At 41.3% G+C, this 144,179-nt stretch overlaps 3 protein-coding genes across 3 annotated transcripts; all 3 read right to left on the minus strand.

Moving 5' to 3' along the window:
* Positions 1-26,803: 26,803 nt before the first annotated feature.
* LOC147610960 (uncharacterized) lies at positions 26,804-75,242 on the minus strand. Its single transcript, XM_086785619.1, has 4 exons — positions 74,881-75,242; positions 74,583-74,791; positions 28,322-28,429; positions 26,804-28,065 (listed from the first exon to the last, which is right to left on the minus strand). The coding sequence occupies exons 1-4, from the start codon at positions 75,155-75,157 to the stop codon at positions 27,193-27,195; spliced, it is 1,467 nt and encodes a 488-aa protein (XP_086641745.1). The 5' UTR covers positions 75,158-75,242; the 3' UTR covers positions 26,804-27,192.
* A 50,635-nt stretch (positions 75,243-125,877) lies between these two features.
* Positions 125,878-126,804, minus strand: LOC147610961 (uncharacterized). The gene is made up of 2 exons (XM_086785315.1): positions 126,732-126,804; positions 125,878-126,428 (listed from the first exon to the last, which is right to left on the minus strand). Exons 1-2 carry the CDS (start codon positions 126,802-126,804, stop codon positions 125,878-125,880), a joined length of 624 nt encoding a protein of 207 aa, XP_086641441.1.
* A 12,639-nt stretch (positions 126,805-139,443) lies between these two features.
* LOC147610962 (polyphenol oxidase, chloroplastic-like) lies at positions 139,444-140,346 on the minus strand. Its single transcript, XM_086785221.1, has one exon. It carries the CDS (start codon positions 140,243-140,245, stop codon positions 139,517-139,519), a length of 729 nt encoding a protein of 242 aa, XP_086641347.1. The 5' UTR covers positions 140,246-140,346; the 3' UTR covers positions 139,444-139,516.
* Positions 140,347-144,179: the final 3,833 nt, after the last annotated feature.

Here is a 144,179-nt window from a genome sequence, read left to right on the forward strand (position 1 = left end):
AGGTCAATAAGTATCACTAGCTCTAGGTCAATGAGCATCACTAGAGCTGAATGAGCATCACTTAAGGGGGAAACGTTGAAGGTGTCCTCATACTCAGAGCTACTTATAATGGACATTTAGGATGACATTAGGTAGGTTTATGAGCATCATCACTATGTTTATGAAGAAAATTAAATGCCTTATATTATGTATAGATTTTATATGTACCCCTCAGGAACAAAAAATAATCAGATTACCCTTTCTTCCAAGGTTAATAATCTCTAGCATTAGCATGCGTATTTGTTAAAGTCCCCCAACTAGACCTCCTTGTGATTAATTATTAGCCCATTGCTATTGTTAAGACCTTTTTACTCAAAAAAGCCTTATTGTTAGAGATGGAGAACATGAGTAGTGAAGATGTCCTTGGCATTTAATGTGCATGTGAGAGTGCATGCATTGGTAGGACGAGTCGAATCACATGCATGCAAGTGGTGAGAGGATGGTGGGCGAATGGGACCAGTTGGATGAAGCAGGAGACATAGGATGGGGTGACTAGGAATCTGAAGAAGAGATGACGAGGCTAAGGAAGGAACAAGAAGATGATGGTGTCCCCAAGAGGCAACAACAAGACTATGTGAGGGTTGAAGGTGTGATATTATCTTCACAGTTACAAGCTCAACAATGCCAAGAACCTGCACTTTGCAAAGTATGTGTTAATAGCCCACTTGAGCTGGTCAAAAGATAGGTTGATCTCTTTTACATATGTAGTGCTATCATGTTTTGTCCCCGAGAAGCTACCTAATGAGATAGAGATGGGGAAATGGCTTCAAGATGAGGTTTTCCATGAGAAATCAGTCTCTCAAATCTCATATCTTGGAAAAATATTCTTCAATGTTCTCTTTGTCAAAGTCCAGATGGTCATTGGCTTGTTTGTGAGGGCTCCATTGTTCATGGGAAAAAAGCTCTTGCATGCAGCGATACCTTTTGACCCCTCATTTGACATTAATAGAAGCCTCAAGGAAGCTTGTGGTATGGGTTGATATAGTAGGTATGCCTCTTTGGCCAAGGCCTACAATGAAAGATTCGGCGAGTGCTTTAGGACCAATATTATTTCTGCTAAGGGATGATGATAATAGTCAGTACCCCCCAAGGAGTGGAGTGGGCATGTGGGACAAAGCCTTCACCTTTCCCCCCAAAGGCACCCTTGGACTTTCAAATTTAGGCCTCACAGCTAGACACAAATAGAGTGTTCTGAGGACCACAGGAGCTCCGGATAGGCGAACACTGTGTTGTAAAGCACGCTAGGACCCCTTGAATGATACGCTCGTCTCTTGAGCTATCACACACCTTAGTCCAGTTTCGACCATAAGTAAGGGGGTAAAATTAGATTGAAAACACAACAAAAACAAGTAAAAACGAGGTGCGAAACACCTGAGAAACCACTTGTGTGGGCTTCAAGGGTAGTTACCAACGCCCGTAGGATACCCACATCACATGCATCTACGCTCTGGTCAGGTGCTAGAGTCTGAGCAACTAGAAAGCATTTCAGTTTACGCAGGCTCACACCATCCCTCCACGTTATCATCTTGGCCTTCAGTTGGAACCCAAGGAAGTGCAACACCCAAGATCCACGAATAGCGGCTAGTCACTCGTCCTCTAACTCTGAAGTCATGGAAGGGCACCCTACCAAGAACTCTGAGGAAGCAAGCCAAAACATGCCAGTTTGGGCCCACAACCCGGATCTAGCATGTTTAGTCATCTAATAGAGACTTTTAGTAGAGCTACGCGCTCTGAACCTACGACAAGTGAAGTAAATGAAGGAGGAGGGGAAGTAGATTCGCCATTCACATCTCATGTAGACCCTGCCCTACCAAAGAGTGTCCATGTGGATATTCTATCCACTTCATTTAATGAAGGCCCTACTGAGCTACCACCTTCTGACGCTCTTCCCAAAGTAGAGGTCCCTAGAAGTCAATCCATAAGAAGTGACATTGCATCCACTTCAAGAGAACCTTTTGGCACGCCAAGTTTAGATGTGATATTTCTCAATGAAAATTGGGAATATGACCTACACACGGAGACTCTGACTGACCTATACACGGGTTACACATACCATGTAGGTTGGTTAGAAGTCGTACGATCTACATCTAGTGCCACCAATCTAGATGAACAACAACAAATGATATGTGAAGTTATCCATAGAATTATCCAATTCGAGAGGCAGAATAGGGGAGTGAACCTAGTTTCCACTGGCCCTATGAGATTTTTGGATACGGGCAAGGCTAAACAACTAACCCTGTCACAATTGGAGACTCCCTCGGTGAGTCTCGTAGATCCTTCGTATGTTGTTTCGCTGGAGTCTCAATGCAGGTTGAGTCCACGAGCAGTAACTTTAGCTTTCCAGCTTTGGCTCAACTTTCCATTAGGGAATCCACAATGCCTACTCCGATGATGAGCATGACGAAAAGTGCACCTCTTACCACTGTAGTTAGTACAACACCGCTACCTAGTGGTACAGTACCTACAACAATGCGTACCAGCACATATCGGCCATATGTACCTATCGCTACTCATGCTCATGTAGCTCCTACGCCTCCTGTTATGCCAATGGCGTATGCTCCACGAATGCCTTATCAGAACCCTTATCCAAGAGGAGCTATGCCTAGTCACATATCATATCCTACGTCAGCTGCATACATATCAAGACCAATGCCAACTCCTATCAACCAGGCCATCCCAGAAGTGCCTCCACCAGCTATGTCTGCTCACCTAGGTGATCTAGCAGTGTTCTCTCAAACGATCAAATGATCTATTATGCGTGGCATGCCTGAGAGAGAGCTAGAAGCAAGGCGGTACAAGCTGCCAAGCTCACTCAGAACTTCAGTGGGGTAACGAAGATGTTACGAAGCACATTGAAGTTTTTGAACACGTGTGTGATTCCTTGGAAGAGCATAATGAGCTACATAAATGTAAAGCCTTAGGCTTAACCTTGAGTGGAAAAGTCGAAGATTGGTATCGAACTTTAAGGGTTGAAGAGCGTACTCACTATCCCACTCTCAAGAGATTGTTCTTGAAAGAATACATATGTGAGGGTGTGCTTCGGGGAGTAGCATCTCAACTCCAAAAAGCTGAACGCGAGAAAGGAGAGTCAGTGTGAGAGACTTTATTAGTCGACTAAAGCATCTAAATTCTCACTGTACTCCCGATGAGCGCTTCAATAACAACCAACTTCTTGATATATTCATCCAAAAAGCTGAACGCGAGAAAGGAGAGTCAGTGTGAGAGACTTTATTAGTCGACTAAAGCATCTAAATTCTCACTATACTCCCGATGAGCGCTTCAATAACAACCAACTTCTTGATAGATTCATCCAAGGATTGCGCCACGAGGACATATACAATGGCCTAGTCATTAGAGGTCTTACGACGTGGGAAGCAGTCACTGCCAATGCAATCCAATTAGAAGACAACTTGATGATTGCAGGTAAAAAGGTGTTTTCGGAGACAAAGTCTATTAGTTCGCGAGTATCTGGGCACGAGCCAATGACTGTAAAACCTATTGCCAAGGAGCCCAAGATATCCAAAATGTCTATAGCTGACCTTACTAAGGCTCTCTGGACAAGAATACTTTAGGGGTAATCGAGCTCCTCAAAATAGCCATATGTACCCAAGAAGAGAGCAAGGTTTGCTTAGGACCACATAGCACGAGTGAATGTCCCACATTCACAGTTAAATTTAATGGGACTTGCAATACATGTGGTAAGTATGGCCATCAATCTAAGGATTGTCTAGTACTTAAGCATATGTTAGCAAATCAGGCACCACTAGCCTGGTCAAACACACCTCAAGTACCCGCACTGATGCCTACACCACCTGTCGAGCAACCATCACAACACATAGTTCCAAGGAACCCAAATCTAGTCCAACAGCCTATGCCATTACCACGGCCAGTGCTAGGACCACAACCTCCACATCCAAGGATTACCCCTATAAACCAAATGGGTTGTGAGTCACATAGTGCGTGTGGGGATTATGAAGAGGATATAGACCCCACTGTTCCATATGGGAATGATATGTTTGAAATGACTCCCCAGTACTACATGGAGGATTATTTCTGGCAAGTCAAGCATGTATATCAAGCGACTGCTCTCGCCACAAGAGGGAAAAACCTTAATACCTTGGTGAGGAGACCACCACTTCAATGCTACGATTGTGGTGGACCGCATCGTGTAGCGGAGTGCCCTAATAGGCTACAGAAGATCGCTACTCAAATGCAACCAAATCAAGGGAGCACGTCGGGATTGCCAGTACTTACATGTAGTTATTGTGGCATAGATCATTTGATTGCTCAATGTCCACATAATCCGAGTGCACCCAAGATTATGCCATTGAATTTGGTTGAGGTCACCAATGAGGCACTAGGAAGAACCACACCTATTGTACCCGCGAATGTAGTCACACGGTCAATGCTTCAAAATCAAAACTACATTCTTGAAGAGAGGGATACTACATCAATTGCTCGAGCAAAGAAAAAGAAAACGTAACAAAAGAGATCATGCCACAAGCTCCAAACCTAGTTCAAAGACTAATATAGGAGCAGGAGACGACCTCGTGTATATGAATGATCATGAAGATGATTTTGATTCAATAGAAACCATGGGGACCAAAGCCACTACTTTAAGGAAGGAACCCACTCGGGAGCTGAACGAAGGAGAATCAAGAGAATACATAAATTAGGGGAAACAAAAGGAAACTCCTCCGGCCCCACAACCAAGTCAGCTAATGCCCTCTTGGCTACCCAGACGGACTGAGACTCCCAAAGACAAGTCACGTGGGCCAAAAACCCTCAAGAAAAAGATTGGAGCCTACCCAAACCCAGTAGAGGAAATTGAACGAGTGCAACACTTAAGGGGTTTGGTGGAAGAAACACAAAGAGAACTAGAGCCAGACCCTAGAAAAATCAAGATTCCAGACACAGTGTTTCCCACACAAGTTCAACCTCACAGGAGCCATAAACCATTAGCTATACCTAGTATCATTCGAGAAGAAAGTGAGGATAGGACATCAGGAAGTGGGCAGACACCCTTCTTGCTTGAAAGAATGTTTAGTGAGGGAATGCCTAACCCCATCGAAGAGGAAGCGATTCCATCTTCACCAGTCCCTAGTCAGGGGCCGATATCTCGAAAAGTACCGTTGAATGTGTCCAAACTAATGGATTTCATGTCCTCTGAAATCAAAACCACGATCATATCCAAGTTATATGGAGATGCTGAGCTATTCTTAGCTCTTCAGGAATTTCTCAATGGAGAACTGAAGGTGGGGTTACCACAATTTGTGAATATGGATAGACCCGACATGCTTCAAGATGAGGAGGAACATTTGGATCCACAGCCCAACCTAGATGGGGACTCGGTCGTTGAAAATTGAAATACCTGTTAACAAGTTTGGATAGTACTTTGAAGGTGACGAATCTAATGCAACCCTCCCCACCATTACTACCAAGGGATTAACTCTAAAGGGAATCCTTGATGGTTGTGACCAGGGATTTCACTGATGTAAATGACAACATGTGAACATGTTAATAACATATGTTAATAACATAAAAAATCTTATGATCACATGTTATATTCACAAAGCTTTCACAAGGGCCTAAAAAAATTATCTTTTTCGGGCATAAAAAATCTTCTTAGGTGGCCACTGACCTGCTATTATGTGAAGATGGTAACATGAGAACATGTGAATAGCTTATTCCCATGTGTAGCCAAGCATTTAAGGGGTTCCCAAATGGCAAGTGACCTATTATTTTGTGAACGGTAACATGAGAACATGTGAATAACTTGTTCACATGTGTTATTATCACAAAAACTCTTGTGATCATGTGAATATTAAATCCCTGGTTGTGACTAAAAACTATTGGGAATCTATGGGAAGACCTCACCTAGAAGTCACAAACATAGTGGTTAAGATGGCAAATGGAACTATCACTAAACCTATTGGAATGCTAAGGGACCTTAAGATCAAGGTTCTGGGATACAAGGTAAGACATACCTTCATTGTAATGGATTTCTCTAAGCATCCTATGTCATATCAAATGATCTTAGGACGTCCCTTCATGAGGGAAGCACAAATGGTGCATGACTGGTCGAAAAACCATGTCTACCTAAAATTCTAAGACTCTGTCATTCGAGTTGATCTTGAGAATGGTCGCGCGCATCCTTTAGGAAGCAAGGTTATCATCAATAATCGATCAGATACCACTATTCCGACTCAATCCCATTAAAGTATTGCTATACATGCAAAAAAGAGACTGATGATGGGAAAGATTCTCCTTATATGGATGTCCTATCAGGCATGACTGAGTCGAATAACGTGGATTGGGTACACCTAGCGGCAACCATAAACACATGGGAAAATAGAGGCACAAGTTGGGTAACGCCTGAGGGGCAAGATATGCCACCATTAGTGCCAGTAAACATGATAGGTGTTATGCACTTGACTCCTCCTGATGGCAAGAAAGTGGCAAACTCCCTTGACACTAAAAGAAGCGAAGACTCTGACCAATGCGACTCTGAGTCTGAATCTCAAGAAGAAACTGACTCTGAGCCTGATAGGGGGTATGAATCAAATATTCACCCAAGTGTGGAAGCCATGTGCTCAAGGCCTAGGACAGTAACCTCTTACAGTAACCTCTTGCAGTTCATCCGAGAGTGAGGGGGACACAAGTGAAGATCGATCAAGTGAGTCTGAATCTGATATAAACAAAAATCAAAAACTAGGTAAAAAGAAGACGAGACATAAGCGACAATGCTATCGAGCTAATGTACGAACTACAATAAACAAAGAGAGATCCACTGCAGAATGGCTTAGTTATGTAGGAGCATATGACGCTCATTGGAAGTTAGCGGATAATTGGGGACAATACCTCCAAAGTGTCATGTGGTGTATTCCGCAACCTCATGACATCGCCCAATTAGGAATCGAAGAGAAGCCGAAACTAAGTCGTACTATGAGAAGTCGTTGGTGGGAGTCCAACACTTTATGGGCCATGTTGGTTATTATTAAAGGTTTATTTTATTCTTCGCTGAGATAGCTCGACCATTGTACAAGCTTCTCATCGAGTTCATTTGGACCGAAGATTGTGACAGTGTATATGAGCTATTAAAGAAGGCCTTGGCAAGTACTCCAATCTTGCGAATGCCTAACTGGGATTTAATCTTCCATGTGCATATTGATGCATCAAACTTTGCTATTGGGTGTGTACTAACTCAACCTGGAGAACATAAACTAGACTACCCCATTAGCTTTGCCAGTCCGCCAGTTGAACGATGCTGAAATGAACTACACCACTACGGAGCGAGAAGGGTTGGCAATGATATATGCAATAAAGAAATTTTGTTATTAACTTCTTGCCACCAAGTTTGTTTTCTATGTGGATCATCAAGCATTGTTGTATCTGGTGAATAAACCATGCTCCACAGGAAGAATCACACGATGGTTATTGACTCTTCTTGAGTTTGATTTCACTGTTGTTGTGAAACCTGGCAAAAAACATGTCATGGTGGCTAATCATTAGTCTCGCATACCTAATGGTGAAGCTCCTACGGGAGTTGAGGATGACTTACCTGACACTTCCTTGTTCATGGTGGAGACAATGCCTGAATGGAGTGAGAAGATTCTTAACTTTTTGGTTAATGGCTTTCCACCCAAAAAGCTTCGTAAAGATCTAGCTCAAAAGCTGATCAAGGAATGCGAACCCTATTGCTTGATGGCTGGGACTCTATATAAAAGAGGAAAGGATGACGTTCTTAGGCATTGTGCCCGAGAGGATGAGTATCTATACATTTTGCAAGAGGCACATATGGGCGTAGCCGGTGGTCACTTCTCAGGAGACGTAACTGCGCAAAAGATCTTACAATCATGGTATTGGTGGCCCACTATGTTCCAAGATGCATCACTTTTGTGAAGGGTTGCGATGAATGCCAATGCTACAAGAAACCCCAACGAAAAGATCAGATGCCCCTACATCCAATTAAATTAAACCAACCATTTGAAAAGTGGGGTTTAGACTTTGTAGGTCCAATTAGCCCAGCGGCCTGCAACACACAATCTCACTATATTATTGTGGCACTACTGACTAAGTGACCAAATGGGCTGAAGCTAGAGCAACACGTAAGGCAGATGCAAGGACAACAGGCAAGTTTCTCTTTGAAAATATAATCACATGCTTCGGTTGTCCTTTTGAACTTGTGAGCGACAATGGTACGCATTTTATAAATGAAGTGATTAAGGAGCTCACAACAAATTTCATGATATCCCATTATAAATCTACCCCTTATTATCCGCAAGCGAATGGCCAAGCCGAGAGTACCAACAAGACCTTAATCTCTATTCTGACAAAGACTATTGAGGCTCATCGCACGGATTGGGATCTAAAGCTTACGTCAGCTTTATGGGCCTATCGTACTACATACAAAGTGGCTATTAATTGCACACCATTCAAGATGGTATATGGCCAAGAAGTAGTCATGCCATGGGAATTTTTCATTCCTAGTCTTCGTGTTTCTACTCAAGAGGGTTGGGATGGTAATCCCTTAGTAGAGCGTTTGTATATCCTTGAGCGACTGAACGAAGAAAGACAATTGACGGTGTACAATGCCCTTGTGGAGAAGGATAGAAGGAAGAAATGGTTTGATCGCCACCTGAAAGACAAGGATATCAAAGTTGGGGATAAAGTCCTGATGATGTATGGAGTGCGTAACCAAAAGAAGAAGCTCAAATATGCTGGTGAGGGACCGTATAGAGTATGTGAAATTACCCCGCAAGGTACCATCCGAGTGGAGACTCTCAACGGAGTTGAAACCATTGGATTCCTCAATGGGAGTAAATTCAAAAGATACTATGACCTCCTAAGCCAAGAGAAGTTACATGCAATCCATCAGAAGAAGGCAGCTAAAGAACAAGCTGAGCTTAAGAAGATACAAGGGAGAGTTGAAGCCAAAGAACATCAACAACGTGTTAAGTAGGCGCCAACGAGAAGCCAACTTGGGGATTACGCAAGCATTTTTCGAGGAGGAAGAGGAGGATTCACTGGAATCTGACCCGCCTCTAAGATACCCAATTGAGCTACAGAGAGTCCTTGTGGGGAGGTGCTGTATAATTCATTATTGGATACGGGAGCTCAACACAATTTGCTATCATATGGAGTGTGGTGTCAACTTGGAAAACCACCTTTATCCAAGAGTGCTATTCAAGTTAAGGGCATCAATAAGAAGAAAACCGCTGTCTCAGGAATTTTGCACACTCCTATTGCCTATGACAAGGGGACTGTAATTCAAAGCTTTTTGGTTATGCCTGCTGGTACCATGGAGGCCAGTTATAAGAAGAAAACCCCTATCTCAGGAATTCTACACACTCCTGTTGCCTATGACAAGGGGACTGTAAACTTAGGGTGCAAATGGATGTTAGCCACAAGTGCAATATTGATTGGGCAACCAGGCGAGTTATAATGCAAGAACCAGCTCTCAGTTTGACTGCTCAAAATCCTGCACCTAAGCCATCAACTCTGGACAAAATGCTAGAAAACGAAAAATCACAAAGTCAAGTGGCCACACCATCTTTGATTGTTTGCCACCCCTCTAACGCTTCAACACCAAGAGTGGAAACAAGCAGTGTTCTCTCCAAGGCTCCGCTTACTATACCAAAGAGTACATACAAAGAGTACATACAAATGGGTGCCAAAAGCTTTGTTAACGGCTATCTCCACTGCTCAATCTCGTTCAGACAAGAAGCCTCATAGTAGGAAAGCAGCTACCCGCCCGAGAAAAGGCAATGTAATATCACGGATTCCTAAAATATTATTAGTAGCCCAAGGGTACTACGAAGGGAATGACCAGATTTGGGTCCCTAAACATAAGCTGAATCCCTCTACATCGCCTGTAAATCCTTGTAAACCAAATATTGCCACCCCAATGACAATTCAAGACCGTGGTGGTAAAGGAAAGGTAATGGAGTGCTCCACACCACTTCTTCTAGAGCTAGTTTGGATTCCCAAACGATATCGATCGATACCACCTAGCTCAGGAAGGGGGGAGCCACATGAAACTTCTAGCTCCTCATGCCAGGCACACATTGATATAGAAGTTTCTGCACACTCTACACCTACCCTTGTCAATACCCACCAAGAAACTAATAAGTCTATGTCTCCCCTTGTAAAAGTATCATCTCGGAAGCCATTTCTTCCATTCGTTCATGGGAGCGTACACTACCATCTCTGCAATTTGATGTGGCTACAAGGGTCATAAAAAGCTATCTGCCCACATCACCACCTATAACCCACTGGACAAATTGGTTCCAAGGGGCTACAACATCTTTGCAAAAAATATGATCTACCCAAGGAAGGGGAGAGCATGTACTCACATTCGACATTCTATTGCTTCCTCCCTAACCTTCTCCCCTGACCATGTAACTCCCAAATTCGAGGGGATGTATATATATAGCTTCATACACAAAAAAGAAAAGAAAAGAAAAATAAAAAATAGTAAAAAGAGAAAGAGCACATTAAGAGGAGAAATATCCGCATACAATTAGGAACAAGATTGACCTGTCTTCTCATAAACCTACTGATGCTATATCTGTGTTTGCAGATATGGCAGATGCACGAGCATCACACACTTCATCCACTCCCACCTTTGGTGAGAGGTATCATCTGTACCTTTCTCAGATATTTCACGTGCTATCCTGTAATTAAAACCGAATTGGATCATATAGATGTACTAGCCAGAGAGGGAAATGTTAAGGAATTAGAATGGCTAATTCGCCTGTTGACCAGGACTGGCCCCTACTCCGTAGAGGACGTATCCCCGACAGCCCAAGACTTTTCTTTTCCACACAATGACTATCCTCGCATAGTTACATTCTTGATGAGTTTATGTGGATGGAAAAACGAAGAAGATATATTTGACAATGAATGGATGGATGAAACTCATGGCACTACTACCGAGGCTGATTTTATTTATTTGGATGATGATGCGGATAGAGGCTTAGCCTTAGGGCTAGAGCCAGAACTCTACAACATCCTCTTACCTCGATCCTCAGTATTAGTGTGGTGACTGGTATAGGTAGGTTAGTGTTTTCAAGTTGTTTCTAGTTTTTTGTCCTTAAATGAGTGCTTATTTTTTCCCCACTGATGTGCCTCTCGATAGTGTTTGTTAGTTAATTGTACAGGTTGAAAAGTTTGATGTGGGTTTGCTTTCAAGTCCTGAGACTGCCGCAATGTTCATACATAAATATCTACATCAAATTGCGGGCATTTCTCATCGAATCAAGGAGATCTCCAAAATACAGGTGTAATTCTTCCATGCCCACTCTCTTTAATTTTTACTGTTCAATTAATTGCATGAACTATAATGCATGACCACATGGAATTTGTCAAAGCACTACTTAGTTTTTGAAGTTGCCTAACATGTTAGTGTAAATCATTGATGAGTTTAACCTTATTTGAGAAATTCTTGGGAATGCATACGGTCTTTAGTTAACCTTGGAATATGGTTGTCTTAGGTCTAGGGTTAAAACCATCTTAATGTTTGAACAACCTAGCCGTGTGTGTGTTGACCTTTGAGACATAGCTTTTACCGCTTTGTCGAAAGGATGTAAGAACACATTATAGTTCAGGAGCGAAAATCCAAAGAAATAAATAAACTAAAAAGAAAAGCCTACAAAAAATGGCAATGTAAGTCTCTTATGTGCTTTAATGTCGGCCTATTGCCCTATTGACACTTGGTAGGCGAGGAGTATTCTACTCTCCAAACCGATGCCCTAGGTTGGTAGGGGGTAGCCTTGCCTAAGGTGAGCTAATAGATTCCTGGAGAATACCTTGTGTTAATCATGGCACCAGGATCGATGCTAGTTTTGCCTTAGGGAGGTCGCCATTGTGTGTAAAAATTATCACGTGCATAAAAGAAATAAAGGCAAAAGGCTCCTATGACTCTGATGTTTCTTGTGTCCCTAGGCTCTTGAGATTAGCTTGTTCTTAGAGTAGACACATTGTGGTCATCTGTTTATTTATTAAGCTTGGTAATTTTCTTTGACTTAGGCCAGTTATAGACCTTGATTAACCTTCGACACCTTGCTGACTCTTGAATTACTTTCAATAATTTTAAACTCCTGTTAATTTGCTACGCTAGCTCATTCATGTGACCCCTTAAACTAAGTTCTCATGGCAAACTTCCATTGTGGTGTAACATGCTTGATTTTATTACACTCTATATCTTTTGAATTCCAGCATACTTTCACTCTACTTCCTTGTTTTGCAGATACACTCTACCACAACAAACCCTATCGAGCTTACCATACCATAGCTTCCGAGGACGGAATCTACATCAGGAAAGGGGGCATGTTAACCTATGGCGGACATTGAGACGTATTACTTTTTACGTCATATAATTAATTTAAGTATTCTGAGTCATGGGCCAGGCTTGTCGGCACCACATGTAAAGGATAAAGGGATTGGGTGATCATCGTTGATCAGAGGCGTACCTTGAATGTCATCAGGATAAGGGTTAGGATCGGCTGGCCATGTGTGGACACCCATGTGTGAACAGCTAGGTCACATATAAGAGTCAAATGTAACCCTAAAACCTCTCATTCTCAATGTGTTGAATACAAGGAGTGCTCTTGCTTTATCTTGTAAAGGATAAAGGGATTGGGTGATCGTCGCTCGCTGATGAGAGGCGTACCTTGAATGTCATCAGGATAAGGGTTAGGATCGGCTGGCCATGTATGGACACCCATGTGTGAACAGCTAGGTCACATATAAGAGTCAAATGTAACCCTAAAACCTCTCATTCTCAATGTGTTGAATACAAGGAGTGCTCTTGCTTTATCTTCTCCATCCCCTTCTCTTACGTGTGAGAGAGAGAGAGGGTAGCGATCAAGCATTGCATGGCGGCACGACGACGGCGGGGTGGTAGAGCGGTGGCGGTGGCTCCTTCTTCATCTCAGCGCGAGAATCCTTCACAACGGCGGTCTGAGCGGTGAGTGACACACCATTGCTCCTCCCTGTTTGAGCTTGCTAGTTTTTGGTTGTGTGCTTGCAGCCATTCGTGGCTCGCATACGGTGCCTAGCAAGTCCCAAGCTCCGACATGTGCGGCAAGAGCGCACACATAATGAGGTCATAGAAGAAGAGTGCCGACATGAAGAAATCATCGAATATGTGGAGCACTATTTCAAGAATGAGATGTCCTCTATGTGGCCCAAATTTTGGAGTGATACTTATAGCATTTGTTTAGTTTGAGTCTCTTAAATCGTCCCCCATATGGACCACCAATCTTTTTTTATGTCTAAAGTTTGAAGTGTGTGGGATTGAAATGACCTATCACATCAAGGATTCCCCCACCCTCCCAAAAGACCAATTTTATCAGAAGATGAACTACCTCTATTCTAAGATTGACAAAAATAGAATTGTCATAGAAGTAGAGTTCCAACAAATGAAAAAATCATCGAATATGTGGAGCACTATTTTAAGAATGAGAGATCCTCTATGTGGCCCGAATTCTAGAGTGATACTTATAGCATTTGTTTAGTTTCAGTCTCTCTTAAAACGTCCCTCATATGGACCACCAATCTTATTTTATGTCTCAAGTTTTAAGTGTGTGGCATTGAAATGACTATCACATCAAGGATGCCCCCACCCTTCCAAAAGACCAGTTTTATCAGAATATTAACTACCTCTATGCTAAGATTGACAAAAATAGAATTGAAATACCTAAAGATACTAAGCTTAGCTATGGGATTGAGTAGATCGTATGCATGGTTTCTCCCTAGGTGAATTCCTCTCCAACCTAAATTGGGTGTGTTTTTTGGTGAGCATTTTTTAACGAGTGCTTTTTGGTTTTAAGGCAATCGGTTTCTCTCTCTCTCTCTCTCTCTCTCTCTCTCTCTCTCTCTCTCTCTCTCTCTTCCTCTCTTCTCTCAATTTACTACAATTTCATAGCATGCTTTTTTGAAAAGACACCATAAAAGATGAAACTTCCATTATTTTCCAAAGAAAATTACAAGACTTTTGCATATTTTGACCACAACCTATGAGATGTTGAGCACAAGCAACAATACAAGAAAGCACTTGAGACCTTATAACACTATTGGGACTTAATTATCATCTTTCTCTCTCTCTCTCTCTCTCTCTCTCTCTCTCTCTCTCTCTCTCTCTCTCTCTCTTCTCTCAATTTATTATAATTTCAATGCTATTTGTTTACAAAAACACCATAGAAAGATGAAACTTCCATTATATTCCAAAGCAAAATTACAAGACCAACATATTATGACAAACACCTACGAGATGTTGAACACAAGTAACACGGCATGAAAGCATGTGGGACCTTATAATACTTTTAGGACTCAACTATCATCTTTGACTACTCAGACTACCCTAAATTTTCAATGAAGGTGGCAACTTCTCCTTGAAGAGGAGCCTCTTTTACCTCTTTAATGATGCCAAAGGCTCTCCACATCCCAATGGATGTTTTCGCTTTCACCTCTAGTATATTCTTGTCTGCAAGGTCTACCACCTTCTTTACTGTGAGCTTCTTGTAAAGCTCTTGTACTTCTAACGTTGTTGTCCATACCTTCAAAAGGGCATTCGATCTTGGTTCCCTTTCTTTGAGGTACATGAAAGATGCAAGAGCTTTAATTAAGATGCTTGCAAATGCCATATTATTAGAGCGATTGGTGGATGAAGCCATGAAAGTAAAGTGTATGCCCAACCTATGCTAATATGAAGAAATAAGGGATTGGTGGGGTAGGATGTATCCCTCCAATAAGAGTAGTGGTTAATGATAAACTCTATTCTATTTATAGGTTCCTCCACCCAATTAGTGGAGATGTGTCAATCAACCACTTGGCGAAAACTTTCCTTCATGGGCTCCTCTTCTTCAAAAATAATGGCACTGCTTGCAACACGATTATTATTGCGTGTTGTAGGATCAAAAGCCTCACTGGAAATTCTAATCCAAATGTATTTGTCATGTTGCTTGATGTGGCAACTTGCGACGTGCCCAAATTCTGAAGTAGTGAAATCTCGTCTGGATTTTTTGTGAAACCCTTAAATTGAAAACGAGTTTAGGAAGGCATATTGTGACTTTCTTGTTGTTCCAGAGAGGTGAGTGAAAGAGAGAGTAAACAAGAGAGATTTTGAGAGGGTGAGATGGAAGAGACAGAGAGAGAGTGGGGAGAGTATACGCTACAAAGAGTATACGCTACAAGGGGGTGAGATCGACTTGAGAAAGAGAGTGAGGAGGGTATGCACTTGATAGAAGAGGAAAGGGTTTGAGAGGGTGAGATTGCTAGAGGGGCAAGGAGAGGGTTTGAGAGGGTGAGATCAAGGTCGGAGAGAGAGAGAGAGAGAGAGAGACTAGGCGATTATGGCACTAGAGGGGGGTAGGCGATTATACTGGAGAGAGAGGGGGGGAGAGCCATTTATTAATGGACACCACCAACCATGTTGGTAGGTGTGCCATATGTATTGCCGAGTGGGGTTAGGCGATTATGGCACTAGAGGGGGGGTAGGCGATTATGCGAGAGAGAGAGAGAGAGAGAGAGAGAGAGAGAGAGAGAGAGAGGGAGGGAGGGAGAGAGAGCCGTTTAATGGATACCACCTGCCATGTTCGTAGATTCCATGTGTATTTCCCGAGCTCTTGCAATACACATGGCAGTACCACGTGTATTGCCCGAACGTAGATAATACACCTAACAATTCCATGTGTAACGTTGCAATGTGTCAATACATGTGGCCTGCCATGTGTATTACCCACACTCCGGTAATACATGTGGTAATACACGTGGTATGCCATGTGTAACGCCTGACCATTGGCATTACATGTGACACGCACATCAAGTAGTGCAGCCATGCGTAATGCTCGAGCGAGTGTCGGTATTACACATGCCATGCCACGTGTTATGCCCAAGCATGCGCATTACACATGGCAAATTCCATGTGTAATATTATAATATTTTTATTTATATTTATAAATATTAAATTATATAAATATATATATATTAATATATATACATTTATATTTAAAATAATAAATACAAATATATACATATTAATATATATACATACATAAACATTAATATGTATAGATACACATACATAAAATCTATATAATAAATATTGTATCTGTCTACTCCTCTTCCTCTACTGTCACACCAATGAGATGTTGACCACTAGACACCCTCGAGGGGCTCGCCTAAAAATATGTAGGTATAGCACGTGAGTTCAAATGAATGGGATTTTTTAATCCAAAATTTTAAGGTAAATTTACATAAATGCATTTATAGAATGGTTTTTTTAATCGATTTTGAAAGAAAACCCATAAGTCCATAAAGAAAAAGGAGTCATTTTATTGATGAAAAATTAACATGTGAGGGATTTTTTACATACCCTTTTGAATGCACGTGATACAGAGGGTTTCTTAGTAGTGCATCACCAAAGTAGACACCATGGGACACTAGAATTACACCTCATGTACAAAGACACGATATTATGATCTAAAACTTCCATTATATTCCAAAGCAAATTTACAAGACCACAGCATTACATGACAAACACTTACGAGATGTTGAACACACGCAACAATACATTAAAGCATGTGTATAAACAATGTTCTTTACTTCCATGGGCCACTATCATTGCAACTCATTTATAAAGACACCATATTATGATCTAAAACTTGTATTGTATTCCAAAGCAAATTTACAAGACCACAGCATTACATGACAAACTTTGGCTGAGATGTTGAACACATAGAACAATACATAAAAGCAAGGGTGTACACAATGTTCTTTACTTCCATGGGCCACTATCATTTGCTACTTCTTCACAACAAAGACACCATAGAGAAGCAACAATATATGAAAGCATTTTGGGCCTCAACTATCATCTTGGCCTTCTCCATCTACCCTAAAGTTGCAATGAAGGTGGAAATTTATACTCAAAGAAGAGAAGCCTCCTTTGCCTCTTCAATGATGCCAACAACTCTCCATATCCCAATGGCTATTGCTGCTTTCACCTCTACCATGTTCTTGTCTACAAGGTCTATCGCTTTCTCTATTATGAGCTTCTTGTAGAGCTCCTGCACTTCAAAAGTTGTTGTCCATGCTTCCATAAGGGCATCTGATCTAGGTTCCTTTTCTTTGAGGTGCATGAAAGATTGAAGAGCTTTACTTAAGATTCTTGCAAACGTAGTAGTATCAGAGGGATTGCTAGATGAAGCCATGATAAAAGAGTTTATGTCTAGCCTATTGCAATATGAAGATATAAGGGGAGGGTGGGGTTTGATGTGTGCCTAAAAGAAGAGTACTGGAACATGGAAATCTCTACTGTATTTATAACTTCTCAGAAATAGAAATAACTATTTTAAGCACAAAGATAACTATTTTAGACATAAAAATAATTATTTTAAGATCTCACCCAAACTCTCTTGCACTCACACTCTCTCTTTGTGTTCTTGAGATCTCTATCCATCTCTATAAATTTTAAATTTAATTACCTAAACGGTCATGGTAGAAGCTTTAAAAAATGCCATTGACACCATTTGAGTGTACAAGAGTGCATCACAATAATGTCTTAAACAATATATTTCTTTCATTACAAGAAAGTGAAATACATGAGTAATAAGGACGCCACAAGTGCAAGTGGAATAAGGAAGGTGGTATGAGGTAGGGAGCTCTACAAAATGTTGTAGGTGCAAGTGGAATAAGGAAGGTGGTATGAGGTAGGGAGCTCTACAAAATGTTGTAGGTGCAAGTGGAAATAGCCTCGGAATAGAAACCTTGCAAGTTCGAGATGATGTGGTGTCCATGATGAGGGCATTGTAAAAGAACCGACGGATATCTGTGCCATGACATGTCGATATTGGGGCTCCCTTGGAACACTAGGTGGCCATGGCCCATGACGAGGCACTTGACTGTGTTGGGCTCATGGGTACTGGCCGGGGGCTGGTGGAGGATATGGGTGAGGAACGTGTGGAGACGATGCCCCCATGTCCCTCTATTGCTCCCGTTGAGCATATTCACTAACCTCACCTTTGAAAAATTGTTGACCCAAATCATCATGAACATACATAAGTGGTTGTAGACAAGAACTAAGGCATACCTCATCGCTCTCCACGCTGATGGAATGTCGTTTGTTGTTGCGGTATCTTGCATGCTCTAGCCAAGGTCCCAGTATCGACAAAGCAATCTAGGACTGCATCCTCAATCGATGAACGTCTTGAGTAACCACCTTCCATAGTACAAGCTCACAACAATTAGCATATATAAGGGTGTATGCATGTTTGGCTGGTACTCTTTTTATGCTAAAAAGCATGTACTAAAGTATCACAAAAATAGCACATTTCAAGAGTGCCAGAATGATTGTTGGAAAATATAATATGTGGGGGGGGGAGGGGATGGAATATATGTTTATGTACAGTGAGTTATATCTTGCATGTTTGAAATGCCCACTTCATGGGACAGTTTCTAAACATCATGATGCCACCACTTTAGTTGTAACCGCTCTCTGTCATCTTGCAAACCCGCTTTCTCTCTCAATATTGAGCTCTCACTTAACCTCTCTCGTTGCTTGCGAACCTACTTTCTCTCTATTTGTGTTGCGGTCTCTGTCTTTGTAAGTGCTCTCTGTCACATGCCCGTAAAATAGCAGAAATGTCTCGCTCATTGAGTGAGCTCCCACAGACGAGGTTCTGTCAAACTGTGAAAGAGTTCCACGAGGTTTACGGGTTAAGCATGACAAGCAAGAATCCACGGAGCCTAAGTGACGAGGACCTGCCAGCCGGAACGGGAATAGCTCATTGTATTTATTACGCATTCAAGAAAGTCGAAGGATTACAGGGTGAAATGAGGAAAAATATGAGACTCGGCACTTGTAGAGGAAGCGATGGATTTTCATTATCCTGTATTACTAGGAGGCACCCCCCAACAATCAGTTTGGGGTTTTGTTTTGGCGAAGGGGTTCACGCTCAAGCATTGCTGGGCTGTGAAAAATGCCACGAACAAGGAAGCCTTCACCATAAATTGGGCAGAGTTCATAGAAAGCGTCTTGTGCAAGCTACACTGAAAGATCAAAAGATGGTCTAAAAGAAACAATATATCTACCAACCCTTCTAAAGGAACAGCACACGGTGGCGATCATATTTGACGTGTCCACAAATTCAGGCAAGGTGCAGCCAACCTGCATTCAATCTCCCATATAATCCCAAGGCTCTCGGGTCTTCATTCGTTTAGTTTTCCCATGCACATGGGTCACCATCAGTGAGCTATAGTTTGCGTCATCTAGTTAACTGTTGACATATGTTGCTGGCAGAAGCTAAGGCAAGACTGGACAGTACAAGTGCAATGGTATATAGAGCCAACAATTAAATGACAAGGCAAAGAAGGAAAAATTGTGCCAGGAAAACATGCCCATAGGGGTCAAAAATTTAAGGATAAACTTGCAACAAGCAGCGCATTTAGATTTGACAGCAGACTCAGAGCAACGGAGGAAGTTGTAGACGTACATCAGGCCACGTCCACGCTAGACATTCTTGGATTTAGTGCCAAAGCTCCAAATCTTGATGAGATGCCACCTGTGTTGGAGGTGACGGTATATATAGTTCATTCTTCCCATTTGCATTAGTGGGTGTGGAGGTCAAAAAGTGTGCGAGGCCATTTAAATAATGGGGGCAATGGTGTGATATGTGCAAGCAAAATTCAAACATGGTTATATTTTGTTATTGTGCTAGTTTGAGGGTTGGTTTTTCTAGATAAATTGATTCATCTCCACCTTGGTTACATAAGTTCCAAGGAGATACATCCATCCACTATTGATGTATGGCGATGGAGGTAGTGTGTATGATTGAGGAGAACTTTCCCACACTAGTAAACTACATCTTGTGGTACATTTGATAGAATAATTGATGTTGTGCATACTTGTTTGGATATTCTTCCTCGCATGGTTCATGAAGAACTTAAAGGATTTTTTTAGGCAAAGAGAAAGGTCGAAAGGAAGCATGGAAAGGTGGTAGTTAGTGCAAGAAGCGTGCATCCATATTTCACAGTATCTCTCAAGTCATCAGCAAAATTATGAGCTCGTTTTGGGGCCCTCTAAGGAGTTTTATGCTCTTTATCTCTCTACAAAATGGGTCCACGATGAAATTTGAGCACATCATTCCCAAATGTTTTGGAGTTTGTAGATTTAGAATGTACTTGTCAAGATCTTTCCAATGGTATATAACATGATGGTGTTTTAACATAGGATAGTGAAGATCCCCAAAAAGTGGTTTCTCAAAAGTGATGATGAGGCATGTAATGTTACATTTTGGCATCTTAAATCTTGTTTTTGGTGTATCTTGAGCATTACTACTTGAATGTTTTCAAAGATTGTATATTTGAAATCTACTCATCTCATAAGCTTCTTAATGATATGTCACATGGAGGGGTTCTAACATTAGATTGATAGGGCTCACCATGGTAGAAAGTGTACCACCTTATCATGCTTTCACCTACCACCAACCAATGAAGATGAAGGTGTCCCTATCCAAGATTAGGACGAAACAATCGAATCCAAACATATGAATGATGATGATCTAGGTGATGATAATGATGTGGAGTCTGCTAGCACTGGCATAGATCTTTTTGTCAATCTTGCAATGGGAGAAGATATGGATCTTGAGATAGACCAACTAGCATGGATGGATTCAATTGAAGAATGTTGCCAATGTCGGGCCAAGCTCACCCTAATACGTTATTTATTTTCTTAATTAGCAATGTTAATTTAATATTTGTAATTGAGTTCTTATTTCTAAATATGATCATGTAGCTCTCGATCCTCCTCAAAATTGAAGATACGTGATAAGTGGTCTCAAAAGGACACCTCTATTACATTGGGCCAACATAAACCAACACACATTTTCTCTCGAGTGTCTATGAAAATATTACTCTTGGGTATGCCTCTAGAATTTTATAATAGCACGATTATATATGCGGATGTATATGTGTATATAGCTGTGTGGTATAATGCAACACTCCTACGACATTCACTTAGTGCAACTGCCACTCTCACTATAATGCGACACTTCTACAACATTCACTTAGTGCAACTGCCACTTTTACTATATTCTCTCACTAGTGGCATACCTATATCATGCAACTATGCCCTCATCGCGTCTTGTAATAAGGCTTTAAAAATGTACTTTAAGCATTTTCTCGATGCTTGGGATCACAGAGATAACAAAATCCATGATGAAGCTTTTTGCTAAAGGATTGCATGCATATATTGGTGGCAATAAGGGGAATATGTCATGAGTATGGTTTGCATGCCAGATTTGTTGTTCAGAGTTGAGGATATTGAAATTTCTCACTTGGGGATTTCACCTAAAAGTATGTAAGTCTACTACATGTGTTCAAAAGGAGGGGTTTTTTTTACCAAGATTTTGAGAAAAATTTACAGAAATCATGGAAGATGGTGTTGCTATCATTTACATGAGTTTTTTTAATGACACTTTGGAAAAAACCCCATAAGCTTATAAAGAAAAAGGGGGTCATTTTATTGAGTCAAAACTCACATAAAAGAGTATCTTTTAATACCCTTTGAATGCACATTATAAGCAGTTCTTCTTAAGACTGCACCCACCAAAGTTTCTAACTCGCCCATGGCCTTCATCAGCCAACTATCTAGATAGCAACATCCTCCTCCACTTCCCATCTCACTACAACACATCGAGGCCATAGTAGCGTTTTCTTGCAATGCTCTAGTAATATTGAGGCAATGGGAATGTTGGGGCTTCTTTTGCTACCCAATAGTGTCCTTTTACTACCCAATGACGTTATTTCGCTACCTAGCTGCTCTGTGAAATATTGTTGCTAGAGATAGCATTTTTTTACAGTGTAGCAATGAAATTTTGTTACTGAGTAGTGACCATAGCAGTGAAATTTTGCTTCTCTGCTACACTATTTTTAAAAAAAAATTGAGAGGGGATTGATTTTAGGTCATAGATATCATATTTATACAGAAAGGAAAGATGGTTTGCAAAAAAACATTCTTCAGAAGTTCGAAAGATAAAAAGATAGCTTGAAAGAAAAATCTTCAAATGAAATAATCACATAATAATTTCGAGATCATGATAGCTTGAAAGATAAAAAGATAGCTTGAAAGAAAAATCTTCAAATGAAATAATCACATAATAATTTCGAGATCATGAATCCATCCCATCTTATAATAGATCGATTTGTGTTGCCATTAGGACCTCAATGGAAGGCTTCTTGGGCCCTTTTATTTGGCAGTTTAAGGAGTCAAACCTTTTCTCTTAAGAAGAAACGTTTTCTAATTAGAAGCTTCAAAACGGCTACTTTATTCGAATTTGAATTTTGGGAGGAAAATGGAATTTAAAATCTAGCGAACAAAACCATATCATGTAACATATCTATGGAAAGCTCTTGATGCGTAGATCACGGACCTATAATCTCCGCTCAAATCGGAGCTTGTATGTAGAAGTTATGGAGGTCCGAAAATTGTAAAATTGCCTCCCCCCCTTCTTGGGGGAAAAAGTGCACCCTTTGACCACTCTTACACCTCTCTTACAAACCCAACATTTCAGTCTACATGGCAACCCCCCATTTGGCTATTCCTTAATCACCTTGATTAGGTTTGGGCAAATTAAAGGGCCCAAGAAGACCCCATTCACTTCCTAATGTTTATTAATCTCTACATCTAAGGACAATGAAAAAAATGGGGTTTGATGTCAATAGATCACTATCATTAGTCAATAAAGCATTGTCATGATCGATAGGTGATTGATCATTATCTTCTTCAGAATGAAGTTTCTCATGCTCTTGATCGGCCTTCTCTAGATTGTTTTGTTTATTTTTATCATCATATTCTTCCAATGAGACGATTTGGGATAGTACTTGCACCTCATCTAGAGATTCTACCTCAACATCTTTATCTTGAAAGATATGTTTTGAACAAGGGTAAACTTGTATAACATACCACCACTTTGGATCAATTCGATCTATGTGAAACACAATCTAAAATCATAAAGCAAAGGGCATATTATTAATCATGCTTGCAATCTACACATTCATTATACTACATCATGATGATTGGTTTGGAGACAGTGTTGAGGTAGTACGAAAGTATCTTTTTCTCATCATTCCAAAACTTGGTGGAATCAATTTGAAAAAACCCATTTGGATGTTCCTTCACCAGTGATTAAGCACCTCTATATATCACCTTAAACCATTTGATATCAAAGATGAATAGACTGAATGCTCTAAACCCAACCTTAAGAATATCTTGAATAGTTCCATAATACTCAAGATTGTCCTCTATGATGGACATCGGTATCATGCTAGTAGTTTTTCTTACTCAAAAATTACCATGATACCATGATGTGTTTCTTTTAGAATCCACATGCTCTGTGCAAAAGTGTCTTCCCTCTAAACACATTGCATTATATAATTTGTACTAATATTAAACAAAAGCATGATCTTTAGTACAGTGCATTAAATAAGGTATATAAGAATCAAAGCATGAGAAAGAGATGAAGGATATAGTTACTTGAGAGTCACATCCTCGCATACTAATGCTCTTCTAAAATCAATGTTCATTTGTTTATATGTATGTAGCTTCAGGAAGTGGACCACTCCTCTATGCAGGATGAATATGATTTTGCACCCTACTGATATGTCTTGATAATTGTACATGTGAAGATTCAACCACCCACAATCTAGACAAGATAATTTCCTCTATCCTTTTCAGCGGTGTTAAGAGGATTAAACAATTCTGTAACTGTCTATGAAACCATCACAAGATACCAAGGGGAGGCATCCCTAGGCCCCTACAACATTTGATTATAATAGAATTTGTTTAAAAATGGCTACTAGAAGGATGAGAGTTTTAGCAAAACAACGTGATTGTTTTGCCAAAACTTGCACACTTCTGGCAATCCCTTTTTTTAATTTTGTGTTGAAAAAAATGTTGTGGAGGGCCTATGGAAGCCTCTCCTTAGTATTTTGTGATTGTTTCATGGACACTTATAGAATTTTTTAATCCTCAACACATCCTCTAACACCGATGTGAAAAGGATAGAGGAAATTATCTTATCGAGATTGTGGGTGGTTGAATCTTCATGTACAATTATCAAGGCATGATAGGGCACCTTAGCAGCTAAATAAGCTCAACCAGTTAGATTTCATGATGGTTTCATGGACATGAATTCACATTTTTAGCCTCTATAACACTAGTAAAAGGGACAAGAAACTATCTTTGTAGAGAGTTGGGAGATGAATATTTCCATAGACATTTAATATGGGCATGGTAGGGCACCTTAGCGAGGGGGGCCTATGGAAGCCTCCCTTGTGTTTTGTGATGGTTTCATGGATAGTTATAGACTTTTTTAATTCTCTATAACACCGATGAAAATAACAGAGGAAATTATCTTGTCCAGATGGTGGGGGTTTGAATCTTTAGCTTTTCTGCTATCCATACTTTTGTGCCCTTCAAGTTATTTTACCACTTTAAGATACCTTTTTCTAAGAACTTGAGTTATGCATAATAATTTCAAGGCTTCCACTATGATTCATTATTGTTACTACTAGCATATTTCCCTTAATTGTTTTCAATCACATTGTGGTTATACACTTTTGGGCTTTGTAGCATTTATCATCTTTCTACCACCTCTCAAGTAATCCTATTTGAGTGGGCACAGACTCCCTTTGTCTTCTCTATTCCTCAAACTCCACTATGCCTTAAGTCTTCATTTGCCCAACATTCTCTTGAGAAATCTTCTTTTCTTGGTGGGTCTCTCTCCAAGCTCAACTCAAACTCTGTTGTACCAAATCATGTGAAGTCATCCATTGAGTGACATGTTTTCATGTTAGAGGTGGATGACATATTGCTATAAGGATACAATCCACTCATTTTGCCGAATGTGATCTTTTAGGTAATCCCAAAGTACCCACAAACGAGAGGATGGTCTATGTATGTGAATGCATATGGCACTTCTCTAATCCATATGAACCCACTCAAAAGTCCTTAATATAAAATATGATATTTTAACCTTGGAAAGCTAGGATGTGGGCAAGTTGAGTGTCATCGGTTCATGGTGAACCCAGTGGTATGGAGGAGGTTATAGATGCACGGTGGAATATGATAAGCTGTATCAATGGCTATAAAACAAAGAATTGAAAACACACCTTTACCCAAGTATTTGTGCGTACTATTGTGGTTATTGTACTATCGATAGATTGTGAAGAGAGAGAGAGAGAGAGAGAGAGAGAGAGAGAGAGAGAGTAACTATGAAGAGTGTTGATTTATCTACCCCTTGTTAACTAAGTCGAAAGAGTGTGCATTTTATGTGGGGAGGGGGGATATGCACGTGTGTGTGTGTGTGTGTGTGTGTGTGTGAGAGAGAGAGAGAGATGGGCATGAATGTGTCCTGTACTACTCTCTCTAGGTTGGCATTTTTCAACTATGGGTAGATGAGAGGCCACATTCTTCACCATGGTTTTCTTTATTGAGGTGTTTATATGTCCTCAAGTAGATAATTGAGTTGTCTATCCCCTAGAAGGCAAGTGAATACACTATGAACTCTAGGATTAAATTTAAAAAGGTGACATCTATCTTTGCTTAAAGAAGCTATGTTGTGCCTAAAAGTTTTACACAATTGTCAACTGCAAATCCCTTGAGTTTTGATGCTCATTGATTAGACACCAAAAATTGTGTCTAGGATATGAAATTTGATATTTGCCACTACTACTTAATTGAAATGTTGACATCATGTGCATGTGCATGCATGCCTGCACGAGAGAGATAGAGAGAGAGAGACAGAGAGAGAGAGAGCGAGATTTAATCCTTGTTGTCTTGAAGATAGATTGATCACCATCAACTAGAAACTCTTCTAATTAATTCAAATTTTTAATTCTCTATTTTGAAGCAAAAATTGACCACTACCTAGTTAAAATTTTAATTTTCGTCAATTTTTTCCAAGTTACCTCTTTATTGTTATTCACATTGAAGACTCGATTACAAATAGCATGCACACCAAGTCTATCCACACCAATAAATGTAAGATTCTAAAACTCGTCCGAAAACAATCATATTCTCCCCATTTAATCAAGATGACTTCTAGGAGGTGGTTTTTCAATCTGAAACAAGTGCACGACACTGAATCTCAAGCCTCAAGATAAAGTGCCAATTCAAAGATCTTACAATTCTCAGTTCTATGATATAAATCATATAACTTTGCCCCATAATAGGTGGTAGAAATCTTGATGAGGTCTTTTTTATTGTTCTCTTGTTCCAAGGTTCACTACATATCATGTCTAAGACCTAGTCTAGGGAGATCTCAAGCCTTGTATCAAGGTACTATAAATGAAGAAGTCAGAATGATACTACATGATCCAAGTATCAATCTAATACAACTCACTTCACTATGAAAATGATACATGGCAATGCTAAGGAAAATGCTCTATTTTCCACACCCAAACTAGAGCTTTTAGCATTTCAACGCCTCCTTGCTTTAGAAAAACCACTATAACTTGTCTAGCCTTCTAACTCCGGAAATTAAAGCTCTTTTAACCTCTTCTCACTTTACACTGAAGTGCCATTTACATGTCTTGTAATGAAGCTAAGCTTATGTAGCAGCCTAGTCTACTGTTCCAATTTATGAGATGCTTTTGAGATGACCAGGCATGAAGTAAGTGCAAATTGTAACCTTTCTAGGGTCTTCAACATAGAGCATTCAACATTTGACACTAGGTTGATGGCTTGCTTGTATGGACTTACCAAAAAAAAAAAAACATAGCTTTTCTTGAATCCATGCAAGGTTTTTGTCCAACAGGTCAAATGACACGAGAGATTTACAAAGAAACTTTAAGCTTCCAGCTGAGATCACCAGTCTCTCTCTCTCTCTCTCTCCCTCTCTCTCATTATCGTCAGCAGAATCACACCATAGAAATGCTCATCACCCCTTCTCTTCCACAGTACAGCCCAAAGCCCACTGAGATGGCATACCTACTGCCTTTCTTAGATTCATAACAAGGCCCTAGGGGTTCATGTCTTGCTGCCATCACTAGTAACAACAGAGACAGACCAGTAATGCTCCACTACCAACTTTTCTCTTCCACAGTACAGCCCAAGCTAGCTGAGGCTGCATACACCTGCAGCAAAAAATGGGTTCATGTCTCAGACCATAGAAATGCTCCACCACCTCTTCTTTTCCGCAGTACAGCCCAAGCTTGCTGAGCTCGTTTACATGCAGCCTTTCTGAGTGTCTTTCTACCTTGCACTTTTCTGCAAAAATGGTGGTCTTTACCCGTGTGTAGGAGATCCTCATTCACAATGTGGTAACAGTCAAGTACACTCTTAGGCATACTCACGCCCTTATTGTGTATGCCATCCTCATTCACTATGTTGCAACGTTGCACCCTTACATCATGCTTATGCATACTCATTGTACGACTCGTCTCATCAAACCTTGGAAACTGCTTTGAGTTCTCCTCTTCGATGCAGCATGTTTGGTGCAGAGTCTGGCAAGGGTTGATATCCACATGAGAAGAACTCAGATTACCCTTCATGGAGGTAGGGTTGACAAACTCCACAAACTCTTTTAACTCGGAAAAGCAGCTATGGAGTGAGTACGACACAAAGAAGACGTCTTTTCCTATCAACGCTGGCTTCACTTGACCATTTTCACCCTCTTCCCCACAAACATTCAGCCCATTGATAGGTGTCTTTGAAGAATGCAAGAAACCATACTCCAGTCCTGCTTTGGCCTTGGCATATGTATTGCCAAAACAGCTATCATATTTACTAGTCCCAAGTGTTCCATTCAGACATGAGTTGGAAGAGTGAGCCTTAGTGGAAAGACACCATAGTCCACTAGGAAGGACTGCTATTGTTGGCTTTATTTCATTCAGCATGCGAAGTGTCTCATGCGAGATACTGTACCGTGGAACTGCACGGATTCTGGTGGCAGTTGTATCAGTTATGAAAAATTCCGAAATCCCAAGAAGTCGCATGGTTTGTAGACGCTCTGGCCAAATCCAAATCTGTCAAAAAAGAACGCTTTTAGAACTACTAGAACTAAATCCTGGAACAAACGAGTGGATGAGTTCACCATCTACAGAACTTTAGGTAGGTTATAGACAAGACAAGGATGCACCCTTTGGCATGGGCCCAACATGGCTGCCCATTCATGACGAATGAGCAATCTTGCCCATCCAACTACCCACCAGTGGGATAGATGGGGACATTTGTGTAACCAGCCTCAGGTTATGCATTTTGAGTGAAAATAAGAATATGCACCTTTGTTTTCAAAGCTTTTGCTATCGAAATCAAAAGCTCTTCCTTGCCCAGCATATCAACTCCAACGAGTACATCATAACCCTCATGGCTGGTGATTATATCAACAACCTGGAACCTTTCATTCATATCCACATTGTGAGATTATGGATATCCAAGAGGTTATCACTTGAACTATCCCAATGAAGCCTACATCCAGTGGATAATAAATCTTCAAAAAACAAAACACACATTCAAATTAATTTCATCTCCTCGGAAAATATTTCACACGTGTTCAACTGCTGGCATGGCTATTCTCATCACACAGCCACTTCCTTATTGCAAAATGGCCGAGAAACAATCACAGAAACATTCAGTATCCCAATTTTGCAATCTATGATTCACAGAACAATCTCATTTAGCAACAGTGTGTGCAATGCATACAACCTTCTCTATCAAAGCAGCCAACAATCAAGAAGAAACCCTTAAAATGATCACCAGATGATCCTTGGCATGGCATGTAACCATGCCTAGGGTTTTTGGACACAAACGCAAACATGAACTTCAAAATCTATATGGAAGCTTTTGCAATTTCTATGGTGTCCACGCGGGCGGGCGGGCGGGCGGGGGGCGTCCTAGGAACGGGTGGACGTGGACTAGGCTATGGGTGAGGGATGGGAAATTGGAGGCTGGGGAGGAGCCACAAGTGCTGCAAGTGGGTGGGCGCCCGGCCGAGGGGGGAGGGTGGGAGGGCTTTCGGCAACCTAAGGGGGAGGAGGGACCTCTTTGCCTCCTTAGGAGTGGCCTTGTATAGTCACTTATATAGTGCTTGTTGCTGCTACAAATAACAATCCACTTGGATTTATTAATATTGAACCTTAGCCACCCATCCAAGCTTGCTTTCCCTAATCCCAGGTCCTTGATCAGGAGGGCATATTCAAGGATTCTTCTTCTTTCATTGCACAGAGAGGGGGGCAGCCTAACAAAGACAAAGATGGGGCACCTCCCTCTAAGGACTCCAAGGACTCCAAGGATGCAAAGCCGAAGGGGTCTTCAGCTCCTAATTCATCCGCAACCAGAAGGTTTGTGATTACTGCTGCAAACAGGGGCACTTATGGCAACAATGCCGGAGTCGCATGTGGAACTTGGAAGGGAAGTCAAAGGACAAAGGGGCGAGCTCATCCGCCAAAGTTGTGGAGTCGTCAGCTTTCCTCACCCTAATTGATCTGGAGTCCATGTCACATGCACTCTGCACTCAGTGCATGGTGACAAGATGGCTCATCATCAGAAGTGCAACATTTGTACAGTTTTAGAACCCAGTAGGATGATATTTGTCGTACGCCGTGACCCCATTGTACATCCTCAGTCCAGGATAAGTCAGGCACGAGCTACGTAGGTCATTCCTCAGCCTTAGTGGGTCAGTCAGTCAGTCAAGTCCCTTAACCCACTTGGAGAGAATCATTCATGCATGTAGAGTCAGTAGAAGCCTTAGGGTTTGCATCAGAAAGCACTCTGCATCTTGCATAATATGCATACATATGCCTGTGCATCATTTAGAACTTCCCCAAAGCCTTAGGGAATTTACTGGGATTTATCTGGTATTTTTCCCATATTTATTAGTATTTATTTATCATTATTTGCATTATTGGGCATTTATAAATATTAATTTTATTTAATGACCAACCTCCAGTTAGTATAAATAGGCTTGCCTAGACCTCTTTTGCTCATTCAGTCTTCATTGTGCTAAGAGCTCTCCTCTCTCTTGCTTTCAGCCCAAGACTAATCCAGCCCTAGTGCCCATAAGCTTTCTTCTCCAGCCCTTGAGATCCATAGCTTCAGCCCAGCCCTAGGTGCCTGTCCTCAGCCTCTTTCAGCCCTGAATTCAGCATCAGTTCATGCCCTAGATTCAACATACTCTTCAGCTCAGTTCCACGCCTGAAAACCAGCAGTTGGCAGCCTTCATACCTGCGTTTTGGTGCAGCCGTACAGCAATTCATCTGCGTTTTGCTCCAGCCGTACAGCAGCAGACCTACAGTCCTCTGATGCTCATGCGTTTCAGTCCACAGCCCTCTCTAGACACCTGCGTTTCTGTCCACAGCAGAATCCAGCCCTGAAGCAACAGTCTACAGCAGTTTCCAGCCTTGAAACAGTTGTTTGCATCAGTGTCCAGCATTCTGTGCATCATCAACACACTCAGCAGTCATCTGGTGAAGGTAACACAGCATTCATATGTGTTTTCAGCATTCTAACAGTGTGTAGAACAGTCCACCTTCTTCTTCTTTGAGCCTCAGGTGTGCAGCCCTTCCTCATGCCCTTGGGAGGAGTGCATAGGCTCGAGATCAAGTCATCGAGGTGTTTCTACAGCAGTGTACAGATCAGCCATACTCCGATCCTCCGAGATCTTGCGTTTGGCTTATCTACAGTCCAAAGTCATTCTCTCTAAAGTAATAAAGCAAATACTATCTCGTTATCGGGATAGGGGGCCCTTCAGTGGGTAATTCGGGACCCAATCTGGTGTACAGTGTTCATATCTCTCTCTCATCTCTTTAAAGTTTGAAGTAAATGAAATGGATTGCTAAACTCACGAAACTCAGGATACAGAAGACGGTGTGAGCATATTGTGTGACAGGATCAACCAATACAAAGACTTCCGCTGCATATCACATTGGTATCAGATTCAGATAGTCCACACACACCGTATCCTAGCGTGGGGGCATCCTCGGATGGTTAGATTGCGTTCCGGCACGACCACCGACTTCAACATCATGTCTACAGGAGAGTACTCATCAGCCGGAAGACGTCTCCCCCGAAGGAGACCTTGCTCTTCCGCCTACAGCAGACACCATAGCTCTTCTAAGAGCTCAGAACCAGCTACTCATGGAGCGTCTCCAACTCTTGGAGGTAGCAACAGCACGTCCTTCTACACCTCCAGCAGCACCCGACTACATCTCCCTCTTCTTTCAGATGGAATAACAAAGGAGAGAGGACGAGGCCCGAAGGAGAAGAGAAAAAGAAGAAAGACGGGACTATGAGGAAGCCCAACGCAGGATCGACGAAGACCGGCGTCAGGCTGAACTCGCCGCTCGGGAACACCAACGTGAGCTTGATCGAGAACGTATGTTACTCGAACACCAACGGGAAAAGGAGGCCATACACTTGAGGTATCAGCAGCTCTCCTCAGTCTCCCCAGTCATAGGTGTCACCAGCCAGCATCCCGCAGCAGCAACCACCATCATTCGCAGTCAACCGAATTTCAGCAAGTATGATGGTAAGTGTGATCATTCTTCAGTTAATCAATTTGTTCATCAATTTAATGCTCATTTTCCATTAGCTAGGATCACAGACCCACAAGACAAAGTCCACTTAGCGGCTCCCCATCTCACTGGTGAGGCAGTCACTTGGTGGCAGCATTGGTCTAGTATTCATACTGACCAGGCCACAGGTGTCACAGCCTTTGACTGGGACATCTTTGTCCATGACCTGAAGACCAGATTTCTCCCGCCCCAGTACATGACCGGTCTGAAAGACGAGTTCTATGGACTCAGACAGAACGGTTCCCCAGTGCTTCAGTTTTCCGGTAAGGTTATTACTTTAGCACAGCAGTTAAGGGTTATCTGAGCAGGCCAAGATGGAGCAATTCATTCGTGGATTGGACTCCAACATTCGGTTCACAGTTCGTAACTTTGAACCAAGTACATATGACCGGGCTCTGACTCTCGCTCAGAACGAAGAAATGAAGCTCAACGGGAGCAAGCCCAAGCAGACATCTCAGTCCATTACCAAACCCCAGCAGCAGCAATCAGCTGCACAGACAGGGAAAGGTAACGCATCTTCTAAAGATGCTAAGAAGGACAGCAGTAATAGCTCCAGTTCAGGGGGTAAGAAGGATAAAGAACCTAAGAAAACCCCTGATGAAAAGGCTAAAGCAGGCATTACTGGAGGTTATCTTCCTCCAGAGGAGCAAAAGAAGTACCAGTCAGAAAATAGATGTTTTTTCTGTCATATTATAGGGCATGGTAAGAAGGATTGCCACAAATGGCAAGCGGCACAAGCTGCCAAAGCTCCTTCTGCCACAGTTGCCACAGCTTCCCCAGCTCCTCCAGCCCCGCCTACTACCTCAAATGCAGTTCAACTTTTACCTTCCATGCATCCTATACCATCCGTGGTATTTGATGCTAAGCAGGAGAGTGAGAGCGATGCTGCTCAGAAGAGCCTTATCCGAGCTTATGGCTCTGCCCAAGGCCGACAGTTTGTAGTCCTTGTCGATATGGACAGTTCTGAAGACGCCATCTCTCCCCAGTTGGCTAATAAATTGAACTGCACTTTAGTCTAATATCATCTGGATGTGGACGGGTTTACACCTGGTCTTCGCACCCACATTTCCCAGAAGGCGCAGCAGTTTGCCTTTGAAGTTCAGAAGGCCTCATTTCAACGAGATTTCATCGTCTCCCCTCTGTTAGATGACATGATCTTAGGAATTCAGTGGTTCCATCAGTATGAGCCTATTCCCGATTGGGGGCAGGACACTTTTACTATTTGTAAAGGTTTTCCTGAGCCTGTCATGATTCGTGGGGATAGAAGCATTCTTGGCATCCCATTGATTTCACATCTCCAAGCCCGATGAGCTATCCGCAAGGGAGCAGAAGGAGCACTCCTTTATGTTCATGCTCAAACAGCCCCTCCCTCATTAGTAGCATCCCTTACATCTTCAGTCCCTCAGTTAGCAGACCTCCTATCCAGACACCAGGACATTATGCTTAGGGACGATCTCCCACCCAGTCTCCCACCCTCTCGCCTTGAGGACCATCACATTGATTTGGTCCCTGGATCAGACCCTCCTAGCAGGTTTCCCTATCGTCTTTCCAAGACTTTAGAGGGCGAGTTGGAAAAGCAGTTATCTGAGCTTCTCCGAGCCGGATTCATTCGGCCTTCTTCCTCCCCATTTGCTGCACCTATCCTATTTGTCCAAAAGAAGGACAAGTCTGCATGCCTTTGTGTAGACTACAGGGCATTAAACAAACTCACTATCAAGAACAAGTTTCCTATGCCCAGGATAGAGTACATTTTGGAGCGTTTAGACGGTGCTAAGTTTTTCACTAAGATCGACCTCAAGAGTGGTTACCATCAGGTCCGCATTTTTGAAGCTGACATTCCAAAAACAGCTTTCAGGACAGAGCGTGGTCACTACGAGTTCGTAGTCATGCCTTTTGGGCTTACAAATGCACCCGCAACGTTCAATAAGATGATGTCTATGATTTTCGCAGTCCACATTGGGAAGTGTGTTTTCATATTCCTTGATGACATACTAGTCTTCTCAGCCACTGCGGAGCAGCATGAGAAAGATGTGGAGAAAGTCTTGCAACTTTTGCCAGATAATCAGCTCTACATAAACGCCAAAAAGTCTATCTTTGGTGTTAAGGAAGTTCAGTATTTGGGCTACATCATTGGTTCCGATGGGATTAGACTGGACCCCTCAAAGGTTCAAGAGATCTTAGATTGGGATATTCCTAAGACCGCCCAAGAAATCCGTTCATTCGTAGGTCTTTGTCAGGCCTATAGCACACATGTCCATCAGTTTTCCAACCTTGCAGCACCTCTGACCGACTTGCTCAAGGGGGTGAAGACTCGCAAGCAGAAAGTCTCAGTTACAGGTAAGGCACTTGAGGCATTCCGTGCACTCCAGAAAGCTGCCTCAGAAGCACCTGTATTAAAGTTAGCATCATGGGACGAACCTTTCGAGGTCATCACCGATGCCAGCAATGTAGCCATAGGTGCAGTCCTCCAGCAGGACAATAGACCCGTGGCTTATTACAGCAGAAAGTTGGATGTCGCCGAAAAGAATTATTCGGTATATGACAAAGAGCTTTTGGGTGTGATCACAGCGCTCAAACATTGGAAGCCTTTTCTTTATGGACAGGCTTTCACAGTGAAAACAGACCACCAAGCACTTAAGTGGCTTCAGACTATGCCAAGTGCCCAGTGGAGTGATTGACAGGCCAGGTGGAGTCAAATCTTCCAACAGTTTGGAGGTATGATTGAATACATCCCTGGTAAGCATAACCCAGTAGCAGATGCTCTCAGTCGAAAGTCCAGCATCCAGGCAGTCCAAGAAGCTACCATTCTCGAAATCACGGGGAAGGACTTGGATAGTATGAAAGACCAATATGTCGACTCCCCTGAGTTTGGTACTCAGTATAGTTTGGCCCTCACTTCTGAGCCTGGCCACTATTCAGTACAGAACGGTTGGTTGTTCTACAAGAACCGTCTCTGTGTTACTCGAGAAAAGCGTTCCGCTCTTCTCCACAATGCCCATGACTCCTTAGTTGGAGGACATAGGGGTATCAACAGTACCCTCGAGAAATTAGAACGGTCCTTTTATTGGCCAAAGATGAGGCGTGATGTCTATGCACATGTACAAGCCTGTAAGATTTGTCAAAAAGTCAAGGTTCCCCATACAAAGAAGGCAGGTTTACTTCAACCTTTGCCTATCCCCGACGGACCTTTCATCGACATATCTATGGACTTTGTAGGGCCTCTACCAGCATCCACTGGATCCCGTAACACTCAGTGTTTTACCATTGTGGATCGCTTCAGTAAGTTCTGCATGCTAATCCCATGCAAGCATACGGCCACAGCCGAGGACGTAGCCCGTCTGTTTCTCAAGCATTGGTATCCAATTTGTGGTTTGCCTAGCACCATAACATCAGACAGAGATTCCAAGTTTACCTCGCATTTCTGGAGGGCATTATTTGAAAACTTTGGAACTAAGTTGCAGTTGTCTAGTGCATTCCATCCCCAGACAGATGGCCAAACAGAAATTTATAATCAATTGGCCTTTGATGTCCTCAAGTCATATTGTCATGACCAGCAGTCCAAATGGGAGCACTATCTTCCGTTGGTCCAAGCTATCTTGAACGACACGCATTCATCCAGTGTCGGACGGACTCCATATGAAGCAGCCTTTGGTCGTCGTTTTTCTTCTCTTTTGACGAAAATGGTGTCTCCATCTTTAGAGGCTAATAAAACCACGGAAGCATTTTCCGAGATCATTGAGTCAGTCAAAGACCGCTTGACCAAAGCTCAGGAAGCATATAGCAGACAAGCAAATAAATCTAGACGAGATGTCCACTTCAAGGAAGGGGATTGGGTCTATTTGCGTATCATGAAGCAGAGATTGAAACAAGTGGGCAAACGTTGTCCCAAGCTTTCATTCCGTAGTTTTGGCCCTTTTCCAATAGTTAAGAAGATAAGTGATGTCTCAATGAAGTTAAAGTTGCCTGCCAATTGGACAATGCATGATGTTTTCCATGTTTCTTGGCTAAAACCATATGTTGGTCCAGAAGTGTTTGATGTTTCAGATGAACAGCAGCCAGACGTGGTAGACAAGGCAAAAGTTATTAAGCCTGAACAGATCCTTCTTCATCGATGGAAGCATGGTTCCGGTCGACGGATTCGTCAGTTCTATACGAAGTTCCGAGATCGAGGCACCCACGAAGCCGTATGGCTCGACGAGGAGTTCTTCCAGGAGTACCCCCAGTTATTGGCGGACTACTTGGAAGCCATGAACCTGCCGCCAAGCTAATCAGGAGGGAATGTCACATGCACTCTGTACTCAGTGCATGGTGACAAGATGGCTCATCATCAGAAGTGCAACATTTGTACAGTTTTAGAACCCAGTAGGATGATATTTGTCGTACGCCGTGACCCCATTGTACATCCTCAGTCCAGGATAAGTCAGGCACGAGCTACGTAGGTCATTCCTCAGCCTTAGTGGGTCAGTCAGTTAGTCAAGTCCCTTAACCCACTTGGAGAGAATCATTCATGCATGTAGAGTCAGTAGAAGCCTTAGGGTTTGCATCAGAAAGCACTCTGCATCTTGCATAATATGCATACATATGCCTGTGCATCATTTAGAACTTCCCCAAAGCCTTAGGGAATTTACTGGGATTTATCTGGTATTTTTCCCATATTTATTAGTATTTATTTATCATTATTTGCATTATTGGGCATTTATAAATATTAATTTTATTTAATGACCAACCTCCAGTTAGTATAAATAGGCTTGCCTAGAGCCTCTTTTGCTCATTCAGTCTTCATTGTGCTAAGAGCTCTCCTCTCTCTTGCTTTCAGCCCAAGACTAATCCAGCCCTAGTGCCCATAAGCTTTCTTCTCCAGCCTTGAGATCCATAGCTTCAGCCCAGCCCTAGGTGCCTGTCCTCAGCCTCTTTCAGCCCTGAATTCAGCATCAGTTCATGCCCTAGATTCAGCATACTCTTCAGCTCAGTTCCACGCCTGAAAACCAGCAGTTGGCAGCCTTCATACCTGCGTTTTGGTGCAGCCGTACAGCAGTTCATCTGCGTTTTGCTCCAGCCGTACAGCAGCAGACCTACAGTCTTCTGATGCTCATGCGTTTCAGTCCACAGCCCTCTCTAGACACCTGCGTTTCTGTCCACAGCAGAATCCAGCCCTGAAGCAACAGTCTACAGCAGTTTCCAGCCTTGAAACAGTTGTTTGCATCAGTGTCCAGCATTCTGTGCATCATCAACACATTCAGCAGTCATCTGGTGAAGGTAACACAGCATTCATATGTGTTTTCAGCATTCTAACAGTGTGTAGAACAGTCCACCTTCTTCTTCTTTGAGCCTCAGGTGTGCAGCCCTTCCTCATGCCCTTGGGAGGAGTGCATAGGCTCGAGATCAAGTCATCGAGGTGTTTCTACAGCAGTGTACAGATCAGCCATACTCCGATCCTCCGAGATCTTGCGTTTGGCTTATCTACAGTCCAAAGTCATTCTCTCTAAAGTAATAAAGCAAATACTATCTCGTTATCGGGATAGGGGGCCCTTCAGTGGGTAATTCAGGACCCAATCTGGTGTACAGTGTTCATATCTCTCTCTCATCTCTTTAAAGTTTGAAGTAAATGAAATGGATTGCTAAACTCACGAAACTCAGGATACAGAAGACGGTGTGAGCATATTGTGTGACAGGATCAACCAATACAAAGACTTCCGCTGCATATCACAGTCCAATACTCCCCATCTAGTGGTGGAGCAAGCTTTTCCTTCTTGTTCCAACTCTCATTGGGTTTTGGACAGCGGTGCCATACAGCACATGACTTATCGCAAGGATTGGCTTGATGAATTGTAGCAATGTCGCGGCAGAGTTGCCATTGGAGATAACTCTATTGGCCCCATTCTTGGCGAAGGGACAATAATGCCCCTCATTCCGGATGGTAATGGAGGAAAGTACACCTTGAGAGTACTATATGTACCAGATTTAGGATTCCATCTCCTTTCTGTATATGAGATTTGCAAATTGGACACTAAGGTGGAATTTATGGAGGACTTTGTGATCATTTGTGACCCGCTCACTAACAGGATCCTATGGCAAGGCATAGAGGACCACAACCTCTACAAACTCACAGCTCTTTACTCTCACACAAGTACCCGCACATGTGATCTTTAGCATACTCGATTTGGACATCTTCATTTGGAGGCCTACGGGACCAAAGGGTAATGCAATTGCCTTCACCTACAACAAGGGGTCCCCATCAATCTGAGCGGGCATACCACGACATCATCTCAGGAGAACCCGTGCGTCAATGATGCACTGATGTCACGCATCCAAAAGGACTCGGAACCTACTCATGTTGGGGAGGCACTCTCCAAACCGACTTGGCAGCAAGCCATGGAAGCAAATCTTGACTCTTATTGAACGGAATCAGACTTGGGAGTTGATTCTTGGGCCGGCAAAGCGGAAGGTGATTGGTGTCAAATGGGTCTATAAGATCAAGTACAAATCAAATGGAACTCTAGATAAGCACAAGGCCAAGGCCAAAAGCTACTCTTAGAGAGTTGGCATGGATTTTGAGGATACTTTTACACCGACTGCTCAAATGGCGACCATACAGACAGTTCTTGCTCTTGCTGCACACTCTCATTGGCCCATCTTTCAGATGGATGTCAGGTCGGCATTCCGGGGAGCTAAAGGAGGAAGTTTATGAGAACTAGCCCTCAGGATTTCAGATTCCTGGCTCCAAAGGTATGGTCTACTAGCTGAAAAAGGCCTTGTATGGTTTGAAACAAGCTCCCAAGGCTTGTATGAGAACATTGATGCTTTCTTTCAACAGAAGGCTTTCAACCGGTCGGCAGCTAATCCAAATCTCTACATCTTTGGATACTCTTATCATTCTCTATGTGGACCACTTGATCATCACAGGTAGCTATCAAGCACACATTGCTCAGACAAGGGCTGCCCTTAATAAGGAATTTGAGATGACAGATCTCGGGTTGCTTCACTTCTTTCTTAGATTGGACATTTTTCAGCGCTCAGATGGCATATTCATTTCTCAGCAGCGGTATGTTACAGAGCTATTAGAGGCTTTCAGGATTATAGATTGTAAGCCCATCACTTCCCCCATGAATTCCCACCATCAAACTGTCATGTACAAGACATGCACTAGATTGATCTCAAGGCTAATCCTGAGGAGAGCAACCAAACAAAAAACATATCAAAACCAGATAAGAGCAGATTTTGGAGCATGAGTTGCTAGATTTGGCAAGTGATGGACTGGTGATGGATGAGGAACTCCTGTCGACTGTAAGGACAGCAGTCGGCTGCAGCCCGACTTGGATTTGTTTGTCCAGAAGCTAGCCGACTGCTGGTCAGCCAGTTCACTAGGTCCTCCAAGGCCTATAAAAAGGCACAATTGCTCATCGTTTTCTTCATTCAGTCCTGACTTGGGGTTGAGTCATAGAACTAGGATTAGACTAGGTTTTTTTACCTTTTCAAGGAGGTAGCCTATGGCTGCAAGACAGATGTACCTTTTTGTACCATATTATATACAAAATTCTCAACTCTCTCTCTCTATCTTCTCTCTCCTCCGCTTGCGTTTTTGCATTAGCATGTTCCAAATGGTGTTTAGGGCTGAAAGAAGACTCCCAGAGCTTTCGCATGTAACATTGGTATCAAAGCATCAGGCTCAACAAGGCTAAACACTGATTCAGTCCCAAATGAAGGTGTACAAGTCCAAGGTACAGGAAAGTGCACAGGTACGAGGCCCAAGGCAACGAACACGAGACCGGGAAGAACTCTTGGGAGGTTTGTTGGTGGTGTTCCACAAAGCCCAAGGGGATGGCAGTCCTGTGAGTCGGGTGCCACTTGGGGCACCCAGGAAAGGCTTTCAGGCAACAGTTCCAAGGGAGGTTGATCTTTCAAGGGGTGGAGTGAGAGTGCCAGACTCATTTCTCAGGAAAGAAGACCAAAGACAATGTTCAGGGACAGGGCAAGAACGGAATGGGGACTGGATGGAACAGATGCATAGATCATCTTCAGAGTTAGAGTGGATTTGGAGACCGGGCTGGGTGTTCAGTGAAAAGGCTGCCAAAGTAGAAAGGATGACAGAGGGACTCCGGGAATAGAAGGGGATGATGACAATCATCCAAGAAACAGATTGGAATCCTGTCATCAAGTTTAGCAAAGGGGGATGTCATGTGCAAGACATGCACTGGACTGATCTCAAGGCTAATCCTAAGGAGAGCAACCAGACAAAAACCAGATCAAAACCAGGTAAGAGCAGATTTTGGAGCATGAGTTGCTAGATTTGGCAAGTGATGGACTGGTGATGGATGAGAAACTCCTGTCGACTGCGAGCACACCTGTCGGTAAGGACAGCAATCGACTGCAACCCGACTTGGATTTGTTTGTCCAGAAGCTGGCCGACTGCTCGACCAGTTCACTAGGTCCTCCAAGGCCTATAAAAAGGCACAATTGCTCATCGTTTTCTTCATTCAGTCCTGACTTGGGGTTGAGTCATAGAACTAGGATTAGACTAGGTTTTATACCTTTTTTCAAGGAGGCAGCCTATGGCTGCAAGACAGATGTACTTTTTTGTACCATATTATATACTGAATTCTCAGCTATCTCTCTCTTCTACTTGCGTTTTTGCATCAACATGTTCCCGATGGTGTTTAGGGCTGAAAGAAGACTCTCAGAGCTTCTGCATGTAACACAAACTCTCCTCTTCTAGATCTAATCGAGCAGTGACAGATACACTTCTGTACAAGAAATTAGTTGGTTCCTTGATTTGGTTGCTCAACACATGGCTTGATTGTACATTTGAGGTGGGAACTCTCAATGCTTTCACGCAGGCACCTTTGGATGTTCATTGGCAGGCAGCACTCTGCGTGTTGCGGTACTTGAAAGGTACCAAGGATTTTGGTATTTTCTATGGAGAGGGGACCACTTTATTGTTAGCAATCTTCTCCTGTCTGTACATTATCTCACACAGGGCCTTTGTTGTGGGTGTGCCCGCCTAGGAGCACTGCTCAGTGTTCCTCCATTTTTCCCCACTTTCCGTATTTTTTCCATGTTTTTTCATGGTCGTGGGGCTGTTATTTGCTGGCTGCCTGGAGCTGTGCTGGCCGACTTGAGCCTTGTACCTGGCCGACTGTCCCCCTGCTGGCCGACTACTTGATGCAGTCGTGAGCTTGTCCAACAGCCAGCCGGCTGCCTTTTTGCTGGCCGACTAGCATAGGGGGGTGGTATAAATACCACACCTACCCCCACTCCATTGTGTATTGGGTATTCTACCAGATCTTGTTTATAGTGCAGAGTTCGTACAACTTCACTCTCTCTCTTCTGCGTTTGCTCTTCCCCACAGAGTTCAGTGTTTTTCAGGCTGGTGGTTCTCTTGCGTTTGCTCATCTTCATGTTGGTGTTTTGCTACGTTGTGCTCTCAGCAGTTTCTCATATCCGCTGCGTATTCCAACATGGTATCAAACCCCAAGTGGCTTGAAGGTTGGAGACTTTGGAGAGCTCACGGGGCTGTTTCTTGAAGACCTTGGAGCTTGCGGGAGATTTGAAGAGCTTGCGGGACTGCTGGTTTTTTTGGTGCTGATTGTTGATCTCTTGGGCTGTTCGGGACTTGGAGATTGGGTAGAAGGCGGCCATCACCGTTGGACAGCCACCTTGCATATTAGTTGGAGCCTCTTCTTCATTTTTTTCCCCACCCACCTGTTGGGGTAAAGGCACTATGCCCACCCTTATAGTGTGTACAAGCCCATAAGTTATAGTACATAGTACACTTAGTACTTTTAATGTACTAAGTGCACTATGTGTACTAGTGCAATATACATGTGTGATAGGGGAGTCACACACTCATGCCTCATGAGTTGACTTATCCCCACAACTCTCTCTCTCTCTCTCTCCCTTGCTTCTCTGTGTATGTCTCCCACATGACCTAACCCTAATTCTCACTCCCACACAACTGGTATCAGAGCAGGTGTCCTTCGAATCTCTGACGCAGGCAGGCAGCAGCTCGACTCTCCATTAGCCTGTGTGTGAAGAGGCCAGAAGCGAACTACTAGACAGCAATCAGGTGGGCGGAAGGGTGGCGGGCAGCCACTTCTGCAGCTGAGCGTGGAGCGAAGAAGCGTTGGGTACCTGGCTGCTAAGCGTGAGCAGCTTGCATCAGGGTCACAGCAGCCAGGCAGACAAGGAGTCAGGCGCAGCTAATCAAGCGAAAGCGTTGAGCGAAAGTAGCGGAGCCACTGAAGTGAGCGTTGGCGAACAAACGCTGAGCGTAGGCGACGTAGCGCTCGACGGCGAAGGATACTAAATCAACGAAGAATCGTCGGGCTGGCGCTAGGCGAAACATAAGCGAAGGCGAGCGAAGAAGCGTCGGCTGGCTGGGCGTCAACACAACAGCTACGTGAGCGAAGGCGTAAGATACGCAGGTGAAGGCGGTGGAAGCTGGGCGATTTCAACTGTCACGTGGGATCTTCTTCGACGGCTTGGTTGGGCAGTGTCAACAACTTGAGATGCCAACTCTCCCTCAGGAGTCGTATTCACCCAGTCTAGCTTCGACGAGTTGGCGTCTGTCCCGGCTTAGTTGTGCTGTCGTGGAAGAGTTGGCGCCGTGAGGATACAGCCATCGCTATCACCAACGTCTGGTCCTTCGCCTTCCCAAACAGGGCCACATCTGTGACCAGCCCAAGCCCAACTACAAAATCAGCAACAACTTCGTACAACTGCAGCAGCAACTGCATCAGCATCAGCATCAGCATCAGCATCAGAAGCGCCCCCCTTCTCTGCATCACGATTCCTGCAACAACTGAAATTCAGCATGCAGATCAGAGAAATTCAAAAATTACGAGGTATTTGCCTTCAATTTTGAGAATTTCTTATCAATTCAACAACTGAGCAGATAAAGGTGCCCAATTGCTCAATTTTTGAGCAAAATTGGCAAAATTGGGTGACATTGGTCACAATCAGGATCAATTTGCAGGAAATTGGATGTCGAAATTTGGGGCTTTTGATATAATTGTGCAATTAAGCACTCATACATGCTGTATGATGTGAAAAATCGCACATTTGGGCAAAATTGCAGCAAATTGCAGTGCAAATCAAGGGGCTTTTGTGCCGATTTGGTTGATTTGCATGCAGACAATCGCATTTGATGCTGTGGATAATGTGTTGATGCCTTACAAGCACTCAATGTGCCTGTAAATCAAGGGGCTTTCATGTATTGGATGTATATGTGACCAGGGGGAAGCATCGTGAACACTCTGGGTGCCTTCATGTGCGTCAATGTACCATGTATGATCAAAAATTGATCTTAAATCAAGGGGCTTTTCAAGTTTGTATGCTTGTTGAGCTTGGCAAAGCAGCAGGCAAGACATTTATGCCTTGAATCCTCAAAAAAAAATCAGCTTGCAGTCAAGGGGCTTTTGCCCAATTTCTGTTCGGGACTGTTGTATGCAGTGTACGGGACTGTAAAAGTCTGATTTTCACTCATTTGGACAGCCAGGAGAGCATTTATTGCTATTGTACCTGCTGGTACAGATTTGGCACAGCTTTGTGCAAGTTTTGGCATGGCTGTACACTGTTTTGAGTGACCAAAAGGTTCAATTTCAGCTGCTGTACTTGCCGGTACAGGTTTGGTACATCATTGGTGAGCACTTGGTACTGCTGTACAGTACTTTGGAAGGGCAACAGAGCACATTTAAGGTGCTGTCCAAAATCTGCAGCAACCAGATTTTGGTGATTTCATCACATAAAGTGGGAGAAAAGTTGCATTTGTGCTTCCGCAGTGGGAGATAAAGCTTGGGAGAACAACTGTGAGCACTTTGTGTGCTTTTGGTGCAGTGTTTGCACATTTTTGCAGGGAGTCAGGCATTGACAGGTTGCATTTTGCTATGGCAACCACAGGTGAGAGCTCTTCATTGCTTCACATCAAGAAGCTTGAAGGCTCGCATAATTATGATATTTGGCAAACCCAGTGCTACAATGTGTTGCTCCAGAAAAAGCAGCACAAGCCTATCAAAGAAAGGGGTGTGATGCCCGCTTCTCTTACTGCTGAAGAGTGGGAAGATATGGATGAGCTGGCAAGATCTACTATCATGTTGTCTGTGTCAGACTCATTACTTTTCAGCATTCGTGAAGAGAAGACAGCTTGGGGAATGTGGCAGAGATTGCAGGACTTGTATGCCCAACAAAGTGCCTCAAGCAAAGTGTATTGGTTGAAGAAACTCATAGGTCTTCAGATGAAGGAAGGGGCGTCTATGACAGCCCATCTAAATGAGTTTAATGGTATTGTCAGCCAGGTCATTAATCAAAAGTTGGCAATGGACGATGAGTTCAAAGCCCCTTTTCTGTTATGCACTTTGCCAGAGAGTTGGGACACATTCAGGACAGCCACTAGCAATTCGCATGCTATGCTGTCATATGCAGATGTTGAGGGTGCTCTTCTTCAAGAAGAGATGAACATGAAAAACAACTCTGTTGGAAAGTCCAATGCAATGAATGCACGTGGGAGATCCCAACAAAGTAGAAAAAGCCAAGAACGGGGAAGGAGCAAGTCTCGCTCCAAAAAGGATTTGGAATGCCATTATTGTGGCAAGAAGGGACACATTAAAAAGCAATGCTACAAATGGAAAAATGATCAAAAGGAAAAGGGAAAAGGCAAAGACAAAGAGAAAGATGAAGCCAAAGATGTAAAGCCAAAGGGCAAAAGTGGAGTCAAGATTGAAGAAATCAATGTGTCACATGCAGGTGGCAGTGAGGATGAGGTCCTCTTTACGTCTTCACTTGATGCCCATTCACTTCTTACAGGTGGTCATGGTATGCACTCATGGATCATTGATTCAGGTGCCTCCTTTCATGTCACAGGTTGCAGAGACTTGTTTGTCAGGTATACTGCTGGCAATGAAGGAGTGGTTTATTTGGGTGATAACCATGCATGCAAGATTCTTGGCAGAGGTGATGTGAGGCTTGTGTTTTCAGATGGCTCACAGCTTATGCTCCATGATGTCAGGCATGTGCCTGAGATCAAGAAGAACCTGCTTTCTACTGGACAGCTTGATGATGCTGATTATGTTACCACATTTGGTAGTGGAAAGTGGAAAATTAGTAAGGGCTCACTGGTTGTTGCCAGAGGCTCTAAGGTGGACACTCTTTACTTTATGCATGCAGGTGTTTGTCACCATGCTAATGTAAATGCAACCGAGCTGCCGGAAATTTCTATGTGGCATAGCCGGTTGGGACACATGAGTGTCAGAGGAATGGAGCAATTGTCTCGTTTGGGTTACTTGCCTTCTCTAAAGTTTTCAAGTTTTCAGTTTTGTGAGCATTGTATATATGGTAGGCAACTACAGTGCCCCCACAAGAAAGCTCTTGGACAGAAAGATGCTCAATTAGAGCTTGTGCATACAGATGTATGTGAGATGCCTCAGCTTTCTTTGGGAGGGGCAAAACATTTTGTGTCTTTTATAGATGATGCCACACGCAAGGTGTGGGTTTATCCTCTTCGTTTGAAGAGTGATACATTCTCAGTGTTTCAGAAGTTTGTTGCTCATGTTGAGAATCAAACTGGCAAAACACTGAAGGCTTTGCGTTCCGACAATGGTGGAGAGTATATGTCCAAACAGTTTCAGGACTTTTGTGATGCTAAAGGCATCAAGAGGGAGCTCTCTACTCCTTATGATCCTCCACAAAACGGGACAGCAGAGAGGATGAACAGGACCATACAGGAGAAGGTCCGTTCTATGTTGTCACATGCTGCATTAACTCATGGTTTTGGGCTGAAGCTGTTATGACAGCCGTTCACCTTATAAACAGGTCACCTAACACGAGGCTTGGTGGGAAAGTGCCAGAAGAAGTATGGACAGGGAAGCCTCCGTCATACAAGCACTTGAGAGTGTTTGGTTGCGTTGCGTACGTGCACATACGCAGGGAAATGCGCACCAAACTTGATCCCAAGTCTCACAAATGCATATTCCTAGGATATGGTGACAGAGGTGAAATGGGGTATAGACTTTGGGATCCCATGAATAGAAAGATCATACGCAGCAATGATGTCATTTTTGATGAAACATGCATGTATAAGGAGCCTGCAAGGCAACAGGAGCCTGGCAGAGTCATCTTTGATGATGATGGACATCATGGACAACAACAAAGGGCTGTAAATCAGCCATTACAGCAGGAAAACCAGCCCTTAAATGGTGCTGAAAATGGTCCAAATGGACAGCCAGAGATGGCAGAAGATATCCCTATGGATATACCACAGTTAGAGGAGATACCGGGCATGATATTTCAGCCTTATGGCATGGAACAGGAGCCACCAATGGGTGATATGCAGGCTGGACAGCAACCTGCAAATGATGGTCATTGGGTACGGAGACCCTCCAGAGCCCCTGACAGGTTTGTTCCAGGGGTTGACTACTTGATGCTCACTGACTGTGGGGAGCCCTCATGTTATAAGGAGGCTTTACAGAGGGCAGACAAGGCTCTATGGGAGCGTGCCATGAAGTCAGAGATGGATTCTCTGCACAAAAATGGAACATGGAAATTGGTGCATTTGCCTGCAGGCAAGAAGGTTTTGCCATGCAAGTGGGTATACAGGCTCAAAGTTACACATGATGCAAAGCCAAGATACAAAGCCAGGTTAGTGGCTAAGGGCTTCAAGCAGGAATATGGTGTGGACTTTGAGGAGATCTAGGATTTGGGTGATGCAAATCACATCTTGGGTATGCGGATACTTCGGGACAGAAATCAGCATGTGTTGTATTTGTCTCAGAAGGAATACATTGGCAAAGTTTTGCAGAGGTTCAATATGGACGGGGGAAAGAAGACTAGTACTCCTTTGCCTCCATATGTGAAACTCAGTGCTATGGACAGCCCACAGTCAGATAGAGACAGGGCTGATATGGCCAAGATTCCGTATGCTTCAGCTTGTGGCAGTCTCATGTATGCCATGGTTGCTACTAGGCCGGACATTGCATTTGCAGTGGGAGTGGTTTCTAGATACATGGCCAACCCCGGCAAGAAGCATTGGGAAGCAGTGAAAGGTGTCATGAGATACCTGAAGGGCACACAAGATTTGTGCATTTGCTTTGGCAAACAAGATGCATTAGTGCATGGTTACACGGATTCGGATTATGCCGGTCATCCAGATAACCGGAAGTCTACTACCGGTTATGTGTTTACATTCACAGGAGGTGCTGTGTCATGGATATCCAGGATGCAGAAGTGCACAGCCTTATCTACTACAGAGGCCGAGTATATTGCAGCCACAGAGGCTTGCAAGGAGGCATTATGGCTATCTCGGTTAGTGGTTGATTTGGGCTATACAGGGGATATTCCATTGTTGCATTGTGACAGTCAGAGTGCCATCCAGTTGGCAAAGAACCCTGTCTTTCATGCAAAGACGAAGCATGTGGATGTGAAGTATCACTTCATCAGAGAGGTGATAGAGAACAAGCAAATTCAGCTTGTTAAGATTCATACGGATGACAACCCGGCTGATCTGTTGACAAAGAGTTTGCCTCCGGAGCGGTTTGCTCATTGCAGACACTTGATGGGCATTGGATGAGGCCAGTTTCAGCCTTGATATGGCCTTGTATATTATCATGTACATGCTGATTTTTTTTCTTTTCCTTTACTTAAGGGCACTTTGCCTTTAAGTGGGAGATTGTTGGGGTAAAGGCACTATGCCCACCCTTATAGTGTGTACAAGCCCATAAGTTATAGTACATAGTACACTTAGTACTTTTAATGTACTAAGTGCACTATGTGTACTAGTGCAATATACATGTGTGATAGGGGAGTCACACACTCATGCCTCATGAGTTGACTTATCCCCACAACTCTCTCTCTCTCTCTCTCCCTTGCTTCTCTGTGTATGTCTCCCACATGACCTAACCCTAATTCTCACTCCCACACACCACCCTCCCTTCACAAGACCAAAGTAACCCCCCCAAGATGGCAGACTTGCTTGAGATGGCTGAGAAACATGAGAAGATCCCTACTCTCCCCACGTTCCCCGTGGATGGACAGTTGGACAGGACCAACTACGGCATATGGAAGGTAATGATGGAGTCTGTATTGGAGTCTTATGACTTGGCTAATTTCATTATTGTTGGTGTTCCATGGCCGGAGTTCGAGGACAGGGAGTTGTTACCCTCTACTAGGAAAGAACGGGAGGCTCAGGTACAGTTGTGGGATCGTGTCAATGCCCATGTGCGTTCTTTCATCTTCCTTAATTGCACACCACAGGTGATTAATCATATCACACATATGATGCTGGCTAGAGGGATTTGGCGATGTGCGAGCACATCAACAAGTTGCAGGCTCTTCAACAGGAGGTTCTTCAAGCTAGGAAGGAGATATCTTCTAAGGACATGGCCATCACCTTGCTATCTCATCTGACCTCTCAGTACTCAGCTTTTCTACTCCTCTTTGATCACCAGTGTCAGGCTCAACACCATCACATGGGAAAAGCTTGTGCATATGGTCTTGGACCAGGAAGAGCGTTTTTCGAACCCTCCACAAGGCAGAGGTTCTGAGGCCTTGATTGCCCAGCGGTCGCAAGGCCGCAGTAAGGGCAAAGAGAAGTCTTCACAGGAGGTCTTCCGAGCAGGAGCCCGACGTGGATCGTGACACCTTGAAGGCAAAGAGGACCTATACTAATTGTGGCGAGAAAGGCCATTATTGGAGAAAATGTCCTAAGCGGAGCACCACGCAAGGTGCAGATTCCTCAGCAGTAACCGTGAAGACTTCGGCTTTTGTGCACTTGGAGATTATGGACACCAGCGTTTCATCTTCTTCGAGCAGGGAGGCGGTTGGACTCACCTCTAGGGACACTCCGGACTAGATTCTAGACAGTGGTGCTTCCAAGCACATGACTCCTTCCCTGGAGTTATTACAGGATCTTTGGAGGCACGCAAGTCACATCTTGATTGGTGATGAGTCCACTATCCCTATTCATAGTGAGGGCAGGTTAGAGATCATTCCCGATGGCAGAGGGGGAAAGCATTCCTCCCAAGTTCTTTTTGTCCCATCTCTTGGTTTTCATCTGTTGTCAATGCATGAGGTTTGCAAGACTGGTGTACGGGTGGAGTTTGAGGAGCATTTTGTTGCTCTCCGGAACAAAGTGACAGGGCAGGTTCTATGGAAAGGTAGAGTGGAGAATGGGATTTACAAACTCTCAACACCCTCTCTTACAGGTTCTCAATTTGGTGATGTGTGGCAGTTTTAACATGACCACTTGAATGTGGATACGCTGCAGCAAGCTTTCCGAGACCAGATGGTGGATGGCTTGCCAGCTGTTGGCAACAGTAGGCAGGAACATTCCAGTTCTTGCGTTCGTCAGTCAGAAGAGCCTTTACAGGTGAACTATGCTCTGATGTCTCATATCAATCGGGACAAAGAGCCTCTTGTAGTTGAAGAAGCTCTTTCCCAGGGGACTTGTAGGAAAGCCAAGCAAGTGGCAGATGGTGACTTGCAGGTGGAGGTGAATGTTGAGCAACCTCCAGGCTTTGAGGTTCCGTGTTCAAAGGAGGTGGTTTACAGGTTCCGGAAGGCCTTGTATGGTCTTCAGCAAGTTCCCAAGACTTGGCATACTAAAGTTACAGTTGATGATCCTGTTGGGGTAAAGGCATTATGCTCCACCCTTATAGTGTGTACAAGCCCATAAGTTATAGTACATAGTACACTTAGTACTTTTAATGTACTAAGTGCACTATGTGTACTAGTGCAATATACATGTGTGATAGGGGAGTCACACACTCAATGCTTGAGTTGACTTATTCCTACAACTCTCTCTCTCTCTCTCTCTCTTCTTCTCCCTGTGTGTTTGTCTCTCACATGAAACCCTAACCCTAATTCTTCTCCTATCAACTGGTATCAGAGCCCTGGTTTTAGGGTTTTGTTCTCAAGTGTGTAGAGCTGGAAATCAACTGGTTGTAGGCAACGTGAGCAGTGGCAAGGTGTTGGGCACTGCAAGACAGTGGAAGTCGCCTGTGTGCGTTGGTGGCCACAAGGCGTAAGGCAACGTGAGCAGTTGCAGCAAGGCATCAGACTCCTGGCCACAAGGCGTAGCCACACACACCACAGGGCAGCAGCGCTCGCAGCAGGTGAGGCGCCCAAAGCTTAAACGCCGCCAGCTGGCTGGTGATTTTCTCGAAGCGTAACGTAGGCTACTACGAGCGGCAATTCTCCGCAGCTGAGCTCGTGCGCTTGCAGCAACGCGTTGGGTGGATAAGCGCATGCAGGCAAGTGGGCGTCCATCCAACACACTTACGAGCGAGCCTCTATACTAGTGGTGGTGGTCCGCGTGAGTAGGCGAGGTAGAGAAGTGCAGTTTCTCAGCTGCTAGAGAGTCGTGCAGCAAACGGCGAACCTGGAAGAGCCATGGGCTGAGCTGGTCGCAGGCGTGTCTCTGACAGAGTCGTCTGACTCTATCTTCAGGCTCACGACCAACGTTTAACCTGCAACCTGCAAGACCTACACAGAACAGCAGCAGCATCATCACCCCCTTTCTCTGCAACAAAAAGAAAAATCAAAAATTAAGAGGTACATGCTTCAATTTTTTAAAAGAAATTTGACCTTATGCACTTGAGGTCGGGACGTCTTATAGATTCTGCCATAGGGCCTGGGGTGGTTGATATGATTTTTAAATTCTGGTTGTGAACTGATGAATTGATTTGGATTCTGATTAAAAAATGATGATTCCTGAAATTTGGTTGAAATGTAATAAGCAGGGCAAAACCACAGTGAGGATGAATGTACCTGCTGGTACAGATTTGGTACAGCTTTGTACAAGTTTTGGCATGGCTGCACATTGATTTGAGTGCTTCTTGATGTGAAGCAATGAAGAGCTCTCACCTGTGGTTGCCATAGCAATATGCAACCTGTCAATGCCTGACTCCCTGCAAGATGTGCAAACACTGCACCAAAAGCACACAAAGTGCTCACAGTTGTTCTCCCAAAGTTTATCTCCCACTGCGGAAGCACAAATGCAACTCTACTCCCACTGTATGTGCAGATTTAGGACAGCACCTTAAATGTGCTCTGTTGCCCTTCCAAAGTACTGTACAGCAGTACCAAGTGCTCACCAATGATGTACCAAATCTGTACCGGCAAGTACAGCAGCTGAAAATGAACCTTTTTCTCACTCAAATCAATGTACAGCCATGCCAAAACTTGCACAAAGTTGTACCAAATCTGTACCAACAAGTACAGTAGCAATAAATGCTCTCGTGGCTGTCCAAATGAGTGAAAATCAGACTTTTACAGTCCCGACCACTGCATACAACAGTCCCGAACAGAAATTGGGCAAAAGCCCCTTGACTGCAAGCTGATTTCTGAGGATTCTAGGCATAAAAGTCTTGCCTGCTGCTTTGCCAAGCTCAACAAGCATAAAATCTTGAAAAGCCCCTTGATTTAAGATCAATTTCTGATCATACGTGGTACATTAACGCACATGAAGGCATCCAGAGTCTTCACAGTGCTTCCCCCTGGCCACATATACATCCAGTACATAAAAGCCCCTTGATTTACAGGCACATTGAGTGCTTGACAGGCATCAACACATTGCCCAAAGCATCATACGTGGTACATTAACGCACATGAAGGCATCCAGAGTCTTCACAGTGCTTCCCCCTGGCCACATATACATCCAGTACATAAAAGCCCCTTGATTTACAGGCACATTGAGTGCTTGACAGGCATCAACACATTGCCCAAAGCATCAATTGCCAGTGCCTGCATGCAAATCAATCTAATCGGCAGAAAAGCCCTTTGATCTGCACTCCAATTTCCTGCAATTTTGGCCCGAATGTTTAATTTCTCACATCATACAGCATGTATGAATGCTTAATTGCGCAATTACATCAAAAGCCCCAAATTTTGACATCCAATTTCCTGCAAATTGATCCTGAATGTGACCAATGTCACCCAATTTTACCAATTTTGCTCAAAAATTGAGCAATTTGGACCTGTACTTGCTCAATTGATGATTGAACATGCAAAATCCCAAAAAATTGAAGCAAAATACCTCGTAATTTCTGATTGCAGGAAAAGGGGAGGCGTCGAATTTGCTCTGATGAGGTGCTGCTGTGCAGAAATCTAACTCGACTCAGGTCAGAGGCACGTGTGTGTGCCCAGCGCAACTTCTCAGCAGAAGGTAGTTGTGACCGGCTGTTTTTACGTGTTAGCCTTGGGCTGGATGCAGGCGTGGATGAAACCGCAGGCTGGCAGTGGTGCGTAGCTCTCCTCAGGCGTGCTGCATAAGGCGTGGAGACAAAATGACAGGCGATGGGCAACAAGGCGTTGAGACAAGATGACGGGCGTGGAGTTCCACGGGGACACGTAAGCTTCATACGCCTTGTGGCCAGCGCTATACGCGATGGGCTGAGCGCCACCGCAGCTTAAGCCAGAAACTCTTCGCGGCAGTACAGGCGGGCTTCTGCGCAAGGCGCAGGTGGAGGATTTCTATGTAATCTTCACAACGCGTTGGACGCGTATTTCCATGTAAAGAGCGAGGGCCTCCCTGCGCGTGCTGGTGAGGCGCCACTGCGCTTCTTCCTCGCTCGCCGGTTTCTTGATGCTTTTACGTGTCCGCTTTAGTGCACATATCCGCCCTGTGCTTTGCTCACAGCTGTACGACAGCAAGCTCTCCTACGAATTGGTTTGCCCTGTTCTGCACACAGCAGCTTCACATGTGCCTTAGCACCTACACAAGATTCTGCCCACGCAGCACACACAGGCGATACAGCTCTGATACCAGTTGAATGGGAGATTAAGAGTTAGGGTTTCATGTGGGAGACATACACACAGAGAGAAGAAGAAGGGAGAGAGAGAGAGTTGTGGGGATAAGTCAACTCATCAAGATGTGAGTGTGTGACTCCCCTATCGCACATGTATATTTGCACTAGTACACATAGTGCATTTAGTACATTAAAAGTACTAAGTGTACTATGTACTATAACTTATGGGCTTGTACACACTACAAGGGTGGGCATAATGCCTTTACCCCAACATGCTGAATTAGAGACTATGGTGGACTGAATCAAGACTGCTCTGATGCTGAAAACAGGCTGATTGGAGGCCGATAGCAGGGCGCCTAGGGCTGATCTGAAGCAAGGGTTCTCAAGGGCTGGAGAAGCAAGCTTATGAGCTCCAAGGGCTGGATTAGTCTAGGGCTGAAGGCAAGAATGCTCCTAGGGCTGAGGAGGTGAGCTCTTAGCACAATGAAGACTGAATGAGAAAATAGGCCCTATGCAAGCCTATTTATACTAACTGGAGGTTGGTCATTTAATAAAGTTTATATTTATAAATGCCCAATAATGCAAATAATGCTAAATAAATACTAATAAATATGGAAAAAATACCAGATAAATCCTAGTAAATTCCCTAAGGCTTCTGGGATGTTCTAAATGATGCACAAGCATATGAATGCATATTATGCCAGATGCAGAGTGCTTTCTGATGCAAACCCTAAGGCTTCTACTGACTCTACATGCATGAATGATTCTCTCCAAGTGGGTTAAGGGACTTGACTGACTGACTGACCCGCTAAGGATGAGGAATGACCTACGTAGCTCGTGCCTGACTTATCCTAGACTGAGGATGTACAATGGGGTCACGGCGTACGACAATTATCATCCTATTGGGTTCTAAAACTGTACAACTGCTGCACTTCTGATGATGAGCCATCTTGTCACTCTGCACTGAGTGCAGAGTGCATGTGACATTCCCTCCTGATTAGCATGGCGGCAGGTTCATGGCTTCCAAGTAGTCCGCCAATAACTGGGGGTACTCCTGGAAGAACTCCTCGTCGAGCCATACGGCTTCGTGGGTGCCTCGATCTCGAAATTTCGTATAGAACTGACGAATCCGTCGACCGGAACCATGCTTCCATCGGTGAAGAAGGATCTGCTCAGGCTCAATCACTTCTGCCTCGTCTACCACGTCTGGCTGCTGTTCATCTGAAACATCAAACACTTCTGGACCAACATATGGTTTTAGCCAAGAAACATGGAAAACATCATGCATTGTCCAACTGGCAGGCAACTTTAACTTCATTGAGACATCACTTATCTTCTTAACTATTGGAAAAGGGCCAAAACTACGGAATGAAAGCTTGGGACAACGTTTGCCCACTTGTTTCAATCTTTGCTTCATGATGCACTGAGAGACCCAATCCCCTTCCTTGAAGTGGATATCTCGTCTAAACTTACATGCCTGTCTGTGAACTGAATGATGGCCAGGCTCAAAATTGAGGTTGAAACTGGGTTGAGTACCAAACTCTGCAGAATCGACATACTGATCTTCTAAGTCTTTTCCAGAGATGTTGAGAATGGTAGACTCCTGACTGGTCGAGATACTGGTCTTTCTACTAAGAACATCTGCTACTGGGTTATGCTGACCAGGGATGTACTTAATCATTCCTCCAACTTGTTGGAAGAGCTGACCCTGTCTAGTGTGCTGAGCACTCCACTGGGCACTTGGCATCGTCGGGAGCCACTTAAGTGCTTGGTGGTCTGTGGGTGGTGACTGTGAAAATGTGTCCATAAGGAACATGTTTCAAATGTTTGAGAATTGACTGCTGTTCTAGCTTGCCCTTGAAAGTCTTGGAAAGACAAGAGGGAAACTTGCTAGGAGGTTCTGCTAATAACTGTGGAATACTGGGTAGGAGATCATCCTAAAAAATGTCTGAATGAGAAAGGAGATCTGCTAACTAAGGGACTAAAGATGATGAGACAGCGGTTATTGATGAGATAGAAGCTGTCTGAGAATTAATGCTCCTTCTGCTCCATTGCACATAGCTCGTCGGGTCTGGAGATGAGAAATCATAGGAACGCCAAGAATGCTCCTATCCCCCCGAATCATGACAAGCTCAAGAAAACCTTTAGAGATAATAAAGGTGTCCTGTCCCCAATTGGGAATAGGTTCATACTAACGAAACCACTGGATTCCTAAGATCATGTCACATCCCAAAAGAGGAGAGACAATGAAATCTCGCTCGAATGAGGCCTTTTGAAGTTGAAAAGAAAACTGTTGTGCCTTTTGAGAGATGTGGGTGCGGAGACCAGGTGTAAACCCGTCTACCTCCAAATGATAGGACACTAAGGTATAGCTCATGTTGGTAGCCAACTGGGGAGAGATGGCGTCCTCAGAACTGCCCATGTCAAAAAGAATTATGAACTGTCAGCCCTTGGCAGAGCCGTAAGCTCGGATCAGGCTTTTCTGTGTGGTTGTTGCCTCACCCTCCTGCTTAGCATCAAGTACCACGGATGGCATGGAATGCATAGAAGGTAAGATCTGAACCGCATTGGTGGTAGCAGGCAGGTCTGGAGGAGCGGGGGATACTGCGGCAACTGTGGCAGAAGGCTCTTTGGAGGCTTGCTCCGCTTGTCTTTTTGGACAATCCTTCTTACCATGCCCAATGGTATGACAGAAAAAACATCTGTTTTCTGACTGATACTGTCTTTGCTCCTCTAGAGGAAGATAGCCTCCAGTGATGCCTGCTTGAGCCTTTTCCTCAGGGGTCTTCTTAGGCTTGGATTCCTTACCCCCTAAACTAGAGCTAGGACTGTTGTATGTCTTAGTGTCTTTAGAAGACGAATTACCCTTCCCCTGTTGGGGTTTGGTACTGGACTGAGATGACTCCTTGGGCTTGCCTCCGTTCATCTTCATTTCTTCATTCTGAGCAAGAGTCAAAGCCCGGTCATATGTACTTGGTTCAAAGTTACGAACTGTGAACCGAATGTTAGAGTCCAATCCACGAATGAATTGCTCCATTTTAGCCTGCTCAGATAACCCTAACTGATGTGCTAAAGTAATAACCTTACCGGAAAACTGAAGCACTGGGGATCCGTTCTGTCTGAGTCCATAGAACTCGTCTTTCAGACCGGTCATGTACTGGGGTGGGAGAAATCTGGTCTTCAGGTCATGGACAAAGATGTCCCAGTCAAAGGCTGTGACACCTGTGGCCTGGTCTGTATGAATACTAGACCAATGCTGCCACCAAGTGACTGCCTCACCAGTGAGATGGGGAGCCGCTAAGTGGACTTTGTCTTGTGGGTCTGTGATCTTAGCTAATGGAAAATGAGCATTAAACTGATGAATAAATTGATTAACTGATGAATGATCACACTTACCATCATACTTACTGAAGTTTGGTTGACTGCGGATGATGGTGGTTGATGCTGCTGCGGGCTGCTGGCTGGTGACACCTATGACTGGGGAGACTGAGGAGAGCTGCTGATACCTCAAGTGTATGGTCTCCTTTTCCCGTTGGTGTTCGAGTAACATACGTTCTCGATCAAGCTCACGTTGGTGTTCCCGAGCGGCGAGGTCAACCTAACGCCGGTCTTCGTCGATCTTGCGTTGGGCTTCCTCATAGTCCCGTCTTTCTTCTTTTTCTCTTCTCCTTCGGGCCTCGTCCTCTCTCCTTTGTTATTCCATCTGAAAGAAGAGGGAGATGTAGTCGGGTGCTGCTGGAGGTGTAGAAGGACGTGCTGCTGCTGCCTCCAAGAGTTGGAGACGCTCCATGAGCAGCTGGTTCTGAGCTCTAAGAAGAGCTATGGTGTCTGCTGTAGGCGGAAGAACAAGGTCTCCTTCGGGGGAGACGTCTTCCGGCTGACGAGTACTCTCTCCCGTAGACATGATGCTGAAGTCGGTGGTCGTGCCGGAATGCAATCTAACGATCCAAGGATGCCCCCACGCTAGGATACGGTGTGTGTGGACAATCTCAATCTGATACCAATATGATATGCAGCGGAAGTCTTTGTATTGGAAGATCCTGTCACACAAATGCTCACACCGTCTTCTGTATCCTGAGTTTCGTGAGTTTAGCAATCCACTTTAATACTTCAAACTTTAAAGAGTTGAGAGAGAGATAGATGAGAACTGTACACCAGATTGGGTCCCGAATTACCCACTGAAGGGCCCCCTATCCCGATAACGAGATAGTATTTGCTTTATTTCTTTAGAGAGAATGATTGTGGACTCTAGATAAACCAAACGCAAGATCTCGGAGGATCGGAGAGTGGCTGATCTGTACACTGCTGTAGAAACACCTCGATGACCTGATCTCAAGCCTATGCACTCTTCCCAAGGGCATGAGGAAGGGCTGCACACCTGAGGCTGAGAGAAGAAGAAGGTGGACTGTTCTACACTATGTTAGAATGCTGAAAACACTTATGAATGCTGTGTTACCTTCACCAGATGACTGCTGCATGTATGGATGATGCACAGAAGGCTGGATGCTGATGCAAACTGCAGATTCAGGGCTGGAAACTGCTGCAAACTGTTGATTCAGGGCTGGAAACTGCTGTGGACAGAAACGCAGACCTGTAGGAAGCTGCTGGTCTGAAAACGCATGAAGTACTGAGCTGCTGGACAGAAAAACGCAAAGGATCTGTTGCTGTTGGAAAACGCAGGCTGCTGGACAGAAACGCTGATGGACTGCTGCTGATTTCTGGCGTTGATCTGAAGTGGGGCTGTATGCTGAATTAGAGACTATGGTGGACTGAATCAAGACTGCTCTGATGCTGAAAACAGGCTGATTGGAGGCCGATAGCAGGGCGCCTAGGGCTGATCTGAAGCAAGGGTTCTCAAGGGCTGGAGAAGCAAGCTTATGAGCTCCAAGGGCTGGATTAGTCTAGGGCTGAAGGCAAGAATGCTCCTAGGGCTGAGGAGGTGAGCTCTTAGCACAATGAAGACTGAATGAGAAAATAGGCCCTATGCAAGCCTATTTATACTAACTGGAGGTTGGTCATTTAATAAAGTTTATATTTATAAATGCCCAATAATGCAAATAATGCTAAATAAATACTAATAAATATGGAAAAAATACCAGATAAATCCTAGTAAATTCCCTAAGGCTTCTGGGATGTTCTAAATGATGCACAAGCATATGAATGCATATTATGCCAGATGCAGAGTGCTTTCTGATGCAAACCCTAAGGCTTCTACTGACTCTACATGCATGAATGATTCTCTCCAAGTGGGTTAAGGGACTTGACTGACTGACTGACCCGCTAAGGATGAGGAATGACCTACGTAGCTCGTGCCTGACTTATCCTAGACTGAGGATGTACAATGGGGTCACGGCGTACGACAATTATCATCCTATTGGGTTCTAAAACGGTACACTGCTGCACTTCTGATGATGAGCCATCTTGTCACCATGCACTGAGTGCAGAGTGCATGTGACATGAAAGCACAAAAGTTGCCTCACAATTTTTGGATGGAAGCTATAATGTGTGCCACTCACGTGTTGAATGGGTGTCCAACAAAAGCTTTGAAAACCATAACACCATTTGAGGCTTGGTATAGCCGAAAGCCAAAAGTGGATTATATGCGTACATTTGGGTGTTTGGCATATGCACATGTGCCAGAACAACTCCGAACAAGCTAGATGATAAAGCAATGAAATGCATTTTTGTGGGCTACAGCAATGAGAGCAAAGGATGCGGTCTTTATAATCCAACAACACGCAAGATTTTTGTCAGTAGAGATAAGGCATTTGCTGAAAATTCAGTACAGCCCATGTACAGCTTGTATAAAAGTGATGATACAAGCATACAAGACATGTTTGATGGACTATTACCCATTGCAATTAGGGGGGATTTAGATCAGCCAACCCCTACACAAGAAAATCCTCACGTAGAACTTGTGGAACACCCAGCCATTCAGCCCCCTTCTATGGAAGAAGTGGAAGACCTTGTCAAGGAAGAGCAAACAGCCATAGACACAACCAAGTTGGTGCCAAGATGGTTGCTGAAAACTTTGCAAGAAAGTAAACTTGCAGCTCCATTCACAGGTAGAACAAGGGCTAGTTCCAGCCATGCATTGAATATGCATCATGGAGAGTCTGCATTAGCCATGGGTGGTCTCTTTGATTCAGAAGAGCCTTCTTCTTATGAAGAAGCACATGAGAATGAGCACTGGGTGCAAGCTATGCAAGATGAAATCTCTTCTATCATGAAGAGCAATACTTGGGATCTTGTGGACTTGCTGAAAGGCAAGCATGTCATTGGAACAAAGTGGGTGTACAAAGTCAAAAGGAAGTCTGATGGTACTATTGACAAGTACAAAGCAAAACTTGTGGCTAAAGGCTACTCTCAGAAAAAGGAAATAGATTATGAGGAGACTTTTGCTCCTACTTCGAGAATGACTACAATAAGATCAGTTATTGCATTGGCTGCACATAAAGGATGGAAAGTGCATCAATTGGATATCAAAACTGCATTCTTAAATGGGGATTTCCAAGAGGAAGTATATGTAAATCAGCCCATTGGTTTTGTAGTTCCTGGTAAGGAACATAGACTCTGCAGGTTACACAAAGCATTGTGTGGGTTAAAGCAAGCTCCAAAAGCTTGGTATGATAAAATACATGCTCATCTAACCAGCCCAAGTTATGTGAATAGTCCAGCTGAAAGCACATTGTATGTGAAGAAAACCGGTGCCGATATTCTCAGTCATCTTGTATGTAGATGACATGCTCATTACAGGGACTAGCAAAGCACAAATTTCAGATTTCAAAGCTGATTTGAAAGCTGAATTTGATATGTCAGATTTCGGGCCTTTACACTACTATCTCGGCATACAGTTTATGCATACAGATGATGGCATTGTTATGCAGCAAACTAAGTACATAAAAAGTTTGCTAAAAAGATTTCACATGGATGAATGTAAGCCCATTTCTACTCCAGTAGAACCAGGTGTATGGCTTACTATGCATGATATTGGAGAGCCTTTTGAGGCCGACATTTATAGCCAAGCAGTGGGATGTCTCATTTACTTGTGTAACACAAGGCTAGACATATCTTTTGGGGTGTCTTTGTTGAGCAAATTCATGCACAGCCCAGGCACAAAGCATTGGCAAGCAATCAAACGCATTTTTCGTTATCTTCAAGGTACCCTAGATCTTGGTTTGTTCTGTCCCAAGGGGAGCAGCTTGCAGCTTTATGCATACAGTGATTCAGATTGGGCTGGTGATTATGATACAAGGCAGTCCACCAGTGGAAATTGTTTTTTTCTTGGCAATTCATGCATATCTTGGTTGAGCAAAAAGCAACCCACTGTTGCCACATCTACTTGCGAGGCTGAGTATAGGGCAGTCTTCATAGCCATAGTAGATTATGTATGGCTGAGGAGATTATTGGCTGATCTTCACGAGTGTCAGTAGACACCCATCACCATTCTCACTGATAGCCGGAGTGCTATGGCAATGGCACGAAATCCCATATTTCATGCACATACCAAGCACATTGAGATTCATTATCACTATGTCAGGGAGAGATTACATGCAGGGGAGATCAGTTTATCTTATTGCCCTACACAGGATAATGTTGCAGATCTATTCACAAAGGCTTTACCTCGAGAAAAGTTTAAAGCTTTCCGCAAAGCTTTGGGCTTACTCTCATACAGAGAGTAATCTGCTACCTTGTACAGGTTCACACTTTCACTACAAGGGGGATTTGTAGGCATATGCTCACTTATGGTAGTGCTATGTGTGAACAGGGCTTAACCAAGGGCACTTTTTCCCATGTGGTTTTTCCCCTTGGATATCAAGTGTGAAAGGACACTCTCTCTATATAATATTCTGTACTTCTATATTATATGGATGTGACACACATGCAAGGGTTGACTTGCAATTTGTGGCTACCACACTTTTAGGCTCTCTCTCTCTCTCTCTCTCTCTCTCTCTCTCTCTCTCTCTCATTTCTGTGTGAGCTTCTTCTTCCTGCACCTAACTCTAATTTGCAGGATTCTGTGTGTGTGAGTGTGAGTCCAACACCAACAACTAATCTTTTTGTTGACTTGGAAAGGTCCATAGTTTCTAGCGGCTAATTTAGAAATTTGGTGATGTTTTCTTTGGATTTATTGAATCTAGTTTTATCAAACTTTAACCAAACCCAATCTCCTTCCTCAAACGTAAGAGTTCTTCTATGCTTATCACTCATCGGCGTGGAAAATTTCTTCTTTGGTTCTAAGACCAGGTAACAAGAGTGGCTTGCCATAAATGATTTCAAATGAATTACCTGTAGAAGTGTATACTGTGTTATTGTAAGCATATTCTACTAATGGTAAGTACTTCTCCCATTGTACTTTGGCTTCATAGCAATAGCACTTCAACATATCCAAGAGGGTGAGATTTGCTATCTCACTCTGTCCATTTGTCTGGGGATGACAAGAAGAAGAAAAAGTTAGCTTCGTACCCATGTTATCAAAGACAGCCCTCCAGAAAAGACTGGTAATTCTCGGATTTGTCTCCCTCAATGGATTGTGGTAATCCATGATGCTTAAAGATTTGTTGGATGAACAACTTAGCCATATGCTCTACCTTGATAGTTTTCTTCATTGGAATAAAATGGACCTGCTTGTTGAACTTGTCAATGATGGTCCATATCCCATCATTTCCATTGGCTGATTTTCGCAAATCAAAAATGAAATCCATAGCAATACTCTCCAAGGGTTGGTTGAGAATTGGCAGTGGCTAATAATTGGGCTATAGTACTTTTGCTATTTTGTAGAACATCATTACAATCAAATCTATGTAAGGTGCTACCTTTCTACTCTTAACTCAATCTTATGATTGCTAAGTTTCATATTTATTATTCAAGTTTATTTTAACTTCAAATAGGAATTAATCTTTTCATCATTATCTCCTTTGACATTAAGGTAAGCACATATATTTAGACTTATTGATTTGAGCCATTTCAAACCTAAGGATTGCTTTCCTCAAATTTGAGAAATTCTTGCTATCAATATCTTATAAAGATATTTATACAAGCCTCATTGAAATTATGCCTTACATTTTATACAAGTTTATTTTATTCGGCTTAATTTGACCTATCTTTCTTTAATGTCTTGAACTTTGTTATTTTTCATTCATAAGAGTGAGTTATTATTAAATAGTTAAATTCAAGTTTTCATTTTATTAATCAAGATTATTAGAATTGTTGCTAGTCATTCATATTTATATTTGTATTTAAACTTTCAATGTATTGAAAAATCATTTCTATCTATTGTTTATTTATAATCTCACATCCTCTCAGATAACTTTTCAACACTCAAGGTTAGTATCTATTATCTTGTATCCATAATCAATTTATCTTTCATTGTTATGATGTTAAGTTTATCACGAATTATGTTCAAGATTTTATATTACTTATTCATAGAAACCATAATGATTCACATCTCTTGGAGTGTTAAGTTGTTTTGACAGATAATTTCAATCACACCACAACAATGGAGAACAGTTGTACTCTATTTGTCAATTCTTAAATGGAGTTTTTGTCCCACCTATCCCAACCTCACCCAATCTTACTTTCAAACACGGGCCAGTTGATATAATGCAACTGAGAACAGTTGCTATCCCGGATAGGAGGGATGTCACGGTTTGTCCGTCCATCTTTCTGTGATTAATTGGGGATGCCTAATTACCACTATGTTCGTAGCATGGCACTTTGGTGATTCCGAATATTCCATGTGTAGGACATATAAAATTAAGGATAGCTGGAACTAAGTATTGGATTTATTACTTATGTGTAGGACATATAAAATTGAGGATAGCTGGAACTAAGTATTGGATTTATTACTTATGTGTTGTCGTGGACTTTTAGCATGTGTTGCTAACTTGTAGTGTGTTTGAATGGACAACCTTGTGTAGGTTAGTGAGATTGACGGGCTTTGTGCTCGTAAGCTAGAATGGCTGGGACGTGATGGTGGTAATATGGTGTGAGTAATTACCGAGAAGGGTTTTCTCAGCCACACACTGGACGACAGTTGTTTTCTCGGGAAAGAGGTACTGATCTGATGGTTTTCTCAAGAGAGAGGCACTGATCTGATGTGTTTGATCACCCTCTGGGGTCATTGGGGATACCCATGGCTTAGAGAAAACTGGACTTGAGTACGGGTTAGTACTGACGATTGCTGTCGGTGTTAGTAGTTGTGAGCTGCTAACATTGTATGATGGTGGACAACTAGTATAGTTGGAGAGAGTGTAAGCATGTGTTGCTCATTAGCCAGGGTGAGTATGGCATGAATATAAGACAATGGATCGAGATGGTTGATATCTTAACAACAATATCGGGCTTTTGGTATGACGGGTATGCTTCTTATCAACTGTTATTATTTTATTTGAAGACAAAAAAATATATATTTAACAACATGCATACTTTGTTATTGATGATTTTGGTAGGACTTGCTAAACACCTTTTATTGGTAATGTATGATCTAATGTACCATGTGTACAACCCTGCTGGTTTGTTGGACTTTTCTTTTGTCGAATTTCTAGGCCAGGTTTTGCAAGCTACGCAACTGAGGACAGTTGCTTTCTTAATCGAGAGGACTCTTATGTAAGTGAACTTTCTTGAGAATTTAATTATATTTATTCAATAACAATTATAGTTAGAGACGAGAGCACATGAATATCTCTAAACAATTAGAGAAATATAAAGAAAATAAATTTATGATAAAAATAGCATATTTATGATAAAGATCTCCAAAAAGTAGGTCGGTTTTTGCATACGGTTGAACTTAGCGAAACGGCCCGCGTTGAGTTATAGACCAGGCCTATTCCCGTAATTTTAAGTACCAACTCGACTATATTCTGACGAAAAACCAGAGAGATACAGTGGCTGCAAGTTATAGGCATGTACTTGTATACAGGGAGTCAAGACAAACTGAGACAGGCAAATGTCTACAGGGAGTATTAATTCTCTTACTGTTTTTCTTATATGGTTTAATTATTTCATGAGTGAGAAAGAGAGAGAGAGAAAGAGAGAGAGAGAGAGAGAGAGAGAGAGAGAGATTAAACATGGTTTGTAAGAATTGCAGGTTCCTTGGATGAAGCTCTCTTTTCTTTCTATGTTCTCTTTTCTCCTCTGATGAGAAGATGTATGATTGTATCAAATTACTTCATACCTGTCATGTGCACAGTGTGTATCTACCGTGTGCTACACGCATGCAAGACTAGTTTCGAGGCTTGGGGAAGCTTGGAACTAGGCAGGCTGATTGACGAGCTGAGTTAGGGAAATACTAACGGGCGGGCAACCAAGTATGGACGGGCACCCAAGTGTGGATGCCCGCCGATGTGACCGGCCAAGAGCCTATAAAAGGGTGGCCAAGGTTAGTTATTGTATTATAGAGAGTCTCGCGAGTTTGTGAGAGCTCTATGGTCTTGGAGCATGGATCTAGTGCAGACGTGCACCTGCTTTACGCAGCCGAGGCCGACAGCAGTCTCGAGGCCCGCGAGGGCAGCTTCGTGGCGGTATGGGACGTCGCGAGGAGATTGGTCGGTACGTCATCCTAGTTAGCTCAGCTCGTGGCTCGGTGGGGACAGCCAAGACTGTGGGCTTGCCCACGCCTGTCATGATTGGGAGGTGAGACAGGCCTGCACCCCCTTGCTTGTTTGTTTGTTCGTTTGTTTGCATGATTCGAGTTTCGAACCAAGATCGATCACAAGGGGATCCGTGGGGTTTTGACAGTGGTATTAGAGCATACCTCGTGAACGAGCAAGTCGGTAGGTAGAGAAGAAGAGGTCGAAGAACGGTATGTGTTAAAAAAGCTTGCTGTTTTTCTGTGCATACTGCAGTTTTCAGATTTGGTATGTGTTTTTTCTTCATCAAAGAACCCCATGTTGAGGGGAGATGGTAGTGTAGCAAGGGTTGATTGCTTTGCAAAGAAGAGAGAGAGTTGTGGGTGCAGTCGCATGACCTGCAGGGAGAGAAACAGAAAAAAAAAAGAGAGCCAAAAAGCATGTTTGCTTTTCGTTGCTTTTTGGCGTATGAGAGAGAGAGCGAGAGAAGTGCTGGATCGCTTGCAGGCGGCCAGGTTAGTGCGCTGGCGAGAGACGCTAGTATGCTATTGGCGGCTGGCAGACAGGCGCATGTGCCTATGTAGCCAGGCGGCCAGGCCTGCCCAACCAGGCGGCTGGCAGACAGGCGCATGTGCCTATGTAGCCAGGCGGCCAGGCCTGCCCAGCCAGGCGGCCAGGCAGCCAGGCCCACGTAGGCGCCTTGGCCTACGCCGCCAGGCGACCAGCCTAGCGCAGATGCCCAAGCCAACACGGCAGGCCTACGTAAGGCTGGCACAGGCAACTCTGGCGACGGCAGCATATGTGACGACGACTGCAAATAACGTCACATCTGCACGTGTGACGCATACAGGCGCCGGCAGCATGGTCGACGGCAGCTTCAAACGCTAGCAGATTAGGAGGGAAGCGAAACAAAAAAAAAACACGCAAGGAAAGCATTCGTTTTTTTAGTGCTTTCGTTTTTTGTTTTTTTTAAGGGGAGTTTAAATTTTTTTTTAAAGGTTTAAAAGTCCTCTCCTCTCTAAGGTTTCCAAGGTGTTTTATTTTTTTTTAAGAAAAGAGAATATATATATATATTTATTCAAGAGAAAAAAGAAAAAAAAAACACAAAAGCTAAAGCAAAAGCTAAGCCTAGCTTTTGGAGATTTTTTGGCTTTTGGAAAACCTTTATAAACCCCTCAAGTGGGCTTCTTGCCACACATCTCTCAAGTTCTCAAGTTTTCAAGCTCTCAAGTTCGCTCGCACTTTTGTTGTGCAAAGACCAGATTTTCTCTCCACATACCCTCTTCACGATGTCGATCCAAGAATCAGAGTTGGAGCCCCTCATGGAACGCGAAGGCTTGCCGGCTACGGAAGGTACCGATGCCGATCTTTTTGACGATTTTGTGTCAAAATCTAATTTCCAAGAGTTCAAAGTAGCTCTCGAAGCTTCTTCGTCGGAACGTCAGGCACAAATCGACGCTCAAATGCAAGCTTTGCAGAACTCCATCGCTCTATTGACCACTACCCTCTCTACTTTCTCGGGAATGGATACCTTGGCTTCAGCTTTAGGCCCCAATATTACTCCGGAACCGTTCAGGGGCGAGCAAAAGCAGCGAACCAAGGAGATCGTGGACACGTGGCTACACAAGTGGCAAGTTCACTTTCAGTTTCATCCATATGATGATGGAAAGAAGATCCAATTAGCAGCAGGTTTCCTGTCCGGCAAAGCTTTGCTTTGGTGGAAGAAACTGAACCCTAAGCCAACGACTTGGGCACAATTTGAAGATATCTTCAAGAAAGAATTCCTCAAGAAAGAGGATGATTATGATGTTGTTGCCCGGTTTTCAGCTTTGACCATGACCTCGCAGCACCTCACTTATGAGGTCTACCTAGTTTCGTGACTTGCAGATGAAAGCTACAAAGATGGATCCCACTACTCTTTTGGGGTTTTTCGTAGCTGGTTTACCAGACTCGTACCGATTACAGGTAAAAAATAACAAATGTAAAACTTTGGACGAGGCCATTCATTCAGCTCGTATCTATGATGATATGATGGTCTCTTCCAAATCAAAACCCGTTACCGAGCAGGGGGAACAAGCATAAAAGGAAGTTCTCCGCACCTATAGCTAACACGACAGAGGAAAAGTCTTCGGACCAACCTTCGAAGAATTCCAGTTCGACACCAGCAAAGAAGAAACGACTCCTTAGGGCTTTGAAGCTCAAGAAGGAAGGACATTGTTTTATCTGCGAAGAAAAAGGACACATGCGTAACGAGTGCCCGAAGCAAAAGGATACCAAGTCAAACGCAGGACCCAAGCCAAAGGCAGCTAACCAGTTGTCTTTGACAAGTAAGTCAATTACTGTACTTTCTCGCCCTAGTACTTGTTCTGATTGTCTGTTCAATTCTAAGGTATTTGGCATGCATGATCTTCTCCGAGTTTATGGAGAAGTGAATAGCCATAAGGTTCACATTCTTTTAGACCCTGGCAGTTCGCATAACTTTGTTAACTACAAACTTGTGCAGAAATTGAGTCTTGATACGACACTTAGCGACCATACCTATGAGGTACGTCTACCTGCGGGAAGACAAGTTTGGGATCGCAAGGTGGAGATGCTTCCAATCCAGATTCAGGACTACAAAGATACTCTGGAATGCTATGTTATGCATCTGGAAAATGTAGACTTGTTATTAGAGATTGAGTGGTTTAAGACTCTTGACGTCCAGATAGATTGGTCTAGTCATATTTTTTCTTTTCAGCATAGGGACACCAAGTATAGTATTTTAGGTGATTGTATCCATCCCTCTCAGGGACCTCTTGTAAATACAATTGATTTTGGAAATATAATGGATTCTTCTTTGTATACCGCTTTCCATTGTGTATTGATTCCACTTTCTTCTTTTCTCATCCCTTCCATGGATGTGAATGAATTAAGTGTGTTTGAAAGCAAAGAATTACAGAAGATACTTGATTCATTTCAAGATGTATTTCCTAAGGAATTGCCATCGGGTTTACCACCTGAACGGGCAGTAGATCATCGTATTGACTTGATCCCTGGTGCTCATCCTGTCAGTATTCCACCTTATAGGATGAGCCAAGCTGAGGAAGATGAGTTGGCTAAACAACTCGAAGATGATTTTTTTTTTTTCCGGGAGAGAGATCCTACTAATAGTTAACATTACAACTCGCTCAACGTCCCAGCCACGCTGGTGTCGAGAGCTACAAGACCATCTACACGGCCCTCTGAAGAGGGCGACGAGCGCACACAACCACAGAGAGCGGAGGGGCTACACTGGAGTCCTCCTGGGAAAGGCGGCCAGAACACGATCGACACCGAAAGGGAAGCTTATGGAGAGTGCGAATGAGAGGTGCCGCCGAGGGGTCCAAGCAGGGTTTGAACCCAAGACCTTTCGGTCCTAGGCAAACACTTTACCACTTGGACTATCACCTCTTTGGCAAACAACTCGAAGATTATTTGAGGATGGGCCAGATCCGTCCAAGTAAATCACCTTGGGGTGCACCTGTGTTGCTTAGGAGAAAGGAGGACAATACTTGGAGAATGTGTATAGATTACAAGAGATTGAACAAGCTGACCATTAAGAACCGTTATCCTCTCCCTAGATCAGATGACCTGATTGACTGGTTAGCAGGAGCGAAATATTTCACGAAGATAGATTTACGCACTGGCTACCACCAGATACGTATTCATGAAAGGCATGTCGAAAGAACCGCCTTTCGGACTAGGTATGGCCATTACGAATTTCTCGTATTACCTTTTGGGTTAACCAATGCTCCAGCCACTTTCCAGCAAATGATGAACGATCTTTTTCGTGAACATTTGGGGAAATTTGTGGTGGTGTTCCTGGATGATATTTTGATTTATAGTCGTACTCTTGAGGATCATGTCAGACACCTCACGATTGTCTTATCTATTTTAAGACAGAATCGACTATATGCTAAATTGAGTAAATGTGAGTTCTTTATGACCGACATCATTTACTTGGGACACAAGATCACTAGAGATGGCTTGAGCATTGACTATGACCGCGTTCAGAAGGTTTTGGACTGACCTATACCGCAAACAGTGCAACAACTTCGTTCTTTTCTCAGTTTTGTTGTTTTTCTTCGGAAATCTGTACGGGAATACTCTCAGCTCACACTACCTATGACCGACTTATTGAAAGGTCGTGGACGTAAGTCAAATCAGCCTATCACTTGGAATAACGATTTGGATATGGCCTTCAGACTTTTGAAAGATAAAGTCAAGGAAGCACCTATCTTAGCATTGCCTGATCCTAGTCGGCCTTATGTTCTTGAAACTGATGCCAGTGACTATGCTATCGGGGCTGCTTTATTTCAAGATGGTAGACCGATTGCTTTTGAAAGTAAAAAGCTAGACGACACTCAATCTCGTTGGCCAACCCTTGAGAAGGAGCTTTATGCTGTGATTCATGCTCTCAAGGTTTGGAGACATTATTTATATGGCTCCAAGTTTGTGGTATTGACTGATCATCAGTCAATCAAGTATGTGTGTGATGCGGATGATTTGAGAGGCAGGAAAGCTCGTTGGACAGAGTTAATGCAAGATTTTGATTTTGAGATCCGTTATCAGAAAGGGTCCATGAATAATATTGCAGATGCGCTTAGTCGAATTAGAGAGGTGAATACTTTGTCGTTCACCGAGATTTCTACTGACTTATTTCAGTCATTGAGAGGGCTTTGCAGGACTGATAGTTATTTTGGTCCATTTTGGCAGAAGATCCAGGACGGGAGCTCATTGATTGACCAAGACTCGATGACTGAGCAGTCTACTATACAGGCTGCAGGAGGTCAGTGGATGATTCGGAATGGTTTACTGTTCCGTAATGACAAAATTTGTGTACCACAGATCCCGGACATTAGGTCCAAGATTCTGAGGGAGTGTCACGACGCCCCTTCTGCTGGACACCCTAGGGTACACAGGACATTATCATTAGTGAAACACACTTTTTATTGGCCGAAGATGAAAGGGTATGTAGAAGATTATGTTCTCAAGTGTCAAATTTGTCACGCAAATAAAGCTGAATGCTTTAGACAGGCTGGGTTGTTGCATCCTTTGCAAATCCCAAGTAATAAATGGAAAAGTATTTCCATGGATTTTATTACCGGATTGCCAAGAACACATCACGGCCACGATTCTATTTGGGTTGTGGTAGATCGCTTGACAAAAATGGCTAGATTTTTACCGACTCGAAAGACTATTACAGCTACGCAATTAGCTCGGCAGTTTATCGAGCAATTATTTAGACTGTACGGGTTACCGCAGGACATAGTCAGTGATAGGGACTCTAAGTTTACGAGTGATTTTTTGAAACTTGTTTTTGAGAAGTTGGAAACAACTTTGAATTTGAGTTCCTCTGATCATCCTCAATCTGATGGCCAGACTGAAAGAGTGAATCAGATTTTGGAGGATATGCTTCGAGCATATGTATCCAAAAGACAGAGTTCATGGGAGGATTATCTTCCTATGTTAGAATTTGCATATAACAGTACTAAGCATACGAGTACAGGGTTTAGTCCTTTCATGCTTATGTATGGTTTTTAACCAAGATCACCTGTTATAGTAGGATTCTCAGGACTTCAGCATGATGCAGCACGTAATTTTTTGCAAGATATGCAGGAAATGTTACAAGTTGCAAAGGAATCTATTAGAAGTGCTCAAGACCGAGACAACTTTTATTCTAATAGACATCGTTCACCGAGAGAGTTCTCTGAAGGAACGATGGTGTATTTGCGAGTTCCGAAAGATTTTCGAGACTTTACGGACAGGTAGATCTCCGAAATTATCCCCTAGATACTGTGGACCATTTCGTATTACACGACGGATTGGTTCAGTTGCATATGAATTGGATTTGCCTTCTCATGTGAAAGGTCATCCTGTATTTCATGTAAGTAGACTTAAGGAAGTACTGGGTGGAGCAGATCAGTTAGTTACTCCTCAAGAAATTATAGACGTCCAAGACATGACATTTGTTCCGCACGAACCTGAAAAGATTCTTGGATTTCGTGAACGACGATTGCGTAATACGCTTATCACGGAATACAAGATCAAGTGGAAGGATCGTGTTGAGGAGGACGCTACATGGGAGACATTGACTACTCTTCAGAGAGATTACCCTGGTTTTTTAGTGAGCTCAGGAGTGAGCTCTTAGAGGAAGGGGAGTATGTCATGTGCACAGTGTGTATCTACCGTGTGCTACACGCATGCAAGACTAGTTTCGAGGCTTGGGGAAGCTTGGAACTAGGCAGGCTGATTGACGAGCTGAGTTAGGGAAATACTAACGGGCGGGCACCCAAGTATGGACGGGCGGGCGATCAAGTGTGGACGCCCGATGACCGGCCAAGAGCCTATAAAAGGGTGGCCAAGGTTAGTTATTGTATTATAGAGAGTCTCGCGAGTTTGTGAGAGCTCTATGGTCTTGGAGCCTGGATCTAGTGCAGACGTTCACCTGCTTTACGCAGCCGAGGCCAACAGCAGTCTCGAGGCCCGCGAGGGCAGCTTCGTGGTGGTATGGAACGTCGCGACTCGCGAGGAGGAGATTGGTCGATACGTCATTCTAGTTAGCTCAGCTCGTGGCTCGGTGGGGACAGCCAAGACTGGGGGCTTGCCCACGGCTGTCATGGTTGGGAGGTGAGACAGGCCAGCACCCCCTTGCTTGTTTGTTTGTTCGTTTGTTTGCAGGATTCGAGTTTCGAACTAAGATCGATCACGAGGGGATCCGTGGGGATTTGACAATATCTTAATAAATCATTGAAATACTTATATGTGAGACCGCAGGTCTTACATATGGAGAGCAGATTGGACCCAATGCTTTTGTCTTGTGTTCATAAATATTTTTTCGTTTAAGTTTTCCATTTAATTCTTCTTCTAAGGTTTACTTATTTAAAGTAATTTATAAAATTTGTTGAAATCTTGTACTTGGAGAAAAGATCCTGTAATAGAAAGCGCAAAGGAAAAACCTCTATAATACTATCTAGAGAGAGAGAGAGAGAGAGAGAGAGAGAGCGCTGCTATGAATGAGTCTGAAAATTACAAACTTCAAAGTTTAATTGCAAGCGTGCAAGAGGTTGGCACGTCTCTCAAAGCACAAAGAAGCTTGTTTGCAAAACGAGGTTGAGCAGATGTGTTCAAGGCAGTGAGAAGAGTACTCGCGATGGTTGCCACGAGTCTGTAGTAGGCTTCGCGGACTGGTTCCCAGTTTTTTTTTGCTACCAGTCTCAACAGAGTTCCTGGGGACTGCAGGCATATCAAAGATGATTGGTTGAAATAAAGCTATCATATTCTTTTGTATTTTCCAACCAAGTGTAAGGCGACTTTAGAGTTAACTTAATCCACTTAATCGGTGAGCACTTATATACAATTTAGTTTATTTTCCAACCAAGTGTAAGGTGACTTTAGAGTTAGCTTAATCCACTCACCAAATTTTGAATTAATCCAATTTAGTTACTTCTTCATGTCTATCTCCTTATAAAAGAAGGTCCCGTGCTCATTTTTTTTACCCATTTGAGATCCAATTGAGAAGCTGGGTGGAATCTTGGTAATCACGGGTACATTTCTAATACTTGAAATACAAAAGAATATGATAACTTTATTTCAACCAATACTTCACTTAAACTTTATTTCTAATATTTTTGCTGCCAGCTCCAATAGAGTTCTTGGAGACATCTTGGTAATCTCAATTTTTTTTGTTGGGGATTTCCTGGTTTAAGGTTTCTTGTTGTTGTCAGACTTTTTTCTTCAACAAAAGTTAAGATTCACCGTTTGAGTTTTTCTTGTTGTGGTCCAGTTTTTTTTCCCTATAAAAATTAAGGTTGTGGTTGGACGATCCAACGGTGATATATTCATGAATAAAATACTACAAGTGTCATGTAACGCGCAGAAGCTCTGGGGAGTCTTCTTTCAGCCCTAAACACTCTTGAAAACCTTCTAATGCAAAAACGCACCATCTGATGCAAAAACGCAGGTAGAGAGAGAGTAGAGAGAGAGAGAGAGTGAGAAGTGCTGGAAATTCAGTATATACTATGGTACAAAAAGGTACATATCTTTGCAGCCATGGGCTGCCTTCATAAAAAGGTTGTTAACCCTAAAATCTGTCCCCTATGGGACCTCTAATGATCCAATCCCCTAGTGGGAGAGAATGACTAAGACCTTGAGCAAGTCTGCCTTTATATAGGCCTTGGAGCATGTGGGAAACTGGCCGACTGCTGGTCGGCCAGTTATTGATTCATAAAATCAATTAAAATGCAGCCGACTGGTTCTCTTGGATGCGCCTGCTGCCAGCACCCTCTGTCCTTCAGCCGACAGCCCTTTGGTCATGCTGATGTCAGCCTCCATGCAGCCGACAGCCCTTCTGATCCATGCTTTGCTCCAAGTCCTGCTCCATGTCAATCTTCTACTAGTTCATAGTCTTTATCTGCTTGCCCCTTCTGGATTTAGCCCTAGAAATGTCCATGGCATCTGTGATGCACATGACATCCCCCTCTGCTAAACTTGATGACGGGAATCCAACCTGCTCTTGGATGACTGTCATCATCCCAATCCTGTTCCGAAGTCCCTCTGTCATCATCCATCCCTGGCAAACTTTTTCTCTGAAAATCCGATCTGTTCTCCAAACCACTCTGTCTCTAATGAAGATCTATGCATCTGGTCTTCCTCTAGTCCACAATCCATTCCTGCCCTGGCTCTGAACACCGTCTTGGTCTTCGTTCTTGGAACTGAGTCTGGCACTCTCACATCACCCTTGGAGGATCAACCTCCCTTGGGACCGTTCCCTTAGAACCCATCTGGCTCACGGAACTGCCATCCCCATCTGGCACTGTGGAACACCACCAACAAACCTCCTGGGAGTTCTTCCCGATCTGTGTTCCTGCCTTGGGCTTCGAATCCGTGTACTTTCCTGTACCTTGGACCTGTACACCATCATATGGGACTGAATCAGTGTTTAGCTTTGCTGAGCCTGATGCTCTGATACCAATGTAACGCGCGGAAGCTCTAGGGAGTCTTCTTTCAGCCCTAAACACTCTTGAAAACCTTCTGATGCAAAAACGCACCATCTGATGCAAAAACGCAGGTAGAGAGAGAGTAGAGAGAGAGAGAGTGAGAAGTGCTGGAAATTCAGTATATACTATGGTACAAAAAGGTACATATCTTTGCAGCCATGGGCTGCCTTCATAAAAAGGTTGTTAACCCTAAAATCTGTCCCCTATGGGACCTCTAATGATCCAATCCCCTAGTGGGAGAGAATGACTAAGACCTTGAGCAAGTCTGCCTTTATATAGGCCTTGGAGCATGTGGGAAACTGGCCGACTGCTGGTCGGCCAGTTATTGATTCATAAAATCAATTAAAATGCAGCCGACTGGTTCTCTTGGATGCGCCTGCTGCCAGCACCCTCTGTCCTGCAGCCGACAGCCCTTTGGTCATGCTGATGTCAGCCTCCATGCAGCCGACAGCCCTTCTGATCCATGCTTTGCTCCAAGTCCTGCTCCATGTCCATCTTCTACTAGTTCATAGTCTTTATCTGCTTGCCCCTTCTGGATTTAGCCCTAGAAATGTCCATGGCATCTGTGATGCACATGACATGTCTTCATGTTCATTACAAATCAGTGCCCCTCCGCTCGGAACGCGCTCTCGCTCGTTCCCTCTCACTCGTGAAATAGCCATCCTCAATATCTTGGGGTGAAAAATAGGTACATCAAGAACTCTACATGGAAGAGATCATACTACCAGGATATGCTTCATATAGAATATCCTTTACATTTAGTGTTAGAAGTAAAATGGCTAATCTGAAAGAATGCAGAACAACAAAGCATCACACGAGCGGAAGCATAGAACGCGGACGGAGGCCAACGACCAGCTAGGTCCCCCCCCCACACACCTGAAGATCCCGTGAAACCACCATAAAGGTGGGGCATGAGGGGAGACCAATGCCCTATATAGAGGGTAAGTTGACCCCAACCCATTATGTGGGATATTACGCTGCCACATGGCAGCAAGAGGAGCAAGAGGGCAAGATTTCATTCCAACATCCCCTTAGAAGCAAAACCCAATGCCGCGCAGGAGCCGACGAGACTCAGATGCGAAGCCCGATGCCGTGCAGGAGCCAACGAGGCTCTGATACCATGAAAGAACGCACTCAGCGAACAGAGGCGCAGCACACGCAAGATGGCCATCAATCGGCCAAGTCCCAAACCCCCCCACCTAAACATCCGTGAGACCACCAATAAAGGGGGGATAAGGGGAGACCAATGGGCATTTAGCCCTATATAGAGGGGTCAAGTTGACCCCAACCCACTATGTGAAATATTACCCTGCCACATGGCAATAGGAGGGCAAGAATTCATCGCCCCTAAAGAACCGAAACCAGCACTTTACTTGCCATGGAAATTCTCATAGTAGAAGAGCACTACTAAGAAAAAATGCACCTCATTGTAGTGAAAATCATGGATAAATCATGTTTGGGTATGTAAAACGCAACAAATGAGCAACTCACGTAAGATTTCCATCCACAGCTGCATATGGAGTGTGTGACTCGCATAGCATGTGCACTTGCACCCGCACAAAAGATACTATAGCAATGCACAACCCTACTAAGATAAGCCTTGAGAATACGAAACTTTCTTGATGCAAAACAGGAGAGGGTAGGTAGGGAACCTGCTGTGCGGCGACATGCCGGGGAGGAAAAGAGAAGCGGGCATTGCAGAAAGTGTTGTCCAAGCAAAGGAGGTCCACACGAGAGCCGCCCGTGGCCGCGGCTATGCAGCGCTTGATGGCGTCCAGCTTGGGGCTGCCGAATTCCCAACGAAAGTCACCAGTGTGGAGGATGCAGCCAAAGGCTCCACGGAAAACAAACATGACAGAGCCTAGGAACAGTAAAGATCAGATCAAAACAGGAGAAATTTTGGCCATGAATGATAATGTACATGAGAAAAACAAAGGTGAGCGCATATACCAGGGCAATGGTCTGCGTCGATGGGGGTGACCTCGAGCAATTGGTTTTTGGGGAGGGGTATCAAGGAGGGGGTTCCGAGGGGCAGGACGTGGATGAGGGAGCCGTCGAAGGAGGGGAACTTGAGGAGGAGGAGGGCGGCCGTGATGCGGGAGCAGTAGAGGGGGCCCTGCTGCCATCGCTCCGAGAGGCCCTTGGTGTGATCCGCATGCATGTGCGTGAGGAAGAAGGCCTGGCCCTTCCTGCACGTCCACCTGTCCACCGCGACCAGGCCTTCCATGACCTTGTTGCAAATAGCTTGTGCTGGAAAGCAGTGCGGTAGAGCAATTGGTGAAGGTGTGTGTTTGGATGAGTTCTTGGCCTTGGCCATGGCCATGTGTTGTTCACTCTTATTTTCTTTTTTTGACCTTTTTTTTTTTTGTTTTGTAAATCTTGCCCCCCTCTCCTGTGATTGTTGAATCTTCTTCCTTGCTCTGTCATGTAGTGCACTAATTTCAGTTTATTCCATCTATCTTCTGCCCGTGCAAGATGGCTCCCGCATCACAAATCAGAAGAAGAGCCCTTCACCATGGTTTCCATCTCCTTCCTTGCTCTGTCACTCCATCGCTCTGCTCTCAAAGACCGACTCCTCAACATCCACCATGTCACATGTAGGAGATCTTCCTACACACTCTATTGATCCTTGTTCTAGGATACAAACTCCTCATAAAGGTGATGCTGATCTCCACAATCTTCATTGTGTAAAAAAGAAAGCTTGCTCATCCACCATGTCACATGTAGGAGATCACCCAATTGATCTTGCTTGTTCTAGGATACAAACTGCTCGAGAAGGTGTTGCCGATCTCCACAATCTTTATTGTGTAAAAAAGAAAGCTCACTCATCTAGTGAGTGTTCTTTGCACTTCTTCTAAAAGAGCCTATGCTATTCCGTATGCTTTTTGTTTTTTTATTATCTGCAACGGAATGCTAGCTTTCTTTCTCTGATTTCTTATTTCCTTTTTTGTGTGCATGTTACTTTCGATTCCTCTACCCAATTGCAAATTTGTGTGCGAAATGCTAGTTTCTCAAAGCTGAAGAGCTTTCCTTAATTTCGAGTGTGATTTTTGAGGGAGCTTTTCTTGGCCGCCCTCTTTCTCTACTTGAACAATCTCTCTCTAACTATTGCCACCATCATCTCCGCCCACCACTGCCCAGCCCAGCCCACCAACCCATCCCACACCACCAACCTTGCTCCTTCCTTTCTCTCTCTACTCACTCTCCTTCATCTCCCTCTTCCTCCCTCCCTTTTCACTCTCCCCCTCTCACTCTCTCTATCCTTCTCTTTACTTACTCTCTCTATCCTCCCCCCCCCTCTCTCTCTCTCTATCCTTCTATTGGCTCTCTCTCTCTCTCTCTCTCTCTCTCTTTCTCTCTCTCTTTATCATTCTCGTAGCTAACTCTCTCTATCCTTTGCTCTCTTTGGTAGCTCTGTCTATCCTCCCCCCCCTCTCTCTCTCTCCTTCATTTCCCTCTCCCTCCCTCCCTCTCTCTCCTTGTCCAACCCTCTTCCCTCCCCCTCTCTCACTCTCCTTCATCTCCTTCTCCCTCCCTCCTTTTCACTCTCTCTATCCTTCTCTTTACTCACTCTCTCTATCCTCCCCCTCTGTCAGAACATGGGTAGGACTAGGGGGAGTCGGGCGCTTCAAACTAGGGGAGTTTGGACATGTGCGGACAGCCAGGGCTATTTTAGCCTACTAGGGTTCCTATATCTGGTTGGGTGGAGAGTTGCCCTATTCTCTTCTAGCAAGTTTCACTGTGGCCTCTCACTAGTACTAGAGCTATGCAATCTACGTGCTAGTCAAATGCCCCATCACAACCTTGTTCTGATACCTGGAAGCACACAACAGCTGCGCGTTGCCGTTCAACGGCATCTTCTCTCTTTGCACTTTTACAAACCGTGGAGGAGAGTAACTATTCGCCCTCTCTCTCTGTGACGTTACTTGTCCGATGGGAAGGAGGGCTTTATCGCTTTATCAACTTTGAGAGCAACCTCTCTCTCTCTCTCTCTCTCTCTCTCTCTCGTTATCTGTCCGCACGAGAAGCGCAAGCGGGGGGTGCGTGCGCAAGCGGCGCACTGTGATACAGCAGCCACCAAGCACAAACAACCACCCAAGTGTGCTGGTTGTGAAGACGTCGATGGCATATACGTCTACAGAGCCAATAGCCATAGCATATGGTTGTCTCAGCTGTCGCACAGCTAGCACACAACAAAAGTCAACAGCGTAGCCGATAAGCGCACAACAGCTAATAGGCCATCATGTGGAGATCAACAGCGACACACAGCCTTGTCAGAGCACACAAGAGCCGCTCGCACACAGTCCGCACCCGACCGACCAAGCTCCACACAACCAGCAGTCGACTACAAAAACGACGCACATGCAAGGCTCTCTCTCTCTCTCCATTGCTGCACAGCAGTTCTGCTAACACCTATCGTAACAAAGAGAGACGACATAAAGCTTTTCTTTAAGTCTTAATAATCATAAAAATCAACCCTAAGCTAAGGTTTCTGGAGCCTGTTCAAGCATAGTAATGTTCGACATCCCTATTCTTCAACAATTTTCGGTGATCAACACAGCAGCAGGAAGCTTTCTCCCCTGCTTTCTTTACAGCTGCGTAAGAGAGTAATCTCTCTCTCTCTCAATCTCTCTCTCTCTCTCTCTCATATTAGTGGAAGGAGAGAAGCATCTCTCTCGTATCGACGGAAGGAAAGAAGCAATACCACAATTGCTATCCTCATGAACATCTCCCAACTCAACCCATAAGATTTACCATCATGATGATGCAGGTAATATTCGAGAGAGTCCCATTTGACATGTATTCTAACACCAATGCTTTCACTTCTAGGTTGAGGACACATCCTAAAATTTGAACAAGATTTCTGTGCCTCAACTTGCTGATCTCTTGCAGTAGTGCTTCATGAGAGCATGATACATCCTTTAGTTTCTTCACAGCAATAATCATACCATTTGAGAGTACTCCTTTGTACACTAAGCTTAGACCACCTTGCCCAAGAAGATTCACCTCGGAGTAGCCTTGTGTTGCTTTCATAAGCTCGTCAACTGTGTATCGTTTTGGTCCTCGCAAGCTCATGAAAACTTCCACCTTTTGGAATGGGTTATGATGAAAGTAACAAAGCAAGGCTAGTAGTAGCAGAAATCCGCCTACTATGGACGAAGGCAAGACAATGACAAGGATAACCTTCCAATTGAATTGATGATGTTTGTTAAAGAGGTGAATGCATTGCTTTTGAATGATTGGCCCACATAGGCCCGGATTTCCTTGGAAGCAGCTTGCATTGAGATGCTTGAACACTCCAAGAGCTGGGATGGTGCCAGTTCATTCCACATCCATTCATATCTATTCCCATTGAACCTACATCCATTCACATCATTTCTAAATCAAATCATATCCATTCACATCGTCCTACATCCATTCACATCATATCATATCCATTCACATCATATCACATCCATTCATATTCATATCACATCCATTCATATCCATTCACATCCATTCACATCATATCACATCCATATCACATCATATCACATCCATTTACATCCATCCATTAACATCCATTAACATCCATTTACATCCATCCATTAACATCCATTCATATCATATCACATCCATATCACATCATATCACATCCATTCACATCCATTAACATCTATTCACATCATATCACATCCATTCCCATCCATTCACCTCCATTCACATCATATCACATCCATTCACATCCATTCACATCTATTCATCTCCATTCACATCATATCACATCCACTCACATCCATTCACATCCAGTCACATCATATCACATCCATTCACATCCAGTTACATCATATCGTGCATCCATTTATACCCATTCATCTCTATTCACATCATATCACATCCATTCACATCTATTCACATCCATTCTCATCATTCCTACATTCATTCATATCCATTCACATCTATTCACATCATATCACATCCATTCTCATCATTCCTACATTCATTCACATCCATTCATATCATATCACATCCAGTCACATCATATCACATCCATTTACATCCATTCACCTCTATTCACATCATATCACATCCATTCACATCTATTCACATCCATTTACATCCATTCACCTCTATTCGTGTATCCATTCACATCCATTCTCATCATTCCTACATTCATTCACATCCATTCACATCCATTCACATCTATTCACATCATATCACATCCATTCTCATCATTTCTACATTCATTCACATCCATTCTTATCATTCCTACATTCATTCACATCGGTTCTTGTCATTCCTACAATCAATCACATCCATTGAATGATTCTATAAAATTTGTGCATAACTTTCTTTATTTTTTTGACTATTGAATAATGCCCAAAACTCCACTTTTAGCATAAAAATATATATGTCTAGAATATGATAGGAATTCCTCTTTTTGTTGTATTAAAATTATGCATAAAAATAAGATTTATCTTTTTTCTGAAAAATTTTACCATTTGCTGCAATTACTAAGAATGTTCAATTTTTTATTTTAAAATGAATACTTGTAATGGAAATATGATAGAAACTCTTCTTTTAGACTAAAATTAAATTATGTATACACTAAAATAACCATTCCTCATTTCTAAAAATGTTAGCATAACCCTCTTTCAATTTAGAATGAGTTAATATGATTTTTCTTACTCATAATCAAGCTAAAAAGAATTAAAAAATCATGAAAATACCTAATCTCTTTCTCTAGCTTATCAAGCCTAGAGTTTTGATTAAAATAAAGAGATTATCATTGAGAATCATCCTTCTAACAAGGATCTAAGCATAAAGATGATTAATATTTCCAAAAGAGAGATTTTCTTAAAGAAAATATTATAATTAAGTATAAAGATTAGTATTAATCTAATTAAACATTATGAATCATTGAAAAACTTGATTTCAAGAGAAAACCATTCCATTGAAAGCTTCTCAAGCTTTAGAGGGGTTGAGAAGAAGAAAATCATTGAGAGGAATATAAAAAACCATTAAATTAGAGCTTACCCTTGATTTTGGCTTGATTCTATGGATAGAAGTGAAGTCCACAAGCAAGTCCTTGGTCACCAAGAGGGGGAGGGTAATCTTTAAGAGAGGATGGAGAATAGAGAAGCTCCAAAGCTCCCAAGAGAAGAGGCAAATAGAGGGATAATAGAAATTACACTAAAATGAAGATAATAATGGCATGTAAATTCACAAAGATGAAAATACAAAGGAGTGAGGGTGTATTTATAGGTGAGGGAGGCCACTAACCAAGTGCAACTGGGTTCTAGAGCCTTCTAGCTTCAGTTTGACCCAATTCGGACAAGATTTGCATCAGTTTAGTCCCCCTTTTTGATCCAGTTTGGCTCCCTTTTTGATCCAGTTTGGCCCCCTTTTTGATCTAGTTTGCACCAGGAGAGATGAGAGATGAAATATCTTGATTTTTTTGACTTAAAAATGTCAAGCAATGATGATAAAAAAGGAGCCTACCTCAAGTGGCTTTCCCTCCTTGCTGAGGTGTCAAAAATGCATCATTTTACTAAAATATCCCATTTCTTTTACTAATATACCTTATTTTTTAACTAATAAACCCTGTACTCAATCAACTCTTCATCTTATGTGAGCATTTACTCATTTTTGGGGTATTTTCTTTTATTCTTTGTATTTTTGTCATCCCAACACTTGGATTAATCCTATTAGCCCTTTGGAAGGATAGATCGGAAGAAGGTTGTTTTTGAGGACGAAAACTCTTCCAAAAGGGGGGAGTAATGAGAGGACATGGGTAGTAGGACTAGGGGGAGTCGAGTAGTTCAGGGGAGTTCAGACATGTGTGGATGACTTTAGCCGGTTAGAGTTCCTATATCCAGCGGTTGGAGTTGCCTTATTCTCTTCTAGTAGGTTTCATGGAGGTCTCATGGTGGCCTCTCACCCTCTCTCTCTCTCTCTATCCTTCTCTCTCTCTCTCTCTCTCTCTCTCACTCTCTCACTCTCTCTATCCTTCTCTTTGCTAACTCTCTCTATTCTTTGCTCTCTTTGGTAGCTCTCTATATCCTCCCCCCCTCTCTCTCCTTCATTGCCCTCTCCCTCCCTCCCTTTCACTCTCCAACCCATCCTCCCTCTCCTTCTCCCACCCTCTCCCCCCCCCCCCTCTCTCATTCATTTCCCTCTCCTCCCTCCCTTTCACTCTCCCATCCTCCCTCTCTCTCCTTCTCCCACTCTCCCTCTCTCTTCTCTCCCTCCCTCCCTTTCACTGTCCCACCCACCCTCTCTCTCCTTTCCCACCCCCCTCTCTCTCTCTCTCTCTCTCTCTCTCTCTCTCTCCTTGTCCCACTCTCCCTATGCATAATCTCTTCTTCCCTCCCTTTGCCCCACGTCTCTCTTTCACCTTGTTTCTCTCTCTTTCTCTCTCCCATATCTTCACATGACTTTGCATAGCATTGCATTTGAGTTTATTTTCTACATTTGTATTTTTGCGTTTGCATGACATTGCCTACTCTTTATTATCCTTTTGTATGTCAATGCATGTATATTCCATTAGAATACATTGTAGTACATGGCATGCCATGGCATTGCAGCTGTATGTTATTACATGTGCATGCCATGGCATTGCAGTTGTATGTTATTACATGTGCATGTTATTACATGGTACTTCTTGCCCTTTTGCATAGTGTTGTATGTCATTTGCATAGTGTTGCATGTTATTACATGCCTTTACATGTGATTGTATGTCATTTGAATCCTTTGCATATGACCTTATATCATTGTATGCGAGTACAATTGAGGTGTTGTATGTCATTTGCATAGTGTTGTGTCATTTGCATAGTGTTGCATGTTATTACATGCCTTTACATGTGATTGTATGTCACTTGAATCCTTTGCATATGACCTTATATCATTGTATGCGAGTAAAATTGACAAGGTGAATAATGTTTATAATTATACATACAAGATAATTTCATTTTAGGCATGATATCTAGTATGCCTTGTGTACTGTTTCATAAGAAACAGTGAAGAATGTAAATTTATTAAAGTGAATAATTTTTCAATTATGATTGAGGTCATGGCATAATTTTTTAACAAGAAGAGGGAGAGGGAGAGAGAGCGAGAGAGAAGAACATGACGACATCAAATCCTTAGGATCCAAAATACCGGTTTCAATTACAAATAAAACCAAGTTCATTCACATACAACTTCGAAATATAACTCTTCTATCATAACTAGTATTCATAACTCTTCTATCATAACTAGTATTCACATACAACTTCGAAATATAACTCTTCTATCATAACTAGTATTCAAAACATGACAACAAACTGAAAATTTCATTTAATTAATCAAAACAACAATAAACCAAAAATTTGACAAGGCAATTAATACAAAAGACAAGGCAATCTATAGTTGAGACCACTTTATTCCATAAAAGTTATTACATCATCCTCTCGGGCTAAAGATAACTATGTACTCATAAGGGCTAATCAAACATTGTTTACAATTGATAACATACCATAACTACCTGCGGTTCCTACACCTATGCGTTGTTTTGGGCTACTCTATTCTTTAACTCCTCTCGTAGGGGCTCCTCTGTCTCTTCGGCAATGTACCATAACTCTGCCAAGTGCCGATAGTGCTTCTAATCTTCAAATTCCACATATACAAATCACCAGAATTAATAGGCTCATCGTCGCTAGCATCTTGCTCCATTGCGGGCTTTTGTCGTGATTCTCAGATGTTTTATCGTATCTTCGTCTGTTTTCTTGCACAAATCTTTGCAAACCCTATCCATGTTTCCCTTCAGAGTATAACTCGGGCCATTAAAAGAAGCCATTAGAGATCAACAAAGGTTAGTTGATGATGGTGAACGTTGTAAGGAAGAGAATGATGGTGAGGGAGAGAAATGCAATGAGAGGGAGAGGCAGGCAATAAGATTTGGAAGTGAGGATTAGAGTAAGAGGCAAGGGTTATATTTATAGATACACAAAGCTAAAAGCAAAAAGGGACTTTGCATGGCTATCCACTAAATTTAGAAAAGTAAATGCATGACTTTTTCTTAAATTTAGAAAAGTAGATGCATGGCTATCCCCTTAATTTAGAAAAGTAGATGAATAGAATGAACATATTTAAGCCATTGACATACAACCATATTCAATGGAAAGGCTTTCCCCCTCTCTTCATTCTTAAATTCAGCCTTTCTTTATCCTAGATAAGTAATCAAATTGTTAGAATTAAACTTTTCATATTTTTTCTCTTTTAAAAGTGCAATTTGATTAGTTTAGAATGCTTTAAACCATTTGGGATAATTTTTAAGTAACTTGAGGATAGAAAAAACTGAAAAATGATCAGCCATATGGCAAAATTTTCTTAAATTTTGTGAAATAAGTTTTATCTTTTATTATTCAAAAGGAGTAATCCCCACCATTTGTGTATTCTAAAAGTGTTATTTTCAATCTAGGCATAAAAAAATGCATAGTAGAAATATTTTTATTATATAAGTGTTATTTTCATTAAAATTTAAATTCTATGCGTAGAAAGATGCATATTGGTTATTTTTTTATTATAAAAGAGTGATTTTCATTAGATTTAAATTCTATGCATAGAAAGATGCATATTGGTTATTTTTTAATTATAAAAGAGTGATTTTTATTAGATTTAAATTCTATGCATAAAAAGATGCATATTGGTTATTTTTTTAATTATAAAAGAGTGATTTTCATTAGATTTAAATTCTATGCATAGAAAGATGCATATTGGTTATTTTTTAATTATAAAAGAGTGATTTTCATTAGATTTAAATTCTATGCATAGAAAGATGCATATTGGTTATTTTTTATTATTATAAAAGAATGATTCTCATTAGATTTAAATTCTATGCATAGAAAGATGCATATTGGTTATTTTTTTTAATTATAAAAGAGTGATTTTCATTAGATTTAAATTCTATGCATAGAAAGATGCATATTGGTTATTTTTTTATTATAAAAGAGTGATTTTCATTAGATTTAAATTTTATGCATAGAAAGATGCATATTGGTTATTTTTTTATTATTATAAAAGAGTGATTTTCATTAGATTTAAATTCTATACATAGAAAGATGCATATTGGTTATTTTTTTTAATTATAAAAGAGTGATTTTCATTAGATTTAAATTCTATGCATAGAAAGATGTATATTTGAAATAAATTTTTTTATTATAAAAGTGTTACTTTCATCAATGTTGTTTTATGCATAAAATGAAATTTTTATTATAAAAGTGTTACTTTCACCAATATTGATTTTTATGCATAAAAGAATTTTGTTAGTTATAAAAGTGTTACTTTTATCAAAATTGATTTTTTTACATAAATAGATGCATAAAAGGATTTTCTTTTATATAAAAGTGTTATTTCCATAGAAGTTGGATTTTATGCATAAATAGATGCATAAAGAATTTTTTATATCAAAATAAGAGTTCTTTTTAATCCTATGTTTAAATCCCATGAATATTGGTAAATGAATAAGTAAATACTCTGTGAGAGAAAATTTTCTATGAAACGGTAGAATTTTTCAAACAAGGTCAAGATACTAAACTAACCTTCATCATGAATATTGGTAAATGAATAAGTAAATACTATGTGAGAGAATCCCTTCTTGATCTTGTTAGAAAAATTCGTTTTAAGAAATTCAAAATGGTGGAATCGTCCCTGTTTTTCGGGCATGGGAATTTTTCTAGTTTCAATTTTTGGAATGACCACCAGCTTAGTCTCGTGCGTGCCCAGACATTCGACGGCGGCGAGGCCCCAAGTGGGAAACCCTGCCCTGCGCATGAGGGAGTTGCTTCCACTGCGAGCTACCGGGAATCCGGTGTGTGGAGGGGGCAGTGGGATCCTACAGTTGGTATCAAAGCGCCTTAAAATTTTAAAGTAAATCTGGGAAATAATGTTTTCACTTGTTAATATTATGTTGAATGAACTTTAAAAATTAAAAACTCATAAATTGAATTGGAAATTTATAGATGGATACCTCGAATCTATCTGGCATTCCTGAACTCTCCCAGAGTCAAGATATGATAGCCTTTGCATTCGAGCACCTCATCAACTCTGCTAACGATCCGAGTAAGCAGAGTGAGACTCGCATGTCATTTTGAGAGTCTTTACTTTCCTGATCCTATTGAGCGATGTCGGTATATGTGGTTCTTTGGAGGACGATGTATTAATGTCAGTACCAGTCAGCGTCAGAGGCTTAGGCAAAATATTTCCTTAGCCATGATTCTGATAAGGCTAGGTCTTGTTTAGCATGTTCAACTCTTTGATCATTCACCTAGGAACTTCAGAATTTCATGCCGAGTTTTTAGGCTTCTTAGCCGATTTATCCCTAGAAGTAGAATTACAGCACCTCTTTCTATAATGAATCGTGTGTACCTTGGTATGTCTCCTTGGCAGTTTCGCTTCTTTATGCGTACGCAATTGAGGCAATGATTTTGGGAGCCGTGATACTCTATGTATATATCGAAAACTTTTGATAATAAACAATGTTTTGTAAAAAAATTCGCAGGATAGCTGGACAATTGAAGAGTACCATCAAGCTTTTGCCCTTCTCCTCAAATATTCTCCACAATTGGATGAAGAGCAGCTGATGGCCAGGTTCATTTGAGGAATGAACGAGCCATTGGACACCTTAGTAAAGAATGCCAAACCTGTCTCAATGGCGCTGAAGCAGTAAGAATGGCAAAGGACTTTGCCAAAGCCTTTGTAGTTAAGGTCCCGTCGAAGCCTGCACCCTCTAATTTTAAAAGATTCTAAACCCCGAGAAGTACTTCAAACTTTCCTCCCCCAAAGAGAGCAAGGTCCAAATCAGAATCAGGATATTCGAAGATTCAGAAGTGAAGGAAGACCCTTCCTACAGAACACTTTCTCAGGAGCCCCACCTCTTTCAAGGATTCGAAGGGATGAGCTCAGAAGTAAACCGGTATTTTGGATGTCAGGGTTTTGGTCACCAGCTAAAAGACTGCCCGACTCCTGTCATGTTAAGGGGACAGGGAAGTTAAGGACCGAGAGTGCAGAGACCAGCCCCTTCCTATCAGTCAAATCAGGGTCTATCTCGCTAAAATAAGGGCAATCCCAGGAGAACTCCAGCTTCACCATCTGCCTCTGTCCAAAGTAGCTTCAGAACTCCTTCCCAGAATTGGGGCAACCAAAGAGAAAGAGTTCTGCAGCAGCAGCTAGAGCACTCACAATAGCAGAAGTAGTGGAAGAGGAAAGAGGACAGATTTATGCAACAATTGAAAACCAAGGGCCAAATCGCCAATTCTCCGTCATCCATACTCCAGCTAAGTATCAGGGTAAGCCTTTTAAGCTTTTGATTGATTCAGGCAGTACTCATTCTTTCATCTCCCTAGGATGCTTGCGTAAGCTAGTCTTAGAACAAAAATCAAGGAAACCTATGCAAGTTGAATTAGCCAGTGGGGGAAGATTCTTTTCACTCACCTTGAGACAGATCGTATTCAGTTCAATCTAAATGGAAATTTAGCTGATTGTCAGTTCAGAGTTATACCTTTGGGAGTTTTCGATGGGATCCTTGGAATGGATTGGCTCCACAAAAATCAAGCTGACATTCATTGTCATAACGGAACCATTTCCTTCCGTGACCTTCACGGAAATAAAGTTCAAGGAACTGAAATTTCAGGATCCCCAAGTCTGCAGTTAGTAAAGGCTTCTAAGTTACTAAAAGGACTTAGAAAGAAGCAGCTCATTTATGTTGTCAAAATAAATCCAGTAGACACAGAGTTAAAAGCTAAAGAACCTGAATGGTTAAGTGATTATGATTATTTATTCCGAGTAGAATTAACAGGATACCTCCAATTCGAGAAGTAGATCATGTGATAGAATTGACCCCCAGAGCTCAGCTAGTAGCCCTGCGCACGTACAAAATGCCAGTTCCTGAAGCCATCGAACTCAAGGAATAGCTTAGACAGTTGTTAGAACAAGGGTTTGTAAGACCTAGTGTTTCACCTTGGGGTGCACCAGTTCTCTTTCAGAAAAAGAAAGATGGAACGCTAAGACTCTGTGTGGACTACAGAGGTCTCAATCAGCTGACAGTTAAGAATAAGTATCCTATCCCCAAAATTGATGAGCTTGTGGACAGGCTAAGTGGAGCCCAGATCTTCACAAAGATAGATCTCAAATCAGGGTATTATCAGATCAGGATTAATGAGAAAGATATCCCGAAGACAGCCCATCAATACTCGGTATGGGCATTATGAATTCACTGTCATGCCGTTTGGATTGACAAATGCCCCAGCTACATTCAATCCCCTAATGCAGGACATTCTCAGAGTACTTGGATGATTTTGTTCTTATTTTCTTTGATGGTATTCTAATTTACTCAAAGAATGTAGCTGACCATGAAGCTCATGTCAGAAAAGTTCTTGAGATTCTAAGGAAGCACCAACTCTTTGTAAAAAAGAGCAAATGTGCTTTCTCTGCCGATCATGTTGAATACTTGGGCTTTCTGGTATCCAAAGATGGAATTTCTCTAGATTCCGCAAAAGTCCAAGCACTCATAGATTGGCCTGAACCAAAGACAATGAAAGAAGTCAGAGGATTCTTGGTATTGACTAGTCGGTATAGAATTTTTATACCAAAGTATGCTCTCATAGCTTCCCCTTGACTAATCTTCTCAAGAAGAATATCCCGTTTCAATGGTTTGCCAGGTGCCAGAGTGCTTTTGATAAGCTGAAGATCGCCTTGGTAACCAATCCCATTCTGAAGTTGCCACAATTCTTTCTACCCTTTGAGGTAGTAATAACTGATGCCAATGGTTTTGCCTTGGGAGATGCACTCATGCAGGAAGGTCATGCAGTGGCCTATGAATCTCGAAAACTTAGAACGCATGAGAGAAATTATGCTGTCCACGACCTCGAACTACTTTCGATAGTATATGCCCTGAAGTTGTGGAGACATTACCTACTGGGTCAAAGATTCACTTTGATGACAGATCATCAGAGCTTAAAGTGGATCTTCACTCAGAAGGATCTCAACATGCGCCAAAGAAGGTGGATGCAGACCCTGCATGAATTTGATTTTGAAATCAAGTACCGCCCAGGCAAAGAAAATGTGGTAGCAGATGCTGTCACAGCAAAAAAGCCTCCTTGCTTGCAATTACTGTAGTGTCAAATCCTTTGATTATTGAAGCAAGAGAGAAGATCATGCAGGATAGATTCTTTGGCCCTATTGCTACCCAGGAAAGCAAAACTCCACAGGAGTTGAGCCGAGTCAAGGGTACAACCTGGATGATGGAATTATGTATTATAATCGCAGGCTATGCATTCCCAATGATGAGGGAATTAAGGGTCAAATTCTAAATGAAGCCCATGACAGTCTTATTGTAGGACATCCAGGTTTCATCAAAACCTACGTGTCTGTGAAGAAAAGCTTCTTTTGGCCTGGTCTAAAAAAGGATATACTTAATCATGTACGTCAATGTGTCTGATCTGTCAGAAAGTCAAGGCCGAGAGAGTAAAAATGCGTGGGAAGTTACATCCATTAGACATCCCCCAGATGAAGTGGGAATGTATCAGTATGGATTTTGTTACTGGATTACCTTCAGTGCAATTAGGTTACAACTCCATCTTCGTGTGGTAGTTGATAGACTAACCAAAGTTGCCCGTCTGATTCCAGTAAAAGAAACCTACACTACAGTGGATGTGGCCAGTGTTCCTCAAGGAAATCTTCAGATTGCATGGCCTACCCAGGAGAATAGTAAGTGATCGAGATCCCAAGTTCCCGTCAAGATTCTGGACAGCATTTTTCAAAGCAGTAGAAACTTTCTTGGATCTCAACACAACTTACCACCCCGAGACCGATGGTCAAACTGAAAGGGTGAACCAAGTAATCGAAGATATACTTCGGTCATGCTGTGGACAGGGAACCCAAGAAGTGGCTAAGCTATCTGCACCTAGTCGAGTTTGCCTACTACAATGCTTCTTATCACACTGAAGCATTGGGATGAGCCCTTTCAAAGCTCTATATGGATAAGATTGCTTAACTCCATTAACTTGGTCCGACCCATTGATTAGGGTCGAGATGTCCAGACAGATGCTTGACAACATGGAGCAGCAGATGCAGTCAATTCGCAAAGATATAAAAGTTACCCACGATAGACAAATGCAGTATGCAGATAAGAAGAGGATATACAAAAAATTCAAAGAAGCAGATATGGTCTTCATTCGAGTATGCCCCAAAAGAATTTCTCTATCTCTTGGGAAGTACAAGAAGTTATCCCCCAGATATTGTGGATCATATTTGATTACAAAGAAAGTAGGTGACTTAGCCTACGAGCTTCTTCTGCCTCCTCAACTTAAAGTACATAATGTATTTCATGTCAACCTTCTTAAAAAGTATATACCAAGCCCGAATCACGTGCTTGATGATGAAATCTTAACTTCTTCAACCCAAGGGCAGATGGAACTCCAACCTGAAGAAATCCTTGATGTTCGAGAAAAGGTTCTCAGCAGGAATAGAATTATGAGAGAATTATTGGTGGTTAAATGGAAGTTCTATCCTTTTGAAGATGCCACCTGAAAGTTTGCGAGACGAGGACATCTCGCATTTTTCAAGTGGGAGAGAATGTAAGATTCTCTCCCCAGCCCCTCAAGATGTCCAGTATCTTCCCTTGTAATCAATTGCCTCTTCAGAATAATAAAAGATCTTGTTTCTATCCATTTTGGCTTAGAGAGGGAAAATGTTCTAGAGAGAGGTTATTCAGATTTTAGATATTTTTGGATGCAAAAATATCTCTTCTTATTAAAATAAATTTTCCCAAAACAAAAGTTCAAAAAGATTTTCAGAAGGTGCATTAGAAATAAATTACAATCTGTTCAAAAGGCCTTATCCTAAGGTTCTAGATTTTTCAAAAAATTTAAATTAAGGTTCTGAGGGTTCATCCAAATGTATGGAGGAGATAAATTGAAGAAATAAAGAAAACCCTCCCAAGAATGAGTAAATACTCAGATAAGATGAAGAGTGGACGAAGGACCAAAGGAAATACTAAAAAAATAAAATTTTGACACCTCCAGAGTGGGGATTCCCCCTCATGAAGGAGGCGCCTATTTCACATGTGTGGTGGAGTTTTAAATTCTCAAATATTGAGATATTTCATCTCTCCTCTCTCCTAATTCAAGTCTAGTTTCATCTCTCCTCTCTTCTAATTCAAGTCTAGTTTCAAAAAGTAAGCTAAACTGACCCAAAAATGGTCAAAAATTGACCAAATTGATCTAGAAAATTCTAGAATTAGTTTGTTTGGTTAGAAGCTTACTTTTTTCTATAAATAGAAGCCTTTCCCTTTGTAGAAGCTTAATAGTGTTTTATGCAGTGTTACTCTACTCCACCTCCCCAGAGCCAAAAATAGTGAATTTATTGATAATTCATTAGTTTTTGACTTTTTCCTCTTCTCAAAAGAATTGGTGGCCACTCTTGTTGCAAACAAGAGTAGATCCCTCAAACCAAGCTCACACAAATTCAAGTAAGCTAGAAATCCTACGTTTTCTTTATTCCTTTTAATGGTTTTCTAATTTTTATTTTCTTTAAAATGAAAAAATGATGTTATGCCTTGTTGGAAAGGCTTTCCCCCTCTCTTCATTCTTAAATTCAGCCTTTCTTTATCCTAGATAAGTAATCAAATTGTTAGAATTAAACTTTTCATATTGTTTCTCTTTTAAAAGTGGAATTTGATTAGTTTAGAATGCTTTAAACCATTTGGGATAATTTTTAAGTAACTTGAGGATAGAAAAAATTAAAAAATGTTAGTGCATGGCCTAAACTTACACACTTCTAGCAATCCCTTTTTTTAATTTTGTGTTGAAAAAAATGTTAGTGCATGACCTATGGAAGCCTCTCCTTAGTATTTTGTGATGGTTTCATGGACACTTATAGAATTTTTTAATCCTCTAACACATCCTCTAACACCGATGTGAAAAGGATAGAGGAAATTATCTTATCGAGATTGTGGGTGGTTGAATCTTCACATGTACAATTATCAAGGCATGATAGGGCACCTTAGCAGCTAAATAAGCTCAACCAGTTAGATTTCATGATGGTTTCATGGACATGAATTCACATTTTTAGCCTCTATAACACTAGTAAAAGGGACAAGAAACTATCTTTGTAGAGAGTTGGGAGATGAATATTTCCATAGACATTTAATATGGGCATGGTAGGGCACCTTAGCGAGGGGGGCCTATGGAAGCCTCCCGTGTGTTTTGTGATGGTTTCATGGATAGTTGTAGACTTTTTTAATTCTCTATAACACTGATGAAAATAACAGAGGAAATTATCTTGTCCAGATGGTGGGGGTTTGAATCTTTAGCTTTTTTGCTATCCATACTTTTGTGACCTTCAAGTTATTTGACCACTATAAGATACCTTAAATTTCTAAGAACTTGAGTTATGCATAATAATTGCAAGGCTTCCACTATGATTCATTATTGTTACTACTAGCAGATTTCCCTTAATTGTTGTCAATCACATTGTGGTTATACACTTTTGGGCGTTGTAGCATTTATCATCTTTCTACCACCTCTCAAGTAATCCTATTTGAGTGGGCACAGACTCCCTTTGTCTTCTCTATTCCTCAAACTCCACTATGCCTTAAGTCTTCATTTGCCCAACATTCTCTTGAGAAATCTTCTTTTCTTGGTGGGTCTCTCTCCAAGCTCAACTCAAACTCTGTTGTACCAAATCATGTGAAGTCATCCATTGAGTGACATGTTTTCATGTCAAAGGTGGATGACATATTGCTATAAGGAGACAATCCACTCATTTTGCCAAATGTGATCTTTTAGGTAATCCCAAAGTGCCCACAAACGAGAGGATGGTCTATGTATGTGAATGCATATGGCACGTCTATACTCCATATGAACCCACTCAAAACTCCTTAATAGAAAATATGATATTTTAACCTTGGAAAGCTAGGATGTGGGCAAATTGAGTGTCATCGGTTCATGGTGAACCCAGTGTATGGAGGAGGTTATAGATGCACGGTGGAATGTGATAAGCTATATCAATGGCTATAAAACAAAGAATTGAAAACACCCCTTTACCCAAGTATTTGTGCGTACTATTGTGGTTATTGTACTATCGATAGATTGTGAAGGGTGTTATTAGATTGTGAAGAGAGAGAGAGAGAGAGAGAGAGAGAGAGAGAGAGAGAGAGAGAGCAAGAGCTTAACTATGAAGAGTGTTGATTTATCTACCCCTTGTTTACTAAGTGGAAAGAGTGTGCATTTTGTGTGGGGAGGGGGGATATGCACGTGTGTGTGTGTGTGTGTGCGCGTGCGTGAGAGAGAGATGGGCGTGAATGTGTCCTGTACTACTGTCTCTAGGTTGGCATTTTTCAACTATGGGTAGATGAGAGGCCATATACTTCACCATGGTTTTCTTTATTGAGGTGTTTATATGTCCTCAAGTAGATAATTGACATGTCTAACCCCAGAAGGCTAGTGAATACACTATGAACTCTAGGATTAAATTTAAAAAGGTGACATCTATCTTTGCTTAAAGAAGCTATGTTGTGCCTAAAAGTTTTACACAATTTTCCAGTGCAAATCCCTTGAGTTTTGATGTTGATAGTCACTGTTTATGCCTCATTCATTAGACACCAAAAATTGTGTCTAGGAATTTGATATTTGCCACTACCTACTTAACTGAAATGTTGACATCATGTGCAAGTGCATGCATGCCTGCACGAGAGAGAGAGAGACAGAGAGAGAGAGAGAGAGAGAGAGAGAGAGAGAGAGAGAGAGAGATTTAATCCTTGTTGTCTTGAAGATAGATTGATCACCATCAACTAGAAACTCTTTCTAATTAATTCAAAATTTTAATTGTCTCTATTTTGAAGCAAAAATTGACCACTACCTAGTTAAAATTTTAATTTTAGTCAATTTTTTCCAAGTTACCTCTTTATTGTTACACATTGAAGACTCGATTACAAATAGCATGCACACCAAGTCTTTCCACACCAATAAATGTAGGATTCTAAAACTCGTCCGAAAACAATCATATTCTCCCCCATTTAATCAAGATGAGTTCTAGGAGGAGGTGGTTTTTCAATCTGAAACAGTTGCACAATGACACTGAATCTCGAGCCTCAAGATAAAGTGCCAATTCAAAGATCTTACAATTCTTGGCTCCATGACATAAATCTTATAACTTTGCCCCATAATAGGTGGTAGCAATCTTGATGAGGTTTTTTTTATTGTTCTCTTGTTCCAAGGTTCACTACATATCATGTCTAAGACCTAGTCTAGGGAGATCTCAAGCCTTGTATCAAGGTACTATAAATGAAGAAGTCATAATGATACTAGATGATCCAAGTATCAATCTAATACAACTCACTTCACTATGAAAATGATACATGGCAATGCTAAGGAAATTGCTCTATTTTCCACACCCAAACTAGAGCTTTTAGCATTTCAACCCCTCCTTGCTTTAGAAAAACCACTATAAGTTGTCTAGCCTTCTAACTCCGGAAATTAAAGCTCTTTTAACCTCTTCTCACTTTACACTGAAGTGCCATTTACACGTCTTGTCATGAAGCTAAGCTTATGTATTAGCCTAGGCTACTGCTCCAAGTTTATGAGATGCTTTTGAGATGACCAGGCATGAAGTAAGTGCAAATTGTAACCCTTCAAATTTCTAGGGTCTTCAACATAGAGCATTCAACATTTGACACTAGGTTGATGGCTTGCTTGTATGGACTCATCATCAAAAAAAAAACATAGCTTTTCTTGAATCCATGCAAGGTTTTTGTCCAACAGGTCAAATGACACGAGAGATTTACAAAGAAACTTTAAGCTTCCAGCTGAGATCACCAGTCTCTCTCTCTCTCTCTCCCTCTCTCTCGTTATCGTCAGCAGAATCACACCATAGAAATGCTCATCACCCCTTCTCTTCCACAGTACAGCCCAAAGCCCACTGAGATGGCATACCTACTGCCTTTCTTAGATTCATAACAAGGCCCTAGGGGTTTATGTCTTGCTGCCATCACTAGTAACAACAGAGATAGACCAGTGATGCTCCACTACCAACCTTTCTCTTTCACAGTACAGCCCAAGCTAGCTGAGGCTGCATACACCTGCAGCAAAAATGGGTTCATGTCTCAGACCATAGAAATGCTCCACCACCTCTTCTTTTCCGCAGTACAGCCCAAGCTTGCTGAGCTCGTTTACATGCAGCCTTTCTGAGTGTCTTTCTACCTTGCACTTTTCTGCAAAAATGGTGGTCTTTACCCGTGTGTAGGAGATCCTCATTCACAATGTGGTAACAGTCAAGTACACTCGTAGGCATACTCCTGCCCTTATTGTGTATGCCATCCTCATTCACTATGTTGCAACGTTGCACCCTTACATCATGCTTATGCATACTCATTGCACGACTCGTCTCATCAAACCTTGGAAACTGCTTTGAGTTCTCCTCTTCGATGCAGCATGTTTGGTGTAAAGTCTGGCAAGGGTTGATATCCACATGAGAAGAACTCAGATTACCCTTCATGGATGTAGGGTTGACAAACTCCACAAACTCTTTTAACTCGAAAAAGCAGCTATGGAGTGAGTACGAAACAAAGAAGACGTCTTTTCCTATCAACGCTGGCTTCACTTGACCATTTTCACCCTCTTCCCCACAAACATTCAGCCCATTGATAGGTGTCTTTGAAGAATGCAAGAAACCATACTCCAGTCCTGCTTTGGCCTTGGCATATGTATTGCCAAAACAGCTATCACTTTTACTAGTCCCAAGTGTTCCATTCAGACATGAGTTGGAAGAGTGAGCCTTAGTGGAAAGACACCTATCAATGGGCTTCGCCAAGTAAAAGGTCCTTACCAAATAGCCATGCTAATGCTAGAGATTATTAACCTTGGAAGAAAGGGTAATTTGATTATTTTTTTGTTCCTGAGGGGTACACATAAATGCTATACATAATATAAGGCATTTATTTTCTTCATACACATTGTGATGATTCTCATAAATCTACCTAATGCTATCGTGAAGGCCCTAACTATAAGTAGCTCTTAGTATGTGCACACATTCAATGTTGCTCCCTCAAGTAATGCTCATGTAGCTAGTGATTCTCATTGACCTACACCTAGTGATACTTATTGACCTACATCTTCTAAATTTTTGCCAATTGCTTGGCCTAGATAAAGCTTCTTTTTTGCATTTAATTATTTGCATTCCAATGTCATGGAAACTCCTCTTTTATCATAAAATAAATCTATCTAAAATCTCTCTTTTCTTTAATAAAATATCCATTAATTCAATATGCCAAGAATTTCGCTTTTTCCATTTAAATGATTGAATTCTAAATGTCATAGGAATTCCTCTTTTATCATTTAAATTTTTCTCATACATAAAATAATTTTATCTTAAATTCATCTTTGAATCTAAATAAAATATCCATTAATTTCAATATGCTAAGAAATTCACTTTTCCCATTTAAATAATTGAATTCCAAATGTCATAGGAGTTCCTCCTTTATCGTTTAAATATAATTACCATAATTTTCTCTCTTATTAATTATTAAATTATACAAAAATCTTAAAAATTAGTTTTCCATTGAATGTGACAAAAATCATTCTTTTAGTCTAGGATATTCAATCTTAGAATATGGTAGGAATTCCTCTTTTCACTTTATGCATAAGAATGAATTATGTATCAATTTCTTAAGAATTTTGCCATAGCTCCGTTGCTATTACTGGTAATTTTTAATATTTATGAAAAGAATAAGACATAGTAATGTAATTATGATAGTATAATGACCTTTTAGCCTTCAATCCAATTTATGGATTTATCTCATAATATTACCATAATTTTCAAGCATATAAGTATAAAAAATCATTTTCTTAACCTCTAATTTCACAAGCCTAGAGTTTGATTTGTGAATTAAGAATTTCTCCATGAGGAGCATCAATTGAATAGAGAATTGGTCATAGGAATGACCATTATTTGGTGGAGAGTCTAGATATAAACATAAAAGCATTCTAATTTAAGCATAAATGTAAAATTTTCTTAATTATTCATTACAACACTTAAGAAAATCTTGATTTGCATTATAAACACTTAATTAAGAAACTTCTCAAGCTTGAGAGGGGTTGAGAAGTGAAAACATTAAGAATAGTAGAGAAAAACCATAAAATTACACTTTATCTCTTGTTTTTTCTTGCTTCTCTATCAAAGAAAAAGCCCCCAACCAATCAATTGGTTTGTGTGTTGAAAGGAAAGCTCCAAGGATTGTTGAAGAGAGAGAGAGGCTCCACTCTCTCCAAAAGTAGAGGATTTTAAAGGGATAATAAGAAATATCATTATTTTAGTATAATACTGGCATGGTATAGTTTACAGATTTTTTTACAAAGGACTAAGGATCTATTTATAGGTGAGGGAGGCCTCTAACCAAGTCCAACTAGAATTTTTGAGATTCAGTTTGGCTGAATTTGGACCAAGTTTGGCTCCCTTTTGATTTGGTTTGATCCAGGACAGAGAAGAGATAAAAATATCACAATTTTTTTGTTTTAAAAACTCCACCACATGTGTGAAATAGGCGCCTCCTTGAAGTCCCCCCTTCTCCTTACCAAGGTGTCAAAAATGTATCATTATACCCAAAATATCTCATTTTTTAGTAATATGTCATAGTTTTTTACTAATAAACCTTGTACTCAGTCAACTCTTTATCTTATGTGGACATTTACTCAATTTTGGGTATTTTCTTTTATTCATTAGATTTATCTCCTCCCCACACTTGGATTGATCCTATTGGCCCCCCATAGGAACCTTAATTGGATCATAATGCAATTTTTTTTGAAAATCTAGACCCTTAGGCTAAGGTCATTTATACATATTTTCAATTCATTTCAATTTCACATTAGAAAGTTCTTTTTGAATTTTTATTTCAGGAAAATTATTTTAGACACTAGGAGGATTTTTATATCTAAAAATATCTCAATTTTGGATTACCTCTCTCTAGACATTTTCTCTCTCCAGGCCAAAATAGGATAAAATAGGATCTTTCTTTTATTTCAAAGAGGGAAATAATTATAAGATCAAAGGGGAGGTTCTTACACCTGTACACCTCAAAAGCTCGCGGGAGGAATCTTAGAGGGTTTACCTAAAAATATGTAAGTATAGCACGTAAGTCAAATGAGGAAATTTTTTAATCCAAAATTTTAAGGTAAATTTACATAAATGCATTTATATAATGGTTTTTTTTATCAATTTTGAAAGAAAAACCCGTAAGTTGATAAAGAAAAAGGGGTCATTTCATTCATGAAAAACTAACAGGTAAGGGATTTCTTAAATACCCCTTGAATGCACGTGATACCGAGGATATCTTAGTACTGCACTCCCCAAGTACACACCATGGGACACTAGAACTACAACTCATTTACAAAGACACCATATTATGATCTAAAACTTCCATTATATTCCAAAGTAAATTTACAAGACCACAACGTCACATGACAAACACCTACAAGATGTTGAACACACGCAACAATACATGAAAGCATGTGTATAAACAATGTTCTTTACTTCCATGGACTACTATCATTGCAACTCATTTACAAAGACACCATATTATGATCTAAAACTTGTATTGTATTCCAAAGTAAATTTACAAGACCACAACATTACATGACAAACTCTGGCTGAGATGTTGAACACAGAGAACAATACATAAAAGTAAGGGTGTACACAATGTTCTTTACTTCCATGGGCCACTATCATTGTTTACTTCTTCACAAAGATACCATAGAGAGATGAAACATTCGTTATTTTTTAAAGAAAAATTGTAATACTATAGCATACTATGACAGACACCTACAAATATGTTGAACACATGCAACAATATATGAAAGCATTTTGGGCCTCAACTATCATCTTGGCCTTTTCCATCTATCCTAGAATTGCAATCAAGGTGGAAACTTATACTCAAAGAGAAGCCTCCTTTGCCTCTTCATCAATGATGCAAAAATCTCTCCATATCCCAATGGCTATTGCTACTTTCACCTCTAGCATGTTCTTGTCTACAAGGTCTACTGCTTTCTCTGTTATGAGCTTCTTGCAGAGCTCCTGCACTTCAGAAGTTGTTGTCCATGCTTCCATAAGGGCATCTGATCTAGGTTCCTTTTCTTTGAGGTGCATGAAAGATTGAAGAGCTTTACTTAAGATTCTTGCAAATGTAGTAGTATTAGAGAGATTGTTGGATGAAGCCATGATAAAAGAGTTTATGCCCAGCCTATTGCAATATGAAGATATAAGGGGAGGGTGGGGTTGGATGTGTGCCTAAAAGAAGAGTACTGGAACATGGAAATCTCTACTGTATTTATAACTTCTCAGAAATAGAAATAACTGTTTTAAGCACAAAAATAACTATTTTAGACATAAAAATAATTATTTTCAGATCTCACTCAAACTCTCTTTCACTCACACTCTCTCTTCGTGGGGTTATTAGATCTCTATCCATCTTGATCCATCTCTATAAATTGTCAATTTAATGACCTAAACGGTCACGGCAGAAGCTTTAAAAAAAGCCATTGACATCATTTGAGTGTACAAGAGGGCATCACAATAATGTCTTAAACAATATATTTCTTTCATTACAAGCAAGTGAAATACATTAGTAATAAGGATGCCGCAGGTGCAAGTGGAATAAGGAAGGTGGTATAAGGTAGGGAGCTCTACCAAATGGTGGAGGTGCAAGTGGAAATAGCCTCGGAATAGTGGCCTTGCAAGTTTGAGATGTGGTGCCCATGATGAGGGCATTGTAAAAGAACCCACAAGGGATATCTGTGGCATGACATGTCGATATTGGGGCTCCCTTCAAACACTAGGTGGCCATGATGAAGTACTTGATTGTGTCGGGCTCATGGGTGGGTGGTGAGGAACATGTGGAGACGATGCCCCCATGTCCCTTTATTGCTCACATCAAGCATATTCACTAACCTCACCTTTGAAAATTTGTTGACACAAATCATCTCGTGAACATACATAAGTGGTTGTAGACAAAAACTTAGGCATACCGCATCGCTCTCCACGCTAATGCAATGTTTTTTGCAATATCCTGCATTCTCTGGCCAAGGTCCCAGTATCAGCAATGCAATCTAGGACTGCATCCTTGATCGGTGAACGTCTTGGGAGTACCACGTTCCATAGTACAAGCTCACAATTAGCATATATAAGGGTGTATGCATGTTTAGCTGGTACTCTTTTTGTGCTAAAAAGCATGTACTAAAGTAGCACAAAAATAGCATATTTCAAGAGTGCTAGAATGATTGTTGGAAAATAGAATATGTGGGGGGGGGGGGATATATGTTTATGTAGAGTGAGTTATAACTTGCATGTTTGAAATGCCCACTTCATGGGACAATTTCTAAACATCATGAAGCCACCACTTTAGTTGTAACCGCTCTTTGTCATCTTGCAAACCCGCTTTCTCTCTCAGTATTATTGAGCTCTCACTTCACCTCTCTCGTTGCTTGCAAACTTGCTTCCTCTCTTTTTGTGTTGCGATCTCTGTCTTTGTATTGTCACATGCCCAAATTAGCAGAAATGTCTCGCTCATTGAGTGAGCTCCCAGAGATGAGGTTCTGTCAAAATGTGAAAGAGTGTAACGAGGTTTACGGGTTAAGCATGACAAGAAAGAGTCCACGCAAGCTAAGTGACGAGGACCTGCCAGAACGAGAATAGCTCATTGTATTTATTACAGAGAGTCAAGAAAGTCGAAGGATTACAGGGTGAAATGCAGAAACATATGAGACCCAGCCCTTGTAGAGGAAGGGATGGATTTTCATTATCCCGTATATTACTAGGAGGCATCCCCCAACAATCAGTTTGGGGTTTTGTTTTTGCAAAGGGGTTCACGCTCAAACATTGCCAGGCTGTGAAAAATGCCACGAACAAGGAAGCCTTCACCATGCATTGGACAGAGTTCATAGAAAGTGTCTTGTGCAATGTGGAGAAATAGGGCAAGCTAGACCGAGAGATTAAAAGATAGTCTAAAAGAAACAATCTATATGCCAACCCTTCTAAAGGAACAGCACACGGTGGATATCATATTTGAAGTGCCCACAAATTTAGGCAGGGTGCAGCCAACCTGCATTTTATTTCCCGTAATCCCAAGGCTCTGGGGTCTTCATTTATTTAGTTTTACCATGCACATGGGTCACCATCAGTGAGCTACAGTTCACGTCAGCTACTTAACTGTTGACATATGTTGTTGGCAGCTAAGGCAAGACTGGACAATACAAGTGCAGTGGTAGATAGAGCCAACAATTAAATGACAAGGCAAAGAAGGACAAATTGTGCCAAGAAAACATGCCCATAGGGGTCAAAAATTTAAGGATAAACTTGCAAGCAGCGCAAATGGATATAGCGCATCTAGATTTGATAGCAGACTCAGAGCAACGGAGGAAGTTGCAGACGTACATCATGTCCTTCACCTCGTCCATGCTGGACATTCTTGGATCTAGTGCCAAAACTCCAAATTTTGAGGAGATGGCACCTGTATTGGAGTGACGGTGTATATAGTTCATTCTTCCCATTTGCATTAGCGGGTGTGGAGGTCAAAATGTGTTCGAGGCCATTTAAATAATGGAGGCTATGGTGAGATATGTGCAAGAAAAATTTAAACATGGTTATATTTTGTTATTGTGCTAGTTAGAGGGTTGGTTTTGCTAGATAAACTGATTCATCTCCACCTTGGTTACATAAGTTCCAAGGAGATACATCCATCCACTATTGATGTATGGCAATGGAGGTAGTGTGTATGATTGAGGAGAACTTTCCCACACCAGTCAGCTGCATCTTGTGGTACACTTGATAGAAGAATTATCCCTATGCAATGTTACGCATTCTTGTTGATGGATATTCTTCCTCACATTTAGATTGATAGGGTGCACCATGGCCCCATTTTTTTGAGAGAGAAAGAGAATGAAACTCCTTAGAGGGCCCCAAAATGAGATCATAATTTCCCTAATGGGATCCCACAATGCCACGATTATGGAGAAACAAGGATGATAGTGTCGCATGTACCGTAAGGCAAAGGAAGAGCAAGGAGAATGGATAGAATAATGATGAGAACAATGTGAATACATTTTGTATTCTCAATAGTGAAGTTAGAAAGTGGTGGGTGGCAAGGTATGAAGAGGTAAGAAGGCTTAGAAATGAGGAGAGAAGAGCACTTAGAATACATTCGCCATTTCCACCTAACCTTGCATTACTTTTGAAACATTGTAGCATTAAATGGCTTGATGAAGAAATGGAAAAGGCAAAAAAATATGGAGAGGTGGTGACACAAGAGGAACGGGATTACACAAGAGGATATGAGCCTCAAGTAGGTTTTCTTGTACATATTTTAACTAACCCAATTAGAATCACAATATATGGTCATTCATTTTCAGAAATATAATTTATTTGGGGTTGGTGGTAGTATAGGGTTTACAATGCCATGTGAAAGTTACTTCATACTTAGTGTAAAGAAACAAAGAGAAATAGTTAATATTATGGAGTTATGGCAAGTTTTCAGAAAGAAAGAGGAGCAGTGGCATGATTTAGGACATTCTAAAGGTTGCATTCAAGACATTTCAAATTTATAATATATTGGATGTGAAATGGTTCAAGGATGTGGTGTGTCAAGGTCTTGAAGTAACCATTAAAAAGCATCTGAATGGATTTATAGTGATTGACTCTACAAAGTTTTGGCAAAAAAAAAGAGAAACATTTGCATTACCTCAACATTGTGATCAAGTAAAATCTAACAATAAATATTTTATTCAAGATTTCATTTTACAGTTCCTTGTACATGTTTATTAATTAACACTTTATGTGTTCTGTCGTATTAGTTATGTTTCAACCGAACCTAAAAGAGATGAAATGTTGGTATATCATAGAAGTTACAAGGAAGTTACTCCTCATTCAAAGAGTATTTTATAAGAGGCATATGTGAAAGAGCTCATGAATGAAGTGGGAGTTAAAGAGTAACATGCGGAGGATCAAGCGCAAGATGTCAAGAGCGAGGTACCAGGGTGAAAGCATGATAAGGTGGACTAAAAACCTGTGTCCTGTACAAAAGTTTACAGCTGGTTTGTGAAACACTTTTATGGAGAGTCAGAGAATTAAACCATGGTTTTTTAATCTGGTTTCACATTTATTATATCTAAAAGGAACTAGATAAATATCTAGATACATCTTATGATGATATTAAATCCACTAATATTGGTTGTCTTCAAGTGTGGTAATGAAACTGGTAGAACGTGTACCACCTTATCATGCTTTCACCCACCACCAGTAACCAGTGAAGATGAAGGTGTCCCTATCCAAGATTACGACAAAACAATTGAATCCAAACATACCAGTGATGATGATGTAGGTGATGCTAATGATGTGGAGTCTGCACACTGGCATAGATCTTTTTGTCAATCTTGCAATGGGAGAAGATATGGATCTTGAGATAGACCAATTAGCATATATGGATTCAATTGAAGAATGTTGCCAATGTCGGGCCAAGCTCACCCTAATATGTTATTCATTTTCTTAATTAGCAATGCTAATTTAATATTTTTAATTAAGTTCTTATTTCTAAATATAATCATGTATATCTCGATCCTCCTCAAAATTGAAGATACGTGATAAGTGGTCTCAAAAGGACACCTCTATTACATTAGGTCAACATAAACCAACACACATCTTCTCTCAAGTGTCTATGAAAATATTACTCTTGAGTATGCCTCTAGAGTTTAATAATAGCACAACTGTATATGCGGATGTATATGTGTATATAGCTGTGTGCTATAATGCAACACTCCTACGACATTCACTTAGTGCAACTGCCACTTGTCAGGCTAAAATCTGGAATGTGTTTTTGGTCAGTGTACATATGGTGCGTGTGGTTCACGAATAAATTTTGCCCTGAATGCCCTGGCAAGTGTACAGGCCGAGTGGTTTGGTTGTGAGCCGGTATTTGCACGTGTTTTTTTCCAGAGAAAGTGCTGGAGATCTGAAGTTTCTATTGTAACATGTGGTGTGCGGGTGGTTACTAAAAAGAGGGCACCGACTGGAAATTGATGGGCTTGGTAGTAATGATGTTGATGAGGGTGGCCGGGAGCAGTTCTGGTATTGGAAGGTTATGGACGCGGTGATGTGGTCCGAAGTACAAGGAAGAGGAGGGGTTTTTTAGTATTGAGTGTGGTAATTATTTTGAGCCTTAAAAAAATAATAAAAATGTATTGAGTGGTGGCCACCTTGTAAAGGGGCCACTTGGAAGCTTGTGAAGCCGCCAGCATATTATCTAGAAGGATGATGAAGGCGTGAAGGAAAGGTGGCGCTTCGAAAGTGTAGGGGGGGTCGCCGTTTATGCCTCGGAGGAGTAAGCCCAGTCGGTGTTTAGCAGGCAAAAAAGGAAGAGCCGGGGGCCTCGTAGTGTTGGTGCGTGAGGCGCTGCAGGTAGGAGACCAGAGGAGAGGTGTGTGGCCGTCGTGTAGCGGAGAGAGGGGCTGGATCACCTCAGTAGGTGTGCGCTGGAGTGATAGAGGGGTGTGTGACCACACAGGCGCAGAGCGAAGGACAGAGGTGCTGGCGAGTGCAGAGCCGGGTGCAGCGAAGAGGACATTGAGACAGAGGCTGAGTCGAGGAGCTGCAAGGTATTGTGGCAGCTCTGAAGGTGTGGCCGCCTTGCTGTTTGAAGAGATGCTTGAAGGCGCAGCAAAGGAAAGGAAGTGGCCGCTTGGTAATAGAAGGCTCAGGTGCTGCAGCAGCTTCGAAGACTTGAGGCCTGGAGAGGGGGGAAACCAGAGGCAATAGTTGGACGTGGGCTGCTGGGGTGGCTCTGATGCGTAGAGGCAAAGCTGGCGGGTGAGTCTAAGAAGCAGCTGCGGAAGGTGTAAAGAAAGCCGCTTGGGGCAGAGCCGGCTGTTGTTTTGCTGGGAATTGTGAGGGATTGGAGGTGATCGAAGAGAAGGGTATGCAGCCGTAGGAGAGAGGGTTGGTAGGCGCTGCCAAAGAGAGTGTAAAAGGAAGGCGTAGCGCTGGAAGAAGGTGGCCGCTTGAAGGCTGGCGGTGAGCAGAGAGAGGGTTGGTGATTGTGCAGCTGTGCAGGCTCTCAGTGAAAGTGGAGAGCTAACGTAAAGGGTGGCCTATGCAGGTTTGAGAGCTGCAGAAAGAGAAGGCCGCCTAGGAGCTGCTGGTGGCAAGGTGAACAGATAAAGGGCTGGAGTACAGCCAGGTGAGCAAGAGAAACAGGCTAGTGTGGGCCTTGGGTGATGGTTTAGTGTGGGCTGGTGATTGGAGCAGTATAAAGGGCTGCTGTTAGGAAGGGATTGAATGATGTGGCTTGGGCTAGATACAAGAGCAAGGGATGGTGATGCTGCGTTGAGCAGTGGTTCGTGGTGCTGAGGATTGTGCAGAGGCTCTGGTGGTTGGTGAAGCTGCTGGTCACGACATACAGAGAGTGGGAACTGCTGAGTGAAGGTTAGCTGGTGTGGGCGCCTTCTGGAGAGAGTAGCTGGTCTTGTGTGGGCGATGATTGCAGGCAGTGCATGGATGCTGACCAGAGAGAGGGAGCCTTGGGTTTTTGTGTGGATTGGATGCAGAAGAGGTGCTGATGTGTGGGCTGGAGACAGTGGGGCTCGCCTACGACAATTAGCAGGTAGCAGCAGACAGAGAGTAGCCGGGCTACAGAGAAAGTGAAGAAGGGTTGCTGGTGTGGGCGCCCTCTAGAGATTATAGGGACCGGGAGACAGAGGCTCGGTTGTCAGACGCAAGGGTGTATTCCCTTGGCAGTAAATCCTGGCTAGAGTCCTGGTCTTTGGTGTATTTGCTGAGTTTGTACATGGTTGATGCTGTATATGTTTTTTGCTGAATGATCATCTGTTTGTTGTGGTTCTGAGCTATCTTATGGTGTGGGTGGGTGGCGAATGGTGAGAGAGTGTTCCAGCCGGTGGCTGGTGGTGCCCCGTTCGGGTGAGTGTTTCCAAGTTTGGGAGGTGGAAGAGCTATAGAGGCAGGTTCTTTCTTCTTTTTTTCACCTCACACCACTCTCACTATAATGTGAGACTTCTACAACATAGCTGTGTGCTATAATGCAACACTCCTACGACATTCACTTAGTGCAACTGCCACTCTCACTATAATGTGACACTTCTACAACATTCACTTAGTGCAAATGCCACTCTCACTATGTTCTCTCACTAGTGGCATACCTATATCATGCAACTATGCCCTCATCATCTTGTAATAAGCCTAAAAAAATATAATTTAAGCATTTTCTCGATGCTTGGGATCACAGTGATAACAAAATCCATGATGAAGCTTTTTGCTAAGGATTGCGTGCATATATTGGTGGCAATGTGGGGAATACCTCATGGGTATGGTTTGCATGCCAGATTTGTTGTTCAAAATTGAGGATATTGACCAAGGGGATGATCGAAACTCAATTATTGGGCCCCAGGTTTCTCACTCAAGGAGCTCACCTAAAAGTATGCAAGTCTACTACATGTGTTCAAAAGGAGGGGTTTTTTAAACCAAAAATTTGAGAGAAATTTATAGAAATCATGGAAGATGGTGTTGCTATCATTTACATGAGTTTTAATGACACTTTGGAAAAAAACCCATAAGCTTATAGAGAAAAAGGGGGTCATTTTATTAAGTCAAAACTCACATAAAAGAGTATCGTTTAATACCCTTTGAACGCACATTATAAGTAGTTCTTCTTAAGAGTGCACCAACCAAGGTTTCTCACTCGCCCATGGCCTGCTGCATCAGACAACTATCTAGATAGCAACATCCTCCTCCACTCCCCATCTCAATACAACACATGGAGGGCATAGCAGCATTTTCTAGCAGTGCTCTAGTAATGGTTAGACAATGGGAATGTCATGGATTTTTTAGCTAACCAATAGTGTCCTTTTGCTGCTGCCCAATGATGTTATTTCGCTACCTAGCTGCTGCTGTGAAATATTGTTGCTAGAGATAGCATTTTTTTTATAGTGTAGCAATGAAATTTTGTTACTGAGTAGTGACCATAGGAGTGAAATTTAGCTACTCTGCTACACTGTTTTTAAAACAAATTCTAAGAGTGAATGGGGATTAATTTTAGGTCATAGATATCAGATTTATACAGAAAGGAAAGATGGTTTGCAAAAAAATATTCTTCGGAAGTTTGGAAAAAAAAAAGATAGCTTGAAAGAAAATTCTTCAAATGAAATAATCACATAATAATTTTGAGATCATGAATCCATCCCGTCTTATAATAGATTCATTTATGTTGCTTTATCAATCTCTACATCAATTAAAAAAATGGGGTTTGATGTCAATAGATCACTATCATAATTCAATAAAACATTGTTATGATCGATAGGTGATTGATCATTATCTTCTTCAGAATGAAGTTTCTCACACTCTTGATCGGCCTTCTCTAGACTTTTCTGTTTATTTTTATCATCATCTTCTTCCAATGAGTCGATTTGGGATAGTACTTACACCTCATCTAGAAATTCTAGCTCAACATCTTTATCTTGAAAGATATGTTTTGAACAAGGAGAAACTTGTGTAACATACCACCACTTTAGATTAATTCGATCTATGTGAAACACAATCTAAAATCATAAAGCAAAGGGCATATTATTAATCATGCTTGCAATCTACACATTCATTATACTACATCATGATTTACTCCTGACAGTGTTGGAGACAGTGTTGAGGTAGACGAAAGTATCTTTTTCTCATCATTCCAAAACTTGGTGGAATCAATTTGAATCAACTCGCACTTCTACTCTCTAGTTGAATGAATTAGAACTTTTGAATTTTTCTCGTTCTATTGGTTCTCTTCATGCTCTGTTATATTATATAGTTTTTTTTTGCAAACCATCCTTCTCCAAGCCTCCATGACGCATGCTTGTGCGATGAACCAACTTGGGAGTGTGCTGCAAAAAGAGGCAATGTAATAAAGGTCAAAATATGTTAAATCACGATTCAAATAGAAGTAATCAAAAGGAGATTTCACATAGAATATTTACCAATACCATCATAAGGAGATGCTTCCATGGGAATTTTCTCTCCTTTGACATGGAAAATTTAAAAGTTATCAAAAAATGAACATTAAAAAAACTTGATATGATGATGAATGCCAATATCTAGTACCTGTGCTAGTATGCTCATCTACCTCTGTAGCTCCAAGTGTTACTAACTTCATAGCATCATTGAATGTTTGCTCACATTCAATGATGAATGCCAACATCTAGTACCTGTGCCAGTATGCTCATCTACCTGTGTAGCTCCAAGTGTTACTAACTTCATAGCATCACTTGAATGTTTGCTCACATTCAAGTGACAAACACTTACTAGCAGATTTACAAGCCATTGAAAATCAAAGTAGATGGTATGGGTGTCGACATGGTAGCATGTAGACACCAGTAAAACAACATTCTATATGATAGAAATGTCACACGCAACATATTCATCCAGGTAATAGTGCTACCACCACAGGAGGTTTAATAGGAAGGACTAGGATCCTCGTATTCTTCAGCAGATGAATGATGGTCTCCACAAACCTAAGTTGAGTTGTTGCCACTTAGGCATCCCCTGATAGGGTGTCATACTCAAACTGTCAATATAAACATTTGTTAGTACTTTCCAGCAGTGGTTAGGCACCACTTGTCAGTGGTTGCGCACTACTTTTCAGTGAATGGGAACCACTTTTCGGTGGTGTAATACCACTACTTCAATTAGTGTCATGGAACCACTTTCTAGTGGTGTAATACCACTACTTCAATTAGTGTCATGGAACCACTTTCTAGTGGTGTAATTTACCACTACTTCAATTAGTGTCATGGAACCACTCTCTAGTGGTGTAATTTACCACTTTTCATGTAAGATTCCTCCTCAGCCTAAATAACAATTAAGCCTCTACTTCAATCCCTTGTAATCATTCTATGTTTCTGAATGCAAGAAAATATTATTTTTCCTTGTTTAGCCTAATGAGATAAAATTTTCTAGAGAGTGGTAAATCAATATTGGGATATTTTTGGATAAATAAATTCTACAAATATCAAAAAAATGTTTCCCTGAAACAGAAAATCAAAATAGATTTTCCAAGGTGCAATTGGAATTAATTAAAAATGATTTAGAAGACCTTAGCCTAAGAGTCAAGATTTTCTGAAATTTTTGGATTAAGGTTCCTATGGACCAATAGGATTAATCCAAGTGTTTTGGATAAGATAAATCCAAAGAATAAAAGAAAATACCCAAAAATGAGTAAATGCCCACATAAGATGAAGAGTTGACTAAGTACTAGATTTATTAGTTAAAAATTATGAAGTATTAATTTAAAAAAATGAGATATTTTAGAGTAATCATTCATTTTTTACACATTGGTAAGGAGAAAGGGGCCCTTCAAGGAGGCCCCTATTTCACATGTGTGGATGAGTTTAACTAAAAAATAATAGAATATTTTTATCTCTCCTCTCTCCTAGATCAAACCAAATAAAAAAGGGAGCTAAATTGGTCCAAAACTTGTCCAAATTCAGCCAAATTGAAGCTGAAAAATTCTAGAATTCAGTTGGACTCAGTTAGTGGCCTCCCTCACCTATAAATAGACCCTCATTCTTTTGTATTCTCATTTGTGAACTAAAATATGCCGGTATTACTCTAAGATAAGCTTATTTTCTATTATCCTCTAAAAATCCTTTATAAATTGAAGAGATTGGAGCTTCTCTCTCTCTTCAATCTTCCTTAGAGACTTCATCAACATACCAAACCAATTGATTGGTTGGGGGCCTCTACTTTGATCAAAGAATCAAGCAATCTAGGAGATAAAAATATTATCTTTTTTTGGTAGTATTGTATGCATGCATAGACCACGTTTTTAAAAGAAGTAAAAAATTAAACTTTTTAGATGGAATTATTATTATTCCACTAGATTAAGCTATTTCCATTTTTCCTCTTTTCCCAAATTGCCAAATGTTTCTCGTTTTTAGGAAATATTACCTATTTTATCCACAATAGTGTTACTACCTTGCATCTTGGTTCTCACTCCATCTTTGATTCGTTTCCTCAAAACCTCATTGTATTTTGAGCTTCTTGTTGGAGATGCTACCTGCTCTGCTGATGGAGAAGTTGATGATTGCGGGCTATCGCAGTCAGCTTTGATAAGTTTATAAGGCTTTTAAAATAAGCCTTACATAAAGCTTATAAAAGGCTTTAAGCCTTATAAACTTCCCCTTGGCGTGTTAAGCCTTATAATCTTTGTCTCCAAAAAAAAATAGCGACAACAGCGAGTGGTGGAGGAAGCGAGAGCACCAGACCATGCATCCTTCTACCACGCAGCAACATTAATGCTCATCGTCTTTCCTACAAAAACCACAAATCATTAACATCCTATAACCCATGGCTTACCTTAGCTAATTATAACCATAATCCCCACCATAACCATATTTTGTGCCCCTAGTAAACTTTTTGATTTACTCAACACCACCCATGATCCTCAATACCAAGATCTCCTTTCATGATTTATGCTCACACCTACCCCCAAAATTTTACTTCCAGGAAATGACCCATCATTGATTAAGGTTTTTGAGAAATTTTTTGATAACATATTTGTAGAGCCAAACATTGATTCTAATTTCAAAGGGAGCCCCTTGTTCCATAGCATTCTTGCAAGAGCACATCAAGCCGATATACAGATATATTAGTCCTCATCAATGGAGATGTTTTACTCATGCAAGACTTCATTGTTGAGGCCTTATACAAAACCCATACAACACATAAAGCTTGGGTGCTTTATGGGGAGCCTTGGGAGCTTAATGGTGGTGGTGACTCAACAAATTTTTTTTTGGCTGAAGCTGTTAGGCACCATTTGCAGAAGGTCACAAATACTTAGAGCATGCGAAATTGATGCTGGGAGAAAGCCAAGTGTTGTTCCTTGCACTTAAGCTCTGATATTTGAATTTGGTTTGTGAACAAATGATAGTTTAATTGGTAGCATTCTTGATCTTGGCGAGATCAAGGTAGAGCCCGTTGGTAGAGCTTATCACACATTGTATGTGTGATTTGAGTTGCCTTGTGTAGATGTGTGTCAAGGGTGAGTCCTTATGGTACATCAAATTGGATACAATGCATCGACTTTACAAACAAAGTCGATGCATTGCATCGACTTTGTATGTAAAGTTGATATCATCATATGTTAAAAATAAGATAATAAAACTTTATGTGAAAAAATAATATGATTGCTTGCTTGAAAACCTAGGATTGTTTCTAGTAGGCAATTTAAACAAGACTTTGCTCTAGCTAGAAAACTTTTCAATGGAGGGCCAAATTGACAACTTTGATATTTGTTAATAATTCTCAAAATTAAATGATAGTCACATTTATATTCTGGAATATTAAGAAAATAAGGATAGAATCCCCAACATTGGATGTTTGGAACTTCATGGTGCTCTCTTTTTTACAAAAATGCTGTAGGTAATAAATCTCATAATAATCTAGAGTCTTGCTAAGGCATTGTTTCTAGTTTGTAAATTTTTCATTTTTCATTTTGAGACTCATTCGCATCAAACAACACTTTTAAAATACATATTTAGAATTAGAAAAGTAGACTTATTTTTTAATTGGGTTTTTATGTTTAAGTGAATAGATAAGAAGAGAACAACATTTGATTGTTGCGGTGTTAGCCAATTTCATGCAAGAAAGTTGTTCAACTGCAAGTGACTTAAATAATCAAGTTGGCATGCTTGATTATTGTGGAACAATACACGATATTATCAAGGTTGGGTTTAGAAAGCTTTCTATGTTCATTTTGTAAGTGAATTTGTTCACGGTGGTGACTCAAGGACCACAAGAAACCATGCACAGAGATAAGAGTGGATTTGTTCAAGTAGACTCCATGAAGATATGGATAGACTAGAGAGACAAATTTGTGCTACCAAAGCATTGTAAGAAGGTCATATTCAAGGCAGACTTGAGAGATCATAGGTAGTTGTTTGTAATCTAAATTGATCCACGTAGTAAGCAAATATTTGAAGATATGGAAATACCAGCCTTACAATACCTCAATTGGTACCTTCGTATAGTGCGACACCTCAATCGGTACCCTCACACTTTTCGTTGACTATACTCATAGACACTATCTACATTAGTTAAACAATTAATTGAACACATCAATTAATCCCAATGTTGTCTAGAGGTATAGACAACCCATAAGTATTTAAAAAATAGCCACACACATTTTCGCCAGGCATAAGTAACACGGGAATCACCCCTCCATACAAACCAAATGAAAGCAAAGAGTGGAGGCCCAAAAGCATGCCATATACGGGCTGAAAAGATGCAAGGGGGAAGAGAGCTTGAGCTCTTGCAAGCACACACACACACTCACAAAACCCTAATAGAGAACACACAAGGTGAGAGGTTGAAATCTTCTTCTTCTCTACTCAACACTCAACACTCCATATACAAGAATAAGAGTACACATAATATGAAAGGTACTCAACCAATACATACACAGGTTCTCTATAGTGTGAACCCGACTAAATGAGCTGGCGCTATAACTATGCCAGTCTCTAGAATGGCTGTCACACAGTCTGTCATCCCACTGGCCGCATATCACCCAAGATCTCACCAACCATGCCAGTGGTGTAAGTGTGGGGCCTATCTCCCAGGCGGGTCATCAGTGGCCACCGCCTCGCTAGACGAGCTCGATATCTCAACACTCCCCCTCGAGCTCAACTCCATCTCATGTACACCAACAAGCGAAGCCCTGAATCTGCAGAGCTTCTCTGTACCCAATGCTTTGGTGAAGATGTCAGCTACCTGATCCTCTGTGGTGCTGACATAAACAAGGTCAAGATCTCCTGCCAAGACCTTCTCTCTGACGAAGTGGTAGTGGACCTCTATGTGCTTTGTACGAGCATGAAAGACTGGGTTCCTGGCCAATTGTATACTGCTAATGTTGTCACAGAAAATGACAACTTGTCTATCCACTGATAGACCCAAATCTGCAAGTAGCTTTCTCAACCAAGCTACCTCACATGCTGCCATAGCAGCTCCTCTGTACTCAGCCTCTGTACTCGATAGAGCAACCGTAGGCTGCTTCTTGCTGCTCCAAGTCACAGCAGCACTCCCCAAAGAAAACATGAATCCACTGGTAGATCTTCTATCTGAGATACTACCAGCCCAATCAGCATCTGTGTACCCATGTACACGTATCTCTGTCCCAGTCTCATAGAATAGTCCACAATGCAGAGTAGACTTCACATACCTTAGTATACGTCTCACTGCATCCAAATGCAGTTTCCGTGGAACCTGCATAAACTGACTCACCAACCCAACAGCATAGCTCAAATCTGGTCTGGTGATCGTCATGTAGATCAAACTTCCTACTATGCGCCTGTACATAGTAGGATCCTCCAAGATCTCTGCTGAATCTGCACTCAACTTGCCATTCTGATCCAATGGCACAGAAATAGGCTTACAGCCTGTCATACCATACTTGGACAACATGTCCAAGCCATACTGTCTCTGCAGTAATCCAATACCATGTGGTGACCTAATCACCTCAATGCCCAAGAAATATCTGAGCTCCCCCAGATCCTTCATCTCAAACTTCTGTCTAAGCAAGATCTTTACATCAAAGATCTTTGCATCATGGTCCCCCGTAATGATCAAGTCATCTACATAGATGACAACAAGCACAACTCCTCTATCACCATGTCTCACATACAATGAGAAATCTACATTGGCTACATGAAAGCCAATAGTGACAAGATATTCAGAAATCTTGTCAGACCATGCTCTTGGTGCTTGCTTTAAGCCATACAAGGCTTTCTTCAACCTGCAAACATGCTCGGGGTGACCCTCATCCTCATAACCAGGTGGCTGCAACATATACACCTCTTCTTGCAAATCCCCATGCAAGAATGCATTCTTTACATCCATCTGATGTAAAGACCATTGCTTTGACGCAGCCACTGCTATCACAACTCTCACCGTTGTCATCTTGGCAACTGGGCTGAAAGTTTCCTCATAATCAATCCCATATGTCTGCGCATATCCTTTGGCTACCAATCTAGCCTTGTACCTGTTTATGCTTCCATCACTGTTATGTTTAACTTTGTACACCCACTTGCATCCAATGGCTTTCTTGCCTTCAGGCAATTGCACTAAGTCCCAAGTTTCATTTCCATATAGTGCATCCATCTCCTCATCCATAGCTTTCTCCCAACACACATTTCCAACAGCCTCATCAATGCATGTGGGCTCTACAACCTGCACAACCTTTGCCATATATGCATAGTGATGTGCCACATAACCATCATATGTAAATCTCTGCACAGGGTTCTTCACTCTCCTTGATCTTCGTAGCTTTTCATTCATGGCTTCCATAGCCTTCTTTACACCAGGTGTTCTCATAGCTGGGATCCCAAGCTCCTCATCAAGGCTCATATCTGAGCCACTAGACTCTCCATCAACATGAGAATGCCCTGCAGAAATGTCAGGCATACCAAGGGGCTCAACCACTTTCTCTTTCCCTTTACGTGATGTACTAATCACATTTACAGGGCTGGTATTATGACGCAGCCTGCCACTCCATGGTCTATCAATAGACCCACTAGATGAGGACTCTCCTGGTCCACTCAAAGACTGTGATTGCTGACCTGCATTCTGTGCAACCACACTTCCACTCACATCAGCCCCAACAGCTTCTTTTTTAGCAGCATACCAGCTGCTCATCTCATAAAAAACAACATCCCTGCTTACCCTCAACTCACGTGTAGTAGGGTTATAACACCTGTATCCCTTTTGCTCAAGGGAGTATCCAATAAACACACATTTTTCAGCTTTTGGATCCAGCTTAGTTCTCAGCTCATCTGGCACATGCACATATGCAATGCATCCAAAGACTTTCAGATGAGACAAATCTGGTTTTCTGCCAGTAAACCTCTCCTCTGGAGTTACATCATGTATGGCTGCAGTTGGAGTCCTGTTCATGATGTATACTGCTGTAGAAACAGCCTCAGCCCAATAGCAATGCGGCATATTCTTCTCTTCCATCAATGCTCGCGCAATCTCAGCAATGTGCCTGTTTTTCCGCTCAGCAACTCCATTTTGCTGCGGAGTGTATCTGCATGTATACTGTCTCTGAATACCATTCTTCTTCAAATATTCAGAGAACTCATTGGAGAAGTACTCTCCCCCTCCATCTGACCTTAGGCACTTGACATATTTCCCTGTTTGCTTTTCAACCAAAACTCTGAAATTCTGAAAGTGAGTGAACACCTCACTCTTCTCTTTCATGAAATATACCCACACTTTCCTTGTGTGGTCATCGATGAAAGTCACATAGTACCTGCAGCCTCCCCATAGATATGGTCTTCGTAGGACCCCATACATCTGAATGCACAACATCTAGTGCATTTCTGCTCACATATCTGTTACGTGGAAACACATGCTTTTGGCAGCCCTGTCACAATTCCTTTTGTCTGCATAGACTTCAATCTCTGCACATTTACATGTCCAGTTCTTTTATGCCATATGTCTGTGTCTGCAACAACTCCTGAACCATTTGCAAACATCGCAGCACTCATTTCAGGCATGTCTACATTCAACGTAAACATTCTGCCCACTCTGTTGCCTTTTGCAACCAACCTGCACTTTAACACCCATCAGGGTTAAACCGAACCTGCAAACCCTGCTCAATCATCTGGCCAACTGAAACCAGATTCTTTGTTATGTTCGGTACATGAAGTACATCTGCAAGGTACTTCACTTTGCCATCCTGCATAGACAATGGCACATCTCCAATGTGGGCAATTGGATGAGCAGTGTCATCCCCTGTTTCCACAAAACCTGGTCTTTCCGGGTTTTTCATCTCCTTGAACCACTCCCCATGACTCGTCATGTGGTTCGAAGCGCTTGAATCCACATACCATACATTATCTTTTTGTGCTGCATCAACATTTTCAGACATGGCATTCACAACATGCTGCATAACAAACAACCTTTCATTATCCTCATTATTTCTGCTTGAGGATGCATAGTTGTTTTGCTGCACTTTCCCATTTTGCATGTCAGCCTGCTTCTTATAACATTCTGCCTGCACATGTCCAGGCTTACCACAATAATAACATTCATGTGCATCATTATACTGCCTTTGCCAATTTCCACGGCCTCTTTGACTCCCCCTGCCTTCTGAATTTGCCTCTTCCACCTGCGTGTTGTTGTTGTTGTTGATTCTGGGACTGTTGTTGTTGCTGCTGCTGCTGCTGACCATAATTCTGATTACCTGTTCGGCCACCTCCTTGACCGCGTCCACGGCCTCCTCTACCTCGTCCTCTTCCTGAACTCGTGTAGAAGGCCTGTTGCTCTGAACTGTTTTTGCTTTGTGAAGACTGTTGGTCTTCACCCAAGTTCTTCTCTTCGATAATCAGCATAGACACCAAATCTGTAAAGTTGGGAATGTTTTCCCGAGTCTGAATAGACGTCTTAAACGCCTTGTATTGTGGCCCGAGACCACGTAAACAGACTTCCACCTTGTCATCATCATCTACTGACACACCAATAGATGCAAGGGATTCCACAATACCCTTTATCCTCAACGCATAGTCATTCGCAGACATGCTCTTTTTCTCCACAGTATGAAGTTCATTCTTCAACTGTATCTTACGTGCCTTGGTATTTGTTTCATAGAGCTTTACCAAGGTGTCCCACGCCTCCTTGGGGGACTTGGCATCCTGAATGTGCCCAATCATGGTGTCCTGTATACTAATGGAAATCCAATACATAACCTTCCTGGCTCCTTGGTTCCAGTCTTTAAACTCTTTCACATCTGCAGCAGTCGGATTTATATCCGGTATCTCTGGTGCCTCTTCATGCTCACCTTCTATGTAGTCCCAATAGCCTTTTCCCATCAGGAAATTCGTTAACCTGAACCTCCAAGCATGGAAGTTATTCTTATCCAGCTTCTCAGCCACAATCTGTGTTATGCCATCATTAGACATCTTGCCAAACACACAATTTTACCAGAAATTGCACTCTGGTTTTTCCTGCACAAACTATATTTTCTGCACAGCGGTACTGTTGTACTCTCAAATGTCACAACCATTGACTTCAATGTGCATACATACACCCAATGGCAACTGTAGACCTCTTTGCAGCACCCACAGTGTCTGCACAGTCAATCTGTCTTCCTGCAGTTCTTAAAACAGAGTTATGTAGAGAATCGATGACTTACCCGCAGTGCTCGAAATCGCCTGCTTTCTGAAAAATGGAGGTCCAGACGCGCCCGAAACGCGTTTTCGGCCCGGAAATTTCAGTCCGAAGGACAGTCCAAAGGACTGTCCAAAGGACTGTATAGTTGCCCTATAGCTTTACTCCCGCGAAGAAAGCTCCTCAATCAGAGACCGTTTGCCGGTGCCTCCCGTAGAGCTCCCGACAAGGGTGTAGTCACCAACACAATAGGGAAGAGTAGTTGAAGCTCTTACCCTCGTACCGCTTCCTGTGGTTCTCTTGCTTGCAGCTCAGCCCTTAGCATGAACCAGGCTTTGATACCATGAAAAGATGCAGGGGGGAAGAGAGCTTGAGCTCTTGCAAGCACACACACACACTCACAAAACCCTAATAGAGAACACACAAGGTGAGAGGCTGAAATCTTCTTCTCTACTCAACACTCAACACTCCATATACAAGAATAAGAGTACACATAATATGAAAGGTACTCAACCAATACATACACGGGTTCTCTATAGTGTGAACCTGACTAAATGAGCTGGCGCTATAACTATGCCAGTCTCTAGAATGGCTGTCACACAGCCTGTCATCCCACTGGCCGCATATCACCCAAGATCTCACCAACCATGCCAGTGGTGTAAATGTGGGACCTATCCCCCAGACGGGTCATCAGTGGCCACCGCCTCACTAGACGAGCTCGATATCTCAACACGGGCGTCCCCAATATACAGTTGCATAAATACATGAGAGGATGGCTTCATGATGGTGTGAAAGACTAGATCTATATATAATGCATATGGAATGAACCAATCAAATGAACGTATGTAAAACAAGTCTAAGTGTCCCATACCACATAGGCACGTTGCACAACACATAGGATGGTAAAAGATAGAAGACATAAATGTGTATGGAGTAAGTATATGAGACCAATCTGATGTCCCATACCACCATATTAATTCATACATTACTTCCTTAGAATAAAGGTTTGAGGTAATGTGGCCAGTTCCCTTTGAAACTAAAATTCCAACACAATTTTTCTTTATCTTGAAAGCTTATTTAAGTTTTTGAATTTCAACTATCTTAATGCTGAATCTATGGTTTATTAATTAGGTTTTTAGGTTGTAAAAATATTATAGAAATAATTGTAAAAAAGTTTTATAAACGGATGTGAGTATGTACATATTCATACCCTTGTTGTTGTGATGTTATTGAAATTATAAGTCAAAAAGAAATTTGACACTTCGAAGAGATGTGAGTTGTTAAACATAATTCATGAGAAGCTTAACATTATAACATATATAAAATTGATTACGGATAGGAAATTCTAAGCTTGAATTTGAAAAGCTGCTAGAGAGGGTGTGAGATTCTAAAAGAAGAATAGATAAAATTATTTTTTCAATACATTAAAAGTTTAAAGATAAATATAAATATGAATGACTAGTAGCAATTCTAACAATCTTGATTAAGTAAACAAGTCTAGATGATGAAAAGATTAATTTGCATTTGAAGTTAAAATAAACTTGAGTAATAAATATGAAACTTAGCAATCATAAGGCTGAGTTAAGCGTAAGAGAGTGGTACCTTTTATATATTCTATTGCAATAATGATTTACATTGAGAAAGATGAGAAGCAATGCGAATGAATTGAAATATAATTATTCTTCCAAACATAACTAGGGTTATATTAAATTATGATTTGATAAGAAATAGAACTTATAGTAGTATGATTTGAAATTCTACTCATAATTATTTAAGCATGATTATTATTGTAAAGATAGAAATGAGAAACTTACTTGGACGGTATTTGAATCACTGTTTAAAAGATAAAAATTTCATAAAGATATTGGAAGAATTATTTACTAAGTTATAGAGAAACAATTGAATATGGGCATAAAGATAAAGAGATACCAACGCGAGACAAAAAGTTATTTGATAACAAAAATAAAATAATAAGAGAAATGAATACAAGAAGTCGGCGGACAATATTTACGTTCTTCTAATGGTGGGAGTATGGTCTAGTACTATCATTTTCTTAGGGGGTAATCTGGTTCTAAGGTAACAGAGTCGATTCATAAACTCTTCATCTATTAATCAACAACGAATCATCTTCTATAGTATATGCATGTTGTCGATCTACTCTAGGAGGTGACAAAAGCCTATGTTTGGAGTAAAAACTATGCTATTTCCAATCGGTATGAAAACAAAACATTCTTTGTGATCATACATCCAGATCTTTGATCATTCATCTTGTTGCCCGTTGTTGTTGAATATTCGTGGTAGCAATTGTTGAAAAATAGCATGATTTCATTTAGATAAATATGCTAAGTGGGTGCATCTGTAATGAGTTGTGAGCTCCAAAGGTTGATGAAGATCATGAGGTGATGATCGAGTCATAATGCTATAATCATCATAAAAGAATTTTTTGACATGAGGACTTGTTGAGTGTAGTGGGTGTGATGTTGTATAATTAATTTTGGTTTTAGTGAGAGTCTTGAGGTTATGTACTATTAAAATTTAAATACAATGGTAAAATAATAACAATTTTAATAATCTAGATTGTAAAATAAATGAAAGGAAGAAACACATTTGCTAACGTCTATAATTGAAGACAAAATAAATTTAAATGCATATTTTGTCTAGGACCAAGGATGCCAGAAGCCCTGCCCAAACAATCTAAAAAGATGTTGGGGAAAAGTATTCATAAGGTTTTGTGAGATAGTTATAATGGGGAATGTTGCCAAAAAGTTGGGTACGCGGATACGAATTTCAAAAACCATGTCAAAAAAGTATAGAATGTAAAGTTTAGGTAAGGTGTCAGGAAAGGTATTATGGGTAACTGCCGTGATGTCAAAATCCATGACTTTTGTTGTTGAGTCCCAAACTTATTACTGACGCCCATAGGGTGATAGAAGTCCATCCGTCAAAGAAGGCCATGGGGGAGGCTCATAGTGTATGCGTTTCTTGACTAAAAGATAGATATGTGGTCCCGAAGTGTCTGTGTAAGGGCCAATAAGAGTGGTCGTATATATCGAGGGTTATCCAACCATTTATTGATGTTGACTTCAAAGCCAAAGTAGTCGAACTTTACAAGACAAAGAAGCTTGTGAGAAAACGTATTTTGTCTAAAATTGTAGGTAAGGGTCTCTTAAATACGTTCATAACATTCAATCAAGAAGAGAAAATTAAACAATTGAACAAGAAGCATAATTTTAAACTACCCCTATTTATATGCTATGATTTACTATTAAACATAGTGAGAAGGCACTGAAAAAATTGATAAGATGAAGAAAGAACAAAACGTATAGGTGGTCAGTATAATTAAATTAGGGATGAGGTGAGTTGAGGGATCTTGAGGTAAATTTTATAAATGTTTTCTTTGCGAGAGTGATAAGCTAGATAATTTAAAAGTTTGGTGTAGGCTTTGCTAGATTACTTGTTATAACAAGACCGCTTCAAACACAATACACAATATTGGTAGACAACAAGACAAGATCAAATAGATGGAGAGAGAGAGAGAGAGATTTTATTATATTGCAAGAGAGGTTACAATGGAAAAAGTACTTCTATATAGAAGCTCGACCACCCGACCACCCCCGAGCGTTTGTATGCATAGGCTGCCTTGATCACACTCACACTCGCAATCACACTCTCAATCGCAATCACGCTCTCAATCACACTCGCAATCGCAATCACAAGAGGTCTCGCGATATATGTGTCACACACACACTCGCAGTATGCCGAATATAGAGAGATGTGTTCTCCAAAAATAGCCAAAAGCGAGACAGTGCTCCAAAAGTGCACTGCCCTTTCTTGTAAATTTTGGCGCGTGGTCGATGCTGCAAAACGTGGTAAAAAACAAAAGAAAACTTTTCGAAAAGATTAGCAAAGTTGTGTTTTTTTTAAACACTGGAAAAATCGACCCTTCTTCAAGCTTTCGTATCTCCAAAACTGATGAGAATTTACCTGCGCTCGTGAGATAGTGTTTTATTCTCCTCGACGAGCTCTACAAGCGCTGTGAGACACTCTCTCCAGACTTGCCTCCGAATTCTCAAAAAACAGACTTTAATATTGAATTTTCTAGAGAGAGAATGAAAAACAGGCATTTTCTTAATGTTTCTCTAATCTAAGGCATCAAACGAGATTGAAACGAGGGTGGTGTGAAGATGATGATAATTTTTCTTTTATGAATCATGTATTAGACTTTTGGTGCATATTATTATTGAATTGATAATCATTGTGATGATCACCAATTTAGGTGTCACACAACTTTTTCTTGTTGGTATTCCATGTCCATAAGAACCTCTGAGCCATGCCGTTGTAGCTCTGAGCAATGTTCGGACCTCTGAGTTTACCTTGCAAATTATGGCATCAATACCTACAAGCATAATCTTGTTCTCTCAACATTTTTCTTACACAACTAAGGATAGTTGCTTCCTCAATCTCCGGAACTGTTTTTAATTACAGGTATACATTTTATCATTTTTAATGAATTAATAATCGTAAAAAAATATGCTTAATTTAATTTGTGCAGGATTCAGCTTAATGGAATGTGTGAATGTGCACAAGATTATTATATGTGCACATATGCACAAAGTTATTTTATGTAACAAGACCCATTAGCAATTATATTTGGGCAAAGGTTTTTATGTGCAAACCTTAGGAGACTTCATATGGTTAATAATATGTAAATCAATACCCAAAAGTGAGAAAAGCAAGCCCAATTTGTACGCACATCTATTATTAGCTCCTTGGGCTATTTTTATGAATAAAATTCTCTAAATACTCAAGTTGTGGAAGAGAGCTACACAATTGAGGGGGGAGATTGCACCCAATCTGGTCTTGTGTGTGGTACTCTCTATCTTTTACTCTTTTAATCTTGATGGTGGTGATGTTGTTCTATTTCTATTGCCTTGTCATTAGGACCTCAATGGAAGGCTTCTTGGGCCCTTTTATTTGGCAGTTTAAGGAGTCAAACCTTTTCTCTTAAGAAGAAATGTTTTCTAATTAGAAGCTTCAAAACGGCTACTTTATTCGAATTTGAATTTTGGGGAGAAAATAGAATTTAAAATCTAGCGGACAAAACCATATCATGTAACATATCTATGGAAAGCTCTTGATGCGTAGATCATGGATCTATAATCTCCGCTCAAATCGGAGCTTGTATGTAGAAGTTATGGAGGTCCGAAAATTGTAAAATTGCCTCCCCCCTTTTTGGGGTGAAAAGTGCACCCTTTGACCACTCTTACACCTCTCTTACAAACCCAACATTTCAGTCCACATAGCAACCCCCCATTTGGCTATTCCTTAATCACCTTGATTAGGCTTGGGCAAATTAAAGGGCCAAGAAGACCCCATTCACTTCCTAATGGTTATGTTATTTAGTTTCAATTCAAGTCTTTGTATCAATTTTGAAGTAATTTGTGAATTTTAAATTATTTCTTCAAGAAGTGCAAAAAGGGTCTCGTTGACAATAAAAAACTTCATTTACCTAGGAAAAGACACTCTTGGTACAGTCCACCTAACTGTAAAATTAAATATGCATGTTTATAAATCAACTAAATTTGATAAATAAAGCCCCTACAAATACAAAGACCTGTTTTGATAGATGAGTCTAGTTTCGTGCTCTTTCCCTTGGTAGGTGTACTCTTTGAATCCTTTCCTTTTGTAGGAGTCTTATTCATCCTACAAAAACAGAAACATAGAATAAATTTGTATATGCATGATTAAATATGCATTCATATACGCACATGTACAAAATAACACACCCCTGGTAGCTCACTGAATCTCCACATAGCATAGTAATGCAGTTAAAGAGAATACTGTTGTGCACAAATGGAAACAGAGATCGAACACTGATTTACCTTTTTTAGGTGCACAAATGGAAACTGATGCAGCTGAAGAGAAAAGTGATTCACACAAGACACAATGAAAGGACACAGGGCACAATGAAAGGACACAAAGCACAATGAAAGAGATTCACACAGGGCACAATGAAAGGACACCAACACTTGCGATAGCAAGATAGAAAGAGAGAGAACACCGAATGGGGAGAGAGAGAGAGAGAGAGAGAGAGAGAGAGAGAGAGAGAGAGAGAGAGAGAGAGAGAGAGAGAGTAACAACATGCAAATACTAGGCACGACAGCTAATCGTGTTATTGAATCATTAAATGTTAAGGCCCACAAATTTCACCTCATGCAATTTTGACCTCCCTTTTTGACATTCTAATTGGAACAAAAGCACGCACTTTTTCAGTGCCAAAAACTATGTACTTTAAGGAAACAAAAGCAGGCCACCTATACGTGCTTTCACACAAGTATCTTCCACAGATTCATTAAGATATTCTTCCCCACTACCCATGATCAACGATTCATGTGGCTCTTCGGCGGTAGGAGGATCCATGCCATTATGATTATAGCATTACGACTCGATCATCACCTCATGATCTTTATCCACCTCCGGAGCTCACAACTCATTACACGATGCACCCGCTTAGCATATTTTTCTAAACGAAATCATGCTATTTTTCAACAACTGCTACAGATATTCAGCAATTGGCACAATAAGATGAATGATCAAAGATCTCGATGCATGATCACAAAGAATGTTTTGTTTTCATACCCATTGGAAACACCATAGTTTTTACTCCAAACATAGGCTTTTGTCACCTCCTAGAGTAGATCGACATCATACGTGGATATACTATAGAAGATGATTCATCGTCGATAATAGATGAAGAGTTTATGAATCGACTCCGTTACCTTAGAACCAGATTACCCCCTGAGAAAATGATAGTACTAGACCATACCCCCATCATTAGAAGAACATAAATACTCCCATTTGTCCAGAGGTATTAAAGTGATAATTCAAAATATCATCATGTGCCACACGCGAAAAAATTTAGGAACTGTAAATCACTATTATGTGGTAGACAATGACGATACAGTGAAGATTTTGGAATTCTATTGTAAGATTTTGGAACTAAGGATGCTACTCCGACCAGATCATCAAATAGCTATTCCCAAAGTATTTAGGATTCTTTGAGACCTTGCCAACTTTTGAAATCATAAACAGATTATAGTTATATATAGATTTATAAAAAAAATTGGTCGATGTACAAGATATATCAGGATATAATATTTGACTTTTTGTACATAAACTTCTTTTATGGTAAGAGTAGATAAACTATAGTTGAGGATAACAAAAATTATTTCAATATACTAGCTACATCATGGTTCATCCATCCCTAGACAAACATGACCCCATCGGACATAGAATTAGTATTCATCAAGTTAGATAATGAGGTCATAGAAGCAAAGTGCCGGAAGAAATCATAGAATATGTGGAGCACTATTTCAAGAATGAGATGTCCTCTATGTGGCCCAAATTCTAGAGTGATACTTATAGCATTTGTTTAGTTTGAGTCTCTTAAATCATCCCCCATATGGACCACCAATCCTTTTTTTATGTCTAAAGTTTGAAGTGTGTGGGATTGAAATGACCTATCACATCAAGTATTCCCCCACCCTCCCAAAAGACCAATTTTATTAGAAAATGAACTACCTCTATTCTAAGATTGACAAAAATAGAATTGTCATAGAAGAAGAGTTACGACATGAAAAAATCATCGAATATGTGGAGCACTGTTTTAAGAATGAGAGATCCTCTATGTGGCCCGAATTCTAGAGTGATACTTATAGCATTTGTTTAGTTTGTCTCTTTTAAAACGTCCCCCGTATGGACCACCAATCTTTTTTTATGTCTCAAGTTTTAAGTGTGTGGGATTGAAATGACTATCACATCAACAAGGATGCCCCCACCCTTCCAAAAGACCAGTTTTATCAGAATATTAACTACCTCTATGCTAAGATTGACAAAAATAGAATTGAAATACCTAAAGATACTAAGCTTAGCTAAGGGATTGAGTAGATCGTATGCATGGTTTCTCCCTAGGTGAATTCCTCTGGGTGTGTTTTTTGGTGAGCATTTTTTAACGAGTGCTTTTTGGTTTTAAGGCAGCCGGTTTCTCTCTCTCTATTCTCTCTCTCTCTCTCTCTCTCTCTCTCTCTCTCTCTCTTCTCTCAATTTATTATAATTTCAGTGCTATTTGTTTATAAAAACACCATAGAAAGATGAAACTTCCATTATATTCCAAAGAAAAATTACAAGACTCCAACATATTATGACAAACACCTACGAGATGTTGAACACAAGTAACACGGCATGAAAGCATGTGGGACCTTATAATACTTTTAGGCCTCAAATATCATCTTTGACTACTCAGACTACCCTAATTTTTCAACGAAGGTGGCAACTTCTCCTTGAAGAGGAGCCTCTTTTACCTCTTCATGGTGTATTTAAATATATTTCCTTGTAAAAAAAGTAAGAGCCCAAAATATGGAACTCCACATTGGGCTTGCGTAAGCCTAAATATAAAAGTGTGAACATTATAAGGTTCACTCATTAAATAGATCTAATGTATATCAAAATGTTGCACACTGTTGTGCACATAAAATATGTAATAGACCCTTGTAGGACATAATAAACTTTTTTGTATCATGCATGTAGATAAAGTTTAAAAGTGATTTTGGAATAAAAAGGATCACTTTGCACTTGAACCTGAATTTCATCAATCAAATTTGTTCGTACAACACTCAAAATATTACATGAAGGAATTTGGCTTAAAGCATCTGCCACTTTGTTTTCTTTACCCACAATGTACTTGAAGTCAAAATCATACTCACTCAACAATTGAATCCATCTCTTTTGTCAATTATTAAGTAATGGTTGTGTAAAAATGTATTTTAAACTTTGATGATCAGTTCTCAATTCAAATTTTACACCAAGTAAGAGATGTCTCCAATGTTTTAAAGCATGAACAACCGCAAGCATTTCCAAATCATGTACAGCATAATTGAATTCATGTTTCCTTAACTTTCGTGACTCATATGCAACTACCCTCCCGTCTTGAGACAAAACACATCCAATTTGAAAACCACTGGCATCACAAGCAACAACAAAGGGTTTCCCCATCTCAGGAATCTTTAAAGTGCAGTTTTCAGCCACCTTTTGTTTTAAGGTCTCAAATGCTTTTTGACATGATGCATTCCAAGAAAAACCTTTAGTTTTCTTAGTGAGATCGGTCAAAGGACTTGCAATCTTAGAAAAATCACGAATATGTGCCCTCTCAAATTGTGCCAACCCAATGAAGCTCCTCACATCTCTTACAGACTTTGGTATAGACCACTCCACAATTGCTTTTACTTTATCTGGATCAATATGAATCCCATCTTTAGAAATAACCCTTCCCAAGTAAACAAGCTTATCCTTAGAAAAGAAGCATTTACTCATTTTGGCATACAATTTATGATCACGCAACACTTGGAGAGTTTTCTTAAGGTGAATTTCATGTTCCTCATTGTTCTTTGAATATACAAATATGTCATCCAAGAAAACAAGTATAAACTCATCAAGATAAGGATGAAATATATTATTCATCAAACACATGAAGGTTGCAGGTGCATTTGTCAATCCAAAAGCCAAAATAATAAATTCATAGTAGTGACCATGTCGTGTGCAAAATGCAGTTTTGGGTATATATTCTTGCTTTATTCGGATTTGGTGATAACCCGAACATAAGTCAATCTTTGAAAACACTTTAGCCCCGCTCAATTGACTTAACAAATCATATATGTGTGGCAAAGGATATTTATTTTTGATGGTCTATTTATTCAACCCCCTATAGTCAATACAAAGTTGATATGACCCATCCTTCTTCTTTTGAAAAGAATGGGACTTCCCAAGGACAGACACTAGGCCTAATGAGCCCTTCTTAATGAGGTTGTCCAATTGCAATTTGAGTTCTTTTAACTCCTCAATGTTGAACCTATAGGGAGCTCTAGAATAGGGTTCAGATCCTGGGTATAACTCAATTGCATGATCTACAGACCTAGGAGGAGGTAATCCTGGCAAATCATCAGGAAAAACATCTTTATACTCCTCCAAAAGTTTGTCCACATATAAAGGATTTTCGGGTTTCTCCTCCTCTTTCAACTCATTTGCAAATATTAGAAAAGTCTCACAGCCTTGTTTTATACCCCTCAAGAGTTTTATTACAGAAATAAGAACTCCCTTGTTATCTTTTTCAAGCCCCTTGATTTTGTGTTGAGTGTTGGTTTTGTGTTTGAATGTAAGAGTTCTATCTTCGCAATCAATCAACATATGATTACCCACTAGCCAATCCATGCCAATGATTACGTCTCGTTCACCCATGTCTATAACATAAAAGTTTCCTTTGTGTTCAGTTTTAGCCAATGTAAAAGATAGATTTTCAATGTACCCACTTGTGTAATGTCTTCACCCATTATCCAACTCAACCGAGTGTTTTATATCTTGATGAACTTTGAGTTTCAATTTTTCAGACATTTTGGAAGAGATAAAACAATGAGTACTACCCGAGTCTATCAAAAAATGTATCTTTTGAGTCCCAATCTTTCTCGGAATTTTGATAACAGAAACCCTCAAATGTTCAAGAGAAGAAGATGTCTTACACTTCATAAGAAAATCAAAACACTTACCTTCTTCGCTTGCATCCTCGATTATTGTGGTCTCCAAAACCTCATTCATCTTTGCTTGTAGTGGCTTGTCCATAGCTTTGTTTGGACACTCATAGGTACGATGTCCTTGCTCCCTGCATCGAAAGCATAATCCCAACCGCTTTTCCCTCTCCAAGAATTCGGGATCATGTTGCCACCGCACGGGTTGTCTCTTCTTACCATTGTTATTACCGGAATTTTGATTTTGTGAAAAACTCCTCGGATTTGGTGCATAGTTGTTGTCATTAGAAAAATCAAGAAACACATACGTGAGGCTCAAAAGAGACAAAAGAGACACTATGACAAGAATAAGAGGGGTTTGGAATTTGAAAAGGGAGACATGGTTTTCTTAAGGGTTTTGCCTCAACGAAGTAATTTGGCTTTGGGGAAGGATAGAAGATTGTCTGCTCGTTTTGCTGGACCTTTCAAAGTTTTGAAAAAGATAGGATCATTGGCTTATGAACTTGAACTTCCTTCTCATGTTAAGGTCCATCCAGTTTTCCATGTTAGTTTGTTATGTTAGTTTGTTGAAGAAATATGTTCCTAATGTTCACCATGTTTTGCAAGACAACTCTAAGCTTCAAGATGATGGTTCCCTTTGAGTTCAACCAGATTACATTTTAGATAGGAGAGTTCGAAACCTTAGGAATAGAAACATAGTAGAGGTTTTGGTTAAATGGGATTTATATCTTGTCGAAGATGCTTCTTGGGTAGATCTAGATACTTTGAAATGATCAGAGTTTCCTTCATTCCAACTCTGAGGACAGAGTTTTTGAGAGGAGGGGAGTATGTAATAGACCCTTGTAGGCCATAATAAACTTTTTTATATCATGCATGTAAATAAAGTTTAAAGTGATTTTTAGGTGATTTTGGATGTTTGTGCAGTCTCATATGGGCATGTTCTGACAGTGACTCATCCCACCACAAGTGCATACATTGGGATTGATTTTTTGGGCATGTTATGGATTGAATTAGAAAAAGTTTTGTATGTATGAAATGTAGTCCTTATCACATAGAACAACTTTGCCAGAGTGAAGGTTTCATACTTTAGTCGTTTTCAATCTCGTTTAATGCCTTAGATTAGAAAACAGTAAGAAAATGCCTGTTTTTTATTCTCTCTCTAGAAAATTCAATATTAAAGTCTGTTTTTTGAGAATTCGGAGGCAAGTCTGGAGAGAGAGTGTCTCACGGCGCTTGTAGAGCTCGCCGAGGAGAACAAAACACTATCTCATGAGCGCGCAGGTAAATTCTCATCAGTTTTGGAGATACGAAAGCTTGAAGAAGGATCGATTTTTCTAGTGTAAAAAAAAACAACTTTGCTAATCTTCTCAAAAGTTTTCTTTTGTTTTTTACCACGTTTTGCAGCATCGACCATGCGCCAAAATTTACAGGAAAGGGCAGCGTGCTTTTGGAGCACCGTCTCGCTTTTGGCTATTTTTGGAGAACACCTCTCTCTATATTCGGCATACTGCGAGTGTGTGTGTGAAACATTTATCGCGAGACCTCTTGTGATTGCAATTGTGAGTGTGATTGAGAGCGTGATTGCGATTGAGAGTGTGATTGCGAGTGTGAGTGTGATCAAGGCAGCCTATGCATACAAACACTCGGGGGTGGTCGGGTGGTCGAGCTTCTGTATAGAAGTACTTTTTCCATTGTAACCTCTCTTGCAATATAATAAAATCCCTCTCTCTCTCTCTCTCTCCATCTATTTGATTTTGTCTTGTTGTCTACTAATATTCTGTATTGCGTTTGAAGCGGTCTTTTTATAACAAGTAATCTAGCAAAGCCTACACCAAACTTTTAAATTATCCAGCTTATCACTCTCGCAAAGAAAACATTTATAAAATTTACCTCAAGATCCCTCAACTGACCTCATCCCTAATTTAATTATACTGACCACCTATACGTTTTGTTCTTTCTTCATCTTATCAATTTTTTCAGTGCCTTCTCACTATGTTTAATAGTAAATCATAGCATATAAATAGGGGTAGTTTAAAATTATTCTTCTTGTTCAGTTGTTTAATTTTCTCTTCTTGATTGAATGTTATGAAAGTATTTAAGAGACCCTTACCTACAATTTTAGACAAAATACGTTTTCTCACAAGATTCTTTGTCTGGTAAAGTTCGACTACTTTGGCTTTGAAGTCAACATCGATAAATGGTTGGATAACCCTCGATATATACGACCACTCTTATTGGCCCTTACACAGAGACTTCGGGACCACATATCTATCTTTTAGTCAAGAAACACATACACCATGAGCCTCCCCCATGGCCTTATTTGAGGGATGGACTTCTATCACCCTATGGGCGCCAGTAATAAGTTTGGGACTCAACAACAAAAGTCATGGATTTTGACATCACGGTAGTTACCCATAATACTTTTCCTGACACCTTACCTAAACTTTACATTCTATACTTTTTTGACATGGTTTTTGAAATTCGTATCCACGTACCCAACTTTTTGGCAACATTCCCCATTATAAGTATCTCACAAAACCTTATGAATACTTTTCCCCAACATCTTTTTAGATTGTTTGGGCAAGGCTTCTGGCATCCTTGGTCCTAGACAAAATATTCATTTAAATTTATTTTGTCTTCAATTATAGACTTTAGCAAATGTGTTCCTTTCATTTCTTTTACAATCTAGATTATTAAAATTGTTATTATTTTATCATTGTATTTAAATTTTAATAGTACATAACCTCAAGACTCTCTCACTAAAACCAAAATTAATTATACATCACACCCACTACACTGCTCATGTCAAAAAATTCTTTTATGATGATTATAGCATTATGACTCGATCATCACCTCATGATCTTCATCAACCTTTGGAGTTCACAACTTATTATAGAATGCACCCACTTAGCATATTTATCTAAACGAAATCATGCTATTTTTCAACAACTGCTACCACGGATATTCAACAACAAATTCATGTGGCTCTTCGGCGGCGGGAGGATCCATGCCATTATGATTATAGCATTATGACTCGATCATCACCTCATGATCTTTATCCACCTCCGGAGCTCACAACTCATTACAAAATGCACCCGCTTAGCATATTTTTTTGAACGAAATCATGCTATTTTTCAACAACTGCTATAGATATTCAGCAATTGGCAACAAGATGAATGATCAAAGATCTGGATGCATGATCACAAAGAATGTTTTGTTTTCATACCCATTGGAAACACCACAGTTTTTACTCCAAACATAGGTTTTTGTCACCTCCTAGAGTAGATCGACATCATACATGGATATACTATAGAAGATGATTCATCGTCAATAATAGATGAGTTTATGAATCGACTCTGTTACCTTAGAACCAGATTACCCCCCTGAGAAAATGATAGTACTAGACCATACCCCCATCATTAGAAGAACGTAAATATTGTCCGACTTCTTGTATTCATTTCTCTTGTTATTTTATTTTCGTTATCAAATAACTTTTTGTCTCGGGTTGGTATCTCTTTATCTTTATGCCCATATTCAAATAACTTTTTGTCTCGGGTTGGTATCTCTTTATCTTTATGCCCATATTCAATTGTTTCTCCACCATAACTTAGTAAATAATTCTTCCAATATCTTTATGAAATTTTTTATCTTTCAGACAGTGATTCAAATACTGTCCAAGTAAGTTTCTCATTTCTATCTTTACAATAATAATCATGCTTAAATAATTATGAGTAGAATTTCAAATCATACTACTATAAGTTCTATTTCTTATCAAATCATAATTTAATATAACCCTAGTTATGTTTGGAAGAATAATTATATTTCAATTCATTCGCATTGCTTCTCATTTTTCTCAATGTAAAGCATTATTGCAATCGGAAATATAAAAGGTACCACTCTCTTACGCTTAACTCAACCTTATGATTGCTAAGTTTCATATTTATTATTCAAGTTTATTTCAACTTCAAATGCAAAGTAATCTTTTCATCATCTAGACTTGTTTACTTAATCAAGATTGTTAGAATTGTTACTAGTCATTCATATTTATATTTGTCTTTAAACTTTTAATGTATTGAAAAAATAATTTTATCTATTCTTCATTTAGAATCTCACACCCTCTCTAGCACCTTTTCAAATTCAAGTTTAGAATTTCCTATCCATATTCAATTTATATGTTATAATGTTAAGCTTCTCATGAATTATGTTTAACAACTCACATCTCTTTGGAGTGTCAAAATTCGTTTTGGTAGATAATTTCAATAACATCACAACAATGGAGGTATGTATATGTACATACTAACTTCCATTTATCAAATGTTTTCATAATTATTTCTATGATATTTTTACAACCTAAAAACCTAATTAATAAACCATAGATTTAGCATTAAGATTAGTTGAAATTCAGTAACTTAAATAAAATTTCAAGATAAAGAAAATTTGTGTCGGAATTTAAGTTTCAGAGGGAACTAGTCACTCCGCCTCAAACTTCTATTCTGAAGGAAGTAATGTATGAAATTAATCTAGTGGTATGGGACATCAGATTGGTTTCATATAATTACTCAAGACATATTTATGTCTTCTATCTTTTACCATCCTATGTGTGTATGTGCAACGTGCCTATGTGGTATGGGACACTTATACTCGTTTTACATATGTTCATTTGATTATTTCATTGCATATGCATTATGTGTGAATCTAGTCTTCCACACAAATCATGAATCCATCCTCTCATGCCTTTATGCAATTGCATATCGGGGATGCCCGTTTATGGCATGCTTTTGGGCCTCCACTCTTTGTTTTCAGTTGGTTTGTATAGAGGGGTGATTCCTGGGTTACTTATGCCTGGCAAACATGTGTGTTGCTATTATTTAAATACTTATGGGTTGTCTATATCTCTAGACAATATTGGGATTAATTGATGTGCTCAATTAATTGTTTAACTAACGTAGATAGTGTCTATGAGTATAGTCAATGAAAAGTGCAAGGGTACCGATTGAGATGTTGCACTATACGAAGGTACCGATTGAGGTGTCGTATAGCTAGTGGATTGAGGGGTGGTGTGAAGATGATGTTCATTTTCTTTTATGAATCATGTATTATATTTTTGGTACATATTATTATTGAATTGATAATCAGTGTGACGATCACCAATTTAGGTGTTGCACGACTTTTTCTTGTTGGTATTCCATGTCCATAAGAACCTCTGAGCCATGCCTTTGTGCCTCTAAGCAATGTTCGGACCTCTAAGTTTACCTTGCACCTTATGACATCAATACCTACTACGAGCATAATCTTGTTCTCTCAACATTCTTCTTACACAACTGAGGATATTTGCTTCCTCAAACGGGAGGACTCTTACATGTATATATTTTATCATTTTTTTAATGAATTAATAATTATAGAAAAATATGCTTAATTTAATTTGTGCAAGATTTAGCTTAATGGAATGTGCAAATGTGCACAAGATTATTATCTGTGCAAATGTGCACAAAGTTATTTTATGTAACAAGGCCCATTAGCAATTATATTTGGAAAATGGTTTTTATGTACAAACCTTAGGTTCATATGGTTAATAATATGTAAACCAATACCCAAAAGTGGGAAAGGCAAGCCCAATTTGTACGCACATCTATTATTAGCTCCGTGGGCTATTTGTATGAATAGAATTCTCTAAATACTCAAGTGGTGAAAGGGAGCTACACACGTGGGGGGGAGATTGCACCCAATCTGGTCTTGTGTGTGGTACTCTCTATCCTTTACTCTTTTAATCTTGATGGTGGTGATCTTATTCTATTTCTCTTGCCTTGTGTTATGTTATTTAGTTTCAATTTAATTCAAGCCTTGTATCAATTTTAAGGTAATTTGTGAGTTTTAAATTATTTGTTCAAGAAGTACAAAAAGGGTCTCGTGACAATAAAACTTTTCATTTACCTAGAAAAAGACACTCTTGGTGCAGCCCACCCAACTATAAAATTAAATATGCATATTTACAAATCAACTAAATTTGATAAATAAAGCCACTACAAATACAAAAACCAATACAAAGACCTATTTTGATAGATGAGTCTGGTTTCGTGCTCTTTCCCTTGGTAGGTGTACTCTTTGAATCCTTTCCTTTTGTAGGAGTCTTATTCATCCTAAAGAAACAGAAACATAGAATTAAAATATGTATATGCATGATTAAATATGCATTCATATACGCACATGTACAAAATAACACACCCCCGGTAGCTCACTGAATCTCCACACAGCACAGTACTGCTGTTAAAGAGAATACTCTTATGCACAAATAGAAACAAAGATCGAACACTGATGTACCTTTTGTAAGCGCACAAATGGAAACTCATGCAGTTGAAGAGAAAAGTGATTCACATAGGGCACAATGAAAGGACACCAATGCTTGTGAAAGGCAAGATAGAAAGAGAGAGAACACCAAATGGGGAGAGAGAGAGAGAGAGAGAGAGAGAGAGAGAGAGAGTAATGACATGCAAATATTAGGCAGGATATCTAATTGTGTTATTGAATCATTAATGAGATTTTTGCAAGCCAAGAGTGGTCACAATGGTTTTAAAATTGGGATCCATTATTCACTACATGTGCAATCATACACCCATTTGTCCAGAGGTATTAAAATTATAATCCAAAATATCATCATGTGCCACAAGCGAAAACATTTAGGAACTGTAAATCACCATTATGTGGTAGACAATGACGATACACTGAAGATTTTGGAATTCTATTGTGAGATTTTGGAACTAAGGAGGCTACTCCCAGATCATAAAATAGCTATTCCCAAAGTATTTAGGATTCTTTGAGACCTTGCCAACTTTTGAAATCATAAACAGATTATAGTTATATATAGCTTTATAAAAATAATTGGTCGATGTACAAGTTATATCAGGATATAATATTTGAATTTTTGTACATAAACTTCTTTTGTGGTAAGAGTAGATAAACTATAATTGAAGATAACAAAAATTATTTCAATATACTAGCTACATCATGGTTCATCCATCCCTAGACAAACATGACCCCATTGGATATAGAATTAGTATTCATCAAGTTAGAAAATGAGGTCATAGAAGAAGAGTGCCGACATGAAGAAATCGTAGAATATGTGGAGCACTATTTCAAGAATGAGATGTCCTCTATGTGGCCCAGATTCTAGAGTGATACTTATAGCATTTGTTTAGTTTGAGTCTCTTAGATCATCCCCCATATGGACCACCAATCTTTTTTTATGTCTAAAGTTTGAAGTGTGTGGGATTGAAATGACCTATCACATCAAGGATTCCCCCACCCCAGATGGGAGTGGTGAAGAGAAGAAAAAAAGACCCAACTACCGTACCACTGTACAACTTGAGCAAAAGAGAGAGAAGAATCCGCCCGACCACTGTACCACTATACGGTCTGCACTTCAGGAACGAGAGAAATGAAATGAAATGAAATGTTATATTAATGTCTTCAAAAGGCCAAAGTGACCTATGAGACCAAAGCTACAAACTGCTGCTTGCCAGAAGAGGGAGAAGGTGGCTGTCCACTTGTTTAACTCCAATCCAGTGCCCTCCACCATGAGAGCAAGTTCCTCCCTTGTGAATGTCACTATCTCTTCACGTATGTCGTGGGTGTTGACATTGGCCTCTCTGGAGGCGAAGTCCACTGGAGTTTCTAGGATAAATTGTGCATATAGCATCTCAGCAAAATAGAGTGGAGCGTCGGTGTTATGGAGAGGATGACCGTACACCTCCAAGAAAATGCGCTCACCATTAATTTTGATATCATTATGAGTGCAATGCGAAACCTTCCATCTTCCCTTCTTAATCTCGCCATCGGGACATGGCCATATTTCCTTGATCATCTATGTGGTTACGCGTTTATTTATGTCTTTCCATTGGGCATAAGTAGGATTTGTTTATTTTGACAACCTGCATGCTGTTCTCGTAGCTTCGCAGGCTGTCAGTCCATGTGCAAGGGCCTTCATTCGCTCATATGCCTTCTTGGCTAACTCTTGATGCTCGTTTGCTTGTGCTTCTGCCATATCTGCATGAACGTAAATGACTTTAGGATTTTAATGAACTATAAAGATCAATGTAAGATAAATTGACCATTACCATCAAAAACATAAAGTTTAACACCACGAGATGAGATATGAATTGCAACAAAGACTCAATGAGAAATATCCACTTGACTCAAAGAATATTTCAAACAATACGCGCACATCAAATTTTGAAGTCTAGAAAACATAAACTTAAACACCACAAGAAGAGGAGAGAGAGATTGCAAAGTCTCAATGAGAAAATATTTCAAACAGTGCGCATATATCAAATTTTAAAGAGAGACAAACAAAGAGCCATTTTTGAAACTAAATCTCCTGATAATGTTAAATTACAAAATTGGGGTGAATGACACCGATAGCTCTACAAGAGGACGTTGTGCCCTCGCCGGGTTAGTATTTAGTGATCTAAAAAATTTCGCTACTTGCAAAACAGATTTTCGCTCATGGCGCGATTAGGTAGATACATCCAATTTTTGACTCTATAAATAATAGTATCCATGGTAACTTTGTCGTAGGAACTATTGTCCATCCACAACTCTTGTACTTTCTGCCAAAAGTCATATAAAATTTGTAATAAATACCCTAAAGTAAAAACATCAGATGCAGGAGTGTATGCATCTGCCAAAAACGAATCAAAAATTTTCGAGGCTATCCACGGCCGTTTATTTCGCTCTCTATCTGCGTAGCAGACCGCCTCTGCCACCTTCTCAGGGTTCTTGTCTGCTTCAAATACAAAATTGAGAGACATCCATTTTTTGGGTACTCTCAGCAGTAATCCCCAATCGATAATACCTACGTGTGGCTTCAACTCTTTTGTAAAATCCAACACTACATTGAATGGATGTAGGTCGGTATGTACAATTCCTACTAAATGTGCTGCCGCTAGGCCTTCCACCAGGGCATGTGGCATGGTTATTACTATTTGTTTTATTTTAGAAAGTTCTAGATGACTTAAAGGAATATTATCGGGCGAGGGTTTTCTCCATCCTTGATCCAAACGGAAAATTACTCTGGTAAACTCACTGAATTTGAAGGGGACCTTCAGAAGAGTATCACCAAGCGAGCCGCCATTATAGTATGGGAAAGTAGTGATCCAAGGAGATTCTTTTGTGAAGCAATAGACTTGACAATTGATGGGTGTAGAACTTGCATGCCGTGCTCTGCCTGGAAGCTCTCAAACTTGGTGTTGCCTTCTCCTTTGTAGTGCTTTTTGCAAAAAGTAATGTACTCTGGCAAAAATGATATACCTCTAACTCTATACTCTTTTACTGTGCCAAAAACAGGAGAGCCTATTGTTCGCCCTTCGACTAGAGCCTCGTGCGGGACGCCAATGAGGTGTGTGCACATAGAATTGTAGATTGTGTGATTAATGGCACCCGTCCCACTCGCATCTGGCTGGCTGAATGTTGCAGCGACGTCCTGGGCAATGCGCACTCTTTTGGGGAGTGACTCTACATCCAGCGCCTTCATGTGCTTGCTCTTGGCTCTTTGCTCGTCACTCCATACAGCGTCCCATAACTGTAGACGATGCATATTAGCTTCAGGCGGGGCAGCATCTCTAAGATCATTGCATGCTACACGCATGCTCCCCAAAATAGTTCATGTTATATGTTGATGGTTGAAGTCTGCTATCTTTTGTCTATCAAGCAACTCAGCATTATCTCCGCTTCGAAGTCGACGCTGTGCATTTTTCCATATCTACTCTAATAGATCTCGCATTCATGAGTATCTCAGACTCATTGATCTTTTTGACGATGTCTTCTGAACATTGTGACACTGCGATGACTGCTTCAATGCGAATTGCTCGTAGAACAATTTTACGCTCTTCAGGGGAAAGCATGGTGGTCGTCCTCGCAAATCTAGTAAATATCACTAAACACAACAAAAACGGAATATCAAACAACATTACTGAAATCAACATCAAGTAATACATCATCGAACGTGAGAGAACCGCAACAAGTGTATCATTACTTATCAATGATCAAACAAAAACGGAATATCAAATAATATTACTGAAATCAACATCATGCAATACATCATCAAACTTGAGACAACCGCAACAAGTGTATCATTACTTATCAATGATCAAACAAAAACGGAATATCAAACAATATTACTGAACTCAACATCATGCAATATATTATCGAACGCGAGACAACCGCAACAAGTGCATCATTACTTATCAATGTTCATCGAACGTGAGACAATCGCAACAAGTGTATCCTTACTTATCAATGATCGAACAAGTGCATCAGACATAAGCTTCTATACATAATCATTAGAGAGCATCATACATGAGCTTCATTACTAGAATCGAGAGAGAGAGAGAGAGAGAGTTGTGGAGTCGTGTGTATCGATAGGTATGCAGATGAGAGAGTCAACATTGAGTGACTAGAGAGAGAGAGATGATAAAGCCAAAGTAAATGCAACTAATAGTATACATTAAGACAAGTTGTAAAAGTGTTTAGATCTTGCTAGAGTGAGTGGCACATACTTTACCCAACTCCCTCTATCTTCTTTTCGTGTGCCTGCTCCTCTCTCTTTCTACTACAGTCATTTTACTTTCTAAAAATCTTCTATGTATCTCAAAAGTCTATTTTTTACAAGAAAGTGCCATACCCAAAAACCTACACTTACATAATAAAAGCTATCGTTAGATTTTGGAGTGTCTTATACATGTTGCACTCCTCATCTACACACCTACCATGATAGAGAGAGAGAGAGTTGTGAAGTGTATCATAAGAGAGAGAGAGAGAGGGGGGGAGGAAGAGAGAGAGAGTCGTGACAGATAGAGAGAGAGGGAACATTAGATGAAATTTTTAATAGTTTTGTGCGTTCCTAAAGAGAGGAAAATAATGTTTAGTATTGTTTTATATTTTAAGAAAATAGAGAGAGAAAAGGTAATTTATTAGAGATTATGTATATTTTAAGAGAGAAAAAAAGCACTCCTCATCTACACACCTATCATGACAGAGAGAGAGAGAGAGAGAGAGAGAGAGTTGTGAAGTGTATCATGAGAGAGAGAGAGAGAGAGAGAGAGAGAGAGAGAGAGAGAGAGAGAGAGAGAGAGAGAGAGAGAGTTGTGAAGTGTATCGAGAGAGAGAGAGAGAGAGAGTTGTGAAGTGTATCATGAGAGAGAGAGAGAGGGGGGAGGAAGAGAGAGAGAGTCGTGACACATAGAGAGGGAACATTAGATGACATTTTCAATAGTTTTGTGAGTTCCTAAAGAGAGGAAAATAATGTTTAGTATTGTTTTATATTTTAAGAAAATAGAGAGAGAAAAGGTAATTTATTAGGGATTATGTATATTGTAAGAGAAAAAAAAGAACTCCTCATCTACACACCTATCGTGACAGAGAGAGAGAGAGTAAGAGAGTTGTGAAGTGTATCATGAGAGAGAGAGAGAGAGAGAGAGTTGTGAAGTGTATCGAGAGAGAGAGAGAGAGAGAGAGAGAGAGAGAGAGAGAGAGAGAGAGAGAGTTGTGAAGTGTATCATGAGAGAGAGAGAGGGGGGGAGGAAGAGAGAGAGAGAGAGAGATATGCATTTTTACGAGTCACGACATCATGAAATTAAACTTAAAGACAATATGATGTAAACTTTGATCCATGAAATACTCATGCAACGTTACCAAGTATCGCATGGATCACACACAATAAAAACAATACAAGCCGCATCACGCAAATTTACGACATTCTTTTGACTGCGTTAACGATCAAATGCCGCAATATGCAAAAAACAATATATGCACTAGCAAACGACACCAACTTGTTGCGTTAACGACAAAATGCCGCCCGAATCTATGGGAATACGAATAGGATACAGACATACACTGGCCGCGTTACTGACCATATGTCCGCTTTGACAAAGGGAAGGGAAGGGAAGGTGACATCGCCATAACGATACTATGCTTGCCGCATTATCGACTAGTACTGCTACGGCGTGCCATACTTACCATAGGACACAAACCAGCCACGTTACCGACTATGTGCCCCACGATAAGCACCATTCCGAAGAATGGCCTCACACACACACCCCTCGTGTGGCGGACCACCCATATCCTGCCGCGCATTGCGACCATGGGCGGCTGCCTGCACGAACACACACACACCCACACACACCCACAACTGTCATTACCTGTGTATACTATCAGCAGCAATGAACTCCCAAAGGGCCCCTGGGCCCGTATATATACAAAAATGTAGCCCGTCGGGCTAAATGATGACCCCAACGGGCCCGTCAGGGTTTTAAAATTCCCGACGGGACCGTCAGGTATTGCAAAAATCCCGGCGGGATTTTAGTCGGTTACCCGGGATTTTAGTCGGTTACCAGGGAACCTCCCACCGACTTTTTTGGGAACATGTTAACATGTTAACATGTTAATAACATGTTAACACATGTTATTAACAAAGAAAAAATATGATCACGTGAATATAAAATCATTGAAGGGCACTAAAGGTACTCCTCATGCAAATTTTGGGTGGGGATGCTTTGGTTATAGTTAGCTCCACATAAGATCCCAAGTACACAATGCCTTTTTGTGCCACTAGATTGTTTGAATTTTGACATAACAATTACATATGGATGAATTTCTGATACAAGTCCAAGATGAACATATATGCATGCATGTAAGCATTTACAAATTCACACATACAAGATGTACGTAAGAGTGAGGGAGCTTTGCATGTCACTAATGCTATATTCTAATAATGTGGTGAAATTCAAATAGAGTGTAAAAAACGATCGTGACGGTTACTCGTATTGGATTTGCAAGCCCTTTACTGTGACTTTCTCCTGGCCCTTCACCACGATGGTGATGACAAGCTTGTCCTCATTCTGTATGCTGATGCGCTTGAGGTTATCTCCGATCTTGAATTTCACGTTGGTGAAAAGGTGGTTGTGTTTGCTCGCCGAGGGTATGATGTTGAAGGTGCCCACGTACTCAGCGCTGCTCGTGTCGGTGTTTTCGTTAGCATCCGGCAGGTTGACGAACACCACCAGCTGCATGAAGCTATCCCTGGTCAAATCCACACCTTGGATCACCAGCACTTCCTCTCTATGACGAGGTTTGTTACCGGGCGCCCGCTCCACAAGTGCCGTGAGCTTATCTCCCAGGTCAACGGTGCCGTTTTGAGGTGAAGCTCCGATTTCCAGAACACCGTTGGCGGCAGCGGCGGCAGCTACTGCGCTGCCGGTAGAAACCGGCAGCGGCGAGTAGTTCAGCCATTGCTCATCCGTCCTCACCTTTTTGTAACTCACGCCCAGCTTCTGGTTGTCGACGAGGGCATCTCGGACTTTCACTTTGACTAGATTCGCATTCTCGTCGTAGAAGAGAAACTCCGCATCCAGGAAGTCGGGATCGGAGTGGTCCTTTCGCCGGGTGCCTGGGATATCGAACCTCCACACATCCCACAGCCTGTCCACGTTGCTGTGGTGAGCAAAGAAGATGGGGTCGCGGGCGGCAGTGGTAAAGGTGCCCATGTCCTCCGACAGCGGCTTGATATTTGGGTCGCCCGTCCAATAGTGGATGGCGTCGTGCACGGTGAACTCGACGCTGCCACTAACTGGAGCACTGAGTACTGTGGAGCTGGTAAGGTTCATGCCAAGTCTGTGCAAAAGAAACAGGGCGGTTAGATCGGTATTAACCCTTTGGTTCTATGAGTCACAACAACATGAGATTATATGATCAGATGATTGAATATTGCGAGGCACCGCAGTTCATGAAGTACCTGTACGCGCCCCCCATGAAGAGGTCGGGCGTGCTGGGCGTGACCACTGCCTTGTACATGGCGTTGAGGTTCTCATTGACCACCACGGAGTTGTTGGTGCTATTGTCATTCACGTTGAGCCTGACCAGCATCGGAGGGAGGTTTTCCTGGTTGCACTTGGCGTCGTAGAGCGCAGTGCCATTGCGAACGAACATGGCCGGCATCACGTTGCCACCATCTCGCTGGTCGTCCCAGTTCCAGAAGACCAGAGAGAAATCCGGGTCGTTGAGCAGGCTGCCCAGAGTGGAAGTAGAGGTACCAGTGGTGCCAAGGCAGAAAGAGCCAGGAGAAGTGAATCTGCAAAGGCATGTCACCGGCAGCTCCACCCTGCGTGTAGGCGCCGTTGCAGAAGGCGCAATGGATATTAGCCTGTGCCCCCAAGCTATGAGGATCGTCAGATGGCAACGCTTTCATGAGTTCGTAGGCCTTGTTGTACTTGGCTATGTACTCCTCGCTGGCTCGGTGGGCGGGCCTGCGGACATGCTTCCTCACGGGAGGGTACGCCTCGAAGGAGAAGTCCACCGCTTTGTGCGATGGCACAGAAAGGCAGCAGTTGAGTTTCACAGTCTGCCGCGGATTGGTCAGCGACGTATCGCTTGCAAGCTGGCACTGGCGTAGGTCTGGCGCCCGAATAGGGGCCGCCTGCCCACGCTTTACAACAACCGTACTCAGCAGCACAGCCTGTAGAAGTAGCAGCAGCGGCAAGAGATGGATCGGGCGCTGATGGGAGAAACGCAGCTGACATACCATAATTGCGTATTTCCAACCCACTAGGAAGCTTAGGGATGAGGATATGTACTATGCATGCAAGTAAGTGATAGCTAGTAGGCTTTTGGGAAGGAAGAGAGCGAGCTTTTGCGGATTCCCAACTGCGTGGAATTATACAACACTGGGTCTGAACTACTCGCAGCTTTATAGTTATATACCTGCAGATATATCTCCACACCCACTTGCAGATGAGATATCTCTACACTTTCGTATCGAGACTGCTTCCTGCACGCGCTCTAAGGTTCCAAAGTCACCTCAGGGCGGTTTCTTACTTCCCACTCCTCCTAATTTGTCTTAACTCTACTCGCAAGTCAACGCGCTTAGCGTGAACAGAACTCTTCTCCATTTTGACGATTTCCAATCTAATATTTCGAGCATTTCAGCCGGTGGGCAAAGAAACCTGACGGCAAAAGACTAACGGTCGCCCTTTATTGTATGACTTTCTGCTTGATTGATGTAGCATATATATAGCGCCTACACTTTGCCACACTCGTAGAGCCAAAACAAAAATTGTTGCTTAAAAAAAAAAAAAAAAACTAGTGGAGAGACCCGTCTCCAACCTCCAAAATTCAAATTTTACTTCAATCTTTTTCCTTCTGGTAAATTCATGTCACGTGGAAGTTTTGTGAAACTTTCTCTTAAGATAACATAGAGAAGAGAAGTGGGGACTTGGTAACACTTTTTCTATAGGTAGAAGTGTTGCACATTCACTTACACCTTTGCCCGTGCACCCCATGCACTTACATCCATATGTCCACATCCATCTACATGCACACACAAATACCTTATTCGTGCATGCACACATTCATTGTTGACAGGTATGTAAATACTCATTCACACATAGACATTCATTCACATGCACGTAAGCATTCGCCCCTACATTCACTCATGCACACGCACCTCACACGTACACCTATATTTGCACCCTATTCATACCCACACATATACAGCCAGATCATGCTCCCTTTTTCACACACGTCCTCTACTCGCCCATCAAATGGGAAACCACACCCGACCACGTGTATGCCCCCCCTTCTTTTCTTACTAGCTAGTCTTTCCACTACTCCTAATTCCCTTAACGCTAATTGCAATTCAATGCACTTAGCATTCCCTTATGCATGAACAAAAATCATCTTCGTTTGATGTTTTCCCAATGTATACATCTAATATTTTGAAGATTTTGATCAATTCAGTTTGTGTACAACAGAACCTAATGGCAAAATAAGAACCTGCCTTTATTGTATTTCTTCAAGGACTAGGATTGAAAATACCATGTTGAAATTTCTGCTTGCCTTAACTTAATGGCCAAGATTTTTGATGTGGATATTCTATCCACTTCATTTAATGAAGGCTCTACTGAGCTACCACCTTCTGATGCTCTTCCCAAAGTAGAGGTCCCTAGAAGTCAATCCATAAGAAGTGACATTGCATCCACTTCAAGAGAACCTTTTGGCATGCCAAGTTTAGATGTGATATTTCTCAATGAAAATTGGGAATATGACCTAAACACGGAGACTCTGACTGACCTATACACGGGTTACACATACCACGTAGGTTGGTTAGAAGTCGTACGATCTACATCTAGGTGCCACCAATCTAAATGAACAACAACATATGATATGTGAAGTTATCCATAGAATTATCTCTACACTTTCGTGCTTCCTGCACGCACTCTAAGGTTCCAAAGTCACCTCAGGGCGGTTTCTTACTTCCCACTCCTCCTAATTTGTCTTAACTCTACTCGCAATTCAACGCACTTAGCGTGAACATAACTCTTCTCCATTTTGACGATTTCCAATCTAATATTTCGAGCATTTTAGCCGGTGGGCAAAGAAACGTGACGGCAAAAGACTAACGATCGCCCTTTATTGTATGACTTTCTGCTTGATTGATGTAGCATGTATAGCGCCTACGCTTTGCCACACTCGTAGAGCCAAAACAAAAAAAAGTACTAGTGGACAGACCCGTCTCCAACCTCCAAAATTCAAATTTTACTTTAATCTTCTTCCTTCTTGTAAATTCGTGTCACGTGGAAGTTTTGTGAAACTTTTTCTTAAGATAATATAGAGAAGAGAAGTGGGGACTTGAATCCTTTCAAATGCCAATTCTGGGTTGAACACGGAGTTATTCTAGGGCATATAGTGTCCAAAAATAGAATTTCCACCGACGAAAGTAAAATCAAGGTCATTCTAGAATTTCCCCCACCCACCAACTATAAGGGAGTCCAACGCTTTATGGGCCATGTTGGTTATTATCAAAGGTTTATTTTATTCTTCGCTGAGATAGCACGACCATTGTACAAGCTTCTCATCAAGTTCATTTGGACCGAAGATTGTGCCCGTGCATATGAGCTATTAAAGAAGGCCTTGGCAAGTGCTCCAATCTTGCGAATGCTGCCTAACTGGGATTTAATCTTCCATGTGCATATTGATGCATCAAACTTTGCTATTGGGTGTGTAATAACTCAACCTGGAGAACATAAACTAGACTACCCCATTAGCTTTGCCAGTCTGCCAGTTGAACGATGCTGAAATGAACTACACCACTACGGAGCGAGAAGGGTTGGCAATGATATACGCAATAAAGAAATTTCGTTATTAACTTCTTGCCACCAAGTTTGTTTTCTATGTGGATCATCAAGCATTGTTGTATCTGGGGAATAAACCATGCTCTATAGGAAGAATCACACGATGGTTATTGATTCTTCTTGAGTTTGATTTCACTGTTATTGTGAGACCTGGCAAAAAACATGTCATGGCTAATCATTTGTCTCGCATAACTAATGGTGAAGCTCCTACGGGAGTTGAGGATGACTTATGTGACACTTCCTTGTTCATAGTGGAGACAATGCCTGAATGGAGTGAGAAGATTGTTAACTT

This window comes from Cibotium barometz, chromosome 48 (assembly GCF_041138505.1).
Source record: "Cibotium barometz isolate CiBa-2024 chromosome 48, ASM4113850v1, whole genome shotgun sequence".
Taxonomy (NCBI): Eukaryota; Viridiplantae; Streptophyta; class Polypodiopsida; order Cyatheales; family Cibotiaceae; genus Cibotium; species Cibotium barometz.

Coding starts and splice junctions, on each gene's coding strand:
- LOC147610960 (XM_086785619.1), bottom strand. CDS start 75,157: ATGGAAGGCCTGGTCGCGGTGGACAGGTGGACGTGCAGGAAGGGCCAG. Junction 74,792..74,880: donor CGACGCAGACCATTGCCCTG/GTATATGCGCTC, acceptor TACTGTTCCTAG/GCTCTGTCATGTTTGTTTTC. Junction 28,430..74,582: donor GGCATGTCGCCGCACAGCAG/GTTCCCTACCTA, acceptor GAAAGGTTCCAG/GTTGTTGATATAATCACCAG.
- LOC147610962 (XM_086785221.1), bottom strand. CDS start 140,245: ATGGGCACCTTTACCACTGCCGCCCGCGACCCCATCTTCTTTGCTCAC.
- LOC147610961 (XM_086785315.1), bottom strand. CDS start 126,804: ATGGACAAGCCACTACAAGCAAAGATGAATGAGGTTTTGGAGACCACA. Junction 126,429..126,731: donor CGAGGATGCAAGCGAAGAAG/GTAAGTGTTTTG, acceptor TTTATGTTATAG/ACATGGGTGAACGAGACGTA.